General features: G+C 40.6%; 5 protein-coding genes and 1 long non-coding RNA gene across 14 annotated transcripts in view; 2 read left to right on the plus strand and 4 right to left on the minus strand.

Moving 5' to 3' along the window:
* Window positions 1-1,727: 1,727 nt before the first annotated feature.
* Window positions 1,728-13,678, minus strand: LEO1 (LEO1 homolog, Paf1/RNA polymerase II complex component). 2 transcript variants are annotated; one of them, XM_064668781.1, is made up of 12 exons: window positions 13,552-13,678; window positions 12,088-12,813; window positions 11,727-11,831; window positions 10,916-11,010; window positions 10,144-10,289; window positions 8,674-8,758; window positions 8,243-8,337; window positions 7,823-7,957; window positions 7,328-7,463; window positions 6,824-7,010; window positions 6,453-6,549; window positions 1,728-3,106 (listed from the first exon to the last, which is right to left on the minus strand). In XM_064668781.1, the coding sequence occupies exons 1-12, from the start codon at window positions 13,607-13,609 to the stop codon at window positions 3,037-3,039; spliced, it is 1,935 nt and encodes a 644-aa protein (XP_064524851.1). In that variant the 5' UTR covers window positions 13,610-13,678; the 3' UTR covers window positions 1,728-3,036. The 2 variants fall into 2 exon arrangements, with proteins under 2 accessions (XP_064524851.1, XP_064524850.1); XM_064668780.1 differs by having other exon boundaries at window positions 1,728-3,109; window positions 6,452-6,549.
* Window positions 13,679-14,045: 367 nt separating this feature from the next.
* LOC135420867 (tropomodulin-3-like) lies at window positions 14,046-39,295 on the minus strand. Of its 5 annotated transcripts, XR_010433756.1 has the most exons (12): window positions 39,204-39,295; window positions 33,518-33,571; window positions 32,712-32,899; window positions 31,184-31,340; window positions 23,670-23,792; window positions 22,984-23,073; window positions 22,336-22,466; window positions 21,317-21,424; window positions 19,729-19,872; window positions 19,239-19,383; window positions 17,971-18,111; window positions 14,046-17,070 (listed from the first exon to the last, which is right to left on the minus strand). XR_010433756.1 is itself a non-coding variant. In XM_064668784.1 (11 exons), exons 3-11 carry the CDS (start codon window positions 32,835-32,837, stop codon window positions 17,039-17,041), a joined length of 1,056 nt encoding a protein of 351 aa, XP_064524854.1. In that variant the 5' UTR covers window positions 32,838-32,899; window positions 33,518-33,571; window positions 39,204-39,295; the 3' UTR covers window positions 14,046-17,038. The 5 variants fall into 5 exon arrangements, 4 of the variants coding, with proteins under 4 accessions (XP_064524854.1, XP_064524855.1, XP_064524857.1 ...); XM_064668784.1 differs by lacking the exon at window positions 17,971-18,111; XM_064668785.1 differs by lacking the exons at window positions 17,971-18,111; window positions 39,204-39,295 and adding an exon at window positions 38,939-39,014.
* A 3,718-nt stretch (window positions 39,296-43,013) lies between these two features.
* TMOD2 (tropomodulin 2) lies at window positions 43,014-76,765 on the plus strand. Of its 2 annotated transcripts, none has more exons than XM_064668778.1 (10): window positions 43,014-43,104; window positions 53,562-53,770; window positions 55,486-55,642; window positions 66,290-66,412; window positions 66,946-67,032; window positions 69,679-69,809; window positions 70,413-70,520; window positions 70,796-70,939; window positions 71,265-71,409; window positions 73,296-76,765. In XM_064668778.1, exons 2-10 carry the CDS (start codon window positions 53,645-53,647, stop codon window positions 73,328-73,330), a joined length of 1,056 nt encoding a protein of 351 aa, XP_064524848.1. In that variant the 5' UTR covers window positions 43,014-43,104; window positions 53,562-53,644; the 3' UTR covers window positions 73,331-76,765. The 2 variants fall into 2 exon arrangements, with proteins under 2 accessions (XP_064524848.1, XP_064524849.1); XM_064668779.1 differs by lacking the exon at window positions 43,014-43,104 and adding an exon at window positions 43,331-43,406.
* A 24,013-nt stretch (window positions 76,766-100,778) lies between these two features.
* On the plus strand, window positions 100,779-113,485 carry LYSMD2 (LysM domain containing 2). 2 transcript variants are annotated; one of them, XM_064668789.1, is made up of 3 exons: window positions 100,779-101,130; window positions 106,267-106,604; window positions 112,708-113,485. In XM_064668789.1, the coding sequence occupies exons 1-3, from the start codon at window positions 100,933-100,935 to the stop codon at window positions 112,757-112,759; spliced, it is 588 nt and encodes a 195-aa protein (XP_064524859.1). In that variant the 5' UTR covers window positions 100,779-100,932; the 3' UTR covers window positions 112,760-113,485. The 2 variants fall into 2 exon arrangements, with proteins under 2 accessions (XP_064524859.1, XP_064524860.1); XM_064668790.1 differs by lacking the exon at window positions 106,267-106,604 and having other exon boundaries at window positions 100,790-101,130.
* Window positions 113,486-116,788: 3,303 nt separating this feature from the next.
* The window catches only part of SCG3 (secretogranin III), a 28,620-nt gene continuing 1,229 nt past the window's right edge, over window positions 116,789-144,179 (minus strand). Inside the window, exons 3-12 of one of the 2 annotated variants that reach the window (XM_064668782.1) lie at window positions 143,828-143,873; window positions 143,518-143,733; window positions 142,329-142,471; window positions 140,989-141,150; window positions 140,490-140,667; window positions 138,547-138,663; window positions 126,997-127,080; window positions 126,280-126,408; window positions 124,188-124,268; window positions 116,789-120,036 (exon numbers count right to left, since the gene is read on the minus strand). In XM_064668782.1, the coding sequence (XP_064524852.1) occupies window positions 119,918-120,036; window positions 124,188-124,268; window positions 126,280-126,408; window positions 126,997-127,080; window positions 138,547-138,663; window positions 140,490-140,667; window positions 140,989-141,150; window positions 142,329-142,471; window positions 143,518-143,733; window positions 143,828-143,873 (1,275 nt within the window). In that variant the 3' untranslated portion in view covers window positions 116,789-119,917. The remainder of the gene's footprint in view (window positions 120,037-124,187; window positions 124,269-126,279; window positions 126,409-126,996; window positions 127,081-138,546; window positions 138,664-140,489; window positions 140,668-140,988; window positions 141,151-142,328; window positions 142,472-143,517; window positions 143,734-143,827; window positions 143,874-144,179) is intronic. The other variant, XM_064668783.1, reaches the window with a different exon arrangement.
* On the minus strand, window positions 121,049-124,181 carry LOC135420869 (uncharacterized). Its single transcript, XR_010433757.1, has 2 exons — window positions 122,315-124,181; window positions 121,049-122,284 (listed from the first exon to the last, which is right to left on the minus strand). It is a non-coding gene; the product is annotated as an uncharacterized LOC135420869 (long non-coding RNA).

The raw sequence follows: 144,179 nt of genomic DNA on the forward strand, positions 1-144,179 counted from the left end.
CATAATGGAATACTTCGAGTCAGTGGATAGCAATGCCTTAAGGGTGCCATGCTCAGCTGGGCCTCTTCCCTGACCTGAAGGTTCCAGAAGCTCATGGAACATCCCGGTGCCAGAGCTGGCTCCCTCTGACAGGGCTGAATTCCTCGCCCTGGGCTTGGAGGGCCCTATTCAAACCTGCCCATATGGCAGCTGCATTGCTGATTCCTGGCTTGTTTGGCTCATTTTTGCAAAAAGTTTCAGTACAGACCTGAAGTGAACAGTGACTGTGACCAGGCACAGCCTGTGAGCTGGACACTTCACTGGGTGCTGAGATGAAGACCAGTTTGTGCTGGTAACTTTAGAGAACACATAGCAATAAATTCCTGTATTTTCCACTGAAGATACTTATTTATCATTTTCTTCCCTAGCATGCTTCATTTGCACATCCTACTTAAAAAAGAGAAAAAACTTATTTTCTCAGGGAATCTGATCCTCCTCTTACCTGAAGCAAGTGTTTTGGTTTTCTAGCAATTCCCAGTCAGGCAGTGAGAGGTCAGGGCTGAGCTGGTGCTGTCACTGTACAAAACACCTCCTGAATCTTTTACCAACCTACCATAAGGACTCACCAGGCACCAGGACAGGCTTTATATACCCTCATTAGATGAACACACAGATTTTTATATACTTGGAAAACGGATAGCAAAAACTGTCCTTGAGTGAAATAAAACTATACATTAGACCCACAACTAAAAAAATACTGTGGATAAGGCTAAGTTCATTTAAGTGACTTTAATTACAAGATGATTGTTAAACTAATTTAAGCTGAGAAAACACTTTCTAAAAGTCCACATTTAAATAAGACTTTAAAAGAGCAATTTACAAAAGACAAGAGTGTAAAAAAATTACTTCTTTTCATCTTCGTAATCCACAAAAAGCCTCATTTTTGGAAGCTAAAGTGGACCACTTACTTAGTAAAGGCTTACTCAGCATCAAACTTATGAAAGTGATTAAAACATTTTCACTCTTAGGAGTGTAGTAAAAATAAAAATAGCCAACATCTTCATTAAACTGACATAGAAGCAAACACATTACCAGTGAAATGGTGCTGTTTCCATATGCCAAATTTGTTGTTTAAGAGGTATTTGGGAAGCTTTTAAGTTAAAGTACAGCATGGTACACCCATAATGAGTCCCTTCCTAAACAGCTGGCTTCTTCCTGAGAAGGTTACAAATGGAGAGCAGGTAACCTCAAGTAAGGAACCAGTCTCCCAGCAGAGGTCTAAACTAAGAGGATTACAGGGTCAAAATTCTAGCAGATGGAGAAAGGTTTTATCTGCACATTAAAGAGGCACAGAAACTCTTAGATAACAATTTAATTATAGAAAAAAAGAATAGTTTCTCAAGCAATCAGACTTGCAAGTCGAAATTTTTCACTTTGTTTTCTTACTTGCAAATGTCTAAACTGCAGTCAGCTGCTCAGCAGAACACATTAACACACACAGAGCTCTGTCTTACTGCAGCCAGAACGCTTCCCATACATTCCAGGCAGGAGAAGTGGAGGTAGAGTATTGTGACAAACAGCTGTCCTAATTAAAGAGGACAAAAGCAACATGTCCAGCTTGAAAGCTCTAACTCAAAGAACCAGGGAATATCATGAGCAAAGTGCTCACTATGAGGCACTTTCACCCTTCTACTGTTTTATAAAAAAAGCAGAATTCAGCTGGGCAGGAGAGAGATGGGGAACAGTCCTTCAATAACTACCAGCTACTTTATTTCAGCTTACATAACACAAATCCACATAATCAACTTTGCACAGCATCAGTCAATGATTTTGTTTAAAGAGGTGTTCAGCTACTTCCATTTTCTCAACTTCTTCAAGTCATATCCAGGCTCTGCAGGACTGTGTGAAAAGTCAGTCAAAAAGGCAACACAGAGAATGTACAAATGCTCCTTCACCAACCACAGAAAACACATATGGCATATGTCATCCTGGAAACAAAGTGTGGAAAAGTTCAGGTATTTCTTCCAGCATTTCCCCACTTCACAACTGGTATTTGATCATCAAATAAGGTGTTTAGAAACAGCGTAAAAGCAGCAATGGACATTCTCCTCCTGTGACTTCCCAGCTTAAAAAACCCCATTTATAAAACCAACCAGCAACAATAGGAAATAGCACCATAAGAATTATATGAGATTCTGAGATACTATTATTAGGTTGTATTTTTGCATTGTGGTTCATCTCCCCTTTTAAAGGATACTTTCATCTCTGCTGGCAGAAATTACTGAGTCTTGATGAAAGGAGTGCTTTTACTCTGACATTTACATCACTAGCATGTGCCAATTATTATTATTTTTGTTGTTTATTATTATTAATGCTCAGGGAAGATGCAGATTTTCATTCTGGACTTCAGTGCATGAAAAATAAATGTCTTCTGTGATCAGTTAACTATTCTAACTGCATGGACTTCACAGTTTACTCAAACGTGGCAAGAAATATTTTTAGTTAGCAAAATATACCAGCATAGTAATGTGCTGTCCACTGTAAACAGGAAGTAAGGAATATCTAGGGAAAAAACAGACTTGTATTGTACCACTGTATGTTCTTCCAATCCTTCCACACAGACAGCAAGCTAAATCACCATACCCCTGTCAGACAAATTTACCATTTAAGCATTTTACAGAGATTAGCATGGCTTCTCCCAAAGAACTCAGTAAAGTTATTGACCCATTCATTGAATAACCAGTTACTACAATTTTCAAAACTTAAATGTGCTGTGCAAGGTAAAAACCAGCACTGTGATGATCCCTGGTGCAACATGTGCTGCAATAAGAGAAAAATCTTATAAAGTAAAAGGAAATCAAAAAACTTCATTTACACCAAAAACGCAGACTTTGGAATTTTCCTTTATCAAAATAACCCCATTATGGTTACTTACAACTTTGCCCTAAGAGAACTGTACAATATATATATAAATATATGTATAAAAAACAACAACAAAAAAATCAGCTGCTGTTCTTCCTTAATATTAATCGTCATCTTCTTCCTCTTCATCGCTGATCACGTATTTCTTATGCTTCTTACTTGCTTTGTCATCATCATCTGCTTTTCTCTTTCCAGAAGGTTCACCCTCCTAAAGGCAAAAAAGGACAAAAATAAACCACCATATTGAAGCTAAAATAAAAAAACAAACTCAGAAGAACAACAAAAAGACCTCAAAGCCATTCTTGTAAGAAAAGCAAAATTACTAGTTCTGGGTTTTCCATTTTGGTAACTGAAATACTCAAGTTCAGCCACCACTGTACCAGTGTCAAAGCCCCCACCCCTGCAGCTCCGCTCACCTCAGTGGACCTGCAACCACATCTGCCTCAGTCTGAGCTATGGCATGGGCAGTCTCTGTCATAATCTGGATTTATAATGTGCAATATCATTCTCAGCAAGTCTTACAAGCATGGGTAACTTGGGTAACTCCTCAAATTTGCAGTGAATTTGCCAAGAAACACACACATTCCCCTTAGGCAGCCGTTGTAGCTTTGCTAAGTTTTGAGACTATTTATACTTACATGCCCTAAATCAGAACTACTGAAGCAAAGGAGAAATCCTGCAAGTGGGTAGGCATTTTGTTCATTACAAAACCAAAACCACTCTCTGGCATAAAGAAAAAAAATTATGTGGAACCACTTGTACTCAGAATCAACACCAGTTTACAGTCCAAGAAATATAACAGTTTATGAGGTGTCAAAGGGCTGGTCAAAGGAACTCAAATCACTGGGTTAATTACCTGTTTGCAAGTAATAACATAATGACTTTTATAGACTGGATGTTCCATTTTTAGTCCCTGAATATAAAGTTAACAGGTTGATTTTTTACTCCACGTACATTTACACCAGTTCAGTTTGAATCGTCCTTCCAAATCACTAGTTAGTCATGAAATAAAACACCTGAAGAAAAGTACAAAGCTCAGTGTTTACAGAGCCATTGTGCTGCGGGCTCTCTTATATGGGTCTGAATCACGGGTCAGTCACCGCCACCACCTGCGTCTCCCAGAACGCTCCATCAACGCTGCCTCTGCACAATCCTGAACATCCACTGGGCAGATTATGTAACTAACACGTCTGTTCTAGAACAGCAGCAGTCACAAGTATTGAGGCCATGTTGCTGAGAACACAGTTGTGTTGGGCAGGGCACATCTCAAGGATGCAGGACCACCGCCTCCCTGAGATCTTGCTTTATGGTGAACTTGCCACTGGCTGCCGCAAGAGAGGAGCCCCGAAGAGGAGATACAAGGACTCCCTGAAACAACATCTCAGTCTTGGCCACATTGATCTTCATCACTGGTCTACCCTGGCCTCCAATCGGGAGGTCTGGAGACACACAATTCATAACGCTGCTGCCTCCTTTGAGAACGCACACGGGATCACCATGGAAGAGACAACACAGAAAGAATCGTATCCTGCCAGTACCATCCAAGGAGTCTTTCTGCTGTGCCTTTTGCAACCAGTCTTGTCTATCTCGCATTGGCCTCTTTAGCCACCAGCAAATGTGGGTAGAGCCCTTCTCAAATCCTCATTCATGAAGCCTAGCCATGATATTCATGAAAAACTCATCAGTTGTGACGTGAAGAACAAGTGGTAACTCAATTATTGCTTAAAAAGATGAGTATCTTCAAAAATACTCTCATGTCTAAGTAATCTCATCCCTTTTTCCATTTGTCGGTTTTGGAAGTGGAGGGATTTTTTTGGTTTGGTTTGTTTTTTTAAAGCAACTTGCTTGGATTTTAAGAAGGATCAAAGACCGAGTTTCAGAACTTTAAAGCTTCAGAACTCTAACGAGTAATTATTTATCCAAAAGCATTTTATTTTGTATTAATGCATGAAGTTAGTACCATAAGAATGTCAGTTAGGAAGGCATTTTAAGCATGGAAACCAGAAATTAGTAGGGGTGGGAATCTCAGTGATAGCCTCTTCCTCAAAACAAGCATTCTCTTGTAATCTAGCTGGGCTATTGTTCAATGAGTCATCTTCCTGTTCAGCAGAATACCCCCATTAACAGTGAAACTACTTGCTGTGTGGTGATAAAGTGTATTAATCACAGATTGACATTTACAGTAATAACAACAAATTGTTATCAGGACAAAGATTTGTGCTGTGTTGTGGACTGACAGCACATAAAAGCATGTGTGTGTACAAGGAACTCAGTCATTCACATATGTGGATATGTATTACAAATATCACAGTTCCTCTGTGGCCCTGAAATAAGTACTTACACATGGCTGGGCTTTCTGTAACACTGTAGCACCCCTCCATGGCCTGACAGGAATATTACCTTCAAGTCATGGCATTTTAAAATGGAGGCTATTGTTCCTCGAGCAGCAGAGTAATGATGTTGACTAGACTTTTTCTTCTGAGAGAAGGGAATTGCAAAGTCCTGACATCGTTGTATCATGAACTAACACCTGGTAGTGTCTTACAAATAAACAATTCAATTTCTACAAACACTCACAGAGCTCACAAAATTAGTTTTGTCTACACAACTCACTACTGTGGTCTTCAGGACTGTGGTTGTATTTTCTGAAACATTAAAATTTCCTAATGTATAATAAAAAGCCAGAACCTATGTCTTTCAAAGAAAAATCTAATTTTTACTCCTGCTTCACATTACAACGCCTATTAGTGCAAATACTCAGGTGACAGTGTAAGAGGAGTGTCCCAGCAGCAAGAACATGCATTCAGAATGCAGCAAACACCCAGAGGCTGGGAAGTGAGGGATTCCTCCTGGGGAGTGTACGGGAAGCACAGTATGGAAGTGAAAATGAGAGCAAGCTTCCTCCTTGTGTAACACTGCAGCGCTGCACCAGCAGTGACACTACCTGAACTAAAAAAGACTCATCTGATAATACCCAGCAGTGATAAATTACAAACTAATAAAACACAAATTTAGATGAGGAAATAGCACTGCTGCTGTAGCTGCAGTTACCTTGATCATGATCTTTCAGATGATACTTGGGTGATGGATAATGTCTTTTTAGCAACAGACATTAAGTCTTTTTAACTCAGATTTTTAACTCCTCTATTTAAAAAGAGTAGAAATACTATGTAAAATGCTTCCACTAGTTCCATAATAAACAGGAGAGGACCATGTAGCTTGGACAACACTGCACTAGGATTCTAATATTAAATCCTCTTACTCGTTGCATAATTTCGGTAAAGTCATTTTACATAACTCTGCATAAATTTCTCCATCTTGAAATCAGCAATAACAATAGGGACCTCCTTTGGGAACCACTCATGTCTATGAAACAATGCAGTGTATAAGAAACTGGTGATTAATTACCATGGAAAGCATGCCAAGTCAAATAATACATTTATCATGGCATTAATGAAAACTACCAAAGTCTCAGCTTTAAAAATCAGATTTAGCACTGAAATTTTCCTCATCAAGAACGAGCAGCTTAAGAACAAAGTCCCTTTCTTACCTCATCACTATTAAGTTTCTTTGCCTTGAGTAGTCTTTGGGTTTTATCTTCATCTGAGCCCTCATCACTGTCTGAAGAGTAGATTCTAGCACGTTCCTCTGCAGAGAAAAATAAAAAGACAAATATTTATCTTTATCTGAAACTGGTGAGGGACAGAGAATATTAAAAATAATTGTCCTACATTTAGTCCTACAAAATGCTGAAGTCCCTCAGAATCTAAGTCCAGAGTAAACAAAATAAACTTACACAAACTGAATTAAAGTCTCCTCATGTATCAACTGGCAAAATACTGTCTTATCAGGACTGCCCTGTGAAATTAATCTATCTGAACCACCCAGGTTCTAATAACGTGCTGTTAAGGTTTATGATTACCTCTGATGCCACCTTTGTATCTGTTTTTGATAGCTGCCAGACTGATTGCATCATCTCCCTCATCCTCCTCATCGTAGCGATCGGGTTCCAGGTAACTCGCACTCAGACCACGCTGGTGCTGCTTCTCCCGCATCCGCCGCTGCTGGGATTCTCTGCGAATGGAAGCTCTTAATCTCTCCTCTTCTTTCTGTCCAAAGAAAGAAGCAATATATTATAAAGATTGATGGATAAAAAACCCCAAACAAACCATCTCAAGTGCCCTTTGTATTCTACTGCAGCTATTGTAATAATTTCACAGCAGTGTAAAGACTGTAAATATTGCCAGTTTTGTCACCTGTAAGGTCAAGCAAACCACACCCACGGCTTACAACTCTTGCCTAAAACTCCAAAACATACTGTTTTTCATAAATCATAGAATGTTTAAAAATGTTCAGCTATATTACAGTTGTGATTTTTTAGATTAAATCAGAAGATTTTATGTGTGTGAGTTCCATGCCACAATACCTTAATCATTTCTGTGCGCTGAGACTCTGGATCACGACCTGCCATAGGCAAAATACGGATTTTCTGGGTCTTTGAACATCTATCTGCCAGAGACAGAGTCATCTTCCTGTGAGTGGCACTGTCTGTAGAGTGTGGCCTGGTAAAAGATTTCTATGGGTTAAATACCTCTTAAAAAATGTATCCATTTTCAAAGGACAATGGTAGGACAAGCACAGCTAAATTTCAAAGATTCATCTGCACAAAAGTAAAAGCATCATCCATTTTTAAAACACATGTATAAAAAAATTACATTAGCCTACATATTACAGTCGAATGGCACATTAACCTTTCCAGCTTGGACACCTAATTTAGGACAAACCTTTGGAAAACAGCACATTCTTACTAAACAGTTAAGGTCTGAAGGTTTACCAAGTGGTATCTCTAATCTTTATATACTAGTTACAACACTTAATTGCAAAAATAGTATCAACATTTGATACAGAATAGCACGTTTACCTGAAGGTTAACTTTGTCTTGAAAACAGCCTGTCCTTGTAGACCTGTCCCTTGTCTGATGAACAAATGGTTGTGATCTCCCTGCAGTGGCGCCTTGTACACGTCAAAGACCTCATTGCCCAAGTGGAGAGACATGCTTAAAGGAGATTCACAGATGAATTATTTGATAAAGCCACTGCAGTCTATTTTTTTGTCTCATTTCTAAATGAAGAAAGCCTTCATGTTTCCTTTTTATATATGGCCAATAATTATATTTCAATCCAAACTAAGCAGAGTATAAACTTTTCAAAGCACCAAGACTAAAATAATTTGTGCTGCGCAGAACTGACGTCAAAGTTTGCTGACCTTCCAATTTTGCATGTCATGGCACATCACTGCAAGAACACCTGCATTCCTTCAATGGCAAAAAGTCCAAACTAACCTTCCATCTGACCATTTGACTATCCGTGCATTACTTTCTCTGATCTCATTCCCTTCCTCATCTCGTCGCATCCGCCATCGTATTGTGTTTTCTACCTGTGGGGAAAAAACCCAAAACATGTTTTCTAACTCATAGTAAGGAATACTGTGGTAAAATATATTCTATATAGGTCAAGAATTGCAGTTAGAAAGGCTTGATAATTTGCTGCATGATGCAAAGAAATGAAGGTGAAAAGTATTGCTTTTATATGTGGAAAGCAGTTGTTGAGCTTTTTAGAAATTTATTACTAAAATGAATCAACTGTCCTCAGTGCTGAACTGGCCCACACTTTCTTAATCTGAATCACAAATTCAAAACCATTCCAAGATATCTGAAATAGACTTTGAAGAAATGTGGCTAGATAAAAGAGAAAAAGAAACTTAAAATCATACCTTGAGTTTTAACCTAGTTCTACCCTCTTCATCAAGCATCTCCTCATCCTCAAATTCATCTTCGTAATACTGGGGATCAAAGGGTCTGCAATAAATTTTAAAATACATTCTTTATTCTTCTAAAAGATTAATCCAGATTATTCTAGAGTTGTGCAAAATAACAGGTTCTTGAAAATTTAAATTTTAAATTATAACCTGCCCACAACAGCAGGCACTGCAGTGAGACAGCCATTCCTGCAGCAAGGAATCACTGCATTGATTCCCCACCTCAGGGGCCCAACCCAAGTGTCCTCACTACCAAGGATTACAGCCACAGTAACATTCACAGCCTCCAAATGGTTCTAGCTGAAAAAAGTAAGTCTGCCTCAGAAAATACTGTTTCTTTAGCATCAGGATGATGGGGTGAGGGTTAAGTCTGGAACAAAATACATACATTGTACAGAGAATAAAATGAAAAAAAAAATCATCTTATAAATGAGGTGAATTGGAAATTTTCTAAGAGCACAATCTTTGTATTTTTTTTAATTTCAACCTCAAAACCAGCCAAAGAGAAAGGAAGATGAGATTGTTTTTCCTCTCTGATGACTGGGATGGGAGTGGGTGGGGGAACACTTTCCCTAACCTCCTTCCTAATAATTTCCAGGCTGCTGCAAGGGGAAAAAAAGTGATAAACAGACTCTGCTACGGTGCAATTCTATTTTCAGTCCTGTCTGACCCCCAGTGATCACCAGGACTTATCTCAGTGATTACAGCCACTACCGGGATTCGTAACATTTCTCTCTGGAAGCAGCCTAGAGCCAGAGGCCAGAAAGGATGGTTTCACTGAGCTATGACAGAAACAAGGCTGTGCTGCCACCTAACAGGGCACCTACTGAACTTCCAATAAAGTTGCTTAACAAAACACTCAAAGAGACAGATTTAACAGCAATTTGCTACAAGTGCTGAACCAGGCCTGCAGGACCTAACATCACAAACTCCAATTATTTTGTTTCACATATGAATTCCAGCAATGTCTTCAGTTTGGGTTAGGTAAACGTGAAAAGGAGTAACCATCCTCTTCACAGTAAAGCAGTACATTTAGCATATACAGATAAAAAAGGCCTTCTTCTAAAATTCAAAATGTTGTTTTTAATCATTCAAAAGTGCATAAAGATCCTGTGCATTTGCCTTTCACATCCCTGAGAGCCTGAACCTGTCTTTAAAATTGAACCAATAGCATGGGATTTCAATTAAATCACATTTTTGCTTTTTACAGACAAGTTATTCAATCAAGCTGAAACACAAGCTCAAAATTACTCAGCACCTAATTACATAACAACAGATATTACAATTGATTAATCACAGCCACAAGTTTTCGTCTTAATGTCAACCACTTTAAACAGGGCAAACGCATTTAGTTGTATTACTAAATAAGAGCAATACAGGGAAATGCCAAAAAACCTATCAGTCAGGTATTTAATGTGCAATTACCTGGGCTCCACACTGAGGAAGTTGGGGAGCTTCACGAAATATAAATCATTACCCAAGTCTGTGTTCACTTTTGGTATTTCTACCTCTATTCTGGTCTCTGGAATAGGCTCTTCTTCCTGCTGTTCTTGACTCAGTCCATTCTCATCCTAATGAAAAAATGGAGAAGAGGAGCATAAGTGAAAAGAAGTCTATCTGGCTACTGCTGCTTTAATAAGTACATTTTCCTTAAAGAAATGTCATCCATATGCACAGAGAGAGACGGGGTAAAAAAGAACTCACACATTTTCATTGAAAGCAATTCAATTCAGCATTTTCATGTGCCACTTAAATGACTTCAAATACCAGTGCAAACTCCAGAGACAGACAGTAAAGAACAGCACAGAAGCTGATCTACAGTTTTCAGTTAAGCACTGGAGACTAAATGGGCAACAACTCCCAGATTAAAAAAGATATTTTTCTGTATTATCAAGAGACGAAAATTTATCATCAAAATAAAAATATTTTTCAAATAGCTGTAATAAGGTATCAAAGACAGCTATGGCTTTGTATGTTATGTCAATCAAACTATTCAAAAAGCAGAGCAGGGATGGGGGGAGGCAAACAAATGAATTCATATGATAGTTATGTATAAAACTTTAATAGTTCTTTCAGCTGGGACAAAATTATCTGTTATGCTTACTAAATGTCATTACTCTTTTTCACTCAAATATTATCAAACTCTATTTCAGAGTGGAATGGTGTGTCCATTATCTCAAAAGTCAAGTCTACTCACAATGGGCTGTCCTGGGGTCGGTGGTTTGTCTTCTCCATCACTCCCTGAGGAAATGTCATCTGCACCTCCAAACAGATCCATGACATCTGCATGCTCTTGAGCAGAAAAATTGCTATTTTAAAACACACATATATGTGCACACACAGCCCTAAGGCAAGAACACTCACAGAAAAAAAAGGTTAACAAATCCCTCGCTCTTATTAACACTTAAAATCACCTACAGAGGTTAAAAATTTTCAAATGTTTATGAAGCCCACATTATTCCCTTATCCTGAAAAACAGTTTTTCCATGTATTTTTAAGCTAAGGATTCAAGGTATGTTTTCCTGGGAAGGCTCCATCAAATAAGGGAATCTAGTTGAAAAACAGCAACAGAAGAATGTAAGATAATCCTTATTCAAGTAACTTGAATATAAGTAACAGCAACTTCATCACACATTTTGGAGGTTTTACTTCTCAGAAAATCAACACTTCTTTCTCAAGCCAGCTAACCCATCACAAAAACCAGTACAGGTTCCCTGGGCTGCTCTGATTGAAGGAACCATTTCTTAACATCTTTCAATAAAAACATATGAAAGAACATTCACAGAAGAAAGTTCATGGAGGAAGCTGAAAAGTTGACAGAACTAACCAGAGAGAATCAGAAGCACAGCATGTATCTCCCCCACAGAATTCCTGCTGTTTCATTATTTCCATGGCACTACAGTCACATGTACAGCAAGTGCTACTAATTCTATCCTGGAGCAGATGAATGGCACCTCAAGATGATGATTAAAGGAATCAAACCCCCACAGAACAACAACACAATTTACCTTTCTGCCCTTCTGTATCACTCTCCACTTCTGAATCCGATGCAATTGGTTTCTTTCGCTTCATTCGCAGAACTTCATCTTCGCTGTCGCTGCCCCTTGCAGACTCTACCAAGGAGCATAATTATTCTCAGCAAATTAAAAACTTTGCTCCACAAATTTTAAAATGCCTTTGTATTAATAAGCTGATTCAGATGAAAAGGAATTTTAAAAGTGCTGCATAAGAAAAGCATTACAAAGATGACTACAGTCAAAAGCTACACAATTAACGCCTTTACACTGGTTTGAATCTTTTCAGGCCAACGTAAACAAAACAATAGAGACCAAACCAGCAGCAAATCATTACTTCTGTACTCAGTCCTACCGGATTTGTGCTCTTGCTCCTCCTCATCAGAGTGCTGGGCCCTTTCCTCATCATCAGAGTTCTGCATCTTCTCCTCATCAGAACGCTGGGCCCTTTCATCGTCATCTGAGTTCTGCATCTTCTCCTCGTCCGAGGCCTGGGGCCTCTCCTCATCATCCGAGTTCTGCATTTTCTCCTCATCCGAGTTCTGGAGTCTTTCCTCGTCATCAGACACCTGTGGCCTTTCATCCTCATCCGAGTTCTGCGCTTTCTCCTCATCGTCGGAGTTCTGCTGTCTCTCCTCATCATCAGAGTTCTGCTGCCTCTCCTCATCATCCGACTGATCACTTTTGTCCTCCTTGCCCCACTTCTCGTCCTCTGAATGTGCTTTTTCAGAACCATCTCCCTCTGAGTGGTGACTGCCTTCATCTGAGCCGTGATCACGATCGTCCTCGTCGTCCTCATGAGCAGCTTCTGAGGCGCTGTGCTGGTCCCCGTCCGACTGCTCGTTGTCCTCGTGCTCAGAGTGCCCCGAGGCCTCAGAGCGATTGTAGGACCTTTCAGAGTGGTTGTCACTGCCTGAGTGATGGGATGCTCCTTCATCCTCGCTGTCATCTCCAAATAGCTCCTTATTACTGGGTTTTACTGCCTCCCTGTCATCGTCCTGGTCACTGTCGCTTCCAGAGGCGTTGCTACCAGAACCAGCGTTTTCCTGGTCGGAATCTGAATCAGATCCAGAATCAGAATCTGCAAAACAAACATCACCCTTTCAAAAGTCAAGATGTCTCTACAAGGATGCACATAAGATGATGGGCATTGCTTAACACTAACCCCCCCCTCAAAGCCAACCCAAACCCCAGAGGGAGAACCCACAGAGAACTTAAGAAGGACTGACAAAAGTTACCGAGTACAGTAAAATGTCTGCTAATAAAGGCACAGCCGAAGAAAGACACAATAAAAAAATTACGCCACATGAAGTTTCAAGCCACGAGCTATGATCTAAGATTCTAAAATTGTAGAAGGAATAAGGAATTACACAAAGGTAAATAAGATTATTAAAATACCGAAGGCTTAAACAAGTAAGTACATGTACTGGCTTACAATATCCTACAAGTTCAAATCACCATGTGTTTAACCTAAATCATATAGCCGGGCACGTTTGTGCCATTGGAGCTACTCGTCAATGCTGAGGCTGGTGAACGCCGTTTCGAGCAGGAAAATAAAAGAATATCCACCTCGAAAAAAGATTTACAAGACTGGAGACAAGTTCTTTGAAAACACGCTAAGGACTGAAGCCGGGAGGTGCTCCCTCATTCCCTCCTCTGCAGGCACCGACCCCTCGGCCCGCGGCTCCGCTCCTCCCGCGGGCCGCTCCCTCCCTCCCGCCCGAGCCCGGCTGATGCGAGAGGGACGATACGGGGCGGGCGGGCGGCGCGGCCCACCCGTGCGGGATGGAGGGATGACAGGGAGGCGACAAACCCGCACCTTTGTGCTCGGGCTCCGAGTCCGCGTCGCTGCCGAACAGATCCGCCATGTCGGCCATGGCGGCAGCGCGGCCCCGCCGGCGCGCGCGGGCACGTCACGGCGAGCGCCGCGAGCGCGGCCCCGCCCCCAGGGCTGAGGCGCCGCCTCTTAAAGGGGCCGTGTCCGTGTGGGCTCCGGCGCCTGAGGGAGGCGGGAACTCCCCCAGGGTCAAAGAAAGGGATCGTGTTTGCCCGTCTCCACCTCCGCCCTGCGCCGCCCAGTGCGGCTGAAACACAGCTGCACAAAGCAGCCTCACGCCCCGACACATCCCTCAGGGCCCGCTTGTGCGGAGTGAAATCCCGCTCCACAGCACCAGCCCTTCATTCCACCACCGTCACTCCACTCACTTTCCTTCTGGAGAAGGAAAGGTGCTGCTTTGACACAACATAAACACATGGGTCAGTTTCAAGCAAGTCAGTGTACTATTTAAAAAAGCAAACAAACAAACCCCCAAAACCACAACAAGAATACAGTACTTTAATCATCCACAGCGTTTACTGGTTTACAATCTGACAGCATATAGTGCTGATAGGCTAAAAAACTCAATGCATGTTTCCTCAATGGAAATTTAAATTGAACACTTGCTTGTTTGTAGCTTACAAACACAAGATTACTCAAGCTGTAGAGAGAATGAGGCTATTTCTTTAAAATACAACAGTAATAGATAATTGCTTTGAATTATAGGCTATGTTTCCATGCTTAGCTGGGAACCAACAGAATCAATATATGCAGCCATTTGACTTCTTCATTAAGGCTGAAAACCAATCCATATGAAAAAAATATCATCTCTTAGAAAAAAGACCTTGTGTCTCTGGTAAGTGGTTATCAAAGCAATACCACTCTTTCACTCAGAATCAGTGAAGTCATACACAGGATCTCACCACACCTACAGCACGACATCAGAGCGTCCACTTGGTTTGTTGAGACCGTGTATGATTCCTGGCTACAGACTGAATTCCCTCATTTATTCCAAACAGGATACACATTGCAGGCACAAAAGTGATTGTTGTTAATTGTTCCATGCACCATGCCAAAACAACAAAGTTTTCTATGCCCAGTCTGTCAGATACCCGTCCTTAAAGTGCTGACAAAGTCAAATTCTTACCTGCTGTCTACAGAGCTAAACCAATTATTAAGGTCCACTACTATCACCGGTGAGAAGACACCTGAGAGCTGCAGCTTAAAAGCCCCTGCCTTTGATTAGGATGTAAATAATTAAACAGCTAAACTTGATTTAACAAAAGTAAGGAAGGGATTTGGGCTATCATTTCCATAATCCAGCCTTTCAATTTTGTCCTTAATTTTCAAGTAGGAGATAACTGTCTAATCTTGTTAGATAATGATAAAATAAGTCATCATAGAATCACAATACGTGAACAGATTCTCTGAATATGGCAGCCCTTCAACAAATGAAGGAGGACATCACAGCCTGTTTTTTGACACAAAATGATTATGGTGCCTAGCAAATAAAAAGTCAAGTACAGCTTTAGGCAACTCAGCACATGACATGCTTTGGCCATCTTTATACAGCACTATCTGTAAAAAAAGACACTTAAATGTGACTTTATGCACACTGTATAGGAACTTAAATTTCAAAATCTATAAAGTTCTTGGAAATTTATGAAAGTTAAACCCAAAAGAAGCCCTTTTTGTTACTCAGCAGATCAATCCTAGTTTTTTCAAGGTTATAGTAAGTATAGTCTTTGGTTTTAACAGAATTAATTCCAAGTTGTTTTGAAGAGCACATATTTATTTGTAATTCTAATAAAAGGCTGATTTTGAAATAGGAAAAAAAAAAGTTCTTCCACACGTATAAACCAATTATATACATCCTCATTGAAGGCACTATATTTTAATATTCACTGTTGCAGTAAAATTCGAAGTCACCTCTGGAATAAAGTCTGTCTTTAAAGATCCAAAACAAGATTTGCAGCAAATTACAACGTGGGCACAGTGTCAGAGACTTGCTCTGTTAGGTTCTTATGGTATATACAAACTGATGCAAACATCTCAGTCCCCTCCACGGAAATATGTTTTCTATACATTAAGATCTCACCACATTAAGATCTCTGAATGAAAAGAGTTGTCAGTTGAATTCTCTGTTGCTATAAATATAGCCAAGCAGTCCTTTAGAACATTTTTGTGACCTCAAAGCAAACTAGTACAGGACAGTCCAAGCAGACCTAACCAAAAAGCCTCTAGGTTTTTATATTATTTCAAAGAAGTGTATTGTGGTTATGTGCAGAAGTTGAAGTGATTCTTGTTGCCTTATTAGTTCGCTTAAACAACTTTAAATACTTTAATAATTACTACATCATACAGATCTGACACTACAGATTGATTAATTTTTGCATGTCTTAGGTAGTGTTCCAACATCGAGACATAAGCAAAATAGAAAAATCCTTTCTCAAAAGTGTTACTTCAGTATTAAAAAATGGTAGATTTATATGAAGTACAAATAGCTTAAAACAACAGCTTCAAATAAAGGATTTTTCATTTGCCAGCAATTTAGGTCAGTGGTTTTACACTTAAGGTTGCTCTTCCTGTACAGTTATGCAGAATTTAAAATATGCATGTCCACTACTTCTAGAGAAATTGATACTTGTGAATGTAGATAAAGATTTTTAAACAAAGAATATAAACTAAATAATGTTGATGAACACATGAAATCTGTCTAAAAATATATCCAGTTTAGATACAGAGCAAGACACACTTTTGAAAAATACTTAAAGGATTTAGGTGTAATAAAAAAACCTGCCATTTTGCAAGGCTCCTAATTTTTTTTTTTTTTGCAAGTCTTTTGTATGAGTCCCTCTAATCTCTTGGGAGAAGTCCTTAGCCCATTTATTTTGGTTTGCCTTAAAGGGATGTCTTTAAACTTACTCACAGTATCAAGAACTAATAAAAAATAAAACAGTAGAATTACAAATAAGATTACTGTGAAAGATTTCTCTTCAGTGCATATGAACAAAGCTGAACAGCTCTACACAATGAGTCCAGCTGTTGGGTGAAGAATCCCTTATCACTAACCCATTGTTTTCAGGAATAGACACACCCCTCCACGTAAATAAGCACCCCCGGATTTTCTAACAAACATTTTAATTGGGTCATTATCTTCTCAATGACCTTAAATGTCCCATTCTTTGACTACAGACAATTATACCATTGATTTGCAATTATATTTTAAGTAGAAAGCTCAGCCGAAGTCTTGAAATACAAAAAAAGTTCTTAAAAAAAAACCACCAGTCAAAAACCATGGTACAGAGACTGGTGCAGTTACTGTGTCTCCATGAAAAACGTGATGCATACCAGCAGATTATATAGCTTTGCTTTTAAAGGAATGGGGTTTCCAGTCTTTTCCCTTCTAAGCCAGGTCAATGTAGTCCCAGATTGCCAAAGCCCACGGTGCTGACCGTGATGACTCCACCGGGTTTTGACAGCAGCATTGCTAATTGTCTCCTTCAACCCTTCTCTTGCGAACTGCAACAAGAGAGACAAAAAAAAAGTGTTGCTATTTTATCATGGTAACTGTTTTTTGTATTTCTACAACATGAACATTTATTTGCCACCTGAGGTTTCACACAGTACAACTTAAGGTGATGAACACTTAGTGCAATCCATCATTTTAAGCTTATGCTTCAGCAGTGCTTATTGCCTTATTCACAAACAGTTGCAAACACTTGCAAGGAAAGACTTGTGGGAAACACTAATCATCTTATGTCTGGTAAGCAGATTTAGCCAGTACTCTTTTTTTTCATTGCAGTTTTCTAGTGCTAAATTAAGCTTATATGGCTTCAAAGGAAACAATGCAAGAGTTTCACAGTATATCTAACACAATTTATACACACACAGAAGATATTACATTCAATAGCCTAAAACATTCCATTTATTAATAAAACATTTAATTGTTAGAAAATGCAAGAGCAATAAAAATTTGTGAATAAAATCACTAAAAGCTCACATGCTATATTAGACTGAATGACTGGAGTTTTCCTCAATATTTGTATTATTTTTGCTATTTTTTTTCACCCTATCAAATTATGTTTTCCTTTTCTGTGCAGACATAAACAAGGCTACGGGTCTTACAAATTATATAGGCCATCTACATTTTATTTTAAAAAGTATAGCAAGCACATCTATATACAAAGTGATTCTGTTCTCAAAGCCACTCATTGGAAAGTAGGTGACAGAAGTTATTCACACCTGCTTTCATCAAATTGCAAGAACAGAGGAAAGAATTTCAAACCTTAGACTTCTCCAATCATGCAGTTAAAAGCAACAGGTGCAGTTTCAGACAAAGAACAGGGAAGTGGTACAACACAGTGTAAGCAAGAGAGAAAGAAGACGTAGATGCAGACTATTTTTTTGGAAGAAACGTACAAAGACAGAGATGAGAGACTTGGAACATCAGAGTTTCAGTGCTGAATACCCAGCTGGGTATTCAGAGTGACCTGTCTCTGTAGCTTCACGGCTGGAGAGATGAAAAGGTATTTGCAGAAACTTTTACTCACATACTCCAGACTAAGAAAGCAAAGAAAAAAAGGCAAGATATCAATAGAAAAATAGATTTACAACAGTCAAGCACTAACAAGAGAACTAGTGAGAAGAGAAACCTTAGAAAGTAAAAAGACACCTGAAGCATTATGACAAATAACTGGTTTAGAATCTATTTTGAGAAACAGTTATAGAGTGTCTGAATGCCTTTCTTCTCTCTCTGTGCTCTTTTCTAGTTACTCCTCCTCTGTATCTTTCAGAGCTGTTCTCCTCAACTTTGACCTTTACTCAGAGAGGAAGCAGATCTTTAAAGCAAATTCCAATTTCCTGTGTCATTCCCTCTAATATATTCCTGAACTACTGCTACTACTGCTACTAAACTGCCTGGCCCATTCTCATGCTGATGAGACGTATAATCTTTACCACAAAGCATCTAAAGACAGAAGATTTAATTAAATAGAGTTTTAAAATGCAATTCTATTTAAACAGATGGACCACATTATCTTGTAGTTGAGTGCTACAAGTATTTGACATTATACAAACGATTTCCACTCATGTGCTACATTATTAACCGATTTTCTGCTGATCCATTTAGTTAGGATTCTAACACATGAGCTCCAACAAAACTGACTGCAGCAAATAAAGATGCCACTGCTACCAGCTAGAGAGGCAGGGATGGTACTTGTGCATGACCAGAAGAGATGACCCAGTCCCAGCCTCTGCACGTGACAGATGTTCAGTTTCCTTGCTTAAGCACTCGAGATGAGACTGGGTGTACTGGCATTCAACAGGGCATCCTACACTGTTCATTTCCAGTATTGCTTTTAAAGAAGCAGTGAATCTCATCTGAATAAAACTGAACAATCAAAACTATTATTTTCACTCCTTTTACCACAACTCACATGGAATTTGAATGTTCTTGTTCTAGACTATGTTAAAAACCCTCAACTCATATACCTGAACACCCTGCAACAAAATAGAGAACATCAAGCAGCAACAAAAGAGTCAGGAGTACAGCACAGGAGAAACCTTAAACTGATCTAACATTGTGCTATCCTGGTTTTGTCAAGGGAGAAGCAGAATAACCAGACACCTTTAAAGCCTGTGCCACACACACATTCAGTTAATAGCCAGTCTCTACTGACAGGTCTTACCCAAATCATTATTTTTTGTGATAGCTGCAGCTGCCCTGGCTCGAGGTCCCTGTTGTGTGAAATGGTATCCGAATTTGAGGATCTTGGTGTTTTCTTCAAGCATTTTGGCAATTTCTACTTCTGCAAGTGTGCCCAGCTGCTGCCTCTGTTAAAATAAAAGGTACACAAAGACAACAGAGCTTATATGTCTTCATTCTAAAAGAGATCAGAATACTTTAACCAAATCAGTCAATAAACACTCAGCTTCATTATGATTAATTGAATAGGCAGAAGGTCACAAAATATGTTTGTGCACCAGGAAGCACAGAAGTGACCTGGAATCAACTTCAGCTGTGTGCTTCCGAGAATCTTAAGGGCAATTATGGAGGGTGTTAAGATAATTAAACATAAAATATTTTGAAAAGTTTATCACAAGCTGTCTTCCAAAAATATTCAGTCAACTGGGACTGGCTGGTTTTAGCTTTGATATCACCACCACCACCTCACTTACCTGATTATCAATTTTGATCTCTGTCAACGTTTCATTGTCTTTCAGTGCATCAACTAGTGCCAGAATTCCAACTCCAGTGATGAAGTTTGATTCTATGTTTAAACTTTTCAATTTTGTGTTTACTCTCAACATTTCTGCAAGAGCCTTTGAATGTAAGAAAGTATCATTAAACTTTTGAATTTTGCTACAGTACATCATAGACATAGAAATAATCATTTCCATAGGAACTAGTTCCATAGGAGCAACAAGTTCATCAATACATGGTGTAACTTTGCAAGCTTTCACTTGAGACTGAGCTGAATCTTCAACCAGGCATTATCTACATTCCCTTTTTAAATAGTATTGAGTCAAGAAAAGGCCTGTCTTTCTCTTGTTACAAACTAAAAAGCTACACAGAATATAAATTGTCTGAAATTAGCATATTGGACCAATTCCATTTTGTAAGCCTTCACAGCCTACAATGAGTAATGCAAGCTGCTAAGTGAAGGCCAAAGAAAGGGCATTAGTTAGCTGAAAGAACTGGATATGGTTAATTTGTAAACAGGAGATCTGACTTTCAGAATGCTTGTGCCTACAGATTTGGTAGGAAGAGGTAAAATTCAAAGCTCTAAGCACAGTACCAGCATGTAGCTAAAAGCACTTTTATGGAAATATACCTGATCCTACTTCAGAGAAAGGAAGAAAACAAGAATAGCTGACTGCTGAGGTTTACTGTCATAAAAATCATACCCTGTACATTTTTTTCTATCCAGTCACAATGCAAAGAAACCCAACAAAAACCACACCCGAGAAAAGAAGCATTTATAGATTTTTATTACATTCTGTTTCACTCCTGCTGAAAAGAACTTTTTAATTGACCCAAAACCAAAGCTTTCAAATGTTCATTTGCTTATTTAACGCTGTCTTTCAAACTAGATTCCTTTTTAATTTGAAATTAAAACAAATGCAAAGGATTGTTCTGTCAAAACAATTAGTTTTGTTTCCTTACCTCTTTCTTTGCAAATAAATAAGGTACTGCTTTTGATTCAACATAGATAAAACTAAGACCTGATGATAAGTTAATTTAAACTGTATCAAACTAGATACTTTGACTAATATTATGCTTTATATACCAATGCTTTAAGCAAATCTTTGGTAGCAGGGAGATCACAGAAACAGGCATTTTACAATTTTCGTCAACTAAAACTCTAGTTAGCTAAAAAATATTGTGAGCTTTTTCAGTTCTCTAATGTGCTTCTTGCAAATTAATTTTGAATACACTATTGGCTACTGGAACGAACTAAACAATTAGGAAAGAAAGAAAAACAAGAAAGAGATTAGCAAAATGAAAAGTCAGGGGGAAGGGACTGGAAACAAGAATTCTCACTCATCTCACAGGTGATGCATTGCTGCATATTAGTCTGCTTGTAATCATTTACCAACTTTGACACAACAAAGGTTTGTTAAAGAAAACATACTTTACAGTGTAACAGAATGTAATCATTTTCATCCCTCATCATTTAAACTGGATTAAATTCAATCCCTTACCACTGCCTTTCCATCCTAACTTCCCTTGCACCCCACTTTAGCACATTATCAAGATACTTACAACAGCAACAGGATCATTGCTTCGGGTGGCTGCCAGGCTAAAATTCTTCACATGTGTGTTGGTTTCTAAGGCTTTTGCAAATTCTTTCAGCGTTGGAATTGGTATGTTCTTGAATTAAAAATAGCATTTTACTCTCTTGAGATGTGTAAGTTTTCCCCTCCACCCCAGCTTCTTTCATTATCTTATTCTTTTTACAGCAAAATGTCCTATAATATTAACTATCACTGGTCTTGAGCAGTCTCACAGTAAAGATGTAATGGTTACAAGGGTCACCAATTCTATAAAGCAATAATTTTTACAGGGTAGTATCAACCAAGCTTAAAAGGAATAATTTTAGAAAATTAATTAGGGTAGCAAATTTCTCAGTTTATTATATCAGGAATTTTGATCTGTTGCCTTTTTAGGCAGCTATTTTGGCTAGCATTTATATATAATACAGTATTCTTAAACCAAGTATTTTATTTTCTTTCTTTAGTAAGTGAAACAAGTAGCCTTGGCTCCTGACAAGGCTCTCACTGCTGTCTGCACTGTAAGTCAGCAGTGCTATAGTTGTTTTCTTTCAAGCAAATATACAAAAGTTTGTCACATTTAAAAACACAACTGTTACACTCAGAAGCTGCCCTAATGGCCAACAGCTCTTTTGTACAAGAATCAGAAGCATGTCAGGTACAAATATAACTTTGTTTGCAACTGCAATAACTGAGAGCACGTTGCTCCATCAAGGACAAAGGATTCAAAAAAGTAGTTCACAACAGTGAACTGCTGCCAACTTGGCAGCAACAGAAATCTGGGCTGGCAGTAAGAAAGTCTAAGACTTTTTAAATCCACATTTGGCAAAAGCAACCAAGATGGCTTATCGGTTTAGCTCCAGGTTTCTGAGCTTATACACACTGCAACGTTTAGCAAAAAGGCTGCTGTACTTAAAATAAGCCTCTCATGCTCTCTTAGAGAGTTTTGCAGCTTAAAGTGTCTTCTACTGAGAAAAAGCAGCATATTTACTGCAGGCTTCAGGTAATTACCTTAATGTTATTTAAATTAACTTCAACAAGACGAGAATCATTATCTTTAATCCTTTGCAGCGTCTCCTCCACATTTGTGGGATTTGGTGGTTCATCAAAAACAGGCAACATTTTTTCACCTTTTACTATATCTGAAAAGTAAGGCATTTAAGTGTAATCAAACAGGTTGCACACATTCACTGTGAATAAATGAGACATATACTAAATATTTACTGTATTTAAAGATCATTTCATCAGTCTTTACATCTCTCCCCCACACAAAAAGCACACCATCCCCTCCTGAAATACTTTCATAAAGTTCAATCCTTTTCCAAAGGTCTTTACAGCCTTTCTGCTTTTATTGCACACCAGCTTTTTTCAGAAAGCACACAGAAGTTGAATTGCAAACACAAATATAAAACCTAAAAAGCAACACATACAATGCATGTTTATGCCTACTTTTGTCACCAAAAAGTGACTTAACTGCAGTTTAGCGTACGTATATTGTAATTCCAGAACTCAATTAGAAAGTGTTATAGACATACACATTTCCAGACTAAGACTAAAGAGTCTAAAAGAATGTTGGTGCAACAGAAAATAGTTAATGCAATAGTAACTGCGTGCAGCACAAAGAATTAATTTTTCCAGCACTTGCATACAAACACTTACTTGAGAAGCTGTCTTTGTCAATCCCATTACTGCTTCCTACTACATCACAGAACTGATTGTTTGTTATCAAGTTGGACATTCCCAGTATAGCTGTAAAAGGAAAAAGACAAACAGCAAAAAAGCATTTTTATTGTTCTGACTAATTCAGCTCAGATGAAGGTTCCTTTAAATAACAAAAACTGATGTCTGTACAACATCCAGTTAACAGTGCAAGAAGCCATTCAATACCTTAATAATTTAAAAAAGTAGAAAAAAATTAATTATAGACTTTTTAGTTGGCTTTCATATCTTAGAAAAATTTGACCTCACCGGGTTCCAGCTTCAAGGTTAAAAGTGCTATTCAGTCACAAAATGAAGCTTTAGGAACACAGGTACATAACAACACATTCTTATACACAAGAAAAAGCAGCCACCTACACAACAAAACCCAGGAAGTCTCAGGAATGGATTTAAAGGGTTTGAGTTTGACAATCAGGTATCTTTTGCAGGCCAAAATAACTTACCTTCCTATAAATTATCACAAATCAACAAAGTTGAAACGCTACAAGGAAGCTGGCATATAACATGATATAGTTTCTATCACAACTACAACTTCCTGAGGTCAGATAAATACACTACCACATTGATTATAGATCTTTCTTGTCTAAAGATGCGCCGGCCCATTCATACTTCAAAAAAAAACTAACCTGCAAGGTCACCTAATTCTGTGTCTGTGGCACTGGTCAAGGCTTCCTCCAGTTCTGGATCAAGAGAGAATTTTTCTTCTGCAAAAGACTGTACAGGCTTTTGCTTGGGGATAAATATTTTCCCTGGAATAAACAAAATGAAAAGTCTGATGTTACTTTGTGTTATGTAGTTACTTATTTTTAAATTGTTCTGTATCTAAAGAATACATATTATATTTAGTAAATCCTGAGAAGAGCATCACAGACAGCAAAAAGGAATGAGGTTTCTTCTGTTTTTGCAAGTCAGAGATGAGGAAAGAGCATAAAGAGAATAAATTTTCAGGAGTCTGTATCAAGACTCCAATCTTATTTAATTCTCCTAAGGATTCAAAAGTAACATATAAGCCTCCATTATACCTTTTAAACAGTCTAGAAAAAGTGTCTAAAAAGATTTAGTATCACTAGAGAACAATGACCTGTATCCTCTCAAAGGACGAAGGGATCCAGCAGAACTTTAACCTGAATGAGAGAGTATATCAAAGAATTACCTGAAATCACAGACCTGCGTATTCAGTGCAGTTTTTACAGCATACATGATAATTTCTAATTTCAGATGTGAACTCAGTTCTGAAGTAAAAAAAGAGATGCCCAAGATGCTTGAGAAAACCATGGTTTGTGAACAGCACAAAACAATATAACAGATTTCTCTGGCAATGACATTGTTTCCTGAAATGATACTTAGAAAGGCCATGGAAGATTCAATGGCAAAAGAAGCAACAGTAATACCACCAACTTTTTAGTTATTACAGAAGTAATAAGAAAAGTTATTGTAGAAGACATGCATTTTAAGTAGAGGTCTGTGTAGTTACCATAATTCCTGCATATATCTTCAGCTGAAAAGTTAGGGTAGGAAATCAGAATACAAGCAAGATATTCTAACAGTTCAGCTGTGAATGGTTTAGAATTGGCCTTTCAGAACACAGAAATCTACCACTGGGTAAGAGCCCAGGAGAGGTAAGGTGTGCTTAGGTTCTGGGCAAATTAACATGGTAAGTAAAAGCTCTGGTACTGATACATTTGATAGAATGTAATTCAAAATAGAATGTAATTCTACTTGATAGAAGTAATTCAAAACTAGACAACCATGAATTGAATCTTAACAATTATTAAAGTTTTTCAGACTTTCCAAGTTGCCTCAGCTATCAGCAGAAAGAGCTATGGGAAAGAGGTTCCAACTTCCTTTTGTTATTTCCTGGGGTAGGAAGTGGTGTTGATAGTCCTCCTATGAAGTCTCAGTTCTAATTCAGGAACCCACCCTCTTCCATATCCATAGTTATACAATATTTCCACACAGGAATCACCCTAGCTCATCCCAATTACATGATTACAGACCTCCTGGGCAGAAGCCAGAGACTTAAGATTTTTTTCCCCTTGTACTGCTCACAAGTTTATCTTGTTACGTGCTTGGGGTAAGACTAAGTTTAGCATTTTTGAATACCTCCCAGTGACACAAAGCTTTATAGGGATGTTTCAGTTTTATTTAGGGGAAATGAAGTGGGATTTTGGTTTCACCACTGGTGGGAAGCAATGCTGAAGCCAGGTCCTGTGTCCCACAGTAGACACAGGCATCACAAACCCCATCCACCTCCTCTCTCTCCAAGTTCCCATCCTAGAGTAAAATAGTTGTGGTTCATTTTCTTCTTAAAGGAAGTTAATGCCTTACCTCTAGCACAGATTACAAAGAAGTACATCAGGTTTTTCTCTGACAACACAGTCTGATGATCAAGATCTGTTGCTAGCAACACAGTATTTTTGTTCCTGGGTTGCTATCTCTTTGGAAACTTGTATAAATGGTCATTATCCATATTTAGAAGCAGAAAATAAAACTCCTTATGTAACTGTAATGACTCCAAACAGTAGCTGAATGCAGCTGACATGTATTACCACCCATATCTCAGCTTTGATGGACAGTGCAAAAGAAACTGTTTGTGGTGATTCAGGATTAAAAGAAAACTTTCATAAAGTAAAGGCTTAGGTAGTAGATGTTGCAGGTTATTTTAATATAATTGATACAGTATGTTTCTACCATTTTATTTTACCAGCATCACCTATTGAGGAGAAAATAACTTTCAATTTTAATTGTAATTTTCAGAAGAGATCAAGAATGTTTGACAAGGTTTTCATTAACCCATGAAACAGCCATCCTCTCTGCAGCATCAGTGGAGCAGGCAGAGAGCAGAAGGAAATCAATCTCATTTAAAAGCAATTTTGCAAAAATGTATTTCAACCTAGATCAGCTTTCTGTCTGCTTCATCACAGTACTCACAAAAAAAGAGCTACTTTTCCTGATGTTGCTTTTAAGTAATTCTTAAATTCACAGGTTAGGAATGTCTGGTTCTAAACATTTGCTTTCTAAGAGTAAGACTAAATTTATACATATGTGCCTGACTCTTAAGAAAACCTGAAGAGAGTGAGAAGTATATTCAGTTTTTAATAAAGCAAAAATGTTAAAAGCCACTGCCCTCCAGAAATGTTCACTGCAGCCAACTCCAGTCATATGAACTGAGTCAGGAGCAGTTTTTGTTATAAAACAGGTCACACCCTTGTGTACATAATCTCTCATTCATTGGCTTCATGTCATCCTAGCCCAGAATTCAGAGGTTTACAATGCACACACAAAAGCAGGTTCTTCCCCACTCCCCACTTCTAGTAATGAACTTACTTCAAAAGGGATAAGACCCCTGTGTCTCTGGGGACAATGATCTAACTGAAGGCCTGCTGCCAAGATAGTTTGGCAATTCCTTTCCTCCCTCACTAATGCAAACTTTAAATAAAAAAAAACCAGAAACCACTACACATCTGTGCAGCCCATGAGATGTACAGCTTTCCTGGCCCTCAAGTGGAACATTTCCAAATAGCAGGGATTTGATTACATGAAGGAACATGACAACCTCCTTCTCAGCTGACAAGGATATTGCAAAGATTAAGCAATACAACACAAAGAGGCAAGTTTCAGGGATGTTCACATCATTTTTGTAATAATTATATATTCAGGTCTTCTATGCCTTTAAGCTAAAATGTTAGATGATGCACATCCCAGGATTAAGCCACAGGCTTTATCTGCTACAGAATAAATTTGCAGTCCCAAGTTCCACACAACTGTATTGCTCAAAAGGCAGGAACACTGGATGCTGTTTGTTGAAGTGCCCTGGACATTTCATACACAGACTCACAGTATCCAAGGTGGGGCTCAACATGTTGCAGAAATCAGGGCTGTTCAATGGGGCCACCACTGCATATTGCTGGTACTATTCTCACACATCCCACAGTCCTTCCCCCATTCCAGCAAGCAGCCACACTTTACACAGCAGAAGAAAGTCTAAAATCCTCTTTTACAGTACTCCATTTGTGGAAATGAATCAAGTGTTACCTCAGGATAACTGAATACAAGTTTTTCTCATCAGTGGCTTCACGAAGAAAAGTAACATCTGATATATTCCTTACATCTTATGTTCCTTAAAGTCTCCTCAGTTCAGAAATCTGTATAATCCACACTTCAACCATCTCCAGTTCTTACTATGTGAGAGACTTAAGTTCATCAATTCACTTGTGAGCACAATTTAATACTAATTTTTTTAAATTCAACATACAAGTGACTTCCTCAGTATCTTACTGCAGAAACAGAACTGTTATTCATTATCTGATTACAGACCACAGAGCACTGAGTTAGAAAACTGTTTTACATTAAGGCTGGAGTATCATATGTTACTTTGTTCTAGTGCTCTTGTATGGAGAATGTCAATCCCACAAGCTCTTTCTGCAAAGCTCCTACAGGATATTAGCTTCACTTCACAACATGTAACACACTTCTTTAAAGAGCAGGGATTCAATGGCAAACAGAGAACACAGCATCCCAAATCCTGCTGCAGCAGAAGGCAGTGGTGATCCTGAGCAACAAACTGAGCAGGGTGGCAACAAAAGAGCTATAGCCAGCTACAGTTTGAGGCTAACAACACTTTCTGGGTGATACAGACAAATCAAAACAAAACAAAAAACAAACAAACAAACCCCTCAAACTTCAACAAGCCCCAAGCATTAAAGCAGAATCAGAGAATCACAGAATCAGCTAGGTTGGAAAAAACCTCTGAGATCATCGAATCCTGCAAATTTACCCAGAACAAACATACCCGGCAGGAATGAAACGGGAAAGTTGGAAGAATAGGCTACAATTAGGAAAGTGCAAAGGCTAGAAATGCAAAGTTTAGTTTACATAATACTTTGCTAATGCCTTCCATTATACAGCACAAAGTACATTACTGATCTTAGATATGTTTTTATCTCAGGTGCAGTAATTCAGTTGTTTTGCTGTTCCCAGAGAAGTGGGGAGCATTGGTCAGACAAGTGGAAGGCTTTTAGGGGCAACAGTCTCCAGCACTAAAGCCTTCACTGTTTGCATGAGAGATCCTTCTGCTTGCAGTATGCCTTGTAAAATCTTTATGACATACTTCCATGCACAGATTAAGACAAAGCTAGTTTTGTTGCAATTATTACCACATTGCTCTCATGAATCTGTCGAACAATGCTTTACTGTATGGTTCAACACTTAATTGGAACAGAATGTGACTTAAATCGTTAAATCATGTTTAAAAACAAAGTAAGTTTTTACTGATGCTTTTAGAAACAAAATCAGGCACTGGAAAAATGGAATAGGATATCATTTAGGGATTGTTAAACTTCACATTACTTTAGCACTGTTCATCTCACTACAGGAGGACACTTTATATTATTTCAGATCTTCTACATTTCATAGCACAAAATAAAAGAGAGGTTCCAAAGACTTGGGAGAAATCACTGAAAGAGATGCAACAGTGTTTTAATAACATGCTTACCCCAAAATGAGGTACTTGGGACACCTGGAAGAGAGGATTTTCCTTTACACTGCAGTAGGAAAACAAGGTTACCAGGATCAGCAGCAAGCCAGGATGGCTAAAAATAACCCAGGATAAGCTTCTTGGATAAATCTGCTGGTCAAATCACCATGCAGGACATCAGTTCTACTAAAATAGAATAGGGAGAGAGAAGGATAGATTTGCCCCTTCTTACTCCATGAAATGAATAATTAGGCCAAGTTAGAGCAACAAGACCAGCCAGGCACACAGAAATGTTTTAGCAAATCCTGACCCAAAAAATGGCACCAAGAAAATACCTGCAGTTCAAATCCATCTCTCTCCTCCCAAAACCTCTGGAACTGAAGGTTGCATTTATCAGTTTTCTTCTGAATTGACAGGAGAATCAGGCAAGATTTTCACCTGCCCCTATTCTACAGTGTTTTTAGCATTTCTCCATAATACATTGTTCTAGCCAAAGAGAAAAATTGTTATCCAGCCTAGTTGTTTGTTATTTTTTTCTTTTAGTATTAAAGAAAAGCACATTAGGATACAAGCTCCCTCTAGATAAAAAAAACCCTGCACATGTAGTAAGCTTTACTTCATGCCCTTTCCAAGTTCTAAATCTAGATAAATATAATGATTTCTTGATTTAAAAGATTAAGTTACATGGATTTGCCATTTTTGTGCAAAACGATACAAACGTGGCAGCAAGTCACAGCTGAACCATAATATTTCCATGAGGGGAAAAGGAAAGATTATCCCTCACCTACTACAAAATGAGCTTGGCCTTCTTGCCTCCTGCCCATTTACCAGAGCATGAATTTCCACACAAAACATTTGTTTCCACATTTTTAGTTTTAATGAAAGTAAGCTCCATTCCATGTTTCGTATTATTTTCTCTTCTTCTATGGCATTAAAATAAATGGTGGAAAAAGTTATTAAACAGCAACTTTTTTTTTTTTTCCAAGAGATACAGGAAATTTTACTAACTAAACTGGTATGACTCATTGCAACATGCAGACACACTGCTGTTTAGTAATACTTTATTACATAGAGGAAATGACATTTGATCTTTCTTAACCAAGCTGTACGTTACAGCTGGTCCCTTCTGTTTTTCTACACAATTCTCACAGATTTTATCTACCCAAACAAATACTTGTGCTGTGTGCATGTATATGTAAGCTGACTGTAGAGAACCACCTATCTGAACCATAAGGCACCATACCTGCTGCTGGGGGTACCTTCTACATTCAGTACGTTGCAATATCCTTATCTCAGTTACTCTTACAGATCCTGTCAGCAAAGAAGTGTCACAGTTATCTCAACACAAGTGGTGTTAAACTTCAAACTAAGGTAAAACACAGTGTATGAAGGAAGTAGTACATCATACACAGAGTGCAGCACTTTGTAAAGTCATAATCCCTCTATTACTTCAAGGAAAAAGTAGAAAGGCACCAGCATTGTCAAGTACCTGGCACAGGCAGAGAAAATGCAAATATGCCCAAGAAAATTTTCACCAAATATACACCGCTATCTTATAGACAAACTCAGTAGATGAATGAAGACTCAGATCTGAAATAAGTCTGAAATAAGCTATGATTCACGCCAGAGAATTAAGTAGAATTGAAGGGTTTCAACTTAAGAAAAGAGGAGCCTGTTCATCTTAGGCAGCTGGAATACAGCTTAGCAACAATTTGCTGAAGTCTTAGTGCAGCAGATCTGCCCCTGCTGCTAGGGAAGGTTCAGACAAGCCCGGATTCATAAGCACTCAAACACTTGTGGTGACAGCTAAAGGCCTCCTCCTATGCACATGTACCCAGCACAGCTCTGGGAGTTTCTGTCCTTACCAATACTGCTTTGTAAGGCACAGCGGATTTGGGAACTCTTGTTTTATGGGAAAAATATGAAGTTATTCTTACAATATTTAAGAAGCACATTATTATTTAATTTTCTCTTGAAAGGCAAATGCTCCCATCAAGTCAATGAGAATATCAGATCCAAAGCAAAAATTTCTAATCCCTGGCTTTAATAACATGTCCATGGTTTTTAGACCACAAACCACTGCCAGATTTCAAAACTTGTTGTGATGTTAACTATGTAATTAGTTAGTACTAACTATGCAATCTTATTAAACCTTTCAGTAAGGACACTAGAAAAACAACATGACTGCATACACCACTTGTCTGGCCTTGTCACCCTACAGCATCTTTGAACATTACTGAGTGTCTCCCATGACACTGCTCAACTGCTGTTTTTCTAATTCAACACAGTATTACAAAGGTTGCTGTCTGTGTTTAGCACAAGGCACAAGCCACAGGCACAATGACAGCATTTGTTATTATTGACGCAAATCAGGGTTAGCTCTTACTTTGAGGATCCCATCCCCATCAGAACTTGGCAATTCATGATAAAATCTTTGAGTCTTATTTCCTTCCTGTGCTACATACAAACAGCACACCAGCTCCAGAGGCACAAAATGCCTGAACAGGAAGCCTCCTGCCTCTGCACAGCAGCACTCACTTGGGAACACTGCGAGTTAAAAAGCACTAGAGCTGCCAGTGCTCCAATAAAATTTGGTTCACAGCAGTTCTGGCTGGTCCACTTGAGGGATTTCATAACCACTCGCACTGGAAAGGGTGGTGTTACCTTTCTTTTCTCTTGTAAAAGGCACATAGTCCTCCCTGTCTTTGTGCTCGAGCGCCTGCTTCTCCAAGTACGCCAGGAGCCGCTCCCGGTCGAAGGGACCTGAGGCCTTCTTTGCAGTCTGGTCCTTCTGCCGGAAGCCTGCGGGCAGGAGAGCATTCTGCAAAACAAATGGAGCAAACAAGAACAGCTTAGAAAGTCTGGGGGAACACCTGCTTAGTTTCATTTCCCTCTTCCCTCTCCCTCTCCGCAAGGTTCAAACCTGAGACATCCTTTTCAGGCAAACTCTGATCCCCTGCCAACTTCCTTTTTTTGGGGCACGGGAGGACACAAAGTAACCTGTTCTTTAGACACAGAGAATGCAATGTAAAATACAGTACACTGCCCTCTGAATAGCACTGAAGCAATTCTTTAAGTACAATAACTCCACCACTCGATTTGCTAGTTAATTTGAATTTCGTTTCTAGAATGAGCACTGTTTAAATGAGCAGTAGGAAATAAGACTCAGCTATTTCCAGTTTAGACATTCAGTAAAAGCCTACTTCCTCTATCATTTACTTATATGTTTCTAAGTCTTTAAGACAACTGACTCTACTATTGTTTGGCATTTAACAGAGTATTGCTACCTTTTGACCTGACTCAAAGTGGGGTGTTTCTTTGATATGATGAACATATTTTAACTACAGAGAAAAAAAAAAAGAGGATTATTAGTAAGGAAAGAACAGAATGTACAGGAATTCACACTCTTTTAAAAAAGACAACCAATCTCTTATGCCAGTTCTCCCCTGTTAAAATGCCCATAAAGCCAAAGGCAATTAAAAGATCAATAATATCTTGCAGTACAACAAAATAGGTGATCATAAGATTCTTAACTGATCCCTAAACATCAAGATTGAACTTAATCTTAAAGGAAAAACAGAGAACCACTAGGTGAAAACACAAGTCTTGGAGTCTGACATTAGCTGCAGTATCAGTAGAGGACAACTCAGCTCATTATAGCAGAAAGCTTTAATATCCCAATATTCCAATACCCCATGCTGACAGAATCATTCAGGAGCTCAGTAATTATTTGCCTTCTCTTTACAAAGTCAGCATGAGGACAGTGACAGATACAGACTACCAGATACAGGACCAGGAATCCTCAGAAGAGGTTAGCACCCTGCCTCTCCCATCAAACTCTAACAGCAGAAGCAGTAAAATAAAAATGGATGCAAAAGGGCTGTTTATTGGAAACAGGAAAGTTAAACAAGCCTTTCTAAATAAACTTTCTTTTCAAGAACATGACAAAGAGCAATTTTTATTTATAAACAAATCCCAGAAAGCTCCTCATGACTATCCTTTCTTCCATTCTCCTCTATTGCAGTTCCTTGCAAACAGGAAATAAACATTATACACATGTATATATATGTAAGATCACCAGCAGACTAGGAAAAAGCTCTGTCCAAAAGTATATCATACAAAGACTCAACTTATTTTACCCAAGTTATGGAACAAATGGAAAAAATAAAACTTCTTTTGGCTAATGCCTTACCTCAGGGTCAAGATCATCCAAAACATTTTCTAGTTGTTTCAGTTCTTCTTCTGAAAGTTTGCCAAGAATTTCATCCTCATCGAGATCTTTGTACTTGTCCAAGTCCTTTCGAAATGGGAGCGTCATGACTTGGGCCGTAGCAAGTTGCTCAAATACTTCAAAGTCCAACTCTTAATTCTTAACCAGATCTATGAAAAAAATTTTTAAAAACAAATAACCATAGTTAAGGTAAATATCCCAGCTACAAAGCATTGTCAACCTCCAAATACATCTCTGAAAGGAAAGCTTTTCATCCAGTAGTCATATCTGTTACCCTACAGCAGCCAAGGAGCACATGGAAGCTGTACACCTTCCTTCTCCACTGACGAGAATCCTGTCCTGCCTTGCCCTTTTCCATCAGTAACTAAGCCACATCTACTGCCAGATGAAAGTCAGTTCCCAGTCTTCTCAACGAGAACTCCAAGGCCATAATTCCCACAGAGCAGGGCAGGTTGTAGGATAGGAGGGAGGAGATACCAACTATACCTAGTATTTATGAGCCCAGTTAACACCAGTGGCTTTTATGCAGATGGTTATTTTGACTGCAGATAGTGCAGCCAAAAGAAGAGTTAAGATGCTCCTCATTTATTGCTGCTGCTGCAGTTGGAGGGCAGTTAAGGAGAACTCTATAAACAAGCTAATTGGTTATTACTGACTCATATCCCTGCATATTACCTACAGAGGAAACAGAGGAAGTTTGCCTCCGAGTTAATTATAGAACTACCATTGAAGCAACATTCTGTTCTGTACAAGGAAAATCAAAATACCTTGATGAAAAGCGTAGGAAATACAGCTCCTAAGCAGCAGCACTCCAGTCAATCCTACAAAAAAAAATTAAATTTCTTTTTTTAAAAATTAAAAGTAAAGACAGACTGTGTAACTGCTCTCTAATCACGGTCCTTCAAAAGATGTACACTCTATATAGCACTTCTCATGGACAAGCAGAGTGCAAGGAACCTTTTTTTTAACACTAGAATTTTTTAGCATTTGTCTTGGAAAAAAACAGTTAATCACAGCAGTGTTGAAGCAGACAAGTTGCTTCCTCTCATTTTTCTGAAAGAAGTTACAGGATTCTCATTTTGTTCAGCTAAATTCCTGCTTCAAGTTGACTGAGCACACAGACAAAAAAAGATAACTTGAATGACTCTCTGTATGTAAGCAAGAGAGTCCATAAGGTATTTGGGGAGCAAAAGCTAAATCCATACATTCAGGCTCATTAGTCTCCTTAAATGCTTTCTTGGCTCTACAGAAATACTCAACACAGACCAGACACACAGCAAATGTTATTTCTTCTCCAGTAGCCCCATTCCAGGTCAGATGCTCACACCACATACACAACTGCATTACTTCAAACCTGCACTTACAATGTCCTTCAAAAACAGATCAATGTAGCTTTTGTCTCTGAAGTAAAACGAAAAGAAGGACTGTATATACATACACACTGTACCATGGAATCTTGCTTAGAGGATTCCTTCACTTCAGTTGTTTACACCAAGGAAGGTCTCCCTGGCTGCCACAGTTACATACAGTGACATTTTAATTCAGAGACACTAAACAGACATGAGCACATAAAGCTTCATCCACACCACTCAGCCAAGTGTACCTGTAAAGTAAATCTAGCTTTAACAATTGCCATTGCCAGAACGGTAAATTTTCAGTCCCTACCAACACCTACAGCTGAATGAGGAATATATTTACAGTTATTTTCAGCATGTCTTCTTTTTAAAAAATATTGCTGGTATAAATACTAGAGCTTACTTGTAAACTACAGCTGACATCGATGGAACACAATTCCAAAGCTGAACTACCAACTTAGACAGAGTTCTCTTGAACATAACAAAAAATCAGGAGGAATTCCCAATTTCACGCTAAATTCCATCAAAAAGAACACCGTCTGGCTTCCTCCAAACTAAACCCAATCATGTTGGAAGAGCCTGGACCTTTTGCAAGAGGCTACAGAGGTAGGAGCATCCAAGTTTGGTGGCTGCAGAAAATGCAGAGAGCAGCACACTTATGTTTTCCTAAGTTCCAAAAGTAACTCAGGAGTGTCTCTGTAGCCGAGAGAGCCACCTCCCACAGTTCTCCATAGTCTAGTGGTAATAGTCTAATGCCTTTGTTTCTCCAGGTGCACAGCAGCTGATGGACAATTAGCTGATGACAGCAGATGCCACACAATCTGCATGAGAACTTTTCATTCCTAGAGCCTTAATGTTTTGCCCTTCCTGACAGTTCAAGCCATTACACACTATCATAAGAGAAAACATTTCCTGCAGCTGATTACACAGCATTGTTTGTGACCAGGCTGCACTGTCTGAGCCCTACATCAAGACTCTGCTATTTACCACATTTCTGCATGTCCATTTGCATTCAAATATTAAAAGGTGTAGTTTTAACAGGTAATTACAAAGAGCAGAATGGTTAGTAGGCTGCAGAATAATGCTGCCCTTACTCTGACAGAGAGCAGCACTGCATAACCATACATTACTCCATGTAGGCTGTATTTCCTCTCCATTAATTGCTGTAAAATGCTGCCATCCAGAATTAATTACCTTTTATTTATTGCACTGGTATGTTTCATATGGGAAAACTATTCATCTTTTGTAATACATTAATTAATGTTCAGGTCACAGCCCTTGGTCTCACTTGTTTCTACAATAAGACCAAAGTAGCCATTTCAAATCCTTAGCTACAGTGTTCAGACACACATACACACAAAATGAAAAATAAAGAAGCAGAACAAAAAGCCTTATCTCTCTGTAGCTGAGTCTTCACTTCACCAAGAGGAAGAGAACTACATGTGGCCTGCCAAATATAAATGTATGTTTTGAACATATTTTTTAATACCTATCAAAGGTAATTTTTTTTTTTAATATGAAAGCACACAATGTGACAAACCTTTAAAACTTTATGATGGCAGCATTGACTAGCACATCTGTACTACACAGAGGTTGCTGGGTAATGACTTTCAGAAACACTCCCTACAAAAGAAATCACAGCATATAAAACACTAGCATATAACATACTAAAAATCAGGTTTTAAAACATGGTGTTAGGAATTCTCATTGCATAAAAGGGCATAAAGGCCAGCTGAAGCCCTAATCTAATCAAACAAGCCCTTCACCTCCCATTAAACACACTTGGTACTCTATTTGTTTTCCACCACTCACTGCAGCAGTTCTGCATAGAGATATGAGGAACAAACTACAAGTTTTTAGAAAGAGCAGTTACTTGGCCTGTGAATATTTGTGGCACATTATATATATGTGTCTGATCTTACTGCAGAGTCACAGGCAAAACTGTAACCCTCAATTTCGGCTTTGCAAATACTTTGCCCTTTTTTGATGAGCCAAGCTAGTTTTCTTCTAAGCATCCTTCTCAGCTTTACCATGAAAACATTACATATATTAAAAGTCCAAAGGGCTTTTTCAGATATATAAGTATAAGGGGAAGTTCTTCACCAACTTCATAGTCACATAAGAAACACTTAGGGAAATGGAAACAAAGCCATCACTTCCAGTCCATCAGATTTCAATTCTCTGCTTGTTATGCAGAAGACAACTTGAAAAACCAAAAATGAAGAAATTCTGCTGGACATCACAGAGACAAAAATCTTGTCATTATTCCTTCACCTGAGAAATCAATGAAGAACTAAAGAAATGAGAAAACAGCAGTAACTTTAATTTAGGCCATTTTATAATTACCTGAATCATCCCCTGAAAGACTGTCAAGGAACTTCCATACACCTCTTATCTATAAGTTAAAATACTTTTGTTTTCTCCTCTCCGAAAGTATATATTTAAAAACCAAAAGATTCTAAAAATAGCAAGCTTTCAATTATCTTTTAAAAACTCCCACTCCCCCCAATTTCTATTACATTTAAGAACACGATTTCTTTGGACCCTAACAGGAGAAACTCTTTAGAAACAAATTGCCCACAGGAAACTCCAGGGTTGTTAAAGTCCACTGCAAATGGTTTCCGTGACTTGGATTTTAAAATAGAAGCGACATCACGAAAAACAAACCGAGCTGGTTTTGGCCAGCACATTCACAGAGTTCACTTTAATCTCATTTGTTCCTCCCCAGCCTCCTTCCCCCAAGCCTCTGCGTGAACCCTGCCCAGAGCAGGAGGGTCCACAGGGCTGTCAGCATTCCTGCACCACTCAGGGCCCCAGACCATCCCAGCTCCCTGGAGGAGCCTAATCTGAGCATTTCCCCAGGGAACCCCGACGATGGCAACAATTTTATTTTCCAGTGTGTGAGATTATACAGAACTGTTTATGAAGAATGTGCTGCACTTGAAAGAGCTATCTTTACTTACCAAAGCTAGGAGAAAAATTAGTAAATATAAATATTACCGTAATCCCAGAAAGTTCCTTAGGATGTTTTTCTAATGCCCTTATGATAACTCTGCTGAACAGCCCAATGCTGCTTTTCTTAGCAGAAAGATCTCAAAAAACCACCTGAGCCTCCCAAAACTCCAGCCTGGGGTAGGGCACAGGATCCAGGTTCTCCTGCTCAGGGATCCAGCAAACAACCCCCAGCCCAAAGCCTTATGGAGCCAGCAGGTGGCAGCTCATCTTTGCCTAAGCTTTTCGTCAGGGTAAATTGTATTTTCCAGGCAGAAAGGAATAGCTATTCTGGGCTATTTTCCTAGAAAAGCAAGCCCGAGGCTTCATTCTGTTCACAGAGACAATTCACTAAGTTTTACACACGGCAAACTGGGCTTCCCCAACTTCACATTTGTCCTCGAGATGACCCGAGGAGTGGATGGGGACAGACAGCTACTGCAGAGGAGCTACACAGACCACAAAGATGCTTTCATGATGAAGGAAATCTGAACACATCTGTGTTTGCACTTCCTGCCAGCTCCTCCTCTGTATCAGAGGCCACCTGGCACCAGACAAGGCCCATTTTCTCTTCTATTGGTCCTGTATACAACGACACTGTACTAAGGCACAGCTATCTTGCAGGCAGGGTGCTCTGAGTCATGGCTAAGCTGTCAAGCTGGCATTGTCCCATAAAAACTTACTCCTGTGTGCCTGTTTTTGAAAAGCAGTCACCCACACTGCAGGGCTAAATGAACATGCCCACCCAGGCCAGGCAGTGGCGAGGGTGACAGGGCCAGGAGCCCTGAAGCCTGTACTTGGCAAGCTGCACAGGGCACGGAAGTGGCAGCAGCTCAGCACACCCATCTCCATGACACTTCCAGGCACGCTCATCAAACTTGCTGCAGGGCAGCTGTTATGATCCCAAATAAACACAAGGCCAGGATAAGGTAAAAACCCCAGGTACCACAGACACTGCCTGCCCTGAGAAGTTCCCCTGGCAGAAATCGCCACTCCAGCTGTCCATTCCCTCTCCCAACATGCAGGGCAGCGCCACTGAGTCAGGAGTTATTGACCAACCAGGATGAGGGATGTTTTGGCATCATTTTTTTTCAGACAATACCTGGATGTTCATTAGAAATCTACTGCCCATGGACATTAATACACATTATCTCCTCCTGGAGGAACTGCCTGCAGGTGTTTTAGTCAAAAAGAAACATCAGGTGCAAGCTATCTGAAAGCTTATAGAAACATTCAGATATTCCTATCTATTGCAGAAAAGTGGAGAAACTTGCAAGCCTGGAACAGGACAGCAGAAGAAATTAATTTCATTCCCATTATGTTACTTCAGGAAAACTTCTGAGTACGAGCCAGTTTCAGGTTCTCCCTTACATCATGGTCTGTACACCTGACACAGTCCCCAAACTTTAATTGATTCAGTACATTACAGCAAACTCAAAGCACACAGCAACCTCTCTAGAACATCGATTACTTTCAACACAACCTGCGCCCACCCACAAGGAGACGGGCTGACAGGCGCTGGGAACAGCCCTCCGAGAGCTCCGTGCCCACCGCCGGGACAGGCCGAGCGCCGCCGGGAGCGGCACCCCCCGCCCGGGGCCCGCTGCCGGTGCAGGGAGCGCACCCCGCCCCGGAAAGGCATCCCTCCGTCACCGAGCGCCGGGCCACCGGGGCAAAACACATGGAGCGAACTGCGAGGGTTACGCCGACCAGACCCACAGGCGAAGCTTTCAAAGCCACATTTTCGGGTTCCGCGGCAAAGTCGGGAGCCGGCTAAACAACCACTCACCCCCTCGCCGGCACGCCCCCCGCCCGGCCCCTCTCAGCCCCGAGCCCACCGACCCCGTGCAGCTGCCAAGCCCTGTCCCAGCCCGGACCTCCGAAACACCAGCGGGGGTCCGTGTCCGCCGGGGGCCGCCGGGGGCCGGGCGCCCACAAAGCCCCGTCTTTCCTCCTCCCGCCGCGGGCGCGGCCCCTCCCGCCGGGCTCCCACCGCGCCGCGGCAGCGGGCGGAGAGCAGCGCTCACCCGGGCCCTCCCCGGCACCCTGCGGCCGCCAGCACCCACCGCCCCGTCCCGTCCCGTCCCCGCGGCCGCTCCCCGCTCACCCGGGCGGCGGCCGGACCAGCTCCCTCAACCCGACCCGCGCCTGCGCCGCGCGCACGCCGGGAGCCGCAGTCCGGCCGCGGGCGCAGGCGCGGGCTCGGGGCGGAGCTTCACGGGGCGGAGCCTCACGGAGCGGGCCCCGCCCCCGAGCTCCGGCCCGGCCCGGGAGCGGCGGGGCCCGGCATGGGGGGGGCGGACGAGGGTCCGCTGGGGAAGGTGTAGGGAGGTTGGATCGAGATGGTCTGTAGGATCCCTTCCAACCCAAACCACCCCGTGCTCGTAGGTGTGTGTGGCAGCACCTCCCAGCCGGGCACAGCGTGTGTGCTGCCAGCGGGGGCAAACTCCTGTGTGCCTTCACGCATCCTTGCAGATCTCTCTTGTTGCTTCTTCTTCCTTCATTTGGCCCCTTCAGGTCTTCACCTCTGCCCACGTTTTGTTTTTTCTGTGTTCGAAATATGCAGCTTTTTCCCTCCAGGCTGTGTTTGCGTTCAATGTCCTGTCTCTCACTGACCGACAAAAGGAGCATTTACAGGGACACGGTGGCTTCTCCTGCTCCTGTTGGCACAAAGCAGGTGGAGTCCAAGCCCACTCAGGCTCTGCTGTGTGCTCATTGAATTTTTGGACGTTTCAGTTATCAAATACCATGCACTAGTAAACACCGTGTGTAGTAAACACTGTCTGTGTACAATTGTTTAATGTTTATAATGTGAAAGAAATCTGGACAGGTCGCCTTGAGAAAAGTGAAAGATTTAACTTGATTTAGTCTGTTCTCTGCCAAATTTCAGTCTACATGAAAGCTGGAGCTGCTCAGAGGCACCAGTTTTCAGAGGTCTGGTTATTTTACTATGAGTTCTTATCTCAGTGTTGGAAACTTCAAAATAAATAAAAAACCACAATAGTTAAAATTAAGGCAGTTGTCTGGTATGTGCTACTTGAATGGCTAAGTTCTGGCAACACAACGGAAAATAGGATTTTACAGCAGAAACTGTTGAGTAACTATCCTTGTAGGCATTGCCATTCCTGCCTTCAGAATAAGGCATTTGTAGCATGAAAATGATAAGCAATAGTCATTGATCAACAGCTGGTCTTTAAGGGAAGAGATCAAAACATGCACAACACAGTAATCGGGTCCAGATGTTTGTCTAAAACACAAGCCCCAGCTCTAGCAGGAATTAATTAAAGCAAAGTCTTACAAGCTGTGTTATAAGGAAACCAGATGAAAAAATCACAACAGCCCCTCTGGGTTTTTTTTTTTTTTATTATTAAAAAGAATTACAACAAACAATTTAAAAGAACTGACCACATTTTGGCTACAAATAGTCCAGTGAGCTAAAACTTGCTTTGGGGTGCCCCAGTTAATGATTTACTGTTGTAACCTGCCCACAGTAAGCTCACTTTAGGCAGTGTTGGGAAAATGCCAAACCTCTACACTGTATTCACCATACAGCGGCTCTGAACCAAATTGTCACTGGTTAAAGGGAAGGCTGAGCCAGGAAATACATTGTTTTGGGATCCACAGGACCCTGGTTCTTGAAGGCATCCTCCAGAGTGGAGCCAATTTTTTTCTAGAATAGTTGTCCTCATGTATGTTGTATCCTTAGGGTGTTCACTCTGACACTGTGCTTCTTTCAACAAGTCAAGTACATAAATTTGATAATACATAAAAGCCTAGATGGGCACAATGTTGTGCAGAAGTCCCTGCCAGGGAAAAAGAACTGGCTGGGAGCCTTATCCTGCCCTCTCAGATGTCCTTTCAGGCTGATAGCCTGGGAAGTCCCACACATGGGAAATATGGTCAGTGAAGGTGGCCACAGTCATCTGATGTAAATGTATCACAGCAGGCATAGCCCATAAATGGGACCTCGTGTAGCCCAGACATGGGATAGAGCTCAGATCCATGAATTGTATTGAATACATTTGTCTTTTAATTTTGCAGTTTGGGAAGAATGAAAGATTACTTAGAGCACACACTCTGAACACAAGACTGAAGTGTGATATGGTTTTACACTTTATATGCTGTGATTTGAAGGAGAATGTTATGTATAGACATGTGAGTAAACATGTATATTGTGTTCATCTACATTTAATCTATTTACCATGTATATTTTTGCCTGTATTTCTCATGAATACAGGCAACCTATGCCTTTTCTTAGACAAAGACTGATCATGTTTCTAATTTTTTGATTGCAAGTTTGATTGCATGAGGTATAAGGAAGGAAGAAACACGAAACCACAGCCAAAGAAGAGCAGAGCCTTGACTTCAGCCTAACTCTCCACTTCTTGCAGAGGTCTTAGATTGTTACATTTCTAACAGAAATTAATATGAAGTGAATTTGTCAGCAGATACAAGGTAACCACAAACAGAAAAGTCACTATGGGAGGGGTTCTTCCCATTCACATCAACTGAGAAAGAGTTTCAATTTAATAAATACATTTTAAGGCGTGACAGGAAAATCTGAGGGAAAAAACTTGCAGAAGTTTATCAAAATACAAACACTCCAAGTTAACTTTCACTCTTTGTTGATAGTATACATTTCCCTTTCCCAGTATTTATATAATTATGACTCATTCAAACCCTGATCCTACAGACCTAGATAATATCCCAAAAGATTTGGTTTTAATCCATGCCAATAATTAAATCCACATTTCTCTGTCTCATGTCTGAATGAGCCCTGTTTGCAGGGAAGCTTCAACCCCAACACCAAACCAACAAATTCAGCCTTAGCCATCAGGTTACAGAGCAGCAGATTTCAAAGCAATTTGTTTCAGCTTCCCTGATGCTTCTGGTACTGATGCAAACCCTGTTGTCTTTGAATGCTTTAAGGTAGAGAAAGAAAGGGGAAGACTGGAAGACTGTGGAATAAATGGATCTGATTCTTTTCCATTTCTGTTGATCTAATATTTTGGATGTTAACCGATGCCTGGATATCCCATTTCACAAGAATTTTAAGGCAACGAGGCTGCAAGCAGATAATTGCAGCTTGGAGCATCTTTCTGCACTCTGCACATTATTGTGAATACAGGTGTTTTCCTGAGCAGCAGTGGCAAAATGCCCATGGTATAAATTTGAGTTTTCTGCTGTAAGTCTTGCTACAGAGACCTGGGGTATTTGTCAGGTTGTGGAGTGAAGGCATTGTATTTCATAGGTGCACTTTTTTTCCTTTTTTCTCCACAGGAAAATTCATCTCTGGTGCAGCATCTGCTTCTTAACAAGGCAATGTCTTGTTTTCCTGCCAATGTGTCACGAAATTTAAAGACATCCCAATCATGGGAACAGCTTTTCTGCTGCTGGTGACTCATCACTTAGTGCTCAGAACCAAGGGCCTCAGTTCAACTAAATCCCAGCATCCAGTGAAAACGTTCTGATAGATTAAATTATGGACAAACTTAATTACTGGGGGTACATTCAAATCATATTATATATAATTTTGACCAATGGTCAACTTTAGTATAGATTAATAGAACAAATATAAATCGAATTGTCAACACTAATTAAAAGAATGAAGGAAAAACATCAAAAGGATCTCAGAGGGCAGCACCCTCCACTTCGTAATTGACTCCCTGGGGCAACACATCTTGGTGCAGGGTGAGGGCCGGTGCAGGCCCTGTTTGGCTGGCTCAGTTTGCAGCGGGTGTGTGAGAGAAGCAAATCACGTTCTTTGGGGTCGGCTGCCTACACGTGCGCCCAGAACTGACCAGCGCATCTCCTGGGGAGTCCGTGCACGGCGTGCAAGGAGCGAGTGCTGAACTGCTTAGAGATGTGCGTGGGGCAGGGGCGGTGGCTGCAGGGGGCAGAGCATCCAAGCCACAGTCTGTTTTCACGAGCCACCCAGAAGAGGGGCAAGGCTGCGGCTGCATCACGCCAAGCCAAAGGCGAATAAACCTGTCGCGGATATGGGTTAGGTGGGATTCCACCTGCAGGCTTGGGGCAGACAGAGGCGGAAAGGGCTGAGAGAGGGTAGGGGGACCAAGAGGGTGGGGGCAGGAGGGATGCTGCTGGCGGAGCTGGCGCTGGCGGGGGTTGGCAGCGCTGCCGCTGCCGCTGTCGGGGCTGGTGGTGCCGGACTACGAGTCCCATGGTGCCCGGCAGGGCAGGCCGGCGGTGCGCAGCCGCCGCGCCGGGCACCCACCTGCCGCCGCGGGCGCTGGGCTCGGGGCGCGGAGGGGCGCGGAGGGAGCGGCGGCCGGGCCGGACACAGCGTGGGGTAAGGCGGCCCGGGCGGGGCGAGGGGCATCCCCCGCGGGCGGCCCCGCGGGGCTCCGCGCACTGCGGAGCGGAGCGATGCGGAGCGGGCGGGGAGCGGAGAGATGCGGAGCGGTGCGAATCGGAGCGATGCGATGGGCACGGCGGGGCGGCGGCGTGTGGCGGAGCATCCCCGGCGCGGGGTTCGGATGCGGCCGGTCCCGGCCCGACCCCACCCGCGGCCGCGGGATCGCCGCCGGGAACCGTCCTGGGAATGCGGGGCACGGAGGGATCGGCCGGGCGGCCCCGCCACGCCCGGGGCTCGGCGGAGGCGGCTTTCCCCGAGCGCCTTCCAGGGCAATGCGTGTGTGTTTATTGCGGAGCGCTCGCATCCTTCGCGCCGGGCGTGAAATGACAGAAATCAGATGGAGCGGTTTAATAAAATAAGAAAAGGAGGTGGGTTTTTTTTGTACATGAAGATGAGCTGTCCCTCCTTGGAGATCTGTCTTTTGTATGTCAGATATACGGCAGGACCGGCGGAGGGTGGTTCTGCTCGGCAGCCGGGGAGCAGGTCAGAATAAACGGGCCAACGACAGGTTCAGGAACAGGATGCTGATTTAGGGAATTTAATAGCATTTCCAAGGTCTTGAGATGCAAAATGTGTCCTAAACCCCTGCATATTTACATTAGATATCACACATGCCCTGTTTTGTCATCTTCTAAATAAAAAAATACCAGGGTGGCCTAATTCAAGGGGTTTTGCTTTGATGGAAGCCTTGGGGTAATTTCTTTTGCCAGAGTAAAAATCCACAGTTGATCGATGAGAAACCTGTAGAGAAATCTGAGGACTATAAATACCAAAAAATCAATGATAACGGGTTAGATTCATGTGACCATCCTGAGCTTATCAATAACATAAACTTATGAAAGAAACAGTTTAACATCATTAATGAAGAAAGAAATCCAGAAATGTAATGATATCAAATATCAGTTTAAAAATATTTGGAAGAAGCAATTATATTTTTATACCATGAATGGTACACTGTATAGATCTATACTTTTGACAGTGTTTAGTAGAGGAAATATTCAGCAAGTTACTGAGTAGCCTATTTGTAGTAAATAGATGCAGTATTTCAATTTCTTGTCATATGAAAGCTTTTCGCTGATTATTCTAAGAAATTGCCCTTGAACTTCCTCTGTTCTGCCCTCCACTCTTGGAGATAGAAACATGTAATGGGAAAGAAACACCTGGGACCAACTGGCCTAGTACTGCAGGCATCACATCCTCTAGTTCTATGCAAGGGATACAATTATTAGAAAAATAAACTCATACTCAGGGATGCATGGCAGTGTCTCACTGAGTTATGCTATCAATATTGCAGTCTTTTATGCATTATTCTGCACTCATTTGCTGCCTAACAGCCTGCCTGCTTTTGCTGTGGTGCTCTTTGCTGTACAGCTCTTAACTGGTTTCCACTATGGATATCTTTAAATTTTTACCACTCTTTAAAAACTGAAGATGGTTATGTGAGTTATTTTAGTGACTTCACCAACCTTAATTCCACGTGTCTCTTTTCTCACTCATCCAGCTTGGCTGTATTTGTCTGAACTTAGCCAGTAGCCTCTCTCATCTTGATAATCTAAATAATTTTGTTCAAAATAGTGCCCTTTGCTCTCTCATTGCATAACTTTTCTTTCTTTGCAAAATTATTATTATTTCCAGTATTTACAACTTCTGGCAAGCATTTCTGCAGTAGACAACATTTCTGCTGTTACTAATCTGCTTTAGGGTTTTTTTTTTTTGGCAGCATTCCTGTATTATTGAAGCTCATAGTTTGGTGTCTTCCTGTAATTGAGTACCCTTTTGACTGAGGCTGAGGTGGCTGTGCAGGGTTTTGCACTGGGAGGCTCCAGGTAGCATCCTGTAGCCACAGGTATTTGCACATGGTGGGTTAATACTGGGGTGAATGCCTATGTTCTGTTTACTGACCACAGCACACAAGTGTAGCAGTGACTTTTGTTTAACAGTGGAGTTTGACCATCATTATTTGGTGCCACAAAACTCTGTAAACTTTTTTTAAACTGTTTTTAAATCCTTCTTTCAAAGAGCAGGTGGGACTGAAAGTCCAGCTGCTGTGCTAAAATAGGGAAATCTGAGAACAGTGACAAAAAGGTAGCACACCGCTTGCTATCTGTTGGCAGCACAGGTGGAACAATACTCTTGTTAATAGTAGCCAGTGTCCTTTTTTCCTATCAATGTTTCCAACATGTGGAAAACAAACACTAGTGTTGTCTTTTCCAGGGCTGGCCTGATCTATTTGGTTGTAAAAATAAAAAGTCTATTTCCAGGTACAATTTATTCTCCTGTTCGTTGCTTCAGCTATCAGGATGTGCACATCAGGGATGGCTTCTGGCTTTGGTTTATAGCTAAAATGCAAAAAATGTAAGGTAGTTACAATGTCTCTGTACATTGTAAAAAGAAAAAAACAGCTTGGGAAAGATGCAGAAAGAAGTTTTTATAGAAAGTACCTACCAGTGATCATTATTAAGGATCCTAGTTCTGTGGTCAGTAGTATATGCTCTTTACCTTCCCTTTGGGTCTCTCTCTGCTGTGTTTTTGCTTGGCAAATATTGTTCATTTAAAAGATCCACTTCAGTGAATGAGACTGTCTGTGGAAGAAGGGACCCATAACCAAAGGAAAAGCTGTCCAGTGCTTGACACTTGAAAGATGGTTCAATTCCTTGTCTTGCCATTTGTCTTGCCACAGACTTCCCATTTGACCTTAAACAAGGCATTTCTTTCCCCTGACAGGGCCATGGAGAGGCTCTCATGTGGCTGATGGTGTTTAAGGCACAACAACCATTGTTTCCATGTAAATGTGATTGATCAATGAGGATATCAGACCCTGGCCTTTGGCTTCCCAAGGATGCCTTTGTACAAAGCTGCAGATAACTGATACCCCAGTGTGTGCTTTGCTTTGCATTCGTGGTGGATGTGCTGTTTACAGAACTATAGTTCTTTACATAAGACACAGTCTGGGAGACTGAACTGGATAAAAACAGCACCTTGTAAACATCACAGCTGTTACTGTAATGGGCATGGTCTGTGTTCATCTGGGGGCTGCAGAGCCATGGGCTGCTGTGTCACAGATTGGGAGCATGTCTGCTCTATGACACTGCTGACCAGGGCAGGTACAGCCTCTTGTTCCAAGGTAAATCAGCACCTGGCTGCAGAATCAAACCTGCAGAGTCTGGTAGTTATTGAAGGAGGCTGAAATGTCATTGATGTCTCACAGAAGATAATGAGGCCCTTTTCTTCCAGTTGCTGTCAAATGGACACTTCCAGTCTCATCCAAGGGCTGTTAGTCGACCACCAGCAGTACAGCTCAGCAGGAGGGTGTTCTGTTCACATCAGAATGGAGCTTATAGATGACAAATTGTGGGTGGAGCTGCCACTTCATAGTCTATTTTGTCTGTATAAAAAGACTCTGTTCTGCAGGATTTTCAGCCTTGCACTTCACACCACCCTCAGTTTCAGACAGTAACTGTGTTATGTTTTTATTTTAGAAAAACTAATTAACCTTGCACAGATTTTCAAATCATCACTGGAGTTCTAAAAATGGAAGAAACTTACCTTCCAGTTCCACAAAATTACTGTTGCCGTGAGCAGAAAGATTGTTTCATTATTTTATAACTAAACTTTACCCTTCTAAAAGCAAAGGGGAGTCTTCATCTGCAGGAGACCCGACAGACAGGCAGGTGTCTGGTCTTTTCCATTTCCTATACTAGATACATCACTGGAGTGTCAGAACACCATAAACAGTTCCATTGATATCCGCAATCCTTATGTTCATTCTGTCATCCTCTTCCTGTGGGTAGGAATTGAGTGATTTAAAGGTTGCTTTTATTAAGTAAGACTGGCTTAAATCATCATATGGTCACTGTATAATTTGTCATCATTTTTGTATGGGAACAATTCTAATGGTTATGATCTAAAAATATGATGATACCTAGAAACAAGTTACAAATTCATCAGGCACTGTAAAGAATACTTCCTTCCCAGGACTCAGTTTCATGTTTTGAATGCTTATGAGTAATACCACTAATGTTATTTTAGAAACAATCAGAAATTAGTTATTACATAACATTATTTTGCATCAGTAGGAGAAGCATTAATGTCTCATCTTTCTTTAATCACCACTGAAAACCTTTTCATGTTATCTAAATCAAAGGGAGTACATCCCTTTATGTCTTCTATAAATAACAGTACATTCATATGGATAATCTTGCAATATACATGATAGTTATTTTCTTATAAAGGGCATGTCTGAACTCTCATTAAAGTGAATTGATGTCTCACATTTTATTTGCATGGAAGTTATCAGTCCTCCAATTAGGAAGCCAACTGTAATGTAAATGACAGAGTGGCATAAGCATTACCAAGGATCAGAAGGGCTCATCCAATTATGAAGTGGAGTTTCTGATTCTGTATGATTATCCTAAAAGTTCAGGCCTAGTCTAGTATTAGGACAACATAATTGTTGATTATTCACTGGTCTCTGTGTAGGACTAAACCAGTTGCTAGGAACAGAACATGAAATAACCCTGCATTAGCCCTGGAAAAAACCAGCGTTTTAAATGTACAAGGATTTTTAGGGATTCTTTGCTACGAGATGACAAAAGATGGCAAGCTAGCCTGGGAATAGAAGAGATCTGGCCACATCACAGCTCTCCCAGCCCTGAGCTCAGTGCCAAGTGCAGCTGAGTGTGCTCCCCACCAGCCCTAGACACCCTCTTGAAGAATCCAGTTCTACAGAACCTCAAACAGGTTGTTTGCTTTGATCCACCAAGTGACCATGCTGTGTCATGAATGGAAAAGAGTTAAAAAAGGTGACTAAACTGGAACAGTTCAGTGCTTCTTATGGTGGAGTTCTTCAGAAGTTTTTTTGGGGGGGAAATAGACAGAAAAGTTGGGGAATTCTAGAAGACCAAATTCTTTACAGGTCTCTCTTCCATTTGCTACCTATGTGAGTTTCTTTGACATGTCTACTGTGTCTGCATCAGGACCTGTAGCTAATACTGTTTTCATCCTACCCACACAAAATTCAGTTTCATAATGCTTCCCTGTATGTTCCTGTCACACCTGTGTGCTGTAATGGCCCTAATATGTTCTTTCTAACTTTTCTGAGATTTCTGAACCTCCTACCTCAAAACATGATCTCTTGAGTATACATCTCCCATATATTCATGGTCGGAAAGTACACTGGTACATTAGTCTTGCATTTTAAGTATAAAAATTAAAAAGCAACCTTATTTCCATGTCAAACAATGGAGTATTTCTAATTTTTTTTTTTTTTTTTTTTTTTTTTTTTTTAAGTTTGAGCTTTCAACAGCCCAGACTTATTTTCCATAGCCATTCCTGGAAAGCAGAGAGGTTCCCTATCTGGCACTTGATTAAATGTATTGGTGGAAGCATTCCACTGCCTGGACAGTGCAGGACAATCATCCTCCTTCTGCTGAGCATCTGCTTGTGTTGCACAAACACGGCTCTTAATCATAATGGCCCCAATCCTATTTATTTGGTCCCGTATCAATTTAACTTGGGATTAATTCCACCTGTTTCTTATTTTCATGTTTAGCTATTTCAGTCTGATTAAAGAAAGGGAAGAATTTTTCCACATTTACAGATCAGTTTCACGACTGTTTTTCAAAACACAAATATCCACTGCTGTGGTTGTGGAGATAGTTTGAAGCAGATCGTGCAGCAGGATTTCCTTTCTGAAGATCACTTGTAATGATCTGAGAAAATGAGAACAATTTCTCAAATCTGATTATAAAAAGGTATTTTTTTTCCCAATAAAAATGCTAAGAACTGTGTTAGATGCTTCCTATTCAGCACATCTCCCTATACATCATAAATGCACATTGCCAAGCAGCTTCTTTCTTAGCTTGTACATGCTATCAAAAGCTCAAAATTCATATCATTGGTATCACGGTATTCTCATTTCTACAGAACCCAGAGACATGATGTTTCTGTAAGTGTACAGGTTGTGTTTTGACAGCAAGAGTCTAAAGTGCCTTTGTAGCTGCTGGTCCGTAGAAGGCTCTGTAGTTCAGGTTGTCCCAACACTTCCCAAGGAATCCAAGCAAATGTGAGTGGGACTGCTCTGACAGTCAACATTAATTCAGCAGAGGACTGACTCACTCTCAGAAAGAAACATCTCTTATCAGCAGTAGAAAATTATGACAGTGTCATGATATCAGTGGAAACTACAGCCTAGCTACTCTAGAAAGCCCTTTCAGAAATGTATAAGAATAACAAAAAAGTACTTATGGAACATGGCAAGGTATAGAGGAGTTATATCACAGCAGATGTTGACTACATAGAGCAATAATGATTTTATGCAGGCTGACTAATGACACCCTTTTTCTCTTTGGAAACACATTTCAAATCCTGATGTTGACATATGTGACGAAGCTGCCCCAAATAAAACCATATGTATTTCTTTCTTTAAAAGGAAACAAAATTAAAAATATAGCAGTGGGTTCTTTGAAGTTCACTGTGAAACCTCTGTGCTCCACAAAGATTTAAAAGTAGTATGTGGTTAAACAGAAATGCTGCCTCTCATGGTTCTGCATTATCTAGAATCAGCATAGATTTCACCTTTTGGGCACCCAGCAGAGTGCTTTGCTGTGTAACAGTGGGGACTCAGGCCCATGGGAAACTACGATGCTCCATACTGAAACTAAATGCAGAAAAAGAGATGGGATTTATGTTCTTCCATTCCTTAATCGCCTCTTTCACACTTCCCTGTAAATGTGGAGGAAACCCCACAGTCTTACCCATGGTCCTTCATTCTGCTTCCCCCGTTGTCCCTGATACAGTGTAACATTCAACAGCAAATTTCCTCTGCAGTTAGACTGGACATCTCCCTTCAGCTGCATGACACCTGATCTGCTTTGGTATGTTCAAAATAACAGTAGCAGGGAGTCTTGATTAGGATTGCTTTTTTAACTAATGGTTTCATACAGTGATCATAACAAAGCAAATCCAGTGGATATCATGTATAAGAAGTAAATAGTATGTGCACACTCAGAAAAGCCAAGCCACAGTAAGAAGCCACACAGGCAGCATATGGTCCTGTTTACATACACTAAATTAACAGTATGGAATCCAATTAGGAAGGTGGAGATCGTAATCAACACATTAGACAGCAGTTTCTAGAGTGCGTGAATCAAGTCTTCAGCATTTCCTTCCCACACTGAATGATGCTGAATTGTTGGATTTATCTCATTCCCTTGGTTTCTGATAATGTGACTGTGGTGAAAGGTCAATCTAGTGCATAAAGCCAGGACATGAGCAACAGGCGTTTCAGCTGAGCTTGCAGTAGCCTCTTCAGCAGAGTGAAAGCTCCAGAAGAGCTTTACTGCTTACGGGGATTGTGGACAAACAAATTCCCTAGGCACTGTCTTGTGCTTTTGTTCAGTCACAGAAGAGTAGGATTCTGTTGTGAAAGAGAAAATATCAAGGGAATTTCTGTTGTAAATGTGTGCGTGCAAGAAAAGCATGATTTCAGTCTCTTCCACTGCTAATCTAATAAGGGTTATCCAATGCAGCGCTTCATGCCATGAGGGAAGTTAGGCTGATACATCAGTAATATCTGGGTTTATGTTTCTCTTTGGGGTATCCCTGCTGCACATGGTCAGATACCTTCTCTTCCTAACAACTAAAAGGAAACAGTTACAATATTGGAACTGTCACCTGTTGAAAAGTGTCTCCTGGCACATCTTCCCTTTATGGCTGAGTGTGTAGGCAATTCACAAAGAAATCAGAGTGTCTGGTGCACACAAACCATACTCTGCAGTACCTACCCATTGGCACCTGGATTCAGCTTGGCAAAGTTTTTAACAAAAGCTGTTACAAACATGACCTTGCTGATACCAGTAAAACAATTCCTGGCTGTGTTGCCTGAATGGTGCAGTGCTGAGGAGAGAGCCAAGGGAGAGGTTCTGGTACCAGGCATTCTGCACCACAGAACTGCTGACCCTCCGCCAGGGAAACTGTTGTGTGCTCTCACTAGTTACTTTTCCAACAACATTTAATTACCCCAACCTTGGGATTATATTTCTTTCTTTTCCAGGGATGTGATTAAACTCTAATAAAATAACCATTTAAACTGTTAAATAGTTTTAAAAAGCTCTAATCCCCTCAAAGAAAATTTCCAGCTCAGTTAATGGCTGCTAGCTGAAATGTTATGTTTGTAATGAGTTTATGCAAAGGAACTTAGAGAAGGCACCTTCTGCCTTAGTACAGAATGTTGTGCTGCAGCTCAATTTGGTTTTACAGTTTAAACAAATATCACAATATCACAAATATCACTTTTAAATAAATGCTTTCAGTATTTAACAAGTATTGTTAAATTGTATTGATTAAACACATATCGAACTAGCGTTCTCTTTAAGCACCAAGTACACAAAAACATTAGCTCTTTTGGACATTTTTTGGCCAAAATATCTCTCACACTCATTACATATGATGATATTTTGATATTATAAGAAAATTACACACCTGTTGTAACTTCGGGAAACATCAGATGCCAACTAACTTCCTGAAAGAGACTCACAATTTAAAGGATGGTTGAATTCTATGCTGACACTTGGAATGGCTTGTTGATGATGTCATGCCAGGAAAACAGCAGCACCAAACAGAGCAGTAATAAGGAACAAAATGAGAATGTGTTAGGGAAATAAAGCTTTTTCTTGAAATGGGATGTTTAAGTGTTTCAAGTCAAGGCTCATTGTGCCTTGCAGTAGTCATAGAATTCCAGATTTTTCAAATTTTTAATTCTGCTAATTATTCTCTTACCCTTTTGTAGGTTACTGATTTATAGTCTTTTTGATAAATAGAAAAATTATATATGTTTTAATATATAGTATTTTTATAGTGAAACTCTTAAGTAAATGAAATATTTTCATTTGGATCTTGAATTAAAAAAAAATAAAAATCAGGCTTCCAGCTTATATGAAGAGAATAGAACCCACATGGATTTTTTTTAGCTTATGACTGCTAAGGACGTGGTCAGAGGAAATCAGAGTTAGGGTTGATACGTAAGCCAGTCGTAGGTGCCAGTTGGTTGGTTTCCATATCAACAATGACTTCAAAATTCATGAATGCAAAAACTCAGCTGTAAAACTGCACAGTGAGCTGGGTAATTCAGAGAGAGCTGGTGCTGCTGTGGGAAACCTGGCAGACTTGAGGGCCTGGAGCACAATTAAAGTCCCCAGATAATGCTGTTTCTGCTCATAGATTAATTCTCTTTCACTCCGTCCATTTACAGGCTGATTCTGGTTCTAGAATTTGTTCTGGACAAGAAAAAAAACCAAGTAAAGACAGAGAGTCCTTTGTCATATTGTCATATGACAAATAATATGACAATGACTGTTGTGACCATGCAAATGAGAACTTCTTGTTCCTGATCAGTTGGGATCATCTAATAAGGAACCACGTTCAAGTTTTAAAACTAAGAGTTTGTGAAATACTGAGTCTGTATTTTTTCCATGGCTGTGTTTTGAACACCTGCAGGTGCCCCATGCAGCAGACTGGTTTACAGATAATCTTCTGAGATATGAGCAGCATGTCCTCACTCCAAGAATTATTTTGATGATAAGTGCTATTGTGTGTAACCGAACATGTTGAAATAAGACTAACAACCAGCTTTAAAGATGTTTAGGTCATCCCAGATGATGTGGGTTAGCTTTCAGCCATCAGCAAAGCTGGGATAAGATAGAATACTTCAAGGCATAACATTTTGTTTCTTGTTTGTCAGTGCTGGACTGTTGTCTGTAACTCTAGCACTTTGCTTTTGGCCAAAAGAGCAAACAGATACTGCTGTTTGCAAGCAAATTAAATGAAACAGATTTATTTCAATGGAAAAGGAAAATTCCTAATGTTTTTCTTATCTATTCTTGGAGCTTCTCTCTGCTGCTGCACCCAATCCTTGCTATTCCATGGCTACTGCTGCACAGGCAGCCCCAGCACTTCCCACACCCCCCCTGCTGTGCCAGGACATGTTGCTGCTTTGTTTTCATTAATAAAGTGTCAATGTGACTCTGAGCACGTGGGCTTTCTAGGACTCTCAGCTAAATGGAGATACTCATAATGCTTTATTGTTAACAGCAAGTGAGGCCACAAGAAGCTCAGTACTCCTGAATGGTTGAAATCTTGACAAGCAGCATCAGTGGAGCAGTGCAGCAGGAGCCATGTCTCTGCCCTTCCGAAAAGAGTTGGAGAAATACAAGAATATCAATGAAGATGAAATACTCAGCAAACTCTCAGAGGATGAACTGAAGCAGCTAGAGCATGTTCTTGATGACCTTGATCCCGAGGTTAGTGATGGGGGCCAGGGGGATCATAGTTCAAGAGTTCCGTGTTATAAATGCCACGTACTGCAGCATTTTTTATTTGTATTCTGTTACAGTGTAGCCTAAAGTATGAGCAGCTCAGCTACGGACACTTTGGTTGTATTCCTGCTGTGATGTGCTCCTTGCTTTTGTACAAGTCACTGTAGCCTTTGTCTATCCCTTGTCTATTTAGACATGAGCTTGTCTGCAATCTAAATCTTTAATCATGTTTTTACCCTGCAGCACAATGAGAAGCTTTTTATGGCTGCTATTTCTGAGCACAGCAATAAACAAACATAACGTATGTTTGTGAGGATCAAGTCTTTTGAACTTCTGAAATCTGTTGACTGTGGCATTCAGCACAGATATTTTTAGCTGAAGAGAACATTTTTAGGCATGATTAAGAAAAGTAGGATTCAGCTACACAACTGTCATTTTCTAGGGAGTAAGGATAATTTGGATATTTGAAGACACCCTCACAAAGAATTTAAAGATCTCTGGCCCGAGAACCACTTGGTCCTACAATAATAAGGTTACAGTCTCAAGTGTGCTGGGAATTCTCAATGTACCTACCCCAAAACATTCAAACTGATGTAGGAGTTTGAAAACTGGCAGGTAAACTGGCAGATAAAATCTGTTCAATCTGGAGGCAAAATAAATTTGGAAAAACACAATTGATTTATAGTTTCTAGTTCTATAACACCAATTTACCTGGAGATTAAGGATGGGCTTTACTGTTCTCTCCCTCCATGTTGCCACTTCCCTCACTACTGCCACTTCTACAGTGGTATTTTTTGGTATTTTCAAGTGTCTGGAATCTCAAATAGTGACACAGAAAAAAATCAAAAAAATGACACCAACCAACCAAATTAAACAGGTTGCATTGGAGTCACACTACCTATTTGTGCATGCACAGGTAAAGTGTCTAGTGACTTGAGTTCACTGGATACACTCAGAATTCACTGGATATTTGACATGGATCATGGCATGGATCATGGATTGTGCATGTTCTGATCAGTGATGAAGTGTTTCAGAAGTATTCTGGGGCATCCTCAACACGTTGCCTTTACTACATGTGCACTGCAAAGTCCACACACCTGTATTCCTTTCTGGGATTTTCTGGACTGACATGTGGATTTCCTGGACTAAAACGTGGAAGCCTTATGTGTCTTCTTATGTTATGGGATGAAGATGCAACCACAGGGTCACACAGCTACGTGTTGAGAGTGAGACTTATCTGCTTGCTTCCTCATACTCTGAATAGCTGAAGTCCACATCATTCACCAGTCTCTTTCTGTGCGTGCCATTCATGTCTGAAGTCCAGGAGACATCTGCATTAGAATGAAAGGAATTTTGTTTCTTATGAGACAGAGAAAAATGGTGAGTAAGAAGAGCAAATTAATAGAAGGAAGTGTGTAAAAGATTTACCTGGACTGCAAACTCTGTGATCATATGTGTAACACAAAGGACTCTGATCTTAGTTCTTTGGTGCTGTGATTGTAAATGTGGTTCATAAAAATATTAATAGGTGGTAAATCAAGAAGCCTGAACAATATACTGGTTTTCATGGTTACATTTAGGTAAGGTGTGTTATTGCTGTCGCCAAAGAGCATTATGCTAAGAATGATGGCACATAAAAACTGACAACATTGAGATGAAATTTGGAGCACTGTGTGAAACTGCCTCCCTCTCCTCCACAGAATGCTTTGCTTCCAGCGGGATTTCGGCAGAAGGACCAGACCACTAAGGCTGCCACGGGCCCTTTCGACAGGGAACGCCTGCTCTCGTACTTGGAGAAGCAAGCGCTGGAGCACAAAGACAGAGAAGACTTTGTGCCATTTACAGGGGAAAAGAAAGGTACTGTCCATCTTCATGTCAGTGTTGAGTGGTGGACTGTCTGGTGCCTGGCTTTTTTGTGGAATACACTGGGACAGAAGAGGGGAAGGCTATTACTGAGCAGGGTGAGGCTCAGGAGTCAGACCTAGAGCTGTTGTGGCAGCAGCTGAAGGGATGGTTTTATTTGCTGCACAGGGGTCTGTCTGACTGCTCTGGAGTTACAGTGGCAGGTTTGATGGCTTGTCAGTGGCTGTGGGAACACACAGGCTCCAGTCCAGCAAAGGGCTCAGTCAGCAGCTCCCTGGGCAGCAAATCCCTCTGTGTGCAGTTAAGCATGGACAAAGGTGCCCTCACCAATCTCACAGGGACTATTTCCATGTTAACCATTAGGCCATGCAAGGGTAGTGCAGTGGGGGAGGCGTTCAGGAGGAAACATATAAATGCCTTCCTGAGTAAGTCTTGCCTACAATTGCTGTAAGTAACAACTCAGGGAATAAAGTTACACAAAATAAGTATTTTTCCACTTGTTTACTAGCACATCTGGCAATGCTATTCATGCAGACAGTTTCCCTGCTACCCTTGTCCTACAGCTACAGGAAAAAAAGGGGAAAACAGGAAAACCTAATTTGAATAATTCAAACTTTGGTAGGATAACCTTAGGGCAGGAACAGTCATATTTTTTAGCAAACAATATTCCTTTAGCCACACTACCTCCTTTTCCTCATTTGTAAAAAGTGGATAAAAATGCCTACCTCAGGCCACCCCTTCATTCAAGAAGGAACTTCCTGTGCCTGGGTCCATTTCTGGCCATGTAATGGATTTGCCATTATTTCAATGGGTTCTGCTTAAGGGTAAGCAGATATTTCAAGAAAGTCAAGGGCAGCATTTTTTACTTTATGTACCATTACCAAAGATGTAAAATGTTATTTACATAACATTTTATGGGCTAGGAGTGAGCGAGGAGTTGTTACTGTCATTACATTGTGTTCTCAATCTTTGAAACAATGGTTTTAGACAAATGATATATTTTTCAGCTAGATCTGATGTTATTTTGCCATGCAGTATATTCTCTAAGCTACTTTTTCGTCCATCACAATGTCTGTGTTCTGCTCTTCACAGAGCTGATTCTGGGTCCACTGAATGCAGTGACACTGCAGAGATCCTGCCAGCAGCAGGAGTGATCAAGCACATCCTGTGCAGAAAGGGAAGTGGTTTATTGTAGTAGGGATTTATTATCAATTGTTTCCAGTCTCCTACACACCACTGTGTCAAGGCAGTACAACTCACCACTTGCAGGTCTCTGCAAATACACAAAAACCAGGGGTGTGTGGAATTAAATATACTCGTAGGACTGGCACTTGATCTGTACAAAACAAGTCTCTGTATTGTCCCTGACAGTGTTACTGTGTGTACTGGCCTATTTATTCCATTTCAGTTTTCTTTTGATGAAGGTGAAGCAGTATTATTCCTACATTTGCTTCTAGATGCCCTTAAGGTACTTATTAGTGCAACTTATTAATTCATGGTCTCTCTGGTGTGGAAATACCACTGCTTTGCAAACACAACCAACCACACATTTCACTTTTCCCTCAGCACAGAGTGAATGCAGCTCTGCTAGCATTCTAAACTATTCTTAATTTGGCTTCTGATTCACTGTGTTCATTTACTTCAAAAATTACACTTTCAAGAATTATCACAATTATGAGGTTATGACAGAATTTTAGGCTAAAGGAATTATTTCCCTAATTTCTTCTGTTCCTGGTACAATACAAATTTCTGACAAAATCCTCAGAATTGTCTTTAGCAGATTAAGTGAAGTGAGTGTTCTGTGATTTCTAAAGTAATTTTACAATTATAATTGAAACACAAAGAATTATACCACAGTTCCTTCGAAGTCAAAGGCCAAATGCCATGAAAATACCCTTTGTAAGTTAGAAATAACTGAATTAATCTGAGATCTGATGAGGTCCCCTACCTTGACAATTGAGAACTGATGGACTGCACGGTGTCATTTTCTTACTGCTTTAAGGGAAATAACTGACTTTGAGAAAAAAGCTGCTTATTTTGAACCTGGCATATCCTGTACTGGTGTTTGAGTTTATCTCCTGCTGCCCCTGGCTTGCTTGGCAGGAGATGTCCTACAGGAACACCACCAGACTTCCAGCACTTGGGCTTCACGCCCTCCTCCTTTTGTTCTCCTTTCCCCTTGATCTGCACTGCAAAGACTTCATGCAGAATCTGAGTGTTATAAAACATATAACTGAAAACTCCATCTGCCAAATGTACTGAAATCTTCCCATGGATTGTATGATGATCTGCTAATTGGTTGAATCTGGTGAAATGTGATGAATGTTCCACAAAGTCCATGTGTGTCTCTGGATCTTAGAATCCTTGCTTTTAACTGCAGTGTTACTTATTTTGACACTCTCAATTGAAAAAAAAATAACAACAGAATGGCTGTATTAAAATATTAATTACTTGATTTACATTTATAAGGAGATATTTTCTATGAGAGGAAACAAAGCAGTCCTGCAAAGACATTTTCAAGATATGATACTACATGCTAGATGGAAAGTCACTATAATTAGAAAATAATTAGTATTCTTCCAAAGCTCAGTAATTAGTTCAGGATAAATAATTTAAATTTCTGAAATATATTCTCAAAAGAATCTAAAGAAGGATCTCTCCTGAGGAAAATCTTGTTCCTCACCTTCTGGTCTCTAAGGTATATTTACGGATTGGTAAATATTTATATGATTATATTATATAGATGCCTGTTAAATGATTTATACTGTAGAAGCATTGCAATGTAGCAATGCTTCTACAGAAGCATTTATACTGTAGAAGCATTGCAATGTAGCCCTACTGTAGATAGCCCCGAATTAATTTGATACTATTTCTGCAGTTAAAAATTAAATTCTCGAGCAGCTCAAAAATGCATCCAGTTGTGTATGATTAGAAATGGGAGGTGGTTTGTACCATTTGGCACTATTTACCACCTGAGCATACTTGTGTGTCAGTAGGATGAGAATATGCCAAGTGTTGTTTCAGCTTTTGTCAGTGTTTTGTACCATGATGTTTGTCTCTCACCGGGAAATCATTTATTTTTTCAAATTACGAAACTGGGATGCTTCTGTTTAGTGACATTTCTACCAGTTCCTACAGTTATCATGCAAAGTTGAAACTGTCCTGAAAAATCCAGTGATGAGCAGAAAAGAAGGTGGCATTTAAAATGTCTTCCTTCCAGAATAGTCTGTGATACTTCATTATTTTTTATCTACTGTGTCTATCTCTATTTTTTTTCTCTGTTGCTGTTAATGTTTTATTAGAGAGTTCTTGACCAAAAAGCAATTCCAAGCAGCTGCTGAAGGACAAAATTCAGTTGCCTGTGTTGGTCTCTATATGGTGAACAACAATAAAGTTTTGATTGTCCTAGAAAACAAGCCAAAACAAATTCCAGAGCTGACAGGGATATCCAGAGTGGTTAAAACACAGGAAGTGTTAAATATGAGCCCAAGATGGAGGGGCTGATTATGCAGGGAATTGCCTTGTTTTTGATTGTAATTGTGGTTTCAAGAGGTTGGAAATATTTGGCAAAAACAATCGAACGTATGGCATGCATTAGGGTTTTGGCCCTCTGCCACATTGCAGCTGGGTAACGTACTTCATTAATTACTGTACAGAAAGGCTTTAAGCTTGTATGGGATAATTCTCAAATTTCAATGGAAACCCAAGTTTTGCCTGAACCAGGGCCAGAACGGTCACAGGAGCACACCCGAACTGGCCACAGAGAAATGTTTTCAGGCTGCTTTACCCCACATCCTCCCCAACACCAGTCTGGGCTGGGGACGTCATCTGAGTGTCCCCACAGCGAGTGTTTGCTCCCACTGTGGTATGAAATGATCTGGTGGCTTTCAGGAACTGTTGTGCAACACAGCTGTTTGTTATTAGTGAGCAGTGGCAGTACAGGGAGTTAGGGCTGATAACTGGGGCCATAGTGATGGGCAGCTTGTGAGTGTTTGTTTTGTGTATTTCTGGATTAGCTCCTACTTAGGATAGATATTCTAGAAATCCCTACATAGAACCTGATGATCTACAGAAGTTATTTAGGCTGACCCACTGCACTTAACACATACTGAATCAGCTGGTTGTCAGACTTCCATCACTTCCATCTCTGTATCATTATCAAGTTCATGAATGGTCCAGGACTAAAAAGAAAAGGTGGAGAAAGTAAGAGGCAGTGCAGGCACAAAATATTCAAGAGCACAGTCAGCACAGCATGTTTTCTCTCATGGAATGCAGTGTGTACATCTGACCTCAGTTAAGAGCTGAGCACTACTGTAATACAAACATCAACTGGGAACAACATCTCAGTTTCTGCTTTGTTGAAGGGGTTCTACTAGCTACGTGATATTAATGAAACATAATTAAAAAAAGTTCCTCTGTTGTGAAATATCATTAGATGTGAAGGGTTGCTGTAAGGATTGCTGTTTCAGCCCTTCACTACTGTCCCTGTTTTCTTCAAGGTCTTCTGCTCCCTGCCAAACCATTGCATTTTGGATCTGATCCAGTTCTCATCAAAGTCATGGAAAAACTCCAGTGGATTGGGCTATTATTATTTGTGACTGGAAAGGGAAGTGGAACATGCTTGTATGTGATTAAATACTAACATTTTCAGCCAACTGATAATAGAGAAAAGGAAGAAAATAAGGATCATTAAACCAGAGAACTTTTGGCCAAACCCCTGTTTCAGAGACCATTTATCTTGCATGTGGTGCTGTGCCAAGCAGAGTATCAATATACAGCATTAGTAATAATACATTTTCAGGTTAGAGTATTAGAGTAGATGCTAATGAGTTCCAATTCCAGTGTCTCTAACAGACTTTTTTCAAAGGTTAGGGTTTAGTGTAGAGACATGGTATCTTTCTTGAATTGCCAAGGCAATCTTTTCACCCCCAAAGCTGAAAGGGTTTGCTTAAATTTTTGCCACCTTCTTCCTGTTCTTTAGGGCTTACATTTAGAGCTGATCTTTGTCTCTTAAGGCACTGAAAGTGTTGCAGTTGCTGACAGTAATGCCTCTAGCCAGTGCCTTTCAGTGCTTGCTTTTGTAAGACCCTGTTTTAGTTGCTCGTGACTTTGCCAGACTTACACAGTTCACACTGAAATTTCCCATGCTGAGAGGCTGCCTCGAGTTGAATTTTTGGAAAGTGTCAGCAAAAAGGACTTAGCTGTTTCCAAGAACAAGATTAGGAGAAAACACATTGTTTTATCCATCTAGAGTAAATTTTTCCAGCTGGTTTTTTGTGACCTGCAGTGTCTCCATGCTTTGAAGAGGGGACTTGAAATACGTGCCCTTGGGAATCCCCAGGGAAAGACACTCATGTCTGGCATCTTCAAAATGTTGTGCTTTCTTGTACATCCAGTTTGTTATGGTGTTCTCCAAATAGTCCCCCTGCAGTGTGTTAGTCATGTCCTCAGAGCTGTGCAGACAGCACATGTGACAGCCCAGCTGTGCCCAGGGAGGGCTGGTGTGGCTGGTCAGGGGGCGCTGGGCTGTGCAGGATGTTCTTCCAAATCTGAGAGGCCACTGTCACGCCAGGACCAAGGGCAGGGAGACTCCCTCCTGCTCTCACAGTGCTCTCCTCGCTTTGTAAAGGAGAAAAAGAGAGTAAACAGCCAGCAGAGAGGCTGGTGCAGAGAGGTGGAGGAGCCTTTTGAGGAGCTGTATAAATATTTCAGGATGAAGGACTTGATGTGGCAGCTCAAGGGAAAGGAGCTGTAGGAGAGAGCAGTGATAAGGGAGAGAGGGCAGAGAGAAAGGAGGTGGTGGGAAGGGTGAGGATTCAGAGATGTGTAAAACCAGGAGACACAAAGGATGGGGAAGGCACAGGGGGCAATGAGGTAAGGAAAAAACAGAAGAATATGTGGGATGGGAGAAAAGAGGCCACAGAGAAACATAATCATTGTGTGGAATATGGCTCTGCCCAAGTTTCAAGGCTTTTTGGTGTCCAGGAGAACCTGAAGCACAGTGGCACAGTTTGACTCTCTTCCTCCTCTGCCACCATTCCCCATCAGACCTAAGAGCTTTCCGCTCTGTTGGTGACATGGGAAGTCCAGGTGGTGATCCAGAGGACTGCTGTAGGACTGCATACGAGCTGTTGTTATAATCCATGTGAGGCTCTGATGAAATTCTGGGCTTCCTTCTGCTGTAAAAAATATAGGTTGGCTTTTGTTTATTTTTATTTTAGAAAGCATACTCCTCAGGAGAATTCTTTAAAGGGTATTGCTACTGTGGCAGGATCACAGCATGCTGATCAAAGTCAAAGATGCTGGTGCAATTTAACTTCCTTTTTTGTGTTCATGCACAACAGATTTAATAACTTTGGAAAGCTTATCTTTGCAACCTTCCTATTCCATTATCATAATTTTTAAGGCATAGAATATGCTGACACTAATCCAAGAGTAACAGAACAGCAACAATTACAATACTGCATTTTTATTACTACTAATTTTCAGCTTCACTCTTATTTGAACTTGGCCTGTTTTCTTCTTCACTATGTAAGTTTATTCTTGATAAGAATTAATTTAGCTCCATTTTCATAGATTGTTTGTAGGGAAAAGTTTAAGTAAGCCTCAACAGAAAATAATAGTACAAAATGGAAAAAGTGAATCAGATTTATGCAAGGCAGATTTCCAAGATTACTGAATTTCACTTCCAAGGTCAGTGTAGCATTCTGTAATTGAGAATAAACAGGCACTCACTGCAGTCAGTGATTCATTGAGAAGTAATAAGTGGAACCAGAAGTAATAAGTGGAACTGTCTTGAAAGTACAGTAATCTGAACTGCAGTTTATAGGAAAAGAAAGTACATAATTATTTTACAATTATAGCAGAAAATGTGTTTGTATTATAAAATTAAGTAAGTATCCTTAGAAAAATTGATGTTAAATAAAAGGGCATTTTTTTACAGCTCATACAAGTGGGCTTATTTCCCATTGCTCTGTTCTTTATCAAGTTTTGGCTTGTACAGTTTTGGCTTGTACAAGGTGGGAATAGATACTAAGTATTTATACTAAGTAAAAATGGTGGCAATTTATATTTATTCATATAAGTCTAATGACAAAAGAAAAAAGGAATAGAGAAGACATACCAAAAATGATGTTCCAAATGCTGTAAACTATAAATGAATGTGAAGTCCTCAAAACATTTTTTAGACTGGACTGGCTAGTAAAATCCTACCAACTGCACTATTGAAATTCCTTTTTTCTCCCTCCTTATGTAACAATAAACAAAAAAACTTCAAGAAAATAGACTTGAAGTAATTCCCTGCTCAGTTAATAGATCTTCCTATAGATGTGCATGTGTGGTTACTGTTACTGAATGAAGAGATGAAGTTACTGAACTGAAGAGATGACTAACTGTTCAGTTAGTCATCTAAAGAAGAGATGAAGAGATGAGTAACTGTTACTGAATGAAGAGATGAAGTTAGGGATACATCTCATTTACTTGCCTTACCTTGACATTGCTTCAGTGAGGGCATTTGCACAATGCAGGAAAGCAGACACTGCTGAACCAAGTGGCAAAATTACATCTGTGGGTTCATGGTTGTACACAGTGTATTTCCTTTTTTATAGAGAGTTTTTTTTCCTTTTACCTTCCTCCACATTTCTATGTGTCTCTGTATTCCTTTTCACTGAATCCTTCTTCCCTCTGGTTTTCAATGGATTTTTTTTTTCCATTTAGCCTCTTTTGAGTAAAACATGAACGGTATCAGATTTCAATTTCAATGGAGGTTTTGCAGTGTGTGGAAAGGAATAGGTCTGTTGTTAAAGTGAGCCAGGACAAATCTCTGCTCACTGCACTCACAGTCAGAAAGTCCCTGGGTTATAATAAGCTACCTCAGTTGTCACCCAAGTCACCCCAGACACTTATCCCAGTTTGACAGAAAGAAGGGGAGAATTGCATTGATGTTTGCTTAAAATTTCATGTTGAAAGAAAGCACTTTGGATTCCACACATTTTGGGTTTCTAATGCAAAAAAAAAAAAGCATTTTAATACTTAGTATTGTTTTACTGCAATTGAACTTTGTTTTTCAGTTACAGAATATATTATTTTTGTACATAAGTGTGGTTATATTTGTGTTGTTAACACCAATGTAACTCAAGTTATGTATAAACAGAACTTTTGTCACTGTGTTTTTCGTTGGTAGAAAGTTAAACTATTACTATTAAGACTTAGCACAGAACATTAGCATATTCTGGGGGCAAAATGTAACACAGCCAACATTAATTATGTCACATAGAACACTAAAATACAGTGTGGCTATAAAGAGCACCAAGAGCAGCAGCCTTTCTTCATAAATCTCATTTTAAAATAATAAAACCTCGCTATTCTTCCAAGGCTTCTTCCAAATAATAAATTTTAAGTTGGACCATTGAAACGAGGAGGCCACAATCCATAGTTTATTTTGCAAGTGAATTCCATGATGGCAATGGATAATGAATTTACAGTGTATGGATGTGGGACTAGGAGAGACCTCCTGCATCTTTAAACTCTGTCCTTAAAAAATGAAGGAAAACTGGTTGATAGTCATGTATAAACACGGACACGCGGTTTTGCAGCTGGTGGACAGGTAATAAATTCCTAATAACGTGCTAAATGCACAAGTTTTTCTAACCTCCATCTGCTGTGCTGCAGCATCTCTTCACAGTGGAATGTTCTTATCTAGATAGCAGTAAAAAGAATATTTTTAAAACACCACTGGATGCCAGCAAGGCCCACATATATTAAAGATATATATTACCATCTTTGACATGACCTTGCCCCTTTAAATATTTCATATAACCAATAATAGAATTTTTTCTCTAAAACATTTGCCAGGAATGCTTTAAATGAAACTATCATTGGGAATCATACACACATTTAAAAAGAAAGGTTTGGGCTGTCATCCAAGAATTACATATGCCTGAAACAAATGTTTAAAATTGTATTCCTATATATGTGAACTGTACAGAAAAAGTATGAGCCCGTACTGGTTTACATTACCCCTTGATTTCTTGCTGTGCAAGATACTTGGCCTTCACACATCCAAAGTCCATAAAGACCAACTACACTACATGTTGTGTCCAGTTTACACCAGACTCAAGGTCCTGTGTCCCCTTCACAATGTTCTGTGTGAAAGTACAGACTTCCATCAGTATTTGTTAAAAGTGTGGCTGGGTTGGGTCTGTGAAGAATCACTTACTGCCTGGTGGAGAGGTTTTGTGCAAGCTGTGACTGTGGAGATAGTTGTTACAGAATAGTAATATCAGTCAGGATAAAAATCAGTAGGATTCCCTCAAAATCTCAACCAACCTACTGATTGCTTGAAACTCATGTGGAACCACCAATGTTCTGAAAGGAAAACACTTTATAGAGAGTACTCCTCACTATTGATTGTTTACTTGGAGAGTCTGATTGATTTTGGTCTTCTAGCTTCTGACACAGTAATGATTTTTTTTCCTTACTTAAAGCTGGCGTCAAGTTAAGTCTTGGTCAGTGGTGTCTGAAAGCTGCCATCCAACACTTCAGATTAGGTGATAACACAGAAAGAGTCTGAAATCTTAGCACCTGTGCTGTTATTAAAGCTGGAGAGCATGACTAATCTACCTTTGCAGAGTATTTCTCACCCCAGATTTCCACTTGACTTCTGTTTGATATGTCTGGGATGGCTGTCCTTGATTCCTGTCATCCAGTGCATGGTGAAAGTTAAAATGATTCTTACCTTTGGGCCACAAAGGCTTTTATCTTCTTGAAGCCTTTTCTTAAAAAAATTACTTAAAATATTGCATGAAAAATATATCATGATACTATTTTGTCTTTCTACATAACCTTCTGTCCAGTTTTGTACTCTGAAATTATTTAGCCTTGGTAAAATGTCTCTAAGGTAAATAATTTGAATACTGCATCAGTAAACCTTGCCAGAGTTTCAGAAATTTCCATCAAAATTTTTCTCTGAGCTTACTCAGTGACCTCAGTTGTTGAAGCTGACAGTACAGAAATGGCTGTAGACAAACTTGTATGAAAGAGATAAGTGAATTGGTTTATTACTACATGTTGAGTCTTTCTTGGGCAACATGTGGTTCACTTCAGACTTTTCAGACCTGCACAGATGATCAGAATAAGGCTATTTATGTGAATGATCATCAGGAGACACAGAGGGAAAATACTCCAGAGAGGCTGGAAATGAAACTGAGTTACTGGAAGAGAACAGGTTTGCTGGGCTTTCAGGATCGCATATGGAACTGAAAGGTTCTTGCAGGGGGACGGTTTTAACTCCTTCTAGTGCCTAATTTAAATATAAGGATAAAATTTCTGCGAGCTTTTTATGTAGACTTGATTCTGCCTATTTAAGGGCACAGGACCATCAGAAAAATCCCAGCTGTAGCTGCTCCTGAGAGCAAATTCCCTAAAATAACAATCACCAACACAGAGCAGAAGTCTGCACCTTTTATTTTTAGACTTATTAAGATCCTAGTGGAGGATAGCATCAAGTAAGAAAGAGAAAAACATGCACTTGATAATATTTTCAAGCAGTTCCACTGTCACAGACCTATTCCCATCCCTGCCAGGAGGCAGAGGAGTTGTTCCAATAATTCATTACTCACTCTGGCTCTTTTCTTCTCTCAGGAAAAATATTTATCCCTAAAGAAAAGCCTGTAGAAACCCGTACGGAAGAGAAAGTGACCCTGGATCCAGAACTAGAAGAGGCCCTGGCCAGTGCTTCAGATACTGAGCTCTATGACCTTGCAGGTGAGACAATACATAGATAGGATCCTCTCACACCTCCAGTTCTTCTTTGCCCAGACCTGCCACCAGGAGTGTCTCATGATCACCTCCCAAGTCCCTGCTGTTCTGGTGGGTTGAATATTAGGGGAGAAAAATGATTAGGAGTGTAGCCCTGAAACAAGTTACCCAGAGAGATTGTGGGATTTCCATCTCTGGATGTTTTCAGGATCCAGCCAGACAAAGCCATGGCTGACCTCATTAATGTTGGCAACACTCCTGCCTGAGGGGGAGGCTGGACAAGATGACCCACAGTGGTTCCTTCCAGCTGGCGTTTCTTGAAGTGCATTGTACTTTGACTCAGTTGTTCAAAAACTATATTGAGTATGTCTGCATTGCCAGAGTTTAAACCCCTAAAGACTCTCCCTACAAGCAGGCATGACTCAATTAATATTTTATAAAGGGGGTTTTGTTTGGGGAACTAAACTACAGATATTTTTCTGAAGTCTGTGTTTCTGCCATTAACACTGTGTCCTGCCTGTGGTATTTACACATTTCAGCTGTTCTTGGAGTGCACAACATGGTCAACAACCCAAAATTTAATGAAGCAGGCGCCCGCAGTAAAGATGGAAAAGGAACCGTGAGAAGTAAGCAAGCAGATTTTCTCTTGTGGGCTGCATGTCATCTTTAGGGACTTCTACACCTATGGGCCTGGTCAGTTGGTCTAATTTATTGTAATATAATTGGGCCTAACCTTAATTGATCTAATTAATCAGGAGAGGTAACTTTTTAAAAGTAAATACAATCTTAAAGTCCATTATCATGACAACAGTAGTATACAAATAGATCATTCCTAAGGAGCTTTGTTTTCCTAGAGAGCAGTATTTAGCTCTGCAGAGGTGCTTGAAAGGATGAGAGTATTTAGGAGGCCAGGACATATATATTTCCATTCCACTTCAGTTCAGGCAGCAGGCAGAAAACAGAGGGAGCTGCAGCTAAGAGTTGGCCACAGCTCAGGCTCATATTGCCCCTAGAACCTACATTGACACAACTGCAAAATGACTTGTAACCACTGGGCTCAAATGCATCAGAGTCCCTGTCAGAGTCACATCTGTGACCATGGTCACCTCAAGCTGCATTCACAGGGAGGCAAAGACTGCATGGATGTGCTCCTGCCTCGACTGCTCTCTCTGATCTCCCACCTCCACCTTAGCCCTGTGGCCGTGGGTTTAAACGATGCCTGTTCTGAGGCTCCTCAGGTACATGGGAACTATAATTATCCAGGAAATCCCCCAGCAGAGACAGCTTCAGTTACTAAAAACAAATCCAGAAATGTTTGCACTAAATAAACAGACCTGTGGTGAACCAGATCTTAGCTCGACAACCCCACAGGAGGCTGGATGGGGGGAGAAATGGGTGCATCTGAATTCCACGTTTTTCTTGAGAGCTGCCAAACCTTGATCCAGAACTTGTCACCTCTGAGCTCTGGGATATCAAATGGGCTAAACTTTGCTTTTTAAGACAAAATTGTGGAATGTCCTTTTCTAGGGAAACAGTACTAAAAAATTGCTTACTTTTTCTAAGGCCGTGAGAACAGCAGCTATCTTTACCAAGGACTTTCATTTCTATATTTCATTACTAAAGGGGAGGTGGGAAAGTAGACAGGAGACTGTGTCACTTCATTTTTCTCAGGATTAGGCTGCTCTGCAAGCCTCCCCAGTGGGGCCCTGTGTGAGCTGCCATCTATCTCATAACAGGCAACTGGATGCATTACTAATCCTCATAGATTTCAGAATATTTTTGTTGTACTGAGTCAAAAAGTCAGCTATGTGAGTCAGCTAAACTATGCTCCAATCACAGACTTAAGAACCAGAAAACCACCGTCACATCACTGTATTCCTTGGTCCAAAAGCAACACCTTTCCTCAGCCAAGTGAAATGCTGCAGTAAAAGAGGGAGACATCTCAAAAGTTGCCCATCAATGTGGCAAAACAGCACCATGATTAAAGAAACAAGAAAAACTCGTGGGAAACAACAAGAAGTAGAAAATGAAAATTACTACTAACTCTAGAATGAGTACACTGTGATGTCTAACCTGAGGACAGGGTGCTTGTCTCTCCCCAGCTCCCAGTTTGAAAGGGTGTTGCCACAAGTGCAAAAAATGCTTTGCTTTTTTTTTGTTTCCTTTCTGTCCTTGCATGCAAGGTGAATTCTCTCTCTAAATTTTACCTGTAGTTTTCAATTCCCTGCTCCCTAGGAAGGCTGGAGTGTTATTCGGGGATATGTGAAGTCTCTCAGGGGACTAGTAAAAATAAAGTTTGGTGTCCAAGGGAGCAGCTCAAGGATTCTGTATGACCATCTCCACTAAGAGTATGAGTTCTAAAAAAAGATGTGGGGTTTTTTTGGCCCGTGACATGGCATGAACTTGACCCATAGCACTGAACAGCAATGCATAGTACCCTGAGACTTGAAAAAAGCCTTCAAAATCTCTCCCTGTCTGCAGCATAAAATACAAGGGTTTAAACATACTTGTGGTCAGCAACATATTCCTTTCTTGCCTCTGGTGGCTTGGGTGGTCAAGGTTTATAAATTAATCTCCATGACTACATGCGTGGGAATTAGAAGTACTAATTGTGTTCTAAGCTATGATTTTTATGCATCTCTGGGAACATTTATAGCTCATAGCTTCCAGCATTAAATACCGGAGTTCTGTGAGCATGAACACTCAAAGATTTCATAAATCTTGGGGCTGGCAGATGGACTTGCTTTTCGTGCTTTGATAGTTTTATCATTTAGAAAGTGCAGATGTTGCAATTTTACAAGAGCTAATTGAATTTATAGCAAGGCTGATAGTATCAGCTGAGAGAAGGAAACTGAGGGGCCTCCTGACCATGTTGCTTCATGTTAGCACAGTCTATTCATAGGTGCAGGGATGTTTTCTTGCTAATGTCATGGGCAAGTTTTGAGCACACCTTTTGTTACAGATATTAGACAAAGAACAAAGCAGGCCTTGCAGTATATTACACCCTATGCAATAGTCTTTAAAGCTGCTTTGGCTCAAATTAATTGTACAGGGACTTGTGTACATAAAGGAGGAATTTGCTCATGATGATACTGCCCAGCCTGTGACCACAGCCTCCAGTGACATGTTCTGGGGCCACAGAAGGTGCAGTGGGCATGGCAGGGATAATGGGGCTAATGCTGCAGTACAAACCTAAATGGGAATTGAGAAGCCAGACTGCTGTTGATGGTGTCTGTTCCTTGGTGAACATTTCATGAGATCTTGTGTTGCAGATGTGGTGAAAGGTGAAAAGGTCAAGCCCATCTTTGAGGAACCACCTAATCCAACCAATGTGGAAGCAAGTTTACAAAGGATAAAAGCAAATGATCCTAGTCTCACAGAAATCAATCTCAACAACATAAAGGTAGATGCTGTGGTTTCATTTATGTCATCATAGGAGGATTTATTCAAATATTTCCAAAGCCCTTGCCTTTATCCTCAGAAAAAGCAGGACACCTAGTGAAGGGATGTGGAAAGAACTGTTGTAGAGGCTCCAAGGTCATCAATTCCTGATATTGAATTAAATGCCAATTAAAAGCCCAAGGGGTGACTCCCTTTGGCTGCCTTTCTTTAGCAGATTGTAAAGCAAGATATCTCATGGGCACTATTAATCATCACTGGCCAAATTCAATTAGCCCACACGTGCAAATCGAGGAGGAGCTGGCACGTGGAGACTGAACAACCAGCAGCAAAATAGGAAAGTAGCTCAGAGATGGTCATGTGCTTGTGTTGGCCTGACCCAGTTACAGGCAGCACTGACATCACAGCCCAGCACAGGCAACCATGAGGCTCCAGGGGCCACTGTGTGCAGAGGAGGCTTTGTGAATTGGAAATACTCTTAAAAGCATCAGGGGTGTTTAAATTGCATAGACTGTGGTTATTAGGCAATCAGTTTGATAATAATTAAAATCAGTGTCTAGCAAGGTGACTGGCTTTTCTGATTACTGGATTTATCTTTTTATTATAGAATATTCCTATTCCAACACTGAAAGAATTTGCAAAAGCTCTGGAAAGCAACACACATGTGAAGACATTCAGCCTTGCAGCTACTCGAAGCAATGACCCTGTAGCTATTGTAAGTTTAAACACTGTTTGGAAAAACAAAAAAAAATACAACAAATTTTGAGTAGGTCCATGTCTGCTTTGGGATGCATTCTTCATTTTCTCTTTGCAGATTTTCCCTGTGACTATGCAAAGTGGAAGTGTAATCTCTTCTGATCTACCTCTGTGTTCTTCTAAGCATATTTATGTTTTATTTCTTGTTGGTACTAAGCTATGTTTTGCAAATTCCCTGTTATTCCCTGAAACTCTCCAGATGTTATCTCATGCTCCTGCTTTTTGACCCCTCAGGCATTTGCAGATATGTTGAAAGTGAACAAAACATTGAAGAGTCTGAATGTAGAATCCAACTTCATCACTGGAACAGGGATTTTGGCACTGATTGAAGCACTGAAAAAGAATGAATCCCTAACAGAGATTAAAATTGACAACCAGGTAAAGAGAGACCACTGAGGAAGTCCACTTTTGTCTCCCTTTTATATGAATTCCCAGAGGATTCTCCTAGGGGACTCTGGCAAAGTCAAGGCAGCCTCTGTGGCTCAGTTATTCTGCAGCTCATGTCCCATGCCTGTGCAACCAAACAGTGGAAAACTTCTAAATAAAAATAGCCAAAGCCAAATATAAAACCCAGAGGAAAATCTCCAGGGACAGGATTCTCTTTGTAGTTTGCAGCCCAGTGCTGAAATACAACCACTTTCTCTCTCACATGAAAACAAATATTTTCTTTTCTTTTGGGGACATTTCACCACATTGCCAACAGAGGCAGCAGCTCGGGACAGCTGTAGAGATGGAGATTGCCAAGATGCTGGAGGAGAACTCAAGGATTCTCAAGTTTGGATACCAGTTCACAAAGCAAGGTCCAAGAACCAGGGTAGCAGCGGCTATCACTAAAAACAACGATCTGGGTAAGATGCTACTACATTTATTCATCATTTATTTGTGTGAGCCAAGCCCTGACCTTCCCAGACACAACTTTTCCTGTCTGTACATAAGGTTGAATTTTGACTGTGCAACATTCAAGCTGCTCTGTGTGAGGGGGGATGCACAGCCCCAGGGACTCCAGATAGGCAACAGCAAAGATCTTACTGTGATTAGGAGCCACTATTCTCCTGCTCCTTCTGGGAAGAGGAGTTACTTCAGCCTTTTCCATGGAACATGCTGGATTTCCAGCTGCTCTATCATCTGTTCTGGCCCATAAGTGAAGAGCCAAACCCATCCTGTTTGTTCAGTGGACACAGAAGTCCTGGCTTTGTTGCCCTGTCCATGACTGGCCAAGCCTGCCCAGCCAAGGGAACAAAACAGACTGTCCTGCCTCTGTGACCAAGTACAGCCAAAGACAATAAAGCTTTGCAAGTTCTGCCTGAGCATGACATGCTCTGCCCTGTGTGCTGGGTACACAGAGTGAGGAGATGACAAGGCGGATGTAGTTTAGAGTAAGAAGGGGGGAAAAAAAGGAATTGTGTTTTTAATCAATTCTACTTCAAGCTGGGATGTCAAACCATGATGCCTTTGCAGGCTTCAGCTTGGGTTTCTCTTTGTGGGAACTACAATAACAGCTGAGCTAAAACCTATTTCTTTCACACATACTTTTGGGGTTTTGCAGTTTTAATTTTTAGTAGTACCTAAGCATTCCAATTGTATACTATTGGTCTTGAAACTCTTTAGTGAATGCTATTAGAAACATCCCACCTAAAAAGAGAGAAAGACCCTTTTTTCCCCACTATTTTACCAGTTGCCATTAGACTTATGTCCTAATCTTCATTTTCCTGTGTTTGTATTGTATGGCTTTGTCCAAGATTCTGTAGGACAGAATTCCTTAAAGAATTCAATAAAATAAAATAGATGAAGCAACAAAACACTGAAAGCAGACACTGATGTTACACTGCAGGCTTTGGAATAATGCAGTCTGTTTGCCAAGAAAGCACTATAAAATAAAACTCCTGATAGTAAAGTAATGGGACATTTGTAGTAATATGTTGTTGTTATTGACTTTCTGTAGTGGAGATTCATCCAGTTTTCCTGCTTTGTTCTGTACTTCAGCCATTTGATATCAGAAACAGGACAGGAGAGTTTGACCTGACACTAAATTTTGTACCACACAAACAGGAGAACCTCACTCATCTTATCTGGCCAAGTCAGAAAATACTCAGTAGATTTTATTAGAGTACGGAGTAGCAAATACTGCTCAACTAGACCTGCTCTATTCCAGGTGTAATGTATCCTAAATGCTGTAAAAAATCACATGGGGCTGCTTGTCAGAATAATCCTGCCCATAACACAAAGCTTCCCACTCTGATTTGCTAAATGGCAACTTCAGCCTATGTGGTTTCCAGTGAAACTCCATAGTAAATTAACTAACTTACTCCCAGATCATTGATGCAATCGGATCATGTGAAGTTTAAATAGATAATTAAGGTCCAATATGATATTTTCCTTGTTGCCAATATTCGCTGATATCAGTACTTAAGAGTACTTCAGATTATTTTCTAAAAGGATATGATTATTGCTTACCTTTAGTACACACTGTGCAATTACAAGCCTAAAGCTTGATATGAACACTTGGTGAAACTCTACAGTCTTGTGATATAGAAAATGCAGCTTAGGTACAATTGTTTTGTTGGACGTTAAGATCTATTAATTATGGTATTTATGGACATAATCCTGCTGAGTATTTCTTAGAAGCTCCTTCCTTCTTGTCTGTGTTACTGGGAAGGGAGTGTGTCTGTGAGGGAAGTCCTTAGACTCTCAGGAAGGCAATAATGGTTGGTTTTTTCTTGTTTTCCTGGTCCAGTTCGTAAAAAGCGTGTGGAAGGAGAGCGGCAGTAGCCACGGCGTGGAGGACACAAGCCAAGAGTGGAGGCCACCAACTGCAGTCTCAGAGTGCTCACTGGTCTGAAGGGAAGGCACTGGAAAACCATTACTGTGGGAGTTGCTCATTTCTGTTGATGTCTCCTTCTAACCTTGAAAACAGAGCCTGTTCATTTTCAATTTTCACAGTTAATTTAATTCTTATGAGAAAGGTTCATAGTTGGTTTGATTTTAATGAAAACAAAATGGTTTGCAATATCTGAAGCCAATATGCAGCATCTTAACTGTGTTGCTCAGCATAACTTACAGTGACTCTGACCCTTATTTTAGACACTTTTTGATATGTTAAAATATGACCTTGTGTATGGATAAGGGATTCTCTGCTGAAAATAGAAATTTTAGGGCCAAGTTCTGCAATGCCTTATGTTTGTGAATAATCCTGACTTATGTGTATAGTCCTGCTGAACTGAATCCTGCCATGAGCTGCTCCCAGGAGTAGAACTAGTAATGCCAGTACAGGTTTGCAGGTTCACACCCTTGATCCTCCTCCTGCAGTGGGATCTGGCCAGCTGGAACCACACTGGAACAGCACCCATCTCCCTTGTTGGGTCTCCACCCGTCCAGGTCCAAGTGCAGGATCACGCCTAGACGTACAAGCATTGTCAAAGCGTACTTGTTTACATGAGCTTAGGTTAGGTGGATCATTTTGCAACGTTACTCTGATGTTTTTTATCCTTACTCCACATTGTAAAGTAATATTAGTGCTGCCAATTGAATGTTTTGAGTTTTTTTCTAGGCCAACAAGTTTTTGTTTGCTACTAGAATGCACAGTTTACAGCTAATCTTAACCTAAACAAGTATTCTGAGCAATATTTGTTTTGCTTTGAGCCATGAGTTTGACTTTTTTTAGTTCTGGTATTTATGTACATTTGTTAGTATTATAGAACCGTTCTCAGGACCTTTTAGATAAAGATTAATTAAATATTTAATCCAGGAGAGCCACTGTGCTACCAGGAAAAAGCATTAAAGGAGTAGTTTTGACAGCTACATTTATAGGCTGCAGTTGAGGTTTGTCCCTACATCACAAGGCACAAGGGTTTTTGTGTCAGTGCTTATCTGAATAAGGGCAGATTTAAGCATATGCACAAATGCTTTGCTAAATCAGGGCCTTAACTCAGATGCTGAACATAATCCTAGCCCAGTGGATAACACTCATGAAGCAGCAGCTAACCCAGTGCTCAGCAGCATTGAAATTTTAGTGAGAATTCAGTCTGGTGTTTCATTTTGTGTATTTTACAGTCTAAAACTATTCTCTGCCACTGTTTTATCACTGCCAACAGTTGACTGACATCCAGAGGTTCATTTTGGTTACATGTGTGCATGCTGTAAGAGCTAAGGGACACTCAGTTCAGGTGTGTCACACATACCAAGGCTTCCAGAAAGGGGCAGAAATGCACCTGGGGCTGGTGCCATTACCTGGGACACACTGGCCTCTCCTCTGAGAGCAGGGATGAAGCACTGCTTCCTTGGGACAACGCTGGGGGTCACAGTCGCTGCAGCTTCTCCTGAACCAGGGGGGAGAGCTGTGAGAGGCTGTGCAGCTGGGCATCCAGGGATTAGAAACCCAGGGAGCCCCAGGAGCAGTTGGTAAATGTTTGACACACTTCCCCGAGTGATGTTTTCATGACCAGAGCTGGGGTGCAAGCTAACAGGATGAACCCTCTCTCTGTGCCTTTTATAATGGAAATGAGTAGGCCCAAGGCAACACTCTTTCTGTTGGATACTGGTCTTCATACTGGGGTTCAAAGTAAATAACACTGATGTAAATCCTACTTAAAATAGTTTGCTAAAGTGGTCTGCTGACCTCGGATGTAAAGTGCAGTAGCCACAGTTTACTTCCCTGAGAGCTCCCAGTCTCTACAATTTCCTCCACTGCTTCCCTTCCTCAGAATAAACTGAAATCTTTGCTTTGCAAGTAGAAAACATAACACACGGGGGAGTCATGATGAGATTTTCCCTGGATCCATGCAGGATTGCCTGTGAAAAAATTTGATATCCCATTAAAAAAAAATTACAAGTTCTGTAATATAGTAATAACTCTGCATGAGTTTCAGTAAAGTCCTTAATACCCATTTGGCTTACCAGGGGAATACTGGGCTTTTGCAGCGTTGAGTTTGATGGGTAGGAAGAATCCTTATCCACAAAACCTAAAGATTATGTTACTGACAAACTTCAGTGATAGGAATCATACTGCCTCTAATTTCTTCTTCTTTTCCTTTGATCCGACCAGGGGAATCCCAACTATCAATCACTTTTTTGAAGATTTCTTTTTAATGGTTACTTTTTTTGAAGGGTGGTATATGTTTAAGGGAAACAAGTGCAATCCATTTCTAGTCTTAATTGCCATTTAAAGTGTTGGTATTTGCATGCAGCAGTTTTGCAAAGGTGGATTGGTCTGACTGCTTCATGGTGTCTGCAGCATGTCACCTTGTATAGCTTTGCCCAGAGCCACTCGAGTGGTCACAGAGCCAGGTGGCTCCATCCATGTCAGCTACAGTTTTCCATCATGGACCAAGGCACCTGGCTGGGGAAAGCCCTGCAGGCTCTCCATCCCTTCACCATGTTTCCTCTGAAGGGAGGATTCCTCAGGCACTCTGAGAGGATCATCTCAACCAGCAGCCCCACCACGTGCTCGCAGACAGGGCCTGGAGCTGTGCATGCCATGGCAGGGGACCTGGGAGGTCAGACTCCTTCCAGCCTGCATGAAGAGAACTCCTAATCCCTGGCCATTTTCTCCAGGCAGCTGCTGCCAGCCCCTGCCAGGGGCCTCAGTGACCAGGGACATCTTTGTCCTGCCTCTTCTGTGTGCTCCACACAAGGGCTCGGTTGTCATCGGCCTTGAGCATCACCAGTCAAACATTGCAACAATATAAAGATCTGTTCAATGAAACAACAGCACATGACGGTGATGCCTGAAGGCAGATTTTCATACTAATATAGGATTATTTAGCTGGTTAAAAATCTCTGCAACTAACATGAAGGGGGGCAGGATGTGACTAGTTATTTCATATCCTACTTTCAGGCAACATCTGGCATTGTCAATGCTGAATGGGGAACAGGGACAGAAGAGTCCTTTTTTCTTAAGCAAACATTCAGGAGTAACTTTGACTATTTTTGCACATTGCTTCTCGTGTTGACTGCTTCAGTTTGGTTTGTATTTTTTATACAGTTTTTTCATGGAAAAGCTCAACTTTGTGCGTGTCCTAACATACATGTGAAGTGTAGTGTGCACTGAGGACTGTATGTACATGTATAGACGAAGATGTTATCTGGAACAAAAGCAATTGCATGCGCACAGTGTGGTGCATATTACTCAAGAGGAAGAGAATTATCACACTATGTAACAGTGACTCCCCAGCATCGTGGTTTTTCTAAATAAATCTTCATAAAGGATTTGGCTTTTGCAGTTTCTCATGGGTTTGTGCCTTGAATCAAGCCTCCCTTGATGCTTTGACATCAGATTAAGCAGCTTTCTCCACTGTGGCTCTTGCAGCTTTCACTCATCTGGATTACCTGCTAGGTTTCACCTTCTCTTCCCCCCACATTACATGCTGGAGCTTTGTGAAAAATGACTGTGTGCTCAGAACCAAGACTGGGAGCAGAGAAACCTGGATACTCCTCACAGGTTTAACAGAAGCTCCCAGGTTTACAAAAGTCAGTCTATGGGGCCTGGTGAGATGCATCCCAGAGTCCTGAGGGAATTGGCTGATGTAGTTGCCAAGCCACTCTCCATGATATTTGAAAAGTTATCAGGTGAAATCCCTGGTGACTCAAAAAAGGGAAACTTACTTTTAAAAAAGGGTAGAAAGGAGGACCCTGGGAACGACTGACCTGCCAGCCTCACCTCAGTGCCCAGGAAGATCATGGAACTGATCTTCCTAGAAGTTGTACTGAGGCACAAGGAGAACAGGTTGGTGATTTGAGACAGCCAGCACAGCTTCACTCCCAGCTGGTTTGCACATGACACCAAGCTGAGTGATGTGGTTGACACACCTGAGGAACAGGATGCCTTCCGGAGGGACCTGGACAAGCTGGAGAACTAGGGTCCTGTGAACCTCAGGAGGTTGCACAAGGCCAAGGGCACAGTCCTGCAGAGAAGGGCTCGGAGTACTGGTGGATGAAAAGCTGGACATGAGTCTGCATGTATTTTGAAATTGCATGCCAGCACAGTAACAGATCTCTGCAGGCTGCTGTCTTTTTTGAAGTATAAAATGAGTGCAATTTATAAAAATCTGCTGCCACTGGGGCTCCAAAGACTAGATTTCATGTTTTCTTCATCACTAACTCGGGGAAGATAGAGATTTCACTGTTTTGCAAAATTTAGAATCCAGTTTAACTGTGTGCAGTTGCAAGCATAAAAACCACTATTGTCTGACCAGGATCCAAAACATAGCAGAAGCATTATATCCAATTACCCCTCCTCAGCTAGCTTCTACTTGAAAAGCCTGCAAAGTGGGCTTTCTGTGAGCATCAGGTAGAGAGATTTTTTGTACTTCCTGCCCTCTGTTTTCCACACAGTGTCTCAGCATTTTTCCATATAGCACCTCATTAGAATTTGACACCAAGAACTTACACCAATTTCTTCCACAGTATGCACAGCTCTAAAGCTTCAAGGACTCAAATGCACTGTGGAGTGCCTGAAGGCATGACCTGAATTAGATGGTCCTAAGAATCTATGTTACATGTTCAAAGATGCTGCAAAATACACATAACCACACATGCATAAGAATAATTGAAAAGGAAATGTCAGAACATCTCCCGACAGACAATTTGCTCTCCACAACCCCAGAGAAGTTCACAGTTAACCCACAAATGAACAAAATACCTTCTCTACCCATTTTAAGACTTTACTTATGTCAATACTTTAAATCTGAAATCTCACAATATCTTTCTTTTCCTCTCATCCATGTCAATAAATGGTTGAGACTCTTCCAAGAAAATGAGGAAATCTCGTATTGAAAGAAGAGGAGGTATCTGTGTCCCAGTATGTGGTTCTGCTGGGATTTGCAGAGCCTAACATCAGAGGGAGTGCTCATGGGAACTATGCAGCACAATTCCCAGATCCTCAGTCATAAGGGAATCAGAGAATACAGCTGCAGAGAAGCTTATGAGGTCACACACTCCATTTCCTATCTCCAAGATACAGCTTTACTTCTACATAATTCTTACAAAAAGACCGATTTTGGGTCCTACATCCCTTTCATTACAGGGGTCGTGTTCAAGTCTCTTGGGATTTTGACTATGAATGCAATATATACCAAAGAATACAGATACTGTATCCCACCTTATCACTCTGAACCTTTATTTTAGGAATCAGCTTCTTCCCTTGCATTCACTTTTTTTCAGAATGAAAATTTCGTGTGCAAACAGTTGAAAATCTACAAACTTACAAAGAGTTATATACTATTCTAAGTCTCTGAGCTTCCATCTTCATATCTTTCCTATTCCGATCTGTTCAATCCTCTCCCGAGCCTGAGTGACAGCAGTGCAAACCCCAGGTGCTTCATATTGTGCAAGGAATGCCAGGTCAGTCTCCCCATGAATGTGATATGGAGTGACAGCCTGAACTGCACCAACTGCATTTACCCCTTGCCCATCCATCTCCTGCTGCTGCCATGCAGAAGCTCCCTCGCTTGTGCATCTACCCAAAAGTAAAATCTCAATTTTGAGTGATACGGGGGGTTTTAATACAAGATCAAAGAATGAGTGCAGGCTGACTGAACCTCCTGCCACATTGCAGTAGCTCTGCTCTGTTGGCTTGTGTGTCTCTCTAGTCACAGCCAGGAGCCCTGTGCTCTCTGCCCAACACAAGCTGCTGCCAAACCTGCAGCAGGCTGGCATGCAAATGCAGCTCTGGAGAGCAAGGACTGCTGGGGAGAGGAACCACAGGGCAAGGACTCGGCTGGGTATGAGGCTGTTGGACAGAAACCACAAAACTGGGCAGCTCTCAAATCAACTTTTTAGCTATTTTAATAGAGGACAGCATTTGCACATTAAAACCAACGATCTGTTTCAGCTATAGCAAATGTACATCTGTCTGAATGGAGCAGAATTGTTAATGGCCTTTGAGGCTTCCTTTTTGAGAGGGGTGGAAAAACTAGCAGAATTGTGTTCAGCTGGTTCCCAGCCACAGGAAAGTGCTTTAAATATTCATACTTTTCTTGTCCATTCCCGTAAAGCAGAAGAGCACAAACAAAAGCGGCACAAGGGGCCTCTCTTAATGAGGGACTGTTTGTTTCTTATAGCCAGCTGCCTGACTTTATTGAGCCTGACATTAGGTAGACTCATTCAGTGGGCAAGGGAGGAGAAAACAAGGCACTCAGATAAAGCAATTGCATGTGTTGTTTCAGACTCAATCTTTTCTGATGATTACTGCATTGACAATATATTGAAGAGAATCTGGAAGCAACATTTCATAGTTGCGAAGTTGTTTATTTCCCAGCTGCCACCACAGATGCAGGTCACCTAAAAGCTGCCTAGATTCTCAATCTATGGTGGTGAACACTATACATAAAGAACTCCCCAGCCCTGAGAATCTTGCACTAATTCTGAAAAATTATATACCCATCATCTATCTAAATTAGCTTGAAAAGCTTTCAGATGGTGATGGTGGAGAAGGAGGACACTGTGTACGAGTGTCTGGTGAACTGGGCCGTTGGCATTCTTGGTTAGTTTGTGCTCAGCAATGCTGGCACACTGCACACACTGGTGTTCATCACCCACATTAACTCAGTTGCTTAGAGATTTTATGTGTTTTCTTGTCATTATAACAGTTCACATTACACTGCATTCAGGAACAGGAGCTGCTTGGAGGCTCCCCCCTCCCTGCCACCAGCGGCAGCACCAGGCAGCACAGTCACTCTTCCATTCCTTCATTTTTTCCTGCATGTGTTTAGGCTGCTTGGGGGTGGGGGGAAGAAAGGTGTCATCGAATGTGTCAAGCTCACTAGAAAATAAGGATAGTCCCTCAAAAGAATCTCCTTAAAATTTTGTTCTGCAGAACCAATTGGTCTGTGGCTGCTGATTAAAGCTGCAGTTAAGCTCCCTCTGCCTTTACACTCCAAATGTGCTGGTTGATCCAGGTTAACTGCTGTGACATCTTCAATGCACCAAAGGGAAGTCTATGGCATCTCTTCTGAGCCTGGAATAAAGTCAAGAGCACTTTTACTGAAGCTGGACCTGGCTACCTCACATTTAAGTTGCCCCCTTTTTTGCAGAGTACTGATCTCATATGCATTTGTGGATAAAAACTAGAGTGCCTGACAGAAGGGAAATGGAAGTTTGATTGTCATAAGTGGACAGAAGTGCTCCACAGCTGTGACAAACCCAGCCAGCAGGGACATAAGTGGTTATGCCACCTGCCAAGAGCTGGAGTCCCTTCCAGCACTAGAGATTCATGGGGTTTGAAAGATCATTTCCATGATGAGAAAGACTGAAGGTTTAAACAAAAATATGTGATGACATTTAAATAAAAATGCATTTGCTTTCACTTGGTATACATTTTTCATTAAAATGAGACAGCTGTACTTAATACCTTCCAGTTATTTCCTATTCTATTCCTGTACCAGTGAGAAAATCCAATTAAAAATATGATTTCCCTTTGCTCTTTTGAAGCTTTCAAACTGACTCCGTGATTAAATGAACAAGTCATAACAAGTTACTTTTAGTATTTGTACAATGGAAAACTATTTCCAAGGAGAAGCAGCAGGATCCTGCATGCTGAGGAGTCAGCAGGGACTCAAACCTGCACACAGCCAGTGCTGAGAGTGGCAGCAATCCCTGGGGACTCTGGCTGGTCAGTGAAGGACTCACTAGGCTGTCTTGATAGCTTGGAGTCAGAATGAATCACTGCAAGAATATCCAAGGAGATCTAGGTGTTCAAGAGGACACTTGCAAAAGGTTTTGCTTATTGTTTTTCCACTGGTGCACACAGTGATTGGAGCATCCAGCTATGCCACTCATACCAGTGCCATATAAGCCCTCACAAAGGCCATGTGGGTGTTTGATCACCTGGTGGGACAGGTCACAGCTTTGCCCATGAGTTACTGCTGCTTTGAAACTGCTTAGTGCTTTGTCATAATTCCACTGGGTCTCATTTTTCCATGACAGGGACTATGGGGTCACCTAGTCTGGCCTCTTGTGTATCTGATATCCTTAAATTGCATGCCACGACCCAGCCTATAATTTAATCAGGCCAAGTCCTTGCATCATATAGAATAAAAGAAAAATGTTGACACTAGAACTGTGTTCCAGAGAGTAAGTGATGCAATGACAGGAATGAATTAGGTGTGACATATGCAGACATTTTCCATGTGCTGAATGTAAAATCCACCTGCTACAGAGGAAGTGAAAAGCCTGAGGTCTCTGTCAGCTCAGCTGGGTGGAGGGAATCAGCTCAGAGCTGGTGATTAAGTTTACCTCTGGACACATATGCAGTTTGGCACACAAGGTCTGCCAGAGATACTAAAAAAGCATTGGCACCAACCTTCTGCGTCGTTTTCCGGATGTTCACATTGAGCCCAATCATTTGTTCTGCTTGGAACTTAACAAAGAAATCTCAGCAGGCTAATTTACTTGAAAATGTTTAAACCCATGCCAAGCTAATCAGCCCTCTGGATGACCCTTTGAATCTCCTCCCCTGAATAAAGCTGCCCTGAACTTAAAGAGAGATTTACCTCCAAAAGAATTTAGATACCACAAGGGTTCACACAGCATAAAACTCATACCCAGCTCCCATGGATCTGGCACTTACAGCCAGAGTTTAACCTCATCACCAGTGGAGTCAGCAAGCACTTTTCAACTGCTTTCCCTCAGACCATGCCTAGCACTGTCAGTGTGCTGATGGTGCCTAAGCAGACTGTGTCTACCTGGTGGAGTTCAGAATAAGCAGGGCTGTTAGGCTGGGCTATATTTGGAAATCCTCTTTTATCTGCAGCACAGAACACGAACAGTATTCCTACACTGTGAAGGATAGCCCAAGCAAGCAGCAAATTACTGCTCATCCTTGTACACTCATTGTCACAAAACAGGTTTTGAACTGGGTTTTAACAGAGAAAATGCAGGCACTGTGCTGGAAACACCACAGTCACCCACTATTAGTTAACATCAATTTACTGCAAAGGCAAATGACGTTTCCCTCAGCAAGTTTTATAAGCAGCAGGATGAGAAATCAAGCTCTGAAACAAGTGCTGCCATTCAGTGGAGTGCCCTGCACGGCACAGCTCCCCTCTCTCCCACCATGGCTTTGGGTAGGTCAGTTCTGGTGGCTGCTCTGCCAGGGGCACAGGGTACAGCAGGTTTGCCTCCAGTAACAGAGAAGTCACAGGATGACAAACAAGTTACTTATGGTTAACTGAAGAGGGAAGGGAGGCAGGAGGAGATCTGGGTTGAATGTGTGGGCCTCATTATAAATGCACTACTTTTGCAAAACTGAGGAATACCTTAAGCACATAAATATTGCTGGGGTGATGTGTCTTTATATATTTCTCTAAACTGGGCATTAATGACTACCCCTCAGGATACTGATGTTCAGAACATCCCCTGCAATGTCAACTTTACACTTTAAAACAAGTCTTTGTAATTACCTGCTTTAGAAGGGCTGGCTATCACCTGCACTCACCCTTTGACTGGTACATTTCAATTTCTGGACCGTCTTCAAATCATTAATAAATCATAGTTCACTGCATTTTGCCAAACAGTTTTGGTGTAAACATTGAAAAGTACTCAAACAGGCACTACTGCACATATCCTTCATGCACTACAGAGGTGGAAACTGAGCCACAGATACGTTCAGTGCTTTTTTCCCAGTCACCCAACAGAACGTTAAAAGTAGATGTCCCTTGATATTCTTTGTAGTAGTTCCTACAGATCCTGATCCACCAGCCTGTCAGTGAAGATTCATCTATTAGTCATGCATTTGGTTTTCAGTGGATCTCACTGGGGCTGCAGTAATGCTTCTTTCCCTCTGATCTGTGCCGTGAGCCACTCAGCCTTGGCTCCCTGTCTGGGAAGGAGCGAGAGCAGCGTCACCCTCCCTGCACACCGGCAGCCAGGCACCCCAGCACGGCACAGGGAGCAGGAGGAGCCTGATTCAGGCTGGAGCATCCAGGGGCAGTGCTGCCATGGCAACTGTGCTCTAACCACGGGGTTACTCAGACTAGGCAGCCTTTAATTAATGGCTTGACTCTCGCTCCCTCCTTTCTCCCACAGTTGTAATATTTACTGCACTCCCTAGGCAAGGCTCTGAAAGACTCCAAACAGACAGCAAACACCTGAGACAACAGTTGGTCCAAAAAGCACATGGGGGAAAGCCCTGAGCTGCAAGGAGCACTGATGAAACAGGGCTGGGTGCAGTTGCTAGCTGCCCCAAGGAAGGGGACTTCCAAGGTGATGGACACCAGGTAGATCTGCCTAGAGCCACGTGCTCAGCACTAGAAGACCACGATTCACTGCCAGCATCTGTCAGCCTCTAACACTGAGAAAGTCCTTCAGCGTCAGAGCAAGGGAGGAAAACATATAGTTGTCATCAGAAGCTCCCAAGCATTCCCTCAGTTGTATCATTGAGCATGGGAGGAAGAGGTCAGGCTTTGTCCCCTCTCCTCACTGTGGGATGACTGAGACCTACCACAAACAGGTTTACATCTCCTGGCAGATGGACAGCAGGTCAGTAACCTTCAGAAATCCAAAGATCATAGGCTAGAAACCACTGTAGTACAGAGTAGTAACTGAAGACATAGTTAGAAATACTGGGAGTTTCTTGCTGTTTCAGTATTAGGTGAAAGTCTATACTAGGAATCGTTCACAAAAAAAAAAAAAAGATGCGAAATCAAAGGCAACAGGAAGGCTAACCCTCATACTTTTTTGAAGTGCTTTATAACAAAGGAAATTCCAGACACAGCATGCAATGTGAGAAGACATGAATCCAGAGTGGATGCTAAAAGTAATTTTTTAAAAAAGAAAAATCAACTTGGGACAAGGTATACAACAGTTACTATAATGATCCCCTTTTAATGATGAGGAACTGAAATTCACAGCCTGGAGGAACAGACCAGCCCTGTGAATTCTATGGACTAAATAACTAAGTGTGCAAGGAAGACAAAAAAATACTCAGAAAACAATAAAATTAAAACATGAAGCAATTTGCTTTTTTTTTTTTTTTTTTTTCAGGTGTGGAAATCTACATTCTCATAAGTCTGATTTAAGCATTTTTAAACTCATCTGTAAGTCACTGCACAGCGAGAACAGCACTTACTCATTGTAAGTTTAGAGCTGTTCAGCTGTACCTTGTGCTCAGCTGAGTGGAGCAACACCACCCTTCCCTGAGTGCACAGCCTTGGCACAGTTTCCATTACAGCCTTTCAGGACTGGCTGCTCGGTGGTGACTATTTCTAACAGCTGAAAGATGGATAATCTGTTCTTAACGACAAGGTCATTGCATATACTACAACTATATGCATGTGGTCACTGATGTTCATCCCATCTTCAGACACATGAACAAAAGACGTCTCTAGTCATATTACAGAGCCCAGATTTCCTCACTAACTCATTGCACTGCCTTTCCATGCAATGCCTGCTGCTCCCAACCATTTTTATGCTGCCAGGCAAGGGGCTGCAGATTTGCTAACAGCAGTAAATGGCACTGCATTGAGAATCTCCATTTTCTCTGTCACTAAAGGCACTCAAGATGATCTCTGCTTTACACATGTAAAATAGGTTTAAAAATAAATGGTACTGCTAGTACATATCAGGTGTGCAATTGGAAGCAGAAGAATGAGACCAGCATTGTCCCCCTAATTGCCCGATGTCCACAGCAAGAAAGGATCGGCAGTGTGGGGGATACAAACACAGCTCTTTTCTTTCAAGACTTTACAATTTGACTTCAAGGTTCAAAGTCTGAAGTGCTTTGCCCACAATGCAGATAACACAAAAGCCTCCAGATACAGCTAAGCCTTTAGTTAAAGCTCTGACTTGTGAAGAGCTCCCGATTTTAATCTCAGCACCAAGTGATGTAAATCAGCATTCGGACTTCCCCCTCTACCCCGCTCCTCAGATGCCATTGGCTCTGTCTCACAGAAGACAATCAAGGTTTAGGGCTCCTGATGAACTTGCCTTACAAGGACAAAATGAATGAAACTACCCAGAAGAAATTCCTGAGGCAAGTTTAAAGTGCTGAGGACTTATTTTGACTCAGGAAGAAGCAGGACACATTCTTTCTCCAGAACATCACTTTCTTTTGAATAAGTACTAGAGAAAAATCTGTTTAAGTACAGGGGAGAAACATGACTAATAAAATATTCTCTGCAATTAGAGGGCATTTTCTTGTCCTGCATTTCATACCTGAGACACAGGGAGGTTGATGCTAATGAGGGAGAACTAACCTATTTACAGGGATTGTTACCAGAATGACCCATGGAAGATCAAACTTGCTTTTCAAAATGACCAGTCCAGTTGTAATAAAGATGATGGAACTTTCATTGCTTTGATTTCATCCCATTTACATATGCAGTTCAGACTGACTTGAAAGCTTTGTTTTGTGTCACACTGCAGACTAATCAGAGTTCATGCTCTTGTTAGGAGATGAAACAGTAAAATAGATAAAACCCGATGTTGTTCATGGTGACAGACTGGCCTGAGCCTTCTGAAATTCAGCATAAAGAGAAACCACCATCCAGGAGCAACTATGCTGCTCTGTGTAATGGCACAGCTGAAATAACAGCAGCCTCATCCCCAAACCAGATGTAATCACACAAAACAAACCCACATGCAAGGAAGACTCAAGTCTCTGTAAGGAAATGCTGCTACTCTGCCAAGATGTGGGTTTATGAGGACTAGAGAGCCTGAGAGAATACAGACAACATGAGAGACCAACATTGATATACTAATGTAATAGCTGATACCCTGAAATGAAACTTTATGGTCTGTCAGTGAAGCTAAGGTAGATTTTGTGCAAAGATAATATATTGGTAACAGAGATGATGAGCAGAAATCCTTGCAAGAAAAACATCTGCTAAGAGAATTCCTGATTAGAGAGTGCAGTTAGAAAAGGGGGTGAATTACCAGTATGGCATGGCGTCATCCAGTGCAAGTAAGTTTTGGTGTAATCACTTTTGTAAAAATAAACTCAATCTTAGTCTAAACCTCATAGGCTTCACCTTTAAAATGTCAGCTCTGAGTACACATTCTACTTGATTTACTTGTTTGCTACATTTAACATTCAACAACAGAAGCCTGCCTGTTTACAGAACAGGTCAGGAGTTCGTGACAGAACTACAGGATGTTACAAAATGGACCTAGGGATATAATCCAAGTGAAGATGAGTAATGGTACCTGCTTCCTCAGATGTGCATCAAAACCAACCATCATTAAGAGGTTTGGACTGTTAATCTTGAGATTTGCAATGCTGTTATATTTTAAGTTATTCAAGGACAGAAAGAGTTATGATTCATAAAAAGGCTTTTAAGAAGATGAGTCTAAGCCCTGCACTGGAACAGCTCAGGTAGTGCTCTCACTGTAGCTTAGATAATCACTGGGGTCAATTAAAAGCTACAAAACTAGCTCTAAAGATGCATGTGCATTTGTAACAGCTCTTTATAATTTACAGAGCCTGGCAGCCTCAGCTGAGTGGGAGGCCCCAGTGTGCCATGCAGAGCCCACATATCAAGCAAAAGCATAGTTACTATTGCACAAAGATTAGAAACTAAACCAGCAGGTTTATTATTTCTATTTCAGAGTTCAAAATTACAAACACATGTCTGGCTCCATTGCACCCAATATATAGAATCTCAGATGCATTTACCTTTGTGTATTCTGGTCTCTCCAGCGACCTCCAGCCCAGGAACCTTTGATAGCCCCTGCAGTCAGACTGGAGCAGTGCCCAGGTGTGACAGAGTGCCCAGGGATCTCACTCAGCCTCTGCAGCAGAGCAATGACTCCTCATCTCCTGGGCACACGTTGCCCTCCACACAAACTCTTCTTTGTTTGCAAGTGTGTTCCCCACAGAAATCCCACACAGGTGACCAGCACCTTCAGACCCACTGAACTACAACTCACAAGCAGCTGCAGTCCCACTGGGGAGAAAGATCTGCCTAAAAGAGCTTGGGTTTCTTGTTTCCACTTTCAGATGGAACATAAATACCAAACCAAAATATCAAGTCCTTTTAACCAAGAAGAAAGGAAGTTTACAAGTTTATAAACAAAAGATGAAAACTGGGTTTTTTTCAGACACTAAGGCACTAGAGAACATCGTGTGTATTCATGGTGTGGATTATATAAAGAATTAAAAAAATCAGTAACTAGAAATTAGCATTTTTTGGGAAAAGTAGTTATTTTTTGGACAGAAACATTTAAATTATTTCTAAGAGGCCCACAACTAAAAGTGCTTTCCAACTCCCACTTTGAAGGAGGTCTAATAGCTGCAAACAACCATGGATTTAAAAGGTCACTGCATAATCCAATCTCAGTGATTACCGTTTTCCTTTGTAGTTATGACTACACTAAAATAATGATCCCAATTCACAGGACGATTAAACATCTATTAATTTATTTCAGTAAAACAGGCTGAGGAACCTTTGCATAACCAAGGCAGCTGAAGTGTAGTTCACACCACCTTTTCATTCAAGGACGTTATTCTTGCCAGTTAAACAACAACAACAACAACAAAACGAAAAAAAACCCCAAAAAAAAACCTAGTTCTTGTTCAAACTCAGATTTTTCCTATTCAAAACTGTGAAATAAGATTCCATTTTTAGAATCTAATTCACAGCCAGCATCTCAGAACTACTGTTGTTAATTTTAAGGCACTCATTATTGCCCTAGGAGGCATATAATTGTTTACTACAAGAGTTTCAATGCTGTTCAAGCCATTTGCACAAATATTCACAGCGATGAGTAAGTGCACTTGACAGGTGAGAAGCTTACAACTTCAAAAAAATTATGCCCTCAGAGCCACTTGATATCCATAGTTATATCTTTCTGCAAGAAACAGGGTTTTAGCAGCCTTTTTTTCCTTAGATTTCATGTATTTCTCAGCACTCACTTGGACTGATTACATGAACAGACATCTCCATCAACCAAAAGAGCAATTAGAATGTAATATTCTACTCTAAAGAAGGTCTTTCTTTCTTGCATATTTTGTGCTCACTTTACATTTCATACAAATCAGTCACGAGTGAGCAGAAATGCACTGTTAGTATGAAATGCTATTTTAATGAAGGAAAATTAACCTCTTACCCTGACAGACAATTAAAACAGTAAGCAATGAAGGCAGATGGCAACTAGGTCACATCACTTAAGAGATTAATATATTCAGTACTTCTTGTTTCTCAGTTCATGCATTAAATACTGGTGGTCAGCTTGCAGAGTTTGATCTATACAACTAAATACATGGACTCCAGCCAGCTCTTTTTGCAGATTCAAATTATCTCACATTGTGCTGCAGAAGAGAACAGAGGCAACAAAAGGGTCTGAATACCCATCCCACAATGACATCCTAATCCCTCAGCATCCAAGCACGATGAGGCCCAAAGCATGAAAATAACCTTTTTTTTTTTTTTTCTTACAAAGTCATTGGAGAGGCACAGACACAGCTTTGCAGAGGCCTTGGCTCCAGATGGCTGCTCTGACTCTACCCCTGACATGTGCTTGAAGTCCTTGAGCTTCTGTTCCCAGCTATGGAGCTGCAGAGGTGAGTGAGCTCCATGTTTTCTACAAACAAGGTCAAGATACAACTTCTGATCCCCTTGCTCTGCTGATGACATTCCTTTACCTCCTATCTCCTTCACCTTTTCTTTCCTTTTTTATCTGGTATCCTTTTCTAGAAGCAAGATACTGAGCAATACACACTAAACAAAGGCATCACTTACTGGTGACATGTTAGTGATCACAATGCATTTTTTGATAGAGAAGTGCAATGTGGCAGCTGTGACCAGTGTAACCAACAAGTATACTTTGGGGGTTTACATAATTTTACAAGAAAGCCAGCCTTGATACTAAATGATAATTAATTCCATGATTGCTTCCTAAATGAAAAACCTGCCAGGGATGCTCACCAGGAAGCATCAGAAGACTGATCCTGAGAAACTGAAGATACCTTTTCAGGCTCTTCACGTGCATGGAGTTAGGAAGTGATTCAGAGCAGCTTGAAATAATTGCTTAACAGGAAAGCTGATGGGAGGCAAGTTCCAGCAAATTTGTATTTCTAACAACAGCACAGGTATTTGCATAAAATGTCTGGCCTCTTTCAGGTAATTCCTCCCATTGGCTCACTTGCCATCTTGAAAATATTTGTTGAGCTGCTACAAGTGACAGGACTCTCACAGGACAAGGCAGGCCTCACACACTGCTCTGTTCAGGTGAATTAGCTGATGGCAGCAGTTTGTTCTGCAATTCTTCCACTCAGGTTGATGGCCAGCAGCGGAGTTCATCTCAGGAAAATGAAAATCCCTGGTGCCAAAGAATAAAGTGACAGATTGGAATGGTCTATTTTAGAAAAGAGCTGCCATGTCTAGTTAGTATCATACACAGATTCGCTGCACGGTAAAAAATGGATGCTGGACTGAGCTTGGAAACTAAAGCCAAAAGTATATGGAGTATTTCAGCCAGGAAAAGGAAGAAAAAATGCTTTTCTGCATTGAATTGAAGGGAGCAAGCATTCCTATTTAACTGATATTCTCCATTTTTCTCCCTTAATTTCCATTCCAGTTATCTTTACAAGGATACAAGACCAAATTTGAAATTCAAGGGAAGCAAAGATTATTTGATGTAAGCAGCAAGCAAATCAGTGGGTCCCTATTCAAGTCAGGTTTCACCTGAATGGATTAAATGTATCAAAATGTATTCTTGTTTATTGTAAATAAATGTGAAATCTAATGTAACTAGTACAGTCTAGCTGAAAGAGAGACTCTGCCTCCTTTAGTTGCAGCTCTGGCCAGCTGGCTACTTTCATTTGCAAGTCCAGTGAAGAGTAACTGTTTCCAGGAACTATCATTGTCCAGACCTCTATATACGTACAGCCCAGGCACTGACATTTAGCATCTCACCTATCCCTGGTTTAATATTAGAGATAACCACTGCTTCAAGCACTCAAGCTTACTAACTTCCACTCTAGAGTCAGCTGCCTGTAACATCAGCTTGCGAGTCTGGCATTCTTGTTTGCAAATTCAGAGCACGAACTAATTCTTACCTGGTTTACTACCATAATATTCTGGGCATTTCCTTGCTGTATTCTTGCCTGTGGTAATACTGTCCCAAATAGTCTTCCCACACTTCACTCTGTTTTGATGGGATTTCAGATAGTGCTGGGTAAAAGTAGATGAGGTGCTATTACAATCATTTGAAAAAAATCACATCTTATGGCTTGTACCAGCATCTTAATTAAGGAGCTCTCAGCAGCTAGAAATAGAGATGTAAATCATTTCTGAGAGAGCTTTTCAGTACAGGCAGTCTTCAGCGGAGCCAAGTCATCAAGGAGACAATTTTACTGACAATATTTGACATAGATATTTCACACAGAGGCTCTCAGAGGCCTTCATACACCCATATATCCACAGACACATAGGCACAGCTATTGCCAAGACTAATCACCCAAAGGACAGTGAGCAAGAATTAGCTGGTCATTGCAGCAAGTACTTCATAGGATGAGGACTGAGCAGCAGGGGGGGAAACTAGCTGAAAAATCACTCAAACTGGAACCTAAAGGGATTCTGAAGGAATGAGAAAGTAGGGGAGACTCGAGCACTTAAACAACCAGTCCTGAAGGACTCCCCAGAAATGACTCTGCATCTGAAAGTGCATGACTTTATGTACTCACTTTGAGTCTGCAAACAGTACTGATGCTTGAACAACCACGTCTGTCCCTAATTAGGTGTGTTAATGAAGGAAGAAATTATGGTATTTGCATATTGTGCAGGTTGATAGAAATTTACAGTACATAAGAAAAGCACTATGTTCTGTCTTTTTGAAAAGATGAGAACATGAGACTATTCCCAATAGGACACACTTGGTACTTGCCAGAAGAATTAATTACATACAGGTAGGATTATATATCCCTTTGGACAATTGGTCTACAGTGAAGCATGGAAACATGGAGTACTCTTCAAATACCCTGGGAATGCTAAGAACAAAGTCCTCCCAAAAGACATGGTTCCCTTCACATAAAAAACCTTCCTCATTTTTGTTTTTGCTTTTTACCTTGCAGGTAAAACAAGTCACATATTGACACACTTTTCAGTGGCCCAGAAAAACAACCACCTTAGTTATACCAGTACACAAAGCCATGACTTAACTGGCTGAGGAGTCAGCGTCCTTATGCTTCTAGCAACGCTGCTGTAAATACTGTAACCCCTGGTATAGAGACAGAGTAAAACTCAAAGCAGTAATGCCCCAAGCTGCTTTCCCACAAGCCAACTTTATCCCTTTATTAACCTCTCATCTTATATTCTAACTTAATACACTGTTGGGGTGCTCTGGAGCTCACTCAGAGGATACCTTCATACAGGACAGAGAGCACAGTGGAGATACTGCTCAGACAAGCTCAGAGATCTTTACCCTGTCACAGACACTCTTCTGTAAACAGTTTCTACATTAAAACCTTGAACTAATGTAGAGAAACAGCACACCAGATGGAGTTATTGGAAGAAATATTCATATAAATTACATTTAGAGGTCTTGTGGTCAGATTAACATCTTGAATGATTACATTTCCTTCAGAATCACAGTTCTCCATTTTCTTGTAAAAGCTGAGGACACTGTTGGTGCCAGGGAGTTCAAGCTGCTGTGCCATAGCATTGCTTGGAAACTTCAGATCAGTTACTGCACAGAACAGGCTGAGCAGGTGCCTTCAGCTGGATGCTGAGTCTGGAGCCTTGCTGTGCTCGGGGTACCCGGGCACCGGGAACATTTACCTCCCAGAGGGGCATGCAGGGCACCGGCCAGGCAGGACTAACAGCTTGGAGACCTCCAGCTGGGATCAATCAGCTGGTCGCCACTCGAGGGCAGCATTTCAGTAAAGAAAAGACAAGGGAACGAAAATGAAGGACACCAAACTGCCGGACTGTTCTAGCTCACCACGAGGATTTTGTTTGCAGGCTGATCTCAAAGCTTTCTGTACGAAATTTAAACAGAGTGGTAGAGTACTGAAGTGTAAGCAGTGAAGAAATATGAGGTCAATGCCAGATAAATTTGAGCAGAGACTGTACAGATATGTACAGTTTAGTTTGCATATGTCTTAGCTACCAAAAAAGAAAGGCAGACACACCCACATTCTAGTCTCTCACCCTCCTCCAATGGAAACAATTTACCTGAGAAAGGGAAAAAGTTAGTTTCCACTCAGATCAGCCAACTGTCTTCTATCAGATCACAGAAAGTTCTTGTACAATTGTCACTTTAAAAGCTAAGGAACAGCACCTAGAAACTGTCAGGATACAAAACAATGACCTACTTGGTCCATCATCACCTTCTCACTTCCAATAAGAGCATTGTAATACTTCTAAGGCCAACCAACCAAAGTGAGAAGCCTGTAATAAAATGAATGCTGTAGGTTTAGTGCCCTATTTACACCAGCTAAAAATAATCACAGGCAAAAAACATACTCCAGTTTGGGACACTGAATGACACAGGGCCAATTAGGTCATATTAATATGTACCCACAGGAAGAAAATAAACACTAGTAAACTTTGTTTTGAAGGCAAAGAGAGTCTTGGAATAGAAAGTTGCTACACAGCTTCAAATGCACCCTTGTCATTGTTTTGTCTTCTTATTCCAGAGCAGCTTCCTTTCTTCCGAGGACAGGCTGCTCTCAGAGGAGCGTCACAAGGGCCACCACCTTCAGGCCTGGGGATGCTGTAGTCTGAGGCAGCCTCTGCACTCAGTGAAGACAGGTAATTTCAGAAGTGACTCACAGCAAAAACCTCCTTTGAGTTGCTCTTTCCCAGACAAGAGTTAAACTTTGTTTTACCTTGAAGGAAAATATTCACAAACAGAGCCCTCTCCCCCTTATTTTGAAGCACTGCTCTTTTTCCTCAGACACATGAGTACCCTGCAAGCACACACTGCAAAAACAAGCACCCATATGCTTCTCCTAACTTGTCTTTCAAGTGGGCAGGGGACTGTTGGGATGTCTGCAGGCAGCTGAAGATTTGCAGCTTGAGTTTCAAAGTTATGCTCTTAATCACCCCAGTGACTCCACGGATTGAAGCAAACCAGAGTCTAGATGACAGACCAAGTCAACTGGCAGCCCAGATTCTGTCTTAGATTACTTCAGCTCCTTAGATGAAGCCAGGTCCAACCTGAAGAAGGAGAAAAGGCAACAAAAGGATGGAAATATAGAATGAGGACTGATGGACAGTTAAGAGAAATAGGATCAATAAGCAGGCGAAAAGGAAGAATAAGTATAGGCTAGTAGGTAGACATGGAGATGAAAAGCTTGATATTCTGATCTGGATTTTTGCACATCAGATGACTTCATTCATGTTCTTGGGGAATTTCTGGACAACTTCTTTGGATTTCCTGTTGAAGCAGTTTGAGGTACACTTTGATAAAGGACAGATCTCTTTGAAATCACTAGTTGATTGCTATTGAACTGAATCCTAAGATTGAAGGAAGGCTTAAAACAGCTGTTTGATTATTTTTTAAGTCTTCTTGAGCTAAAAAAAATCTAAAGGCATGTATAAAATAAAGAAGTCATTCTCAACATGTTAGAACAGGTTATACAAAACTGTTGGTAAAAATAAGCTTAAAAAGGGAATTGTAATAACATATATAAGTAAAGCAGTCTTTTTTTCTATGGTTCTTCACTTAATTAAGAAAGTTCCCTTTGGCTTTAGACAGAGATGTGACTGGAACTATTTTGGCAAAATGAGGTGCATAATGATACTTAAAGAAAAAACACTCACTGATGAATAAATATTGATTTTATTTATTTTTAAATCTGTATGAATAAACTATTTCTAGGGGTGAATCACCTGTTTACAGATTTTCCAATAAAATATTCTCCAGCCAGGAAAAAAGCCACTCACAGACATAATGGGGTGAAGACAAGTCACTTCCTTATTGCCACCCCTCTGGCTGTTCTGCACAGTTCTCCCAAACAACAGAGATGTTTTTCTTACGCTCATTATTGGGTTTACACATCAGCGAAGGTGCCATTAACATCCTTATTACATCCAGATTTACTGTATTCATTGCTTTTTTAATTAAAAGGGGCTAAAGCAGAGGTTAATTGCAGTGAATTTGAATTTAGCAGGAACAGGAAGATGCTATTTTTAACTTGGCACCAGAAGGCTCAGCAGTGATGGCAGAGTGCAATAGTGGTGAGGATCCTGCATATCCAGCTTTAGCTGGGCTGTAGGTGCATGGGAAGCAGCTGTTACATGGACAGCTCAGGCAGTGTGAATAGAAACACACAGAAGCTAAATCAAAAACACATTTAAACACAGAAGTATTCTGCAATGGCTAATATTCCAATTTGACATTAATTTCAGCCTGGAAATTGAAATCAACTATTGTCTCATGAGGTCCAATGATAAAGGAGTCACTCAGAAAGTTGTCTGTTCTCACTCATATTTACCTCCATGTTTTCAGCAGTATTTTTCACTCCTCCCCTTCCAAAATGAGCATGATGTGCTGCCATCATCTTGCAGCAGGGTTTACACAAACAACAGTCAAGTAACACAAGGCATCTCCACCTGCAAATCTATAAGCCAGCTTAGGAGGTAAAAGATGTGTTGCCAATATCTGCTGTCACTAATATGTTGGATAAACAGCGTAAAAGGGACCGTGCTATTGAGGCATTATGAAGTTAATCAACACCCAGCCATCTGCCACACATAATCTCAGGTTGCACATATGATCAGCAAGGCATGAATTTAAGGAAGGCTATAGCCTAACATTTTAGTTCTAAACTGAATACATTTAATCCAGAAGTCATTGAAGGAGAGCAGATACTGTCCCAGGGCACCTTCCTAACAACTGTTTCATAGTGTTTTATATAGTTTATGATGTTAAAGGATATATGTGATGATGATGCTACAAATGCTTCCTCCTCCTGTACTGTTGACTTCACTGCCTGATAACTTATTAACCAGATAGAGCTGTAAACAACTTGATTTCAAGGATTTTATGACTTCAAGGAAAAAAAAGTTGATAAAAAATAAAATGGGTAAAAACAAAAAAATGAGCAAAAAGAAAGCCTGAAGGCCAGAGGCTGTCCCTGAGGAGCCACTGGAGAACTTGTCCCACACTCCTCCAAAGCAATGTCATCAGAAACTCCCTGTCTGCCATGTCCCCATGTTGTGCTTGGCACTGCCTGCTGGCTCCATTCCAAAGTTCTAATACATCCATGGACAGTGTCCCCTCAGATGCAGATGTGCAGAACATGGTGATTCCATCTTGCATATTTGGCTCACCTATTTTCAGTGAAAACAACTGTGAATTGCTCAATAACTATCTGCCCTTAAAACATGCACAGGTAGAAAACAAGTATCAGTCAAAAGATGTGGTTAGGAAGGAGAGGCTGACTGGTATCATCACTCCCCAGGCGGTCACATCAAAAACCACATGGTTGGAGAAAACAGAACACACCTGTGATAGCACAAGCCAGGCCTTGCTATGAGACCCAAACTAGTTTCATCCTTTCCTGTGCAAGGTTGCTTCTACCAGGACGGGACTTGCAACACACATTACCAAGTCAGCAGGTGATGTATAAGTAAAACTGGAGGCAGTGAAGAATGGATAATCACGCACTACAACCCCGATTAGAAAAATATTTAGCCTCTGCAAATGGCAGGGAAGAGGAATAAATAAAACTTCACTGGCGCTTTATACAAAGCCAACAAAGCTCTGAGAATGCAAACCCACAGCATATGATATTGCAACATTGTCTTGTAACCTTAATATAGAAACCCACAGCAACCCCTGCTAGGAGCGTTAAATATTAATAATGGCTCCCAGCTGCTCCTGCTACATAATGGGCTTATTTTGATGAGGAAGATGTGCACAGCTTAAGGAATGTTCATCAGTTCAGATGATCCTACTTTCCTTTTGAAATTCATGCAAGACCCTCTCTCTTTGCTGCAATTAATTGAAGAACCCAGGGCTATTATTCTTAAAAGGCAAGTTTTGTCTCTGATCTTTGTCCTACATTACATCTTCTTTTTTGTCAGAGGTTGCAACATGAGCAGGGGTGGACGGTTTAGCTTGATGCACGGCTCGTTACCAGAGGGTAGCCTTCTTTTTCCCTGTTTTATCCTAATTAGTGCAAATCTGCCCACACATATAGCCCACAAGGATAGCTTTTTTATTGTTCCTGAAATTAAAACATCCCTGTTCTACATCAGTACAACTATTATAAATGGTAATGTCCCTGGCGTGCATCATCATAAACATCAAAGTTAGGAAATGCTGGCTGTTACATTTAATCCTTTACTAAGCAAGTTTGAGTTTCTTTACTGGCAAAGTAGGTGATGAATAGCTGTGACCATTAACAGAATGCTTATTTAGCCAGAAGGCATTCTCTTCTCTACTTACTTTGCCACTAAATCATATGCTCACCTTAACCAGACTGACTTGGTACTGATCTCTGTTTTAGAAGATTGCTGACTGTAATCTGTTGACCATATAATATCTAAAATAAATCAAGATCATGGTGCACTTACTGATCTAGATATGAATGATTTTCAATGATAAAATGGCAGCTAGATATCCAATACTAACTAGAAGTAGTCCAGACTCAAATACTGTTGGTTATTTAGAAGATTTATCATGCAATATTACTGAAAGGAAAGCTCTCATCCTCAGAACAAGTTCAGAAAGACAGAAGAGGCAGTGACAATTCCTGAACTGAAAAATTAATTAGAATTACCTTTAACCACTGCTGCATGAGTAAATATAATATTAGCTCCCATGCATAATTTCTGTCATTATCCAATTCCTGTACAATGATTCTATGTAAGAATGTAAGACTAGTATTATCTAGGTCTGAACATGTCCCCAAGGAAAAAAAAAATGCAGAGAGGGACTTTGTCTTCTCCAGATTCAGCTCTAAGGAACTCTTGGGTCAGGCAAGCAGTCCATAAAGCTTAGTTGAGTTTTATGAGATTAAAGCTTTCATTTCTAAAAGTATGTTTCTAGCTACTATAGCTGCAGCAATAACCTCCCAAAGGCAAAGTGAGTAACAGATGCTACAACGTCTGCAGCCACCCTTGGGACAATGACTCAGGGGAGTGAACTCCTCTGTCCCATGTGAGTCTGATGAGTGTCAAGTCCAACCCCCAGTTACATGACTTCAATGCTTGCACTACTGATTTTAAAGCAAGAAACAAGTTTGGGCAAGTACAGCTCCTTGAGACTGGAAGCTACTGTGGGGAAAGAGATCACAGATGCAGTAATAAGGAAACAGCAAAGACAGAAAAGAACAAAAAGAAAGGAAGGGGAGTCAATAGTGCCAAGAGACTCCTTGAACAAGGAAGGTCATTATCAGCCATTAAACCAATAAACTCAAACTAATTGCCATGTAACCCCTGTGCATATCAGGAAATACCCATATATGACAATAAGCTGCTGATTCAGAGTTCAGGAAGGGGAATATTGCTCGAGGGAACTGAGAATCCCAGTTATAGCAGGGACTGTTTCTAATGTGGCAAGTTTGATGTGATATTGAATGCTCACACCTTGAGGGGTAGGTAAGCACTGCAAGTCCTTCCCTCCTGGGGGCTGCCAGAGGAGCTTGTTCACTGCTCTGGAGCCAGTCACGGAGCAGCCCACCCAGCTGGCAGTGTTGGCACAATGCCAGTCTGCACCACACCAACTCCAGCCCTTTTTAGTGGGACACTGTGAAGCAAGTGAGCTCCAGCTTCTACCAAGATCAGACAGGGGGCTGGCAACTCACAACTAAGGGCCAGTACACCCCAGGGAAGCTACTATTTCACAGATCAATCCATGAAGATATTTCAGTAGCCTAGACACCACATTTTAAATGGTAATGCAATTTTCTTCCTTAAAAATGAAGTGTTATTAGCAAGACACTTCTAGTTTCTTCTGTAATTCATTTTGAATGCATATTAAAGATACAGGTAAAAGATGGGTTACCTAATTTAAGTTCTGGCTCAAATTTCTAACTAAATGTTTGTTTCAGAAGGTATTCACTTCATGTAGAAAAAAGGCAGACAGCTAATCAGATCAAGTATCTTGGCAACATCCCAGGATCCAAATGTCTCTCTGGCTATAATATGGATTTTGAGATAATAAACAAGCATCTCCACAATTTGCTGATGCAAGGAAAAGACAGTCCAGCAACTCCAGAAGAAAAAAATCTCATATATCCTTGAAAAGGTTTATTACTAAAATAAATCTTTCAACATTAAAATATCCATGGTATCTTTATACTAATGCAAGGGGTGCTTCTGCTGTTCTCGGAGTTGTGACAGCTGATTTAAAGTGTATTGCACACACTTGGCATATAGAGTTTAATATAACATTAGAGGGAATAATACTGTCTAATATTAGTGCACCTTTCAAGCACGTTTTCAAACTAATTGATATTGCATGTTCAACTCATTGTATCACTAATGTTACACAACATTTCCATTTTATTGAACTGCGGCTCCCCTTTACTAAAAGCCACTTTAGCTGAAGTAACTCCTCTGAGTTATTCCAGCTCTAGGCAGGCATCCAGATGTTTGCAACTTCCATTAATCAGCCGTAAGGCTGAAGCTGATCCATGGCTCCACACTGCACACACAGTAGACATTTTTAATAAATGCTGACCCGCAGCTCAGCTCTTTTGCTAGATGGGTCATGGCTGAACTGCTGATCCAGTTCAGCAGATCAAGTTGCTTCACAAGGAATTGAAAGCAGTGAGGCGTCACAGTTGGGTGATCTCCTTCTATAGTTGATATAAACTCAATTGCACATCCCTAGGGGAGCCTCCAGCTTCCCAAATCAATTGTGGACTGCACAAAAATTAAAGTGAACCTTTTCTTGCCATCAGTTTATAGAGTCTCTTGTACTTCCCTGATCTGTCTATGCATTGCTTACAGTTCCTCTGTTCATGACTGTCACATTGGCTTCTCATGTGATAATGGGGTGTTGATGTGTCATTCTTTATCAGGAACTCCTGCATCTTGCAGGGCAGCTTTTGTATTTTCCTAATTTATGCCTGGAAACTTGTGGCCAGAGTAGCAACGTTTGTGAGCTCTGCCTGGATTTTTGCACTGTATTCCTAACAGAGACTCCATGAGTCACCCACTGAACATAATCTAAAAAACCCACAACTAGATATTATGTCAGTTGAAGCATTTTATTTTTGGAAACACTTATGTGAATACATACTGTGCTGAGGAATGCTGAGGTTATGACGTGCATGTCTTTTTTGCTTAGGTTTAAGAGAGAGGTCTATCCTTCTAGGACTTCCCAGAAAAAAAATAAAATTACACCGCAGTAGATGTTCTGTTTACACACTTCCCAGAATCCCAGCCTGGTTGAATTTGGAAGTGACCTTTGAGGGGCATCTTGTCCAATAGCCCCAAACACAGGCACCTAGAGCAGGTTACTTTGGACAATTCTTGGTATTTTGGTACATATCGTGCCTGTACAGGATGCACAAATGTGCACCATCTGTACATAACACAGAGTTTTTGTTAGAAAGCTCCAGTTCAGCAATAATGGATCAGCTTTCCAAGAAAACTTACACAGGTTTCTTGGTGGGAAGTACCCACTTAAAACACTGTAATTACATTAATTTTAATATAAAATGTTATTCCAATACCTGAAGGGACCCTACAGGAAAGATGGGGCAAGATCACGTAGTGACAGGACAAGGGGGAACGGGTTCAAATTGAAAGAGAGTAGGTTTAGATTAGATATTAGGAAAAAAATTCTTTACTGTAGTGGTGGGTGAGGCACAGGCAGCTGGAGGGTGGGGAGGCACTGGAACAGGTTGCCCAGGGAAGTTGTGGATCCCCACCCCTGGAGCTGTTCAAGGCCAGGTGGAACGGGGCTCCGAGCAACCCGGCCTAGTTGAAGGTGTCCCTGCCCACGGCAGGGGCGTTGGAACAAAGCGATTTTCAAGGTCCCCTTCCAACCCAAACCATTCTGGTACAATTACACTTTCATATTTGCGCACTTATGCCCGAAGCCACTCCTTTTTACTCTCTCTTCGCATCTCAATGACAAAATCCGCATTACTGAGACTCCAGCGGGTAGGAGTCTCCACAGCCCGCAGCGCTCTGCGCTGGCCCCTTCACAAACGGGCACAGAGGAACGGGGAGTGCCTCTGAGGGTTTCTGCAGAGTGACGCAGACTTCCCAGCCCAGGCCAGCCCCTCACACTCGCTGCCCTCGCCCCGCTCCTCCCTCTCGGCCCGGCCCGGCCCGGCCCGGCCGCCGCTGGGCGGGCGCTGCCCCGCGCATGCGGCCTCTCGCCGCCGGGCGGGGCCGCGCCGGGGCCTCCTCCGGGCCGAGCCGGGGCCGTGTCCTGCGGTGCCGCCGGGCCGGGCCGGTGGCGGTGCCGGGGCGATGCCCGGCGTGGCGGGGCCGCGGGGCCGCGGGCGCTGAGCGCGGGGTGGGAGCATGGCCGAGGCGCTGCGCCAGGAGCCGCCGGGCGGGCCCGAGTCGGAGGCCGAGCTGTCGCAGCGGCTCGCCCGCACCAAGGCCCGCTCGTACGGCAGCACGGCCAGCGTGGCGGCCCCGCTGGCAGAGCGATACGTGGAGCACCGGCTGAGCGCCGGGGACACGCTGCAGGGCATCGCCCTCAAGTACGGCGTCACGGTAAGGGAGGGAGCGCCGCTGGCGCCGACACAGGCGCGGAGGGGCCCGGAGCGGCGCTTGGAGCCATGGAATGGTTTGGGTTGGAAGGGAGCATGAAGATCAGCCAGTTCCAACCCTCCTACCGTGGGCAGGGGTGCCTTCCACTAGGCCAGGTTGCTCAGAGCCCCATCCAGCCAGGCCTTGAGCGCTTGCAGGGGTGGGGAGTGCAGAGCATCCCTGGGCAGCCCGTGCCTCAGCACCCTCGCAGCCCGGCTCCGCAGCGGTGGTGGGGCCCCGAGCCGGGAGAGGACAGCAACTTGTCCCTTAGAGCATTTCCCACCCACAGCGGGCAGGAAATGGTGTTCTCCCCATGGTACGGCGCTGGCTTTAGTTTCGGTATTTGAAATGATGACATCTGAGTTCATGGCCTGCTCGGAGGGGTCAGCACCCGGCGAAGGGCTGAAGTTCGCACTGCCCGGCCAGGACACGGCTCCAAACTGACAAGCACCGGGATCCCGGGATGGGACAGAGGTCCTTGGGAAAGGAGACACACTTACTTCCACTAGGAAACCTATACCCACGCAACTATTCATTACTACACTCACTTCAGATTAAAAAAGAAATTAAATTTATCTTGAAGACAATCATTATTTTGAGCTTGACGCATAGGCTGTGACAAGGGGAAAGAATTTCTTCTGGTAGCTTCAGGGCTACATTCTTCCCTTGTGATCTGCCTCCCAGCCCAGAGGTGAGGCACAAGTGCCACTGGTTTGAAAGTGTTGCTTTTCTGCTTACTTTCTATGGAGAAAGAAAGTTTATTTCTGTGAAAAATGCTGAAAGGCTTATGGCAGCTGAGGACATGCAGAGTCCAGTAGGGTCTACCAGCGCTACCAGTCCCGACAGAGCAGAGCTCACCTACCCTTCCTTCATCTCTACTTTTTTGGGGCCCTTATACTGATATCCATCTTTGGTAGTCCCAAAATGCAGAATTGCTTGGGGCCAAGCAGCTGATGAGCATGGCACTGGTACACAGTCAGTGTCACACTCACATCAGCTGCAAACAGCACCTTCCAGTTGGCTCTTTCTAGAAGAGATACAATACAGTCCCAAACTAATAGGCTCTGACTGGAACGGTTTCTTTTCCTTCTCTTGGTCTGCAAGATCTACTAAAGCCTTCCATCACCTTAATAGCATTCAGCCTTTGTTGTGGAACGGGTTAAAAGTCTATTTCTCTTCCCTTTTGAAAGATTATGCCACTTTTGACCGATTCTTTTTGGCAACGGGGCTAATAACACTTTGGACTTACACTGGTCCACATTAAAATGAAGTTTTGCTCACTAAGAAGGCAAAGCAGCACATTGGATGTTTGATTTCTTTTTTGGTTTTGGCAGCACTTTCCATTATGGATAAAGTTCTGGCCTAAATGATTTAGCCATGTTATCCCTCATTCAGAAGTGAAAAATATAAACAGATTACTAAAAGAGTAGTTTTCCAGAAAAAAAGTCATTTCTAAACAATTTAAAACCCCCTTTCAGCTAAAGTGAAGTTGTGGATCAAACCTGTACAAATAACTTTAAGTTATGAACCATAAACTTTGTTTATAGTATGAGTTTAATAAGCTTTTGCTGTGTCGATGATGCATTTAAAGCATAAATGTTAGGGGTTTTTCCCCAACATGTCATTGGTTATTCAGTTTAGTGTTGGTAAGTATTGTACTTAAGAAACCAGAGCTGCATCATTATAGACTTCAGTTGAGAAAGGTTAATGTGACATGAAATGTCCCTAAGAGCAGTGCCAAGTTTGGTGAAATTAGCCATTGTGTTTCTGTTTTAGTGGGTTTCAACCCAGGGTAGGAATGTATGCAAACGTGTTTGCTGTTAGCAAAATGAAGAACATCGTGGTTGCACACAATGACAAGGACTCACTTCCCCTAAAGAGTCATTCCGTTTGCTTCCTGCATCATGTATCCTTGGCTAGGAGTGGGAGTTGCTGTAATGAAAACATCAGAATTATCTTTGGCTGCCCTTGCCTCCAGTATCACTGTTTTTAGATGTTTCCCCTGTGGTTTTCCTCTCTGGGAGTTACTTTGTAGCAAGAGACATCCTGTCCAATGCCTGCTTTGGCATGACTTGGCTGAGACAGTGCAGGACAGATGAAAATGTCATGTTGGGGGAGAGAGATCAGTGTGCTTTGTTTGGCCTCATACTCTGCTCTTCACCCCATCCCCCAGATACTGGCTATTAATCTTTACAACTTGCCTTCATTATATCTTCCTTCTGGGAAAATTAACACTGGGAATTCATGTTTGGTATCATATTTATGGTTCAGTGCAAGTGCTGCATCTCTTTTGAGGGGAGAAGAAAGAGGACTATGTTTCATTGTCAGTAGAAGCAGTTTTAATTACTTAGTTCAGCACCAGTTTATGCATTAGTGCAGGTTCAGTTAAAGTATTAAGCACGTGCTACAGCTTTTGCTGTTTCACTGTGATAGATCTGTAGCTATCAAACTCAAGTTCAGTTTTCCTAGCACTAAAAAAAGAAAGCTCTTGTTAAATTCTGTTCTCCATACGCCTATGAGTGTCATACTGACTTTAGGAGTTATATATTGCACATATGAATTAACCTACTCAAGGCTGAGGGATGTTCTTTTTAGAACCAAGTACTTTCCATTTCACTGTTACTCACTTCGGAGGTACACAGTCTTCCAAATGCTGTGAGGTAGTACTTTAGTAAGAAATAACCAGAGGTAGAATTACAGTGAAGTAGAAGAGAGAATAGCAGTACAGTGCATTATTTATCAGCTATCAAAGCATCACCTTCCAACTCCCCTGCAGTAAAGATCTCAGTTTTCAGCTTCTGTATTGTATTAGAGAATAGCTCCAGCTAGTATTTTAAACATTTTTGACACCCATCCAGACAGACAGCTTTTAGAAATTTTAACAGTTGACATTCACACTAGGGCCACTATAAGGTCTCATGACTAAATCAGGTGAAACTTCCTTTATGCCCTTCAGATGGTGCTCAGCTTGGGAGAGAACTTTTACCCTCTACTGTATGAGCCTAACTAAAAACAGCTTCCAAGCTTCAAGAGCTGGTAGAGAGCTTCTCTTACTTGTAGTAACTTAGTGTGAGTCACCAGATGTTAGCTATTCAGTTTTTGAAAGGGATTATTAAATCTAAGCATTTCATCATTTTAGCCATCTGCATCAACAGGTTGGGGTTATCTTTAACCAGAGAATACATTTTTTTTTTTTTATATTTAAGAGGTAGAAATCACTTCCTGCTGAGCTTTACTGTGCTGTTTTCACTACCTTCCCATACACCTGTCCTTTCTAGAGAGAATCCTATTTACTTTTAGGGAGAAAGATTTCATCAGGTTTCCAGGACCCAAGCAAGTGCATCCATGCAGGACACCAGTTCTATAACAGCACTGCAGCAGATACTTTTAGTGCACAGTACAGATCTACACTGCACAGAGTAGCTGACTTGAGTTCTGGAAGTGGCCACACAGTCTCACATCTGCACAGACATGCAGAGTGCAGTAGGTTCCCTTGGATCCCAATAGGTTCCCCTGCTGGTATGTTCAGTGTGAGGAATGCACGGGCATGTTTAAGCCAGTTATCTGGTAGCAATGGTCTTTTCTTTTGCAGTTGGGAAGGACTCCAAGTAGTGCCAAAGTTTAAGAGAGTTTAAGACTGACAAGGATAAGATGATGGAGCAATTTTCTCATCATCTGAGCACTGAACTCTAGATACTCAGACTTTGAAGCAGCAAGTGGCTAGTACTTGGAGCACTCAACTCTGAGTGATTATGCCAGCAGCAAGACTCCTATTATGACAAGACTTACAGTCTTTATTCTTATTCACTTTAGCTCCATGTACTTCAATAAAAATAATTAACAGTTCTAATGAAAGCACGAGGTTTTTTTCTGTTCTCTTTATACTTATTTTCAAGCAAGTTTTATTTAGAGGGCATTTATCATTGCAGTACTGTAGTGATTGGGGATTTTCTGCTTATTACAGTCACCAGGGGACCAGAATGGTAATTTTTTTTTCCACGTAGAACTTTCACTAATGAAATCATGAATTCAGGTTATAACTGAAGCATAAAGTCACATAATCATGGATACAGAATTCTGTGCTTTTAAAAGCTTGCGGTTGAGAAACAGGAAGTTAGTTTGTTGACTTAGAAGAGAAATTTTGATGAGTTAGAACTTAAACATTTTTAGTAGGGACACAGTATAAACATTTATTGGGAGCTTTCCTTCACCTGTAAAGCAATGGAATTTATAATAGCTTCTCAGATTAACTATGGAACAAGGGAGTTTTATGCATTAGCGTGCTGAGAAAGAAGGTTGCTTCTGTCACAACCTACTCATTAGTACAGGCAATCTTGGGTAAAAGTAGCATAAAAAGTATGTAGCAGGGATGTGGTGGCTCTTACCAGGCACATTATCACACACATGAGGTTGCTGTTGAAGGTGCTGCAGATTCAATTTACTGAACCAATGCAGCCACTGATCTGTGCAGCTGCATGACAGTGTACAAGAGTCCCCCATTCTTTTCACTGCCCAACTCCTCACTGAAAATCAGGACTTCATCTGAAGTCTGAATGTGTTACATCAGCTGGGGGGATGAGGCATATACTGCTCTTCCAGGACTTGTGTTTCTCACTGTTTGTAACTAACATGTCCTAGAATCCTCAAGGTAACTTCATTGCCCCTTATTTGGATTCTGCATGCTTTTACCAGAGGGTTCACCTGCAGCAGCTGCTAGCAGTTCTGAGCCTTACTGTAGTATAAATCCAAATCAGCAGTACTTTTGCAACAGAAGTTTTATTCTTTGGCAGGTTGTTCATGTGAGCCTGTCTAGAGACTGGAAGACTGTTCAAGAAAAGCATCTTCAGGTAGTGCAAGACTTTAGAAAAAGCAGTATTTTGGAGTCAAGTCTACATGAAAGAAGCTAAGATGTTAGCAAGGCTAAAACAGAGCATGCACTCTGAAATCACTTTGAATGCAAACAGACTCTTTCCTGAAGTCATTGCTGCTGCAAAGAAAGTATAGATTTATTATAACTAAAGGGTATTGTACTACTTCAGAAAGTTAGTACTTTATACTTTGCCAAAACCTAATAACTTACATTTTTCCTATCTTTTTCAGATGGAACAAATAAAGAGGGCAAATAAACTGTTCACTAATGACTGTATATTTCTGAGGAAAACCCTGAATATTCCTGTTGTATCAGAGAAACCATTACTGTTCAATGGACTTAGTTCACTGGAGTCTCCTGAGAATGAAACTGTTGACAGCTCCCCTTCTTGTGATGAAGGACTAGTAACAGTTCAGGAAGAAAGTAGTTCTTCTCCCAGTCCTCAAGAGCCTGACAGTCAGCCCACTGCACCAGAAGAATTATCTGCCAAAGATTTCCTACAGAGATTGGACTTGCAGATTAAGTTATCCAAACAAGCAGCCAGAAAACTAAAAGATGACAATGTCAGGTAAATGCCTCTTTTGGTATTAAGCATGTTAATCTCACCCTGAAGGCATTTTAGTCTAGGCTGGACCCTCTTTGTGGGGCCTCTCAGACAGCATCTGCAGCTTTAGTTTGTCAACAAGTCTCTGCTATTATCACGCACCAGATACATTGAAAGCACAGCATTAGCAGGTGCCTTGTCATGGCAGTTAGAAAGGCTGCCTCACAATACATGGTTAGAGAATAGCAATAATATTTCATAAAAGCTGGAAGGGCAGTCTTCTCCAAGATGCCTTGCTGTCTAAGAGGGCAACTACTTAAACAAAGCCATAGTTTTCAGTAGGCCTACGTGGAAGCTGAATGTGTACAGCAAGGCATGATTTCATTTTTCTTCTGTCCCAAATTGCCTCATTATCGTGTAAATATGCTCCATAATGCAGTTTCAGTTAAGCTATCCTATCACCTTTCCCTGTGCAGTTTCTCCCTTTGTGGATCCACCTGTGCAGATGTCATCTTTTCTTCAGTATTTCTTCTACAGCCAGGAGCTCCCCCACATTCACTCACAGAAAAAGCAATATTTTCTGTCCTGTCTGCCACAGTGGTTATCCCCTCACATATGTAGGTATCCCATGGAGAGCACAAAAAGACTAAGAGCAAGAGTGGACTTCAGTAGTGTTTGTTCTCCATGTCCCTGGGACAAGCTTCCTCAGCCTGGTCACAAGCAACCTCTTGGGCTGGCTCCCTGCCTGTTTATTCTCTTCAGAAATCACCTCAGTGGGGGATGCTGAGGTGGCCTTTTCCATGATAATAAAAGGTGTGACTGCAGAGCACTGATATTGCAAGCAACATACTTTTCACACTAAGCAGAAAGTAACCTTTCAGGAAAAATTGCTGTTGGAGGTCAGAACCTTCTCTGTTCAAACTCATCCACTTCCACTGTTACATATGAAGCCATGCAGAGCATCTGTCAAAATGTGCTGCTGCTGACTTTCAGATCATTAGATGTATATACCTAACATGGACTAGAGGTGTTGACCCAGCAGTTAAACTGTGTGACAGGAAACCACAGTCCCTGCCACAGAAAGGCAATTATTTTAACATCCCTTCAACAAAATAACATGCTAATTTACAGAAGGAAATTCTCTCAGACCTTGCTGCCCTGTGAGCAGAACCAATACAGTGAAAGCAACATCACACAAATAGTGCACTGCTGCTACTAATATCCATTTCCTGTATTGCTTAAGTTACAACTTGGGAAATGGGGGCCTGGTACCACATTTCCTCCTAAGAAATAATGTTTACAGGAGAATGAGTTACTTTTCTACCTCCTGTTCAGATTTAGCAGAGAATTTTGTTAGTTATGCACAGAGCACAATTTTTGTTGGTCAGGATGCTACAGGACACATGAGATACAGAGCTGCAGGCTCTCTGCTGAGCAGGATGTTACCCAAAGCTTCTGAAGAGAAATAGCTTCCTGTGCATCTGACGAAGTCTTCACAATGTTCCCTTCTACCCCACCACATCCAGCTTTCAGTCCTGGCCCACAAAAGCCATCCCTGCCTTGTCCTCTCCAACACAGCTGGAAAGGACAGACCCCTTTACAGTCAGACAGGAAGGGGCAGAGGACCAAAGTGAATGTTTATTCCTTGCAGGCAGCAGGAGTAGAGAGAGACCATTGCCAAAAGCCTTGGTGATACTTTTCAGCTATGTACCATCAATGGTGTTTCTGGACCCAGATTGGAAGGTGGCAACATTCCTTACTGTGTCCCAGCCACATCCCAGGAGGCACCTGTTCTCCTTCCTGCCCAGACCTTACTTGTCCCTTGCTTGGAGCAGGAAGCCTTTGAAAAATGGAGAGCCAAGATAGTAAAGCAACCTCATGAATATGCAAGTTTTCTATTAGAGTGAAAGCCATTTATGAAGTTAAAGTGCTGTTTCCAGCTGCTCTGGCCTTCTGTATTAGGGTTGCCTTGTCAAAACCTGCTTAGAATGTGACGTGTGCCAACACTGCCGTGTTTCAGTGCCTGTTTTAGAGTAACAAAGGAGCACCTGAAGTTAATCTGCTGCCACCAAAAGTGATATGAAACTAAGGCAACTGCAAGCAGAAGCAGACTATCGGTTTGAGAACTTAAAGAGCCATAACTTCTCACCCTACAGTGTGCCTGATCTGACTGATTGTGAGAACCACAACGTCTGTTTAATTGCTCTTTACTTTGATCACCCTTAAGTTGCCAAGAATGCATGTGCATACATGCACTGACTCAGATTAAACCACACAAGGCTGTTTTATATAGTCAGAAACTGCCTTGTGCTACAAAAGCAGCTTAAGGTGAATTACATTCTTTAATCCCACCTCTTGAAGTGACTCCTTTAAGTGCTTTCAAAGGAATAAAGTATATTAACCTCTGAAGTCAGCTACTTTCCAGCTAAAACCTCTTGCTTTTAGGTAGAAATGTTGAGGAGCACATAGTTGCAGATTTAGACTAGATACTAAACTATAATAGCTGTGCAAATAGATAAGCATTAAAGGTTATAGAATGTGATCCACTGAGTTTGTGCCAGCTGCTGTTCACTGTTACAGTTTATGTAAGCACATGGATAGATCTACATGCAATACTACTTTTACTAGAGTTTCATTGAGTAAGAAATCATTAGCTAATGAATCACTAATCATGCATATTTACCCAGGATGCAGTTCAAGCAATAAAACCTTTTTGCTTTGAGCAGTGTTTTTATAATAGGCCAAAAGAAAAGTGAAAGGATTAATATAGTTGTTTGTAGCATATGTTGCTAACTCTTGTATTTGCATATTAGAGAAGAATACTCAGTTTTATCCACACGTGAAATAAAAGCAACATAATAGAAGATATGGTGATGCTTCATCTTCATAACAGCCCCAAATGCTGTTATGCATGCTTCAGGATGTCAAAACTGAAAATAAGTTTAGTTATGCTTTTTGTCTCAGGTAGTTGAACACCAGATGTCTAATGCAAGTCCTTAAGATTTTAGGGTGGTACTGTGGTAGACCAGAACACTGAGGCCATGTACTATGCTTGTTGGACAGGTCACATCTTTCTGCATTTGCCTTTTAGTGGCTCATTTTGAAAACCTTGTAACTGAGTAGAGCCCCTCTAATCACTGTTGGTTATATGAGCTGATATAACTGGTGTCAGCACAGGAACACAACCATACTGTCACCTGCTCAGTTGCCTTGACCTGAACGGAGGAAGGAGTAGGGTGTTGAAGCCTGTTAACTTAACAGCTCAGATTGCTGCCTTGTTTAATTGTGCCTTCTAGAAGCATCCAAGCATTTGAGTTTATTTGTTCACACTCAGGTGTGCTTGCCCTTACAGAAGTGGTTGATTGTGCCTGATACATACCACAGCTTGGAGGAGACTTCTTTCAGCTCCTGTATCCTACTGGGCAAAGTGGAGACAGCAAATGGGAGGAGACAGCACTGCAGTGTTTTAATGCTGTGCTGTTCCTTTTCCATTCCCTGAAGGAGAATGTTAGAGTGACTTACCACTCTGCTATTTTAGGCATCTTAAAAGTGAAGAAAATTGTTTGGTCGTTAAGCAGATACACACTGCCATGTTGGTGCCTGTGGGCCACATAAGATTTTATTTTATATAAAGCTCAGCTTTTTTTTAAGCCATCAGAACAGACTTGTACTTGCTATGCATGGTTCTAAGACCTACATTAGTAATATTCCCTGGCCACTACTGTGGTTTGGAGTAGTGTTGCAGACCTCCCAGGCTAGTCCTGCAGCCTGAGACAGAAGGGCAGAAGGTGTTCTTGCCCACCCTTGCTGGCAGCTGCAGCAGCAGTTCCAAGCCATGGTCAGAAATGTATTTTGCACCTTACAGCCAGTCACTGCTTTGCCTCAGTTCAAGCATAACAACCTACTATATAATTTTTATGTCCTTGCTATGCACAGAAGCCCCTCAAAAACTAGCTGTAACCCCAGTGCTTTGTGCCCTCTGCTGACATCTAAGAGCCCATAATCCATATTGCACAAGGGAAGTGGGGACAAAGAGCCTAGACAATGCTTTTGTTACTTGGATGTCTGAAGACCTGCTAATATAATATCAGTATTTCAGTTCTTCAGTTGTCTATACTCACCCATAATCAACTGCAGCTCATTTCAGTCCAGTGTTTGGCTGTTGCCATGTCATTATGTATGTTATTCCTATATTAAGGCTTTCAAGAAGAATGATTGAAAGGCTGATTCTGTTAGCCTTTGATTGGAAGGAAGGTCATTTGCTGTAACACTGCCACATTTTATTCTCCTGAAAGGAGAAATATAACAAAGCTAAACAGTACAAAGTAATTTCCAGTGTGGAGCATAGAAAATAAGTTCTCCCCCTCTGGACAGTCTGAGCTCTGAAAATGTAGTGGTTCTCCTTCATCCTCACACAAACTAACAGGAGACTGCTACTTGTAACTAAGTTCCAGGCATATGTGGCTAGAAACACAGTGCCCCAGAAGAGCATATATCAGAGCTTCAGAATACACTTTTTGAAATATTTAGCTTCAGCCAAGTAGTTATGGTTGAATTTTAGAGTCCTGCAGTCCAGTCTTACAAGTCTGGTATGTGAATAGATTTCAGTTCTGAAAAACATTTTAAGATGTGTTGTCTTGAGAGAACTTACAGGTCTGAAGTGTTTTTAGTGCTTATTCAACTAAACATGAATTGCTTGCTTCCTTACTTTACTGTCATGCCAGGTATCTGCAAATGATAGTATTCCATGGCAGTTTTATATGCAGCATGGATTATGTAAGGAAGGATGTTACTTAAGTGTTGTACACATGTCATCTGTATCTTAAGATCATCCCTGATACTGGTTCTGGAGCATCACTAATGTAAACAGCTGTATTTGTAAGAATGGCTAAAAATCTGTTCACAGTACTACTGTAACCACATATCCCTGCAATAACTACCAGTTTCACCCAAAACTTGGGGTTTTTTGAGGTTTCTTTTTTTGAAAAGATTGCTTCAAGGCAAAAGAAATATTATGCCTTTGGCTTAAGATAATACTTTTGCTGGGAAAATGAGTGCAAATTACTCAGCTGCTTGGTTAGTTTGTAGAGTTCTTCTCTCTGATTCTATTTTGGGGAGCTGTATGAAATTTCAGTTGTAGATAAATAATCATGTTTAAAAGTTATTAGGGAAAGCATGATTAGGGTTTGGATATTGAAATATTTAATTTTTACCTCATATCATTATTAGACTATTGGAATAACTGTACCTTTGTATGAAGGCAGATACAATATTAAAAGTAATCCTTAGAAGCTCACACTGTAGCAACTGTAAAGTCTTTCTGTTCTCACCAAAACACTAAAATTGGCAGCAGCTTTTAGACTAGACTCTCAGGAACAAAATTTTGAAGCTACAGTAGTACAAAACAATGATCTTTGGAGAACATGGCATGCTTGAGTTAGTACTGGATGCTGCACTGCAATAGGTTTACATAACCACTTTTTTTTTAAAGGCAATCAAGTAAACAGCAGGCAGACTGATTTTTCCTGAGGATGCTTTAATAGCAACACTATTTACCATTGTCCAGTCATTGCATTAACAATAACACTTTGGGAGAACTAGTTTTCCTAAGAAAATCCAAGTGGTGATTCTCCATGGTGATTGATGCTCAGGAGCATCAATCAGGGAGCCCACTCAAGGAATGTCCTTGCAGCAGCAAGACACAGATCCAGCTACAGCTCCTGTTCTTGCTTCATTTGGTCCATCTGTACCCCTGCCATTCAAAAGGTTGAAGCAGACCTCTAACTAAACTTATTTTGTAAAATAAGAAATTGAGAGCAACAGTACAGGAATTCCATTATGCCCTCCACTTTTTTATCCTTTACAGCATTTCTTATTGATTTGGCAATGTAGTGTCAAGAATAGTACTTTCTGATGTTGTTGAACTTACACAGCTTTACTTGTGTTCAGCATTCTGTTCTTTAAACAATAGGAACTCTAGAGATGTGTAATTAACAGTATTATACTGCAGGCTGGCTTTGCTTAATTTGATCCATTAGGAAAACTGGTTACCTGCATTTTCATTACAGCTTTACTGTTGAGACATGGTATGCTCCTGACCTGATGATTATGATCATTTTCTTTTTAGAGAGGAGGAGGATGAGGAAGGTCCCTATGCAACTTCTTCATATCACCAGTAGAAGACAGATGTGATGGCCTGAAAACTTCCCATGAAATCAGTTCTTAAAGAACTAAACAGTCAATAATTCAAAACCCAAGTCTTTTGGACTCATCATCTTGATGTACTTAAAAGAAGTCACGAATGGGTAATTGCACTGAAATGATGACCTCTTCTGCCTTCCATAGGTTAATGTCCTTATGCTATATCAACAAAGGGTTTAAGCCTTCCAAAACTAGTAATGGCCTTTCTACCCCTTCAGTGCAAACTGTAGCATGGTAGCAACAATATATCCTTGAGGTCACCTTTATGCAGGATGTTGATCTTTAGTAAAGATTTTGTAAATAATTGTTAAAGTGAAATTTGTTTTAAGTATTTAAAAATATTAAAGTTTGCTTGTAAATGACAAACTATGAAAGTAATAGGAATTTACTTATTCTGCAAACATAGGCAAGTTTGCTGTGAAAGTTTTGTCTACTTCAGGGCTGCAGAACTTGCCTCTGAACTCTGTGTGTGTGTCTGTGTGTGGTTATGATGTATTCCTAGAAAGGGGAATTCAACTTGCTTTGATGAGTTAAAGCCTTTATGGTTAAACAACTGTTTGCAAATTGGATTTCTGCTAATACAAGGGACGAGTTACAGCCAGAGATTTTTCTTTGTGAGATATGACATTGGAATATCAGATGTGTGTTCTTGTGTGCAGTTATATTTTGTGTGGGTTTAATTTAATAAAATACAAAAACACTGATGTGTCTGTTCATAATGCAGTGAGCTTGGTCCTAGCCTGTTTTGTGTGAAGAATGGTTTGTCTAGTTATATGAACTAATATCAAGGTAAATAGTGTCCTTTACCTTTACCATATAACTCCCCCTCTTCAATGAGACCTGTAAGAGCTATTTTCTCTAGTTGTGCAGTCAAGAAAAGTATTAGGATAAGAAAGATGAAAATTATTAAGAGCCACCCTGACAAGCGTGTTCTGAGAAGAAATGCCAGTGTTCAAGTCTGCAGGTAGACCTCACCTGAAGCTCAGGAAGGCAGAATAGGCAGAATGCAGCCTGCATTCACTCTTTGCCCCAAAGTTAGTGTATTAGCAACTTCTTATTAGGCATCCTAAATTTTTTCCTCAAGTATTTGATAAGCTTCACAAAACTCCCATCATTAAAGACTTGCTGGATCCCCACTGTGACAGATGCAGTTTCCTATCTTTCTGCTCATCAATATAACTTACCATTCCCTCAAAGCAAAACCCTTTTGCAGTATGTTAAGAGAGAAGCAATATAGCAGGTTTCATTGATTTACTAAAACAAGAAGAAAAAATTCCAAGCTTGGCAGGAATTGGTATTTCCCTAGAGCTGGCAGGAGCTCAGACCTGGCAGGCTCATTCAACTCAACTCCAGCTCTGGTCCTAAAGAGGAGGTCTGCAGTGGCACACAAATTAACAAGAACAGAGAAAGCCCAGAGTGAATAAAAGGAAGCACTGATTTTTCTTGAAGAGACTGGTGAATTAGTTTTAAGTCTTGTATCTTTCTTAAATTGGGAGTTTTATTTATTCCTCACAGGGTAGTAACTTCCATTGTCAGTTAATTTCAGGACATTATGAAGCCAGAATGAACTGCTTTTCCAGAGGGAACCCTAGCTTCAAGCCCAGTTATGTTTTGTAATCCTACAGAAAAATGTAATCCTTTTCTGCCAAGGGCCTGCTATTATGATACCCCACCCATCCAGCACACACAGGACCAGGGTGCTTTGCTGAGCAGGTCAGCAGCTGTCCTGGCCCAGCGAGTGCTGCCCCTCCTGCCCAGCGCTGACCGAGCTCCTGGCAGTGACACTTCACTCTGGCCCTCCCAGTGGGCTGCAGAGCCTTCAGGACAAACAGTCCCTCACACCACGTACACCTATTTTCCCTGACTGAGAAAGCCATACAGAAGGGAAGGAAGGGAGGAAGCAGCTCTGCCAGCCTGAACACACCAGAGCCCCTTGAGCACACACCCGACCCCTCAGACACAGCAACCACATGGCAGATTTCAGCCCAGCAGTGCCCTGATAACCCACAGCACCTCTGCTCCCTGGAAACCCCTCCATACCAGCACACAACACAGCATTCAGTGCAAAACCAGTAGAGACACCCAACCCACCTGTGCCACACGCCATCCTCCTGCAGGGAGGGTTTCAGGGCTGTCACTGCCCACCACAAAGCACACCTGTAAGAGCCCTACCTTGCTGCTGCCCCAGCGCTGGTCTCCACTCCTCGCCTGCCCATAGATGTCCTTCATGTGCCCCAAGTGCTCAGGGCTGGGCAGAGAAGCCCCAGCTTTTACTTCCACTCCATCTTTGGCTCTTCCAGTCCTGTTTACCAGGCCCCACAGCAGCCACTCTCCTCTGCCCTGGGCCTGTCTGCTCTTTGTGGGCAGGGTAGGAGCTCTGATGAGCCTTTGGTACAGCTGAGCCCTGATGAGCCCACAGGTGGCTGGGTCTCCTCACCTGAGGGCACTCCAGCTTTTCCTTGAGCACCAATTGCACAGATTCTGTGTCCTGGCAGCCCCTCGCAGTGTGGGCAAAGAGTACAGGTTTTCAGGTAGATAGATGTGGTGTGTCATTACCCCTAAGGCAAATATAGAGACCAACTGCCCATTTTTTAAGTAGAGGTAAAATATTTTTAGGAATTGCTTTCCTTCACTGGCGACTCATCATGGCTGCCGGCGGCTGGGCCCGGGGAGAGCTGGGCAGGCAAGAGGAAACTGCCTGGAAATCGTCTGCAATACACTCAGAGTGATTCAACGTGGAGCTTTACTACTCTTAAAAAGAGTTAAGACTCTGAAATAACTAATGTTTTAATATCTTAATCCACATTTTCATGTTATTATTTAACAAAGTGACATATTTGTCTGTATTTTTTATGTATTTGTATTTGTTACCATGTATATTTTGCTTCCCACTCTGCTTTTATGCCTGGTACACTTGTAGCTTCATTCTTTGTTTCTATATTTCTACCAATCCTGCAAGGTGTGGTTTATGGCTGGAACAGGGCAATTTCAGGCAAAAGTGAAGCACTTAGTGCAGATAAAATTCTATGTTTTGCAGCTATTTTGTGATGAGGAACCTGCATGTTTGAAGTTCTGTTTTTACATATTTCTTCAATCAAAGCTTGAAAAGTCAAAACCTGGGCACGCTTGGACTAGGATCTTTTCAAATGAAATATGTGGGACATACCTCATAAAAAGTTTACACTTGGGACCCAATTGTAACGTGGCTGGAGGCTACTAAACCCCTGTAAATCCAGCTAACTCAGCCACCAGGTTCTGTAGTTGCACCCAGCATTCTCAGAAGGGCATCCCTGCAGTGTCCCACCCCTTCCTGCACTGAGATGAACTCCTATTGCTCCATGGTGCAGGATAGCTTAAAAAAAGCTGGGCAGTGGATAGAAAAGATGCATTCTCCTTAGCACAACAGCAACCTTGTACAGCTTGTTGTGGTTTAACCCCAGCTGGCAACTCGGCCCCACGCAGGCACTCACTCACTCCCCTGCACTGGGATGGGGGAGACGAGTAGGAGGGTGAAAGTGAGAAAACTCACATGTTGAGATAAAGCCAGTTTAAGAGGTAATGCAAAAGCTGTGCACACAAGCAAAGGAAAACAAGGGATTCATTCACCACTTCCCATGGGCAGGCAGGTGTTCAGCCATCCCCAGGAAAGCAGGGCCCCATCCCAAGTAACGGTTATTTGGGAAGACAAACATCATCACTCTCAATGTCCCGCCCCCTTCCTCCTTCTTCTCCAGCTTTATACACTGAGCATGGTGCCACATGGTCTGGGATATCCCTGGGGTCAGCTGTGCCAGCTGTGTCCCAGCTTTTTGTGCACCCCCAGCCTCCTTGCTGGTGGGGTGGGGTGAGGAGCACAAAAGGCCTTGGCTCAGTGTGAGCTCTGCTCAGCAGAAACTAAAACATCTCTGTGTTATCAACACATTCGTGTTTCCAGCACAAATTCAAAACATATGTTGGCTACTATGGAGAAAATAAACTCTATCCCAGCCAAAACCAGCACACTAATGTAGCTTGTAGTAAAGTGTTTAATAAAGTACAGTATCAGAAACAATAGTCTATTAGAAAAGCTCAAAAGGTGAATACCATATATATTGTACTTGTTACATTTTCAGTGATAATTTAGGAGTGAAGGATTTCTGAAGGATCCAGCAGAGATATAAACAACACACAGAAACCGATTTTTGTCAGTTTAGAACCACAGACATGCAGGTGTTGAAGATACCTTTCTCACCAGGAAGAATGCAATAATTAGATTTACTAATTATGGACTAAACACATCAGCAGGGGATGTCCAGTCCTAATGTGCTCGAAGTGTTCCCAGAAAAACAAGGACTGATCTGTAGTGCAGGTTGAAACCTGCGTCACTTGGTTTGATTTTATTTAGCACAAGTCACAGCCCCTTAAAAACGCAGGGTGATTCATCAGGCTGGCTGGGTTTTCACTGTCTAGTTCTGAAAGGTGTGATGTACTGATAGATGTTCATCCAATGTACCAGCAATGAAACCAGTATGTGAAGCATTCAAATAACAAGTTTAGTGGGCTTGGGCAGGCTGGGAAGTGAATCTAATTTGAGGAAGCATAGCTGGGATTGCTGGTTTATCCATCAGAGGCTTCCCTGTTCTCAGCTACTCGTCAGGTTGGTCCAATTATCTAAGTGTGTACCCCAAGTGATGCACAGCAGCAGTGTAAGAACAGTCCAAGAACATGCATACTCTGAAATACAATCAGGTCATACCCATTGTTGGGACTTTTTTTTTCTCTAAATTATGTCATTGATACTTTGTTGAAGTTATAGAATTTGCAAAACTGAGAGATTAACAAATATGGCACGATCCTTTTTGTGGACACATACTGTTCATAATCACAGGTCACTAGCTGATGACATCTTCCCATTAGTACCAGACTCATGAGAGACCAAAGTAAGAAACTAACTTACAATGAAAATTGAAAATATTATTATACTACTCATTATATTGACAGGAGAAGAAAATTTGGGGTCTTTTTTAAAGTAACCATTGGGGAAGAAAAGTTTGTCCTTTTTTGTTTTTTCACATGCAGATCCTTGATCACTGCTTTAAAGGTCTACAGTTAGTTACCATTCTCCTGATTTCTTTCAAAAATCCATATTTGTGAATCAGTCTGCTTTTCCTGTGTGATAGTCACACAGGAAAATAAGTCACAAGCTGTTGCAGAACACAATTGAGATCCACAGGGACAAGAAATTTGGATCTTTGGGAACATTAGCAAATAACAATAAACAAATTAGAGGGTTTGGATGAGAACAAATAGACTGATTCGAAATAACAGGAATTCTTTTCCCTAATTATTTTCTCTAGAGTTCCTAAAGGACTATTTTTTAAAGAGGAAGCTTATATTGACTATGTTTTTGGATACAGATTTTGCCTTAAAAAATAAATCCCCATTAGTGACTGATACTGCAGTTCAGTGATTCATATCAGGATGTGTGTGAGCAGGCAGTGACGTGCTCTGTCTGCCACAAACCATTCACTGGCTTATGTGTCATCAGTTTGCGAAGAGTTGTGCTGTTATACCTCACTACCATCACATTCACTTAATACTGGTTATCAGTTGATAATTTATCAATAATCCGTTGATCATTTATGTTTTTCAGAGATTCCAGAGTTTACTTCATTGCTCAAATCTCTTCCTCCCTAATCTCCAGCTATGCTAAGAAAATGAGAAGGGAAATGACCCAAGGAAGTGTTTTAACATTTAGAGAACTTTGTGCTGTGCAGGCAGTGCTGTAAGTCAGTATCTCCCTTCACTGCAGGCAGATTCCAACCTCTGCATCAGCTGACATTTTTTAACTGTATCAATCTCAGAGATATCATAAGGTGTTTTTTAAAAAATCAGAGAGGGATAACCTCAATTATCAATGAAGAATCCGTAAGTAAAGAGAACAGGGTTTTCCTGGAGTTCATCTACACAAATAACTGCTGCAGGTGATAAGTCTCAGGACTTACATCTTCTGCAACTCAGTTTAAAATCTCCCTTTCTAAAAACTTCCTTACCTTTGATCTTGTTTTATGAGTTCTTCATTTATAAAATTATCCATTCACTTAAAGACAAAAGACCCCATTTTTTGTTTTCCTTTTTCATTGGGAAGTACCAAATTCTTGGCTAATGACAACATCTATATAAGGAAAAAAAAAAAAAAAGAAAATTTACAAGATGATACTGCTCAACACAGAGCAGAGGTCAGTAAAGAGACCACAGCCTTGATATTCAGAGACACTGAGATATGATGGATTCTTTAAGTCTTTCTGAAAAGCAAGGCCCATGTTCCTAAAAACATCTCTAGTTGCAAACTTCCCTTTCCATGCAAAATAACTTGAATTGCTTTCCTTTTTTTTTTTTTTCTTTAGAGAAAGTAACAGCTATTTACACTTGCTATCAGGATACTCACATCAGGAATTCAACTAATTATGCATGCACAATCATCAAATGGTGCACCAAAGAGAATGTTCATACATGCTGAAGAAGAGAATACAGCTCTGTAATATGAAAGGCAATGGTAATGTCAAAGATTTATCAGTTAGCTAAGGACACTACAGTCCAAATTACAGGATACTACATAAAGAAATAAAAAAGGATCAAATAAAAGATATTAAGATTTAAACACAAAATTTCTGAATATAAAATAATATTAAGATTAATGAAAACTTTAATAGGTAAATAATTTTCAAATATTTTATTTAGAGAACTATGAACTATTTTCTAATAATGCCCTTTACATAGTTGCATCTATAGAAAGCTTGTTGAGTGTGAGCAAAAAGATGTAGCATTAAAAGAACTTTCCATCAGAAACAATTGGTTGATCTACAAAAGTAAACCAAACACAATAAATCAAAGAGAACATTACAGAAATATTGACCCTATCCAATAGAAATTCACTGTCAGAATTTGGTGTTTAGGGTTGATTAGTGAATGTAGGAAAATACAGGATGCAGAGGGTGAATGGAGCACTACAGCTCTTCATTGCTGTCTAGAAAGTTGTCAGTACAATGTAAACAGAGCATTTCTAATGATATCCTCAAATTAACAGATCATAAGTCACTGAGACAGGAGTGGGGGAAACTAGACTAGTCTTCTACATGTCTGGCAGCCACTGACTTTTACAGGCTGCCATAGATGCGTTTAATTACATCAGCCTCCTCCTTGTCCAGGATGCCCTTGTCCACATAAGCATCAGCTTGCTGATCAATGAATTCCCTCAGCTTTGAAAGATCATAGTCTGAAAAATAAGAATTCATTTGCACAGTGAGTCATTGCCATTATATTGCTTCACCTAACAGAAATGTCATTGCAAAGTTTATCCAACAAATGCACTTGATCAAACATGAAGAAAATTCACTCTAAGTGCAGCTTGTGAAAACAATAAATAAACCCAAAACACCTGCACAAAGTGTTTTTACACATCATAGTGCTTTTAGTGTTCAAGAGGAATAATCATCTCTTGCTCTTGATTGATTGCTGTCAAATGCTAAAGTAAGAATATTTTCTGGTCCAGAGATTTGATGTTCTAGTCTGCAGAACAAAACCTGTTGTTAGAACCCTATTATTTTCGCAGCTGTCACAGAATCAAAAGAAAATATTAAATGGACTATTTCTTATTGAAATCCTAGTAAAATTCCCACTTACTACAAACACTGTAGTGAAAATTCAAGAAACCAACTTCCTGAAAATAGCTCGATACAATTATTTACCTTGATAGAGAACATAATATTCTGACTTGAAAAATACTGCAGTGAGCAGTCTTTGTGACAGTGTTAGTGTCAGTTTTTGACTGACAAACAGACTCTGCAATAGAGTACTGAAAGATCCTTCCTGCTTTTCCAGTGGATGAGTGCAACTATACAGCCAGACTCACACCATATGTGTTAAATAGACTTTTCCCATGCTGGAAAACATCACTATTTTCCACGAAAAGAATTCTACTGCAAAGCAACCTTTCAAATAAAATAATTGGGTAACCTATTGTGTAGTTGTAACTCTGGCAACAGATTCAGTATATTCACATATAAACACAATAAAGTTTCAGTTAGCTACCTAATTTGCTGCATAAAATGTAAAGCTTAATTTGTTAGAATCAAAAGTTAATTTGATAGAATCAGAAGTTAATTTGTTAGAACCCGAAGAACTTCAATGTCTTAAGGGTTCATACTAAGTTAAATGAATGAGTATCTTTCACGAGAGCAGATACATTCTGATATTTTGAGTATAAATTACTTATTCACAGATAGAGCTTTCAGAATGCATTCATAGTGATTTTGTAATGTAGTCCAAAGTATAACATCATACAGCAATACGTGGAAGGACCTTCTTTCCAACTGTACCTTCTTAACAAAATAGACAATAATGACTTCCTGTCTTTTTAGGGGTCAGTGACCAAAATTGGGTACAAATAGAAGGACATTATGAAGCAAATTGATGCCTGCAATCATTTTTACAACAGTATAAGGCAATTTCAAATGAGTAATACAGAAAATGGATATTCAAAACTCCCCACTCCTGCAGAGGTGTCTTTCCATGTCTGAGTTAACAGGAATTTTGCCATTCACTGTACTGAGGCTAAGATTTCTTGTCTGGTCTGCTACTGTCATTACTTAAGAGAATGTAACCTGCTTGTCTCTCCAGCCTGTGTGAGTAATAGGGACAAATAGTACCCAGCAATTTCATAATGAGGTTCTGAGATTTCATTCATGTTGACAGAATGAGGGTCCCCGGTGAAAGATATCAAGGAATGGAAATGAATGGAAGAACAAACACTAAATTAATATGATATCCACATTATTCACATTAAAATCCCTGAGCTTATTTTACTTCTAGAATACTATTTATAACTCCAAATCATTATATGGAAATGTGAATGTTTAATTACTAAACATTCTGTATGGGATTACAACCACCACAATATTATCCAGTTCTGGCTAATTTGTTATATATCTCATTGCAATCTAATTTGATTTTTTTTTCCTAGAAATTTATAACCTCTAATTTCTAATACTTATTTACAACCTATTGTAATTAGAAAAATCAGCTTTGGGTTATATTCACCGCAACAGCTGCAGGATTTCATTGAGCTGTGAAACAGCTACAGTAAATGAAGTGAGGTCTTATTTGCATATTCAAATCAAGCCATTTGCCATTGCAATTGATTACAGAATTTACTTTCATTCCTAAATGGCTACTGTCAGTGTTATGAAACTATAAACTGCCGAGTATTTGGTAAAAAATCCACATGTATTAGTTAAATGCCTCATTTCTGTGCTTTGGAGACCAACTGCAATAGAACACCCAGCAGCTACTGTGGGAAGCTGGTTTACACTGGAGAGGAGCTCCTCTTGAAAAGCATTTCAATCATCAAGCCAGGTCTGGGAGATACAAAGGACAGGCCCACAGAGCCTATAGATTGAAAATATGCAAACCAAACTTTGGACACAAAAGGCCATCAGCCCAAAATCCAGGCTTTTGATGTTTCTCTTTAGATCATCCCAGCCCCTCAAGTTTACCAGCCTCCTTAATAGGAAATTGATATTTTTAAACTGGGGAAATGTAAATTAACATTTCCAGGTTTATTAGTCATTGAACAAATAATAATTTCTACTGAAATTCATACGAAGATAAGGATCTACAAACATTTGCCTGAAGAAAATCTAAACCTCTTCAAGTATATTCAGTGAGTAAACCAATCCATGAGTGGGGGTGGGAAAGACTGGCCATTTTAATACACGAATTACTTTGAGAATTACTTTTCTGCCAGCTCCCAGGTGGTAGCTGGAAGTGGAGAAATGATTGATGAGCACACCAATACCACCTCATCTTGTATCAAAGAAACACACTGCAATGCATTCACAGTTAGATAAGCTTACCCTGACTGCACTTCTTTTAACATCAACCCAGGGGACCTGAAGTAGCATTTTACAAAAATAAAAAGTATGGAAAGGCACAATAAAGATGATGTATCAGAAGAGTATTCTAATTTTGTCATAATTTACACTCACTTTAAGACTAATTTCCATTGCCAGGGGACAATAAAGATATTTTAGTGCAAATGAAAATCCATCTAAACAGAAATGTATATCTTAATGCAGTCACAAGCAGATAAAATGCTATTGATCTGCAGTCACAGCCATTTTCAGACTGCAGCAGTGCAGAGGTAAGGTTACTATGACGGGGAGCGAGGGGCTGCCCAGTCAGTATGTGTGGTATTGGGATATAATCACACATGACTGAGATCTAATTACCATAATGAATACACTGCTAAACAGAACCATTTATTAGAATTGTCAGGCAAACTCTTGAGCAAATATGTGTGCCTGCTGCTAATTGCCATCACTGCCATTGTGAGGAAATGATCTTAGAGATGGAAATTTTTTTTACAAGTCCTTCCTATTACAGTTTCTGTATAGGAAAATGCCTGTGTTGGGCTGTAGGCATGCACCCATGTCTGAAATGTAATTCATATACACTTCAACACACAGATTACCCAGGGCTAATCTCATCTCAGATCACCCTCTGCTCGGCTGGTGCAAAGAAGGATCCTTCTCACCAGGCGCCAGCCATAGCCCAGGGATGGGTCCCTTGGCTAGGAGCCTTCACTTCCAGAGAGGCTGATGGCAGAACACACAGCCATGGCAGAGAAAAGGGATAGGAGGCTGGTTTTATGTAAGATCTTGAGGGAAGAACTGGTATGGATAAATAAAGATCTGTGAAAAATAAGCGAGAAATCCTGCTGCTGTTCTGTTCTCTCCTGCCCCCAGTGCTCACACAGCCCTGCCTCCGGGGAGGAGCCAAACGGGGGGACAGCTGGTGAGCACACCCCGTGCAGCTGCTTCAATCTCTGCTCCCTTCTGCACAGCTTTGCGTGTGAGCTACAAGTCATTCAAGTTGACTCGGGCTGTAATCCAACGTATTACATTGTGACATAAATTTGTATCTTAACTATTCTTGGTTATGAAACAAAGTACATTGCTGTTTATGAAGGCATGTTAGCCAGATGCACTGAGCTCTTCTAGACACATCCAGACGTTTAAAATACATTCCTATCACTTATAAAATCATAATTAAAAGGCATGTTGAAATAGGAAATGAAGCACTAGACAAACCTGCCACACTGGCAGACCACCAGGTCTCTGTGTTTTGTGGCCAGCAGCCATTCAAGCCAGCTTAAATTAATCTGCCTTAGTCTACTATTTTCATTCATTGATTTAACTTTGACATTTATTTAACTTTAACACACTAACTATCACCACAGACAAGTGCAGTGTCACATCACTATTTTTTAACTTATAACATAATGCTAAGTCATACACCACAATATAAATGACATGCTTTGTAATGTATATGGTGCCCACCCCAATGTCAAGGCCTTTCACTGCATACCTTCCTTGTTACCTTGTTTATTGTGTTTCTTCAGCCATTCTATGTTCTTCCTGATTGCTTCCAAATATGCCTCAGATTTCCCTGGAGAAAAGGATGAGAGAGAATTCAGGCACTTACATCAATGATTGATGCAGCTTGCTTAACTGGACGAAGGTGGTCACAGCAAAGGCAGATTAAAACTATTCTTAGTTTCTGTTTAAAAGCTGAGTCCTGTCAAACTTAGTCAGGCAAAATTCCCACAGACAGCTAGAAGGTTTTGTCTGTGCAAGATTAGTCATACACAAATTTAGGATTGTGGCTTTTTTTGATCTTTATACATAGCTTTTGGTGGTATCCACACAAACTGCCTGTGTGGATTAAAGGCAGCCTGTAGCTTTTTGATCATCATTATTGTTCAGCAAAGATGAAGCTGTTGAGATAGCAAGGAATTAATTAAAACTGAGAGCTTTGAGTATCAAAACTCTTCCATACAGTAGTGCTAACAGCACATGGCAAACAAATTTCAAAATTTTGAAAGACAAGTGGAAATGTAGCTACTACATTTACTGAGAAAAGGAATGTATTAACATTACCATGATAACTCCTTGTTATAGCTGAAATTTTAAAGTGATGGCTATTTTTGGACCAGAAAGCACACAGTACAGAATTAGTTCAAGGATTACCTAATAAGGCCCCTAAGGAAATATTCCAGCTAATGGATTTTGAATTCTTAACTTGACTGGAGCTTTATTGATGTAATGTTCTTACATTTATCAGGAATAAAAACCTAGTGTGATTAGCATGTAGAAGATTACTAGTGCCAACTATGCATGTCTGCTTCTATTACTAAATGGATACAGTATTAGATATATCATACTTTTTGAGCTGGGAGTGCAGTAACTTTATAGTAAGTTACTCTGTGAAAGAGCAAAGGGCATTGCATTATGATACAAAGAACTAAATACTTATCCAATTAACATTTCTAAAAAGCTTTTGGGCTGAAGGTAAAGGAAAATAACCTGAACCAAATTGGAAAGACAAATCTTCACAGACAAGCAAAATGTGTTATTTATCACTTCCCACAGGTATTGAGACAACTTTTTTTTCCTGTGAAATCAAACAACCATCTTGAGAAATTTTCCTCTTCTATGCTCAAAAAAATGACCTGCTGGAAAAAATGCCACCTTCCATCTGTGAGTGGCTGCACTGCCCACAGGACTGACCCAGGTGCCAATGCTCCACAATCCACTGCAGCCTTCATTTCTGCCATTCATGGCTGAGCAGGCTGCAGTGGACACACAGGCATTCCAAAAAGCATTAAACAGCATTGGTGCAAAATAGATAATAAGCAATTTTGTTTAGCCAACTGACTACAAAACATAGATGCTTCTGCTGGATCCTTAGCAATAAGAACTCACTGAAAAGTTTCCACACTAACAAACATTCTCCTTCAAAAGTTCAGCACAATAAGGAGGCACAATGTCCTCTGCAGATTTGTTTTGAGATACAGTAGCTGATTTGCACCCAAGTGACTTTAGCACAGTCTAATATAGCACGTGGCATTATGTGTCATGCTGAGGCAACTGGCATAGTAACAGTACTACTGTCCTATGTTTGCTTAGGGAGACACTAACTTACTGTAACAGGTATCAAAGTTATGTAAAACAAGTTAATTGCTGATAACCCTTAACCTCTGGCAGTGAGCAATGCAAATTCTGTCACTGCAGAACTTTCCAGTACCAGCTTGTTCTAACACAAACTATAGAAATCATTGGGCCCACTCAGATTATTGAATATTCTGATCATCTGATTTCACTGAAAAGCACAGATGCAAAGAAGCAAAAATCTCTCTGCACTACTGTGTCAATCTGTATTTCATATTGTTCTCACAAGGGGCTATGAATTATGGTCTTGCCCAGCAAGGGATATAGTGTCATATGTTTAAAACTGGGCAAATAAGTACACTTCCAAATCAAGCTGTTGTGTGCTGACTCCCAGCGACTCTAAGCTGAAGGTATTTATGCTAACACAAAGGAAAAACAATACCAAAGACAGGAAAAGACTCCAATCACTTGGAGCAGACACAGTAGGAAAAGCAATGGCTATTTTGTACCTCCAGACTCTTCACTATTTCCTGCTGCATTTTGTCCTTCATTTTTTGTAGAATCCTTTGAAACTTCGTATTCCTTTTCCATTTTAGCTGCTTCTTCCTTTGTACTGTCTGCTTCTTCACTACTCTTGTCTAAAGAAATGACAAGAGCAAACAATTTTGCATTAAATATACCAAAAGCATTTCTCAATCACACCAACAATTTTTGGCAAGTAAAACATTTTGACTGATGATTGAGGAAGAGCCTCACTGGAGTCTGTCTCAAAGTGGTTTCTAAAGGTCATCTCTGCTCCAGACCTCTGGAAATTGGAATGTCTGCTTCTGCTCTTACAAACAGTAGCTGAACACAGGTAACTATGATGCAATGATACATAGTTCATAAAGGCACATTTCTTTGTGTAGAGAAAGATTATATGGAATTTACATTCACTAGATCCAAAGTTGACAAATAATGTTTTTTCATTCTTATGAAAAGCTTTTGTATATGTGTAATGTATGGACTCCACTGAAGAAAAAGACAGTGAGTATACTTCTCAAAGTCTGGACAATTAAGTGAAAATTTCTCTCTTGTTGTGTGTTTAGTAAACCAAGCTTGGCTATAGGTCCTTGAGGGATTGTAGCTTTAACCAGTAGTCTGGATGCTACAGCAATTAGCATACTTTCAACTGAATAGATTAAAAAAATGTGTTATTCCAGGAGAGAAAATTGTAGAATAGGTACCTGCTGTTAGTTTTGTTCTGGTTTTAGTGGAAGGGTTCTCAAGCTTCTTCTTCGTCTGCTCAGCTATCATTGTATCTAAGTTTTCTGGAAAGCAAGGCAAAACAAAACCAAACGCCAGTTATTCTTCAGTGGATAAGATGCAGAATCTATACTATATGCTCCCCAGTCTGAGTGGTAAGCAGTGGTAAGCAGAAACCTAAAAGAACAGCCTTCACCCTTGCCTCTGAAGGATTAATGCAGAGCCAATAGTAAAAGAACAAACAAATAGCTATATGGAATATTGATCAATCTTATTTAAAAAAAATAATAACTGAAGCATGACAATAGGTGCACCAAATAGAGCAATATACATAAAGACAGTAAAAGTATGCATATATATTCTGTATTCCAGTCACGTAAGTCACAAACTACAGATAACTATCTGTAGCAATTTATTCTGATGAAAGCAATGAAAGGCTTTAATTAACTTCACAAAGAATACAAGACTATGAAATATGTGCTTCATCCTGCTGGAAAAACTCTATCCCGAACTGCTTATATGTCTAGATTTTATGTGGTTTCATTGGAAAAGAAGTCTAATAAAATGTTTAAAATCATACTTAGATGATATAAATATGTAAATTGAAGTGATTAAAACAAATAGTTTCCAAAGTTGCTGAAGTCAAGCATTTACCTGAAAGCCCACTGGACAGTTGTAGCCATGTATACAGCTCTAGAAGACTAGAAAATGTATTTCTATGAAAATTTCGGGGCTGAACTCATCTAATTTGAAAGTAAAAGCATCTCTTCATAAAGATGGATGTTTCAGACATAAATATTGTATGCTTATGTGGGAAAAAAGTCCTTTTGATACCACAGTAGATATTCAAAATACAGATCATCATAGTATCTGCCGTATTTCCTCAGTCATATTATGGACATGGTGTAGAATTTTCCTTCCCTTTATCAGCTTTTTAAAGCTTCAGTTAAACATGGATTCAAAATTTGATGCATATCAGCTAGTTGGTGGGTATTTTTGAGAGACTTGGTTTTGAAATATCAAAATTCCTTTTATATGAACAGCTAAAATATTCAGTATGAGATGTGGGAACTGTGACAGAACAGACATAATAGGGCTAGTAAAAATTTTAGATCATATTCTCTGTGTAATGCCAACATTTTATCCATCAGTTGGGAGGATCCTTTTTCTTCAGAAAGATACACAGCACTGATACCTAAAAACTAGTTTTTTAGCAAACATATTTCTCTTCATGGCAGATCAGCAGAAGCAATTGTGCCTGCCATCTGATGAGAAATCACATAATCCTGTCTGCCTGAGTCCTCTATACTATGTTATTTACATAAAATTAAAATGAAAGCAGTATTTGCTGGCACCTTGCCTGATTGCACCCTCTCAATTCTACATCACATGGTGGTGTTTTTGTGACAACTCTTTTCGTTTTGGTATGTATCCTTTTAATGCCATTCCTGACCTTGCCATATGTCCTAAACAAAACAGGTCTGGGCTGTGTCACAAGCTGGATCAGACATACTGATGAAGAAAAAAACAAGCTAGAATTATAGTGGTGGTATTGATGCCTCACTAATCACTTGATCCAAAGCTTATGGAAAGGACCATAAACATTCCTTTCAGCTGAGCTTAAGATCCTATTTTTTTATCCTGAATCAGTACCATACCAGTATTTCAACAGGAATATAAGGATTTCTCTGTTGTAAGAGGCACAGTTTTCAGGATAAGATTATACAGTCAAGAACTTAAAAACCCTTTGTAAACTCAAGTGAATAGATTATTCTCCTTCACTAATTCATGCAAATGCAAAAATGTCACTGATTTTAGAGTTTAATCCAGCAAAATCTATTAAATTAGGCCTAATTTTAAGTCTAAATATAGTGTTTTAAAAGAAATAGGAGTATTTAAAAGTTTAAAATGTCACACATACATAAGTACATTGATTCATAAGTGCCTTTCATGTTCTTTCTTTAGTGTCTGCATTTAGGCACTGCTGCAGTCAGTTTCTATTAGCAGAAAACAGAAAGACTTCACCACAAAATAGATTTATAACCTGCTTTGACAACTTAAGATTTCAATGTCTGCATACTGATATTTCCAATTTTTTTCTTATTTTGATAAATTGTTTAAAAGTTGTGCACATATCCACATACAGCATGTGCTACAGGATTTATACTTCTCCATTATTTAGTCACTTCTATAAATCACATCAGGAGTTCTACAGTTTCTCTGAGCCTTTTGATCCAGCTCACAATTTTATTTGAGTTCACTCTGACTCCTTTGTCAGTACAGTATTCCTTTCCAGCCACGTGCAGACATGAAGTGTAATAAGGCACCATTGACCACTAATGATCTGAGCTTTGCCACTAAAGCCAGACTGAACATGGTATCAACTGTGTTCCATTTTCAAAGCTTTCTTTGTGTCAGTAAAAATATGGACAAATTGACATGACAGGCCTTTAAACAAGGACTACACTTTACAGGAGAAATGGTGAAGCTGCCTTGCTGGCTGGGTGGCACATCAACATGGATCTGAAGATTTATAAGCAGACATATTTCCTCTGTGATAGAGAGGAGTTAATTCTGTGGGCCTCTCCATGTTTGTGGGGATTGTTTGGTGTACCTACATAAATTTCCTAGAGAGGATATTACCACAGAGTCCCAGTTCTTCCTGAACAGGATTTATTGCCCTTTCCCCCCCCCCCGCTTCAGAATTAATGCTTTAACAGCTGGTATTGTTTCAAAACATGTTTGTACTTGTCATGTGTGGCTAGGCCAGGGCTGAACAATGTTTGCTCTGAGATCCACTGATGGAGTGAGTCATCTCCTCAACTGAGATGTGCCTGGCCAGCAGCTTAGCAACTGCATGGCGTGTTCGGAGGTCTAACAAGAATTGATTACTTCTCCAGTGTTGTTTCCCTAGCAATGTCATTGGTACAGAGGAAGGGTTTAGAAAGGTACTGACCTTTCCACAGAGATGGCCACTTATTTGAAATGGCACTAATTAAAACAACAGAACAATAACCACTGAGCTAATGGAAGTGACCTACGTTGGTAAATAGGTCACTACTCTGGCGGCCGCTTTCCCGGAGCAGGATAATCTCATCACTGGAACCAGACACCCGGAGTCAGGAGATCTGCTTTCTGCCTTGCCTCACTTTCTAACTCGCTCTTTGATCTGGGATGACTCACTAAAGCACTCATGCTGCAGGAGGGCTCCTATTTTGAGTAGGCATTCTCAGGCATTCTAGGCCCAGTTTCTACACACTGATAGATCCTCTTAATTGCATCTGAAAATGCAAATTCCCAGCACTTTTGAAACTCTGAAGTCCTTCAAGAGGGATATCCAAAAATCTGAACTGCATAAAAGCAGAATGTTTATCTCTGGAAGAATGCACTGTGGCAATACCCTCTAAAGCCATGGGAAAAGATACTACATGAAAAAGTATTACAATTTAAATTCGTTTGTTCTTATTAGAGGGGCAGAAACTAACACAACCATTTGAATATTTAATGGAATTGGTAATGGAAGCCTGAAATGGACCCTTCTCTGTTGATAGATTCATGGTGTTTTTCAGACTCTTGTAAATTTTCCTGCAAAGGTTTTTTTCTTCTGCATAATTGTCTTGTACCCGGGAGGCAGTTTCACATTCTATCCTCATCAAATTGACTGAAGCTGAGATTTTATGTCATTCAACTTCCGCAGAAAGGCCTGCTTTGCTGTTCTGTTTCCATACAGCATAAAAAGACTGTTTATTAAAGCAGAAAAGGGATCATCAAGGTACCTGAGATCAATCTTAATGATAGCGAAAAAATTAGTTTACTTAATGAGTTCATACACTACAACTGCTTCAGCTGCAAAGCTTTGTGCTGACGACTGCCTGTGTGAGATGCACATATTGCAGGCATTAAAAAAGCACAGTTCTCCCAGGGGTCTTCTGTCTCCTGCAGTAGATGATCCTGAAGAGTTTGCAAGGCCTTTTTCCATCTGTGAAAAATGTCAGGACAACACAGCATTTGCTTGTGACTATTCTGTGGGAAGAGCATAACTGATTAGTTCTTTGGACAAATCTGCCTTTTACTTTACATGATAGCAGGTCCAAGAACTGTCAATATCCACTGGATTTTCAACAGTGTAGCCAAAAGCAGAGTTAGACTTTTAGTCAGCTCATATCCATATCATGCATATGTCACATCAACTGCTAAACTGTGATGAACAGGAGAAATCCCTCCATTGTGGAAATAGAGATGGGTCTGAGCCTTGCAAACCTCCTGCTCCTCTCTAACTCACTGGCTTACATGTCAAGATATGGCATTTCCCTTCTGAATCTTCCTGTTTGACTGATTTGTTGAGATGGTGTGTCTGAAATCTAATGCTGCCATGAGGAATGACATGTCAGGTGACAAACTCCAGGTCACGGCATTCCTTGTAAATGGATTACAGGCAAGATGGTCAGAGTGACTTGAAATTAAAACAGCAGCAGTATCACTTAGCAATCAGGTTAAAAGCAACTCCAAAAGCAAAACATAATTAAATAGATGTGTTTTGAGGTAAAGAAAGCTCTGACCAAGTCTCCTTTATTATCCTTATTAAATTCCCTATCTCATGGACTATTTCTCAGAGTTATCCTTTCAGTATTCTCCAGGCGTTTCCTTTGCATTATTCCAGGTCTGCTAGAGCTGTGTGGTGCTGTTCTTTCCTAATCCTTTCCCATCCTGAAGCTGCTACACGGCCTGTGCACACATTTTACATGTTTTGATAGCATGCCCTTTAGAACATGATGGTTTGGGACTGAAGCAGCACAGAGCCGCCTCTCCTGCAGGAGTGGGATGTAGCTCAGTTTTGAAAGTTCAGTGACACCCTCTTTACCCTGCACCCACATAATCATCTCAAATCAGAACTTATGGGCTCAGTGCTCAGCTGTCAACAGAGAGATACTGAATTCAGAAAGTGGGGGATTTTATGCAGCTATTAAATACAGTGCAAAAAAATAAAAGCATTGCCCTCCTTTAGAAACATAAACCACCTGGTAGGATGCAAAAGCTAGATTTTCAGGAACTAAGGAATGCACCTGTCAAAATAGACACTATGAGAAGATGGAGATTTCTTACTAAGTATCCAGTCTGGAAAGCATAAAGGAGGCAGTGAAGGGAAATGGAAGAAGAGGCAATTTGTTTGCAAGAAATATCTGCAAATTTAAAAGGTAGACAGTGATAAGCAAAGGAATGAACTGTAAAATATTTTTTTGGGTTCTTGAACACATGATTTGATAGTCATGTAATGTGGTGGGAAAAACAATTAGTGATACTAAAACTACTGGATCTCTCCCAAATCATATCTGAGAAGATTTAGAGCCTATGGATACTGAGAAAACTATGCTCTCACACATACTGTCACCCTCAGGTGATGCCCAATTTACTGCAGTGTGTAGTGTCCTGCTTCTTAGGACTTGTGAGATCAGCTGCCATAGCTACCCATTTGTTTTTCTATGCAGTGAGAGTCTGAATGGGGGAAAATAGGAAATAAGATCTAAGTAGTGGGGGAAAACCCCCACATTCACATGTTTGTGCAAATGCAAAAGTAGCATGGGACAGAAATGGATGAGGCTACTAAAGAAAAGCTCAAGCTGCAGTGGGGTGTGCAGCCAACATAATTCCTAGATTAAAGTCTTGCCTATCTTTGCACACTCTCTGTCCCCATATCCTTTTATCTTACCTCCATGCAAATTCATCTTGAGTTTAACTATTCACAAATACTTTCTATTATCACTGCTGCTCCTCAGTATTCAGCTCACTCTCATCATCTGAGGTGCCCCTGATTTGTGCTTTTCAGATATAGTACAGTATACTGGCATCTGTGTGACCTTAGTTCATCAGATACAAAATAAATAGCACAGAAAAGAGAGCTGCCTGAAATTAAATAACTCCCACTGGCAGCTGTATGCATCAGTCATATGATAAATACTGGGCAAGGAAAATCACCAAAGGGAAATTCAGATAGGGAAAATTTTGTTAAATATTTTAATGCTTATGGAGAAAACCTACAGTAGCAAGAAAGAGCCCTCTGAAAAAAAAATAATTTTAAAAAAGAAAAAGAAGGTGTTATGCATGAAAGGTTCCCTGTATGAAGTACTGTCAGTGCCCTTCATCGCCCAGGTCAAAATGAAGGGGAGAACAAAAAGTCCACATGACACTGTTCATATGCCACTTGTAGCCTCTGGCACTGCTTTAGCCTCACCTTCCCTCAGCCCTTTGAAATCCCAGTCTGTATCAGGGAGCAGCAGCTTATGGTCACAGTGAGGATGGGAAAGATGATGCCAGTCTGGGCTGTGATCTGCTCTTTGCCTCACACTCCTGGCTCTCTGCCTGTTCTTGGCTGACTAAACAAATAGCAGGATCAGACCTTTGGCCTGCAGCATCTGTGCTGATGAGAACTTCAGGCATTATCACACTATTCAAATGAGTTCTTCTCTCCCAAGAAAAGGCCAGATTGTGTCTACTATGCACTGACCTGTAATGAGGAAATTGCAGAGCTTTGCCTTCACCACAAGTGGAGCTGTGGAAGACACCACAGCACAAATGCAAGAGGAAGAACAGCTATTTCATATTCCTTAGCATGGAGAGGCAGGGACGTATTAAAAATCCACATAGGAGACTTTCTGCCTCTTCTGTTTCACCTGACTTTTTTCATGCAGCCTCAGTCTGCCTAAAAGAGAGTATTATAGCAAAACAATATCCCAACAGTTCTTTAGAAAAGGACCAAAGTAATGAGTGTTCATATACCTCGGCCAGAGTTCACCAATGACCCATCCATCTCCCTATTCCTTGTGTCCCCTGCAGTTTGCTCTTCTTCCCTGTTGTCCACGAAGAACAAATGATGTGGGGGTGGAAAAGGTAAACAGAGACATCTGTTCATGCTCATTTCTAACCAACACAATCTCCTACTCAGTCACGGGGGACAGTGTGGATTCTGACAGTGAGTCAGAGCCAAAGGGAGGAGGTGTGAGAGGTGGCTTTGGTTTGGTCTATGGAGGAAGGCAGTTGTAACTCAAACACTGCACACTGATCAGCTGGAACCATTTCTCTGTTTCCCTCCTAAATAAAGGGGGATTTGCTCCCCAGCCAGTCTGCTGTGGGCTGTGTGTGGTACACTGTGGCTCTAGGAATCTAAATGCTTTACTGCAAGGAGGTGAAAAGTGTGATCCCCTTCAAGAGAGAACAAGGCTACAGAGTTCTTAAACTTAATTTTCTTCCCAGCCCTTTGTCCCTTTCTTTTCTCCAGTTGTGGAAGATACAGAAGCCCTGATTTAGAAACTGAAAACAAAATGACCAAACTCAATCATAAGATGTGATAAATTACACATTTTATGCAGTATCATGGCAAAGATTTCTATGGTATCTGTGAGAGAGAGAAGTACCAATGGCAAAAGTTTGTGCTACAGGTATTAGTCAATAAATGAGAACTCCACACAAGATTACAATGTGCATGTAACTAATTTGCATTTCCAGGGTAATAGTTCATTGGATAACACAACTTTCATTTGGTTGTGTTGGCAGTGGGTAAATTTGCTACTAATCTACTCTTGTAAGCAGAGCACAGCAGGAGAACGTAATTAATGGACTGTGTAAAAAGAATTCATATACACACACTGGTGCCTCTTAAGAATTTTTCCATCATCTCTGAAAACTCTATTTTTGTTATGGTCCACAAGCCTCTAATGACAAGTATTTCCTAGAATGGTTCTAAAAATCTTATTAGTGGAAAAGATTTTCAAATGTATCTGAACAAACTGGCAGAAAACATTTGTTCCTGTTTCTAAGCTGACAACAATATTACTAAAATAAATGCATTAAAAAACTATTGTTTACTTTACATAATTACTAAAAATAGAGCTTTTACCAGGATGGTAGTGGACTGATATGCTTTCATTTTAAAACCAGCTATATAGTCTGGCATACACAGGAAAAGTCACTTGTCACACAAAAAATTCCTCTTCTTTGTGTGGTGTAGATGAAGCTTCTCCTTAATATTTATCTGGTCTATGATAGACGGGTCTGATAGAAAAGCTATCAGAGTGAATCTCCACCATGACATTACACAATAGACAGAAGGAAAATGAGGTAGGATATTATTCACAACCTAATACTCAGACAGTACAAGTATCTGTGCAATGCATGGCTTATTCCACTCTGCTGAAACCAAACTGAGTTTTGCTATTGGCTCAAAAAGCACTTTTTCCCTTCAAGCACTCAGCACCGTGAAGGACACAGTCCTTTCAGTTCTGCATGGAGTATCAGCTAGTTATGCATCAGTATCAGCTATTTATGCAACATAAACAGTATATGGATGCCATGAGTAATGAAACATTTTATGCTGAATCAGTCATAACTTATCTGAAAGCCTCTCGCTGCTTTCTGCTGGTCACTATGTGGAGTTATTCCAACTCTTCCATTCCACTCTGTCACTGCACCCTTGCCAACAGCCACATCATTTCAGTAACTGTCTCAAGTCCTTCCCAACACTCAGCCTGTTCAGTGATCACAGTCTGTGCATCCAGCAGGCTGGGACAAGCAAGGGGAGTTCAGCTGTTTGGGCAGCATTTGCTGGATCCTGACAACAAACCCAAAGTTGGGTAAACTGATACCACAGTTGGATCTCATTCACGAGCCACCTGTGTAACTGTGATCCTGTGTCATGACTTATTACCTTATGCTTTCTGTACCAATAATGTTTGTCCATTCTTTTAATTGCAAAAGTGATTTTAAAGCAGCTTTCAATCTTCAAAGGGCAGATGGGTTTTCTAGAAAGATTTCTGAAAGCCTTTAAGCAGGCTAGAAACATGAGACTTTCACTCCACAGCAGAATTTGCTCCCTGTACATCAAGATACAGCATTCATAGCTAAGAAAGTAAAGAGTGATGGAAGATAGTGGCATTTTGCCACAGCAGGGAAATTATCAAATCTGACACATTTCAGCTGAACACACATTTTATATCAGCTTGTTAGAGTTCCTCTTTAATGCTTCCAGAGTTATACTTTCTGAAAACATACTGGGAAATGTAGGCATTATTTTTCCTTGTCTTTCATATATACGAATATGTTGGTTTTGGCTTCCAGTGTTCTGTTACAGATTACATTTAGCATATGGAAAGCTTCTAAATATCTATTGTGTAATATTGAATATGCGTATTAAAAAATGAACTTATTCCTTGTGTTTTCATGCGTGTGCATCGGCACTTTTCCTGCACCACACTGCAGCTAGATCCCTTGTAACTTTAAGCTAAACCTAATAACATCAGTCACTGCAGCAGGAAAATACTTTCCCCTGGAGTAAGATACAATGATGACATAATGCTGTGGTTTCCAAATCCCAAGCCAGCTGTTACTGGTATATGCATTCAAATTCACTGTCTCTGCACCCCTGTGAAAGGCAAAAAGGCTTGTGACTTGATTCAATAAATGATTTATTTTTTTGAATGTATAATTCACAGACATAGCTTATGCACGGCTTCAGACACAGAGTGGGAAACATTAACTTAGGCAGTTTCCTACTTTAATAAAATGGAAAGAGGATATAACCCATCTGCATTTTCCGTCAACTAGCATGGAATCTGCTCACTGATTTTGGACTGAGAGAACAACAAAAAGCTACCAATTTTTTAAAATAATTCTTTTGTCTGAGACATATTCATACTAATTCCCTTATCTGCTATAAGTAAACACAGCTGGGCATCAATTCCCTGACCCAACCTGCACCAAGATACACAGTACATATCCAAGTATTACTTAGTATATAACTTTTAGTTGAATAAGAGTGGCAATAAAATTGCTGCCATGCTCAAGGATAGTGCAAGAAGCTAACAAGCTCCTGTGGATGCTCTCCTTGAGTATTTGAGAATATCAGTTCAATAAATGAAGGTCAGCTTTAAAGTAATTTCTCAACAGCAAGTCTAAAAAAAGAATACCACAGAAGCAACTTGAGAACTATGAGAAAGCTTTTTCCACTACAGTAAGTTCCTTTGATAGAGCAAAAAATCCATCTCTGCATAAATCACTTATTTGCAAGGCAGAGTCTGGATACATCAGTTGATAGTCTTACTTTAAATCCAGACTAAATCAGACCTCTGAAACTCTTAACCTAATCCCTGCCTTCTGTACTATGTCATCATGGCAATTTGTTTCCAGGGTTACAGTATTTATTTACTCAAAGTAAAGCCAATGTGAACAACTGCTCTGAATTTTAGTAGGAAAAATGCATCCCTAGTGTAATTCCATTATCTGAGTGGCCTTGTGTCAGGGATGAATGTGGTCTATTAAGTTTTGGCACAACACTATCAGTGAGGGCAATATCTGCTCAAGTCATACCATCTTCATTTGTAGAATGACACACAAAAAAATGTGCTTAAAATCCACCATTTCTTTATGTGCATCTTTCTTTATATGCACAGGAAGACAGAGAAATAAAGAGCTGAACTGTAGCATAACTTGCCCAAATATTCCAAAATTCAAGGACTTCTCATGGAAAATAAAAGGATAGTCTTGGTCAGAGATACAATGAATTCTTTGGAGAGGAAGTGCAATCATGTACTGAATGTGAGTCATGATGCACTGGATCTTTTGTAGCCAAGAAAGTGATAATCAATCTGTACAGTTACAGTTGCATCCATCAATCATGTATCTGCAATGGCTCAGATCAGACAAGCCTGGAGAAGCCATGAAAGATCATTGCCAGTTCTATCTCTGTGACAGGTTGATTTATGAAGCTGAGAAATTGCCCTGATGTAAACAAAAACTTTTCAGACTAAGCCAGATCAGGAACACTTCAGAAAAATGAAAGGATTGTGCAGAGTTTATGCAGATGAGCCCTTCTTCTGTAGGTCTGCTTATTTACACAGAAAGGCTACCAACAGTAAAGGGAGGAGAGTTTGTCAAAGCCAGGAAAGGTGTGTGAGACACAAAACAAAACAAAACAAGAACAAAACCAGGCTGTTCCAAATTCCCTCTTCAGGAAATTACAATGATTTTACAATACCTACATAGCCACAGACTCTAAAATGTATCCAGGAAAGAGTGCTTCAAAATCTACTCCTGTGCCAAAATGAAACACTTTTCATAGATGGAAGGAGTTTTACTTGGTAGACAACCATAGCATTAGCCATCTATTCTGGCTACTTATATGGGACAGGTTACAGGAGCTGAAGTGCTAGATTGTCTTTGGAAAATGCAGGTGCCTGATTCACCTCAACAGAACACAGAAAACCCTGATCTCACCCTGGCATAAAGTCCTTGAAATAAATTGTGCTTCACAGGTGTGAAAATGTAATAATTCTCTAAATGCATATCTCATAAATTACCTTCCCTTCATTAGATGGAAGTATTAAAGCAGTATGGAATTAAACATGCTATAGTGAATAATCAATCATTTAGAAGTACAGCTTTAAAACATTTAGAATGAACAAAGCTGAAGCAGGTTTTATAAGAGCAAGGAAGATGAGAAGATAGTTATCACTGTTGTTAGAGTAAGAAAATAGCATTCTCACCCAAATAGGAAACTCCTTCTTCTGGTGTGATTGTTCCATATTTAACCATCATCTTCACAAAATCAATCAGGGTTTTCATGATAGTTATCAAGGTCTCTTTCTCTTTTGTCTCTGTCTCTGTGTGAGGGGATGAAGCAAAATTAGTCAGAGACTTCAGGCTACTTGGGAAAACTCAGTTCTGCAAACCGTGCAAACTTTCTGCATAAAGAATGACCTACTCACTGAAAGAGAAAATGCTGTGCTGGATTAGCAAAGAGAACTTACATATAAACTGTTCCTGCAAAGCACAGCTGAATATACTTTAAAGCTTCAGGCTTTAGTTCTTCTTTACAGCTTTGTGTCTTGAAGGGCTGTGTCATTCCTTTTACAGCTAAGAACACTAAACACACCGAGATGAAGTGACCTGACAGTCCAAACTGCTGATCAGAGGGTAGAGTTTTCTACATTTCTTTCATCTTTCTTTTATTTGTTTGTGAACTATTTTGTAGAGCAGTCTGGCTCTGTATGAGTTCAGAGTTCCTTTCTCCTACAAGACCCATGGATTCGATGATAAAAATATAAAGTGTTTCAAATGAGATTGTTACCACGCACAAGTCCATGACTCATGTACTGAGACAACGTAATATTACATGGTTGACAGGATCATGACTTCAGGAAGTGATACAAACAATTATTTTTTATTATAAAAATCTATTCTTGCCCATGCTTACCTACTTCTTAGCTTTCCTTTTACCACTGTGTTTACCTGAACAATACCTTTGTTTAGCTGAACAATGTTACTGCTATTTCTGCATTAGCAGCATGAAACTGCCCCAGTTGCAAAAGCCATCCCCACTCCCCAGGTTATCACAGAAGGACCTAACAGAGCCAGGGGCACTGTCAGTCAGGGACGGCCAGAAACACACTCCCAGCCTTGGCAGAGGGCCAGCCACTCTGGGAGCTGCTGAACAGGCTTTTTATTGCTGCCTGCAATTTAACACACAGCTGTAGGATGCAAGTGAATCCCTCTCCTCCAGCTTGATACGACCCGACAGGTGAACAGTATAAAGCAGGAGGCAAGGCAGGGATGTGCAGCCAGTGGGACCTGGCTCGATTTGCTTGACAACCTGCCAAACCCAACACGCCTTTCTGCTTTGTGAGCAGAAAAAGGAGAAGAGCTAGCATGCAAAACCACCATGGGAAAATGAAAAGAACAGGAAGAATATGAAGTCTGTGGGTTGGACTTGAGCAAAATATGCCCTCGGGTTTTTCATTTTAGCTCTCCACTCAGGTGTTTATGGGGACAGTTTGAAGCGATATTAAGGCTCCTGCAGGACAGGGAATCTACAGAATAAACACACATATACACAAAAATAAGTGTGTGTGTGTGTGGCTGCAGAGAGTGGGTGCTGACAAAGGGGCTGTGGTGAGGTGCCACAGTCCTGCCTGCAATGACTGGAAGGCAGTGATGTCCAGCACCGGAATAGGAAGAGACGTGCAGAGCTTTCACTGCAATAAACAGCAAACCTGTGGTTTGTGAAAAGGCTGGAAGGCTCAGACTCATTTACTGGTACCATCACTGCGAGGATTCTGCTGTGGCTTACTTGTACCTCTGTTGGCTTGGAAGACTCAGATATTACTGGAATGATCTCTGGAGAAAACAGTTTGCCAGTTTTTCACCATGTTCTTACAGGAATGAAAAGAATTCAGGACTCCTGAATCACACAGCACAAGATGGGAAGGGCTGCCTAGGTCACACTCTTTGCAGTTCTGAGTGCTGTTCCTCCCAATGTTTTGCCATCAAAATTAATAATCAAATTAGTTTCTGCTATACATCTTAGAGAACATTTTCAAAGCATGTGGTCTTGCAACTAGGGAAGTTGTGGGGAAGGGAAAAGAGAAAACACAGAGAATCTTAATTTTCTTTTTTCCTAAATAATTCTGTAAATACATGATGAGCTCACCTGAGTTAAGACTTTTTAATAGTGCGTAAAAATTTGGAAAGTATTGGAGGTCTTCAAAATTATCTTCAGAAGGCAGCTCATTTCTTCTTTCCAAGATATTAGATGATGACCATGTGTTATCCAGTGTATCATCAATCTCTCCATTAATGATACTATCCTGATAAGATTTGCTTGGTGTCTCCACAAAAGATATAAAAAAAGATATCTATAAGCACATTGCTTTTGGTGAGAGAGTTACTAGAGCAAGAAATTGTATCATAACCTTATGCCAACATGTTCCTAATTGCAAGGTGAAGACTATACTATTTTCTCAAAGTTATTTCAATTGCATGTTTGGCTTAAACTCCAAAGTAACTCATGGTTCATTTTGTGTCTAACAGAATTTCTTTAAGAACATCTTTAGTTTCCAGATTGAACTAATTATTCCCTAAAGAAAGCAGTGTATTGGTTTACTAGTACTATTTGGCAAGGAAGACAAAATCATTAGCTAAGAAATTACCATTCTTTCCTGTTGTTTTTCCTTTGGATCACTGTCTGCTCTGCTTGCAGTGTAATCAAAGTCTTCAGACTCCTTCTCACGTTCCTTTGCTTCATTTGCAATTAGCTGTTGTAAAACCTCTGCCACTTCATCCTCCAGGGTATAGGCCTGACTCTCTGTGATCTGTTGAAATATTTGTGCAGAGTACTCATAGAATACTGTGCTTCTCCTGGATGAAACATCAGTATGAAACCCGAGCTTTGCAAATAGATCGCTTTAAATATGTTTGCTTCACAAAAAGCACAACCAAATTAGGCGTGGTATCTTCACCAATGTGTGTGTATACATGTATATATACAGACATATACACATGTCTATATTTATATAAACACACCCACACATACATATATATACACACAGAAACACACACCAAATATGTTTTGTGTACATAAAACCCACTCATCCACAGATACAGCCTTCAACAGGAAAACAAATCTGTTTAGGGCTTAACGCAATGGAGTGCAGCTTGAAAGACTGAACTGCAAGTGTGTCATACCCCCCTACGTGTGTGTACATGTTTGTGTATATAAAGTATGTTCTGCAACACATCTATGTACAGTTCTGCAACACATCTACATACAGTGATATAGAAGGGGAAAAAAGCAAATAGCTTTCTATGGCATCATCAAAATGTTTTGTCTTTGCTTTGTAACAGCTGTCACTTGAAAAAGAACTCTATCATGCATCTGTCCCACAGCTCCCTCTGTAATCAGTGGGGTGCAGCATGCAATAGCTAACTGCAAAATCTAGTGCAGAAAACATCAGGTCAATATTTTAAGATACAAGAATCCCATATGGCCATGGCTAAAGCTATTGAGACATCCAGAGGTCAGAGACAAATCCAGTCTTGCTAAAAATCAGGAACATAATATATCCTCAACAAACCAGCAACATTATATGTTTCCTTATGACACTAAGTAGTAGGTGGATAGGAATGAGGTCAGACCTTTCCCCCTTAAATATAGAAATTAATAATACAAAAGAATTCAGTGAAAATCGGAAGAGAAGTTAAAGTAGAAATGAGGGCAGACATGGGAGGAGTACAATCAGTGAATGTTTTCTCAGCATCAGAAACATTCTGCAGTTTGGCCTATTTTGTTGCAAAGCCATCACAGGAACAACAATGTTATTGCAGAACTAAACCAGTGTGCCCAAATGAATACAGAAATTTTCCTAGAGCCTGAATCCCATTCATTTTCACTCAAGTCAGTATTACACACAGTGTTTCTCCAAATTGTTTTTTAAAAGAGCATTAAACCAACCCACAAAACTGTTAAATGAAGTATTAACAAGATACTTACTAGCCCCAGATTTAGAAGTTTTGAAACAATCTTGTCAAACACTCCTCTGTCATTTTCCTCATAAATTCTTGCAGCAATTTTTTGAACAATGTCTTCAGCAGTCAAAGGAGTGCCATCTAATTGATGGAGGCCATCTGGATCATCTGAAAGGATTATAGTTTAACTGTGTGCTGACTGTCCTAACTCATTTGGATTAAACATCTTGTAAAAATATCTGCCCACATCTTCTTCTCTTCAGAACAAAGCTGCACCTTTTCGACACACTAGGACTATATTTTGATACACACTTTGCAAGCCACTACATCAGTCACAGTGAAAAGTTCTCTGTGTCCATTTTCCACATCTGAAAAATATCTTTCTGACTGACTCTGTCAAAAGAGCAGAGATGAATATTAGGAGCATACTCTCCTGTTTATAGAAGAAATCGTAAGAATGAGAGAGCACTGCTCCCATATACACTTATATGTGCCTTCCTGGTATCTAATTTCATTGTATGGCCGCTTAGATGAAATCATATCATGACAATCTTCTTGTTTGAATTTCAGAAAATAAACTTTTAATTTTGTAATCATGACTTATGGCAAATAATATCATAATGACAATGGGAGAGAGAACATGATGAGTAAGCTTTGATCTGTGATCAGGATACTTTGATATAATTAAAAATATCCTGAGTTAAATGCTGCTTACAACTCTCAGAGGACTCACTTAAACTACAAATCAATTAAACACTCCTGTAGCAAAGGCAAGTATTTTTTTGCCTTTGGTAATTTCTTTTAGCTTTATGATGAGGAGAATTATCTAACACTGCACATAACATTTGGAATAAATAAAAGTGATTTAGCTGCATGTAAAGGTGCTTCTTCCTCTCAAACCAGAATAAATATATTTTCATTTAAAAATATGTCCCATTTTCCTTCCATCAAATCTAAATTACTAAAACACATAATACAAATTACACAGTTAGATTTTCCTCCAAGGAAGAAGACTGAAAATCAACAGCAATTCTTTTGTACTGCATTTCAAAACCTAATTGTAATACAACAAGCTTCCACAACTGGAAATAATTGAAACTGCACTCCAGTAACACATAAAGCTCATGTTTGGTGCTGAGTACAACATTCATGACAGCAGTCACTATGCAAGAGAAATCTAACCTAGAAGTCACTGAAAGATGATTATAGAATACCTTGGAATTTATAATCCAGCCCACTTTTAGTGGAGTCATAGTCATCCACTAGCCTGCGGTTCTTGGTGGAGTCTGCATCATCAACGGCCAGTTGCTGTTCGTACAAAGAGCTTCTAATTGACTCCCTCTCCTTTTCATTCCTCTCTCTTTCTGCTACTGATTTTAGCAGGTTCAGGTCATCAACAAAGGAATAATTCCTGAACTCTGGCTTATTTTCTGGAAAATATATCAATGCACACATAACATAAAACCTTATACCTCTTTGAATACCATTACGAATATTGCTATAAAACCAGGAAAGATATTTTACCTGTGGGAGCTGTTTTCCTATTCCTATCTGCCTCAGCTTCAGCAATCTAATACACAAAAATAAAACAAATAAAACAAGAACAGGCAGAAGGAATAAAATGTGTGATCTCTTAATTTATCAATACCAGCAGAAGCCTTAGCATCTGGTTTTCACTCTTATTAAGAAGTTTGCCTGAATAAGTAGAACAGGATTAAGCACTTGGCACTTTCTGTCAGTACCCCCCATCTCTGATCAGAATCACACACTACAAGAAGCTGCAACAAACTTCCCATTTTAAGACAAATGCCAGTTACATTTTCCTTCTTCATTCCAAGCTCATGCTATATTCCCACAGGATGTCAATACAAAGGGG

This window comes from Pseudopipra pipra, chromosome 12 (genome assembly GCF_036250125.1).
Source record: "Pseudopipra pipra isolate bDixPip1 chromosome 12, bDixPip1.hap1, whole genome shotgun sequence".
Classification (NCBI taxonomy): domain Eukaryota; kingdom Metazoa; phylum Chordata; class Aves; order Passeriformes; family Pipridae; genus Pseudopipra; species Pseudopipra pipra.

Coding starts and splice junctions, on each gene's coding strand:
- LEO1 (XM_064668780.1), bottom strand. CDS start 13,609: ATGGCCGACATGGCGGATCTGTTCGGCAGCGACGCGGACTCGGAGCCC. Junction 11,832..12,087: donor GGAGCAAGAGCACAAATCCG/GTAGGACTGAGT, acceptor GCTCCTTGGTAG/AGTCTGCAAGGGGCAGCGAC. Junction 8,338..8,673: donor GAACTAGGTTAAAACTCAAG/GTATGATTTTAA, acceptor TTTTCCCCACAG/GTAGAAAACACAATACGATG.
- LOC135420867 (XM_064668784.1), bottom strand. CDS start 32,837: ATGACGCTCCCATTTCGAAAGGACTTGGACAAGTACAAAGATCTCGAT. Junction 23,793..31,183: donor TTTTACAAGAGAAAAGAAAG/GTAACACCACCC, acceptor TGTTTATTCCAG/GGAAAATATTTATCCCCAAG. Junction 19,873..21,316: donor GCAATGATCCTGTTGCTGTT/GTAAGTATCTTG, acceptor TTACATTCAAAG/GCTCTTGCAGAAATGTTGAG.
- TMOD2 (XM_064668778.1), top strand. CDS start 53,645: ATGTCTCTGCCCTTCCGAAAAGAGTTGGAGAAATACAAGAATATCAAT. Junction 67,033..69,678: donor TGGAAAAGGAACCGTGAGAA/GTAAGCAAGCAG, acceptor CTTGTGTTGCAG/ATGTGGTGAAAGGTGAAAAG. Junction 70,940..71,264: donor AGATTAAAATTGACAACCAG/GTAAAGAGAGAC, acceptor CATTGCCAACAG/AGGCAGCAGCTCGGGACAGC.
- LYSMD2 (XM_064668789.1), top strand. CDS start 100,933: ATGGCCGAGGCGCTGCGCCAGGAGCCGCCGGGCGGGCCCGAGTCGGAG. Junction 101,131..106,266: donor CCCTCAAGTACGGCGTCACG/GTAAGGGAGGGA, acceptor TATCTTTTTCAG/ATGGAACAAATAAAGAGGGC. Junction 106,605..112,707: donor CTAAAAGATGACAATGTCAG/GTAAATGCCTCT, acceptor TTTTCTTTTTAG/AGAGGAGGAGGATGAGGAAG.